The following is a 143657-nucleotide window of genomic DNA, read 5'->3' on the forward strand; positions in this document are numbered from 1 at the left end:
CAGAATTGGCCCTAGTGAGGATCCCTGCAGCCTCATTTTGTACCAGTTGCAATTTCCCAGTCAGGGACAAGGGTAGGTAGGCCTCTGCAGAGCAAGTTACAGAAATCTAATCTGGAAGTGACCGTTGCATGGATCGCTGTGGCCGAGCGTTCCGAGGACAGGTAAGACGGAGAGGAAGGGAAAGATGTTTATAAGCCACCTTGGGACTCCTTCGGGTGGTGAAAAGTGGGGTATAAAAAAAACAGCTGTTCTTTTCTTCTTATCAACAATAGGAGTTTTTCAATGTGCAATTGGAATGATTATTTTCAAGGGTGTATTTATTCGATTGAACAGCAAAGTTTCTGAACATACCTTATACATGTCCTTTTTTGTGTGATGCAGGGCTCAGTCCAGAGTTTGCTTCTGAAATTCTGCTTGTCCTAATTTTTGTCAGGATGCTCGTGTTCCGGATTATTTCATCTGTTTTTTGGAGAGGAAGTATTCCATAGCTGTATTCATTGTTTGAATGTGTTGTGCATCTGGCTTGCAGCTTTCCATTCCTTGGATTTATGTGCCTTTTCCCACTTTGCTGATGGGGGGGGGGGAGTACCAAAGTATACGGGCTTTGAAGCCTAGTCATAACATAACATGTCAACCTGAACAATATTTAAACAGGAACATTGACACAGCTTTGGGTTGGTCAGATTCTTCAGTCATGGGAGGGGTTGTCTGATGGGGCAGTGGTTTTTTTTGGGCTAGTTTGGTGTAGTGGTTAGGAGTGCGGACTTCTAATCTGGCATGCCGGGTTCGATCCTGTGCTCCCCCACAGGCATCCAGCTGGGTGACCTTGGGCTCGCCACAGCACTGATAAAGCTGTTCTGACCGGGCAGTGATATCAGGGCTCTCTCAGCCTCACCCACCCCACAGGGTGTCTGTTGTGGGGAGAGGAAAGGGAAGGCAACTGTAAGCCGCTTTGAGCCTCCTTTGGGTAGGGAAAAGCGGCATACAAGAACCAACTCTTCTTCTTCTTCTTCTAGTCGGCCTCAATCAAATCCCTGGTGGAGGAGCTCCCTTTGCAGGCCCTACAACATTGTGACAGTTCTGGCAGGGCCCCGATCTCTTCGGGAAGCTCGTTCCACCAGGTGGGGGCCAGGGCCAAGAAGGCTGTGTCTCTTGTTGAAGTCTGATGTGCTTCTCTGGGGCCAGGGATCCGCAGCCAGTTGGAGGTGGTGGAGCGTAAGGCCCTTTGAGGGGTATAGGCAGGGAGGCGGTCTCTCAGGTACACTGGGCCCAGACCGCGTATGGCCTTAAAGGTGATTACTAAAACCTTAAGCTTAATCTGGAATTCTGGTACAAAAAAGGGGGAAATCTGTTCATCCCACAAAATAGAACAAAGTAGATGACCTGGGAGAGCTTGCTAGCTGGGGAGATTTTTCAAATCAGCGAATAAAAAGCATGGGAATGCAAAGCTTTGCATGACTCCTAGATGACCTTTGTTGATTCATGCAAGGAATACTCATGTTTGACATAGAAAAAATATTGTTGCTGCCTGGATATTATATGGAACATCTTGTAAGAAGAAAAAACATCATCTTTTAAGTTACGGAACTGTGCAATGATCTCTGAAATAACTATTTGTTCAAAGAGAATGAGGCAGACAATGGGCATTTGTATCCTCACTGAACCAGGGGAAAAGGATTTATTATGAATATATATGAGTAACAACACTGACAATTATTAATGCTCTTGTAGCTTTTGGTTACTCTTGTTTCCTTGCTGCCAGCTTTGGAAGTGCCTCATGATAACTGAGGAGACCTATTGAGGAGGTCGTTTTCTGGTACAGTTTGTTTTCCTAGAAGGGTATCAGTGTCCCAAACGTGTTCCCATTACGGAGGAATATCTTCTGATTGTGCTCATTCAGTTGGTTCAACAATTACTTCATGCACTGCTAGGAAGAGCCCTGCTAGAATGTCATGCCCCCTGTTGTACCTCTGGCCGAGCCACCAGAGGGAGCTCCAGAGGCTGCAGCTGATCCCTTCTTCTAATGAGGACCAGCTGCAGGCCCTCTGGCTGAGGGCTGTCCCACCCGGCTTGGCTTGGAGCAAGAAGGGCCTTGGAGCAAGGGTGCAATGTGTTCATTACCTGCCTGTCTTCTCAGACAGTTCCTTGTCCTGGTTTGCTACGGTGAAGCTCTGCCTGCCTGATTTCAGCCTGATTTCTGACTACGCTCCTGGCTCCTGATGGGCCTGACAACCCTGGCTCCAAACTCCTGGCTCTCAGCTTCTGACTATGCTTACGGCTTTTGACTACAGTTTGGCTTTGACTGTTTCCCTGGCTCTTGGCCCCAGCTCGGCTTGACTCTGCTCTCTATGCAATTTGCTGCATGAACTGTCTCTCTGGCTCTTGACTTCCTGGACTGCACTTTGGTTTCTGCCTGAGTAAGTGTGGCCCAGCTGGGCAGCACTTAGATCAATCCAATGACCCATCTAGTCCAATAACCTGCTGGGTATTTTTTAGAAAGTCCACCAGTAGAGTTGGACTTTTTTGCCCCCCCACCTCCCCGATAATTAGCATTCAGAGGTCACTATCTCAGAAATAGGGTTGCCACCCCCTACTCCTGGACAGTACAGGAAGTGGGGTGATAGGGTTGCCATATTGCTATCAATGTTCCGCAGGGCCTGTAAGATGGGGCTCTTCCACCAGGCATTGGCTTGAGGCTAGGGGAGATACCAGGATTCAATTGATCTGTGGGTCCTGCCCTATGTCAACTGCCGAGCTTAGAATGCATGGTAAGGACATCTGACAGCCTGTACACATCATATGCTACTTTGTTGGCAGGATATGGGCAGCGTGGGGGAGTTATGGGGAGGTATTTTGACTTTTGCCCACCTTCTTGTTGCTGTTGTATTGTTTTATTGTTAAGACTAGAAATTAAGCCCGCTGTCCTGCGAATACAGCAGGCGCTAGCTGTTGTAGGGCGGTGTTCTGTGCGGGTATCTGTGTGGGCCTGGGTGGTGGCGAAGCGGCCGGTGCATGTAGGGAGTGGCGCGCATTTTCCCAGGCCACAGTGAAGGGGCAGCAGGCTGGCTGGCCGTGTTTGGCGGTCTGCGGGCGAGTGGGGCGTCCAGGCCAGGGAGTGTGGGCGCGGGCAGGGCGACGGGGGCTGGAAGGAGGCGAGGCCTCCGAGGGCAGGGCGCGGCGGTTGAGGCGCACGGGTCGGCGCCCTTGGTGGGCGCCACAAGTTCTAGTTTATGCTATATTTGCTATCTCTTTTGATCTTTATTTCTCATTTCATCTGCAGTAACACTCCTATGGGAGTACTTTAATTGTGGGAGGGACTGTGACTCAGTGGTAGAGCACCTGCTTGGAATTCAGAAGGGCCCAGGTTCAATCCCTGGTATTCAATGCCCAAGCCTACTGGTAATGTGAAAGACCTCTGCCTGAGACCCAGGAGAGCCATCACCAGTCTAAGTAAAGGATATTGACCTTGATGGACCAAGCATGTGATACGGTATAGGGCAGCTTTATGTGGGTTTACATATGTAAAGTCTCAAAGTTGCAGCCAACTTATGGCAACCCTATAGGGTAGCGATCCCCAACCTGTGGGCTGTGGACCACATGTCGTCCGTCGACTAATTGGAGGTGGGCCGCGAAGGACGCCTTCCCCCCCCCCCCCGGCCCTTTACTTCATCCCCCCTGGCCCTTTACAACACACACACATTGTCTCCCATCACTCCCAGATGGGACTATCTCGTTGCAGAGAAACAAGCTCGGGGTTCCCATTGATTTGTCATTGTCATGAGTTAAAATTTCCATGAAAATAAAATGTTCCTTATGTTCATTGTTGTGGCGTGTCTGTATCTTATTTTGAAGGGATGTTTAAACATTACCATAGCGATCAGAGAGCGTTAGGGCAGTGGTTGAGAGTAGAGGAGTAAACTACCCCCCCCCCCCACCGGGCCTCAGTAAAATTGTCAAGCGTTGAGTGGTCCCCGGTGATAAAAAGGTTGGGGACCACTGCTATAGGGTATTCAAGACAAGAGACAAACAGGGGTGGTTTGCCTCTGTGTAGCAGCCTAAACTTACTTGGTGGTCCTCCATCTAAACCAGGGTCGAGTCAGCACTTTGCTTCTTATACACTCCCAGGCTAGGGTGATGAGAGTGATTGGCCCAATGGCACCAAGAAGGCTTCCTGGCCAAGTGGGGACTTGAATCCAGGTCTCCTGCTTCTATGTTTTGTACTCCAATCACTTCAAGCACACTTCTGTGGGCTTTTGTTTGCTGCTGACTTCAGAGGAAATTTTTACCCTCATAATATCCTTACCAAAATGTGGGCCAAAGTGCAACATTTTATTTCTTTGGGAGCAATATCCAGCTTGCATATTGGCCTCATAGAAAGCCAAATGAAAATGTGCAGTTGTTGAAAGAGGATTTTTTTAGACCTGTGGATTAAAGATGCCCCATGATTCTGTTCTGCATCCCTCCTTCCACCAGCAGTTTAGAATCATAGAATCATAGAGTTGGAAGGGGCTATACAGGCCATCTATTCCAACCCCCTGCTCAACGCAGGATCAGCCCTAAGCATCCTAAAGCATCCAAGAAAAGTGTGTATCCAACCTTTGCTTGAAGACTGCCAGTGAGGGGGAGCTCACCACCTCCTTAGGCAGCCTATTCCACTGCTGAACTACTCTTGACTGTGAAAATTTTTTTCCTGATACCTAGCCTATATCGTTGTACTTTTTAAGTTTAAACCCATTACAGCATGTCCTCTCCTCTGCAGCCAACAGAAACAGCATCCTGCCCTCCTCCAAGTGACAACCTTTCAAATACTTAAAGAGGGCTATCATGTCCCCTCTCAACTTCCTTTTCTCCAGGCTGAACATTCCCAAGTCCCTCAACCTATCTTCATAGGGCTTGGTCCCTTGGCCCCAGATCATCTTCGTCGCTCTCCTCTGTACCCTTTCAATTTTATCTATGTCCTTCTTGAAGTGAGGCCTCCAGAACTGCACACAGTACTCCAGGTGTGGTCTGACCAGTGCCGTATACAATGGGACTATGACATCTTGTGATTTTGATGTGATGCCCCTGTTGATATAGCCCAAAATGGCATTTGCCTTTTTTACCGCTGCATCACACTGCCTGCTCATGTTTAGTTTACAATCCACAAGTACCCCAAGGTCTCGTTCACACACAGTGTTACCTAGAAGCATATCCCCCATCCAGTTGGCATGCTTTTCATTTTTCTGACCCAGATGCAGAACTTTACACTTATCTTTATTAAATTGCATCTTGTTCTCATTTGCCCATTTTTCCATTGTGTTCAGATCTCGTTGAACTCTGTCTCGATCTTCCGGAGTATTTGCCAGTCCTCCCAATTTGGTGTCATCTGCAAACTTGATGAGTAGTCCCTCCACCCCCTCATCTAGATCATTAATAAATATGTTAAAAAGTACCGGGCCGAGCACCGAGCCCTGAGGTACCCCGCTACTCACCTCTCTCCAGTCTGATGAAACACCATTGACAACAACTCTTTGAGTGCGGTTCTCTAACCAATTCCCTATCCACCTAACTATCTGAAAATCCAGATTGCAGTCCTTCAACTTATCCATCAGAACATCATGGGGAACCTTGTCAAAAGCTTTACTAAAATCCAAGTAAATGACATCAACCGAATTTCCCCGATCCAGCAAACCTGTTACTTGGTCAAAAAAGGAAACTAGGTTGGTCTGGCAGGACCTGTTGGAGACAAATCCATGCTGACTTCCTTGGATCACCAAATTGTCCTTCAGATGTTTACAGATCGCTCCCTTTAATATCTGCTCCATTATCATCCCCACAACAGAGGTCAGACTCACTGGTCTGTAGTTTCCCGGGTCATCCTTCCTCCCTTTTTTGAAGATCGGAATAACGTTTGCTCTCTTCCAGTCCTCCAGGACATCTCCAGTCCTTAAAGAGGTTCCGAAGATGATGGACAAGGGCTGTGCAAGTTCTCTGGAAAGTTCTTTGAGTACTCTCGGGTGCATTTCATCCGGACCAGGGGATTTGAACTCATCCAGTGCAGCTAAATGCCTCTCGACAACCTCTCTATCCATGTTAACCTGCCACCCAGACACTGTCCTTTGGCTATGGCCATCTCTAGATGTGCCTAAACACTTTGACCTGTGGGAAAAAACAGATGTAAAATAGGCACTAAGCCTTTCTGCTTTCTCTGCATCTTCCGTTTGTCCATCCGCACCCAACAGTGGGCCTATTGCCTCCTTTACTTTACGTTTGCTCCTCACATAACTGAAAAATCTTTTCTTGTTACAATGGGCTTCCCTGGCCAATCTTAGCTCACTCTCAGCTTTGGCCTTTACATTGTCTTTATACCTTCAATATGTCAAATCTCATACTTCAAAAGGTGAGGAAAACATAGGTGGTGGGTTCTCCATCTTTGGAAATTCTTACACAGAGGCTGGATAACCATCTGACAGAGAGGCTGATTCTGTGAAGGTTCAAGGGGATGGCAGGTGACAGTGGATGAGCGATAGGGATGTGAGCGTCCTGCATTTTGTGTGGGGTTGGACTAGATGACCCAGGAGATGCCTTCCAACTCTATGATTCTGTGACCTTTTCCACATGGGGAATTTGCTCTAGGCTGGTGCTTGTCTGGTTGTGGGGCTAATTCCTGCTTCCAGTTGACGTTGGTGCCAACCCGGGGCTGGCCCAACTTATGTTACCCCGCAGCAAGGGAATGCGGATTCTTCTACATTCCCTTCCTTGCCACAGGCAACATTGGGGCCTAAGTCTGGCAGGGAAAAGTCAGGCTCTCTAGGCCCAGCTCCTCCTCTGATTACAGTGTCCCAGAAGGGACAAAAAAATGTCCCAGTCAACTCCACAGTGCTGTGCAGTGCCACAGAGTTGCTTGGGGCATTTTTTAAATTTTCAAGAAGGTGGGATTGCATTATAACACAGCACCCCACACCACCGTGAAACATGGCAGAACCTCTCTGCCCCGGCTGCCTCCTCTGGAGGCAGAAATCTGGGGCAGACCATGTCTGGTGGAGAAAATGCTTCCCCATCTGGACCCGGGAAGAGGCAAGGCAAACCGCTCCATTGCAGTCACCTGGCAGCAGGCCAGCATGGGGCCTCAGGTGTGGAAAGGAACACACACGTGAAAATAATCTGCATCTATTCAACATTTATCAGTTATTCCATAATAAACTGAGGAGGAGAAAAGGATTCTTCAGAAGGGATGATGGCCTCTTTACAGAGTCACCAATAAAAATGAAAGACTGAGGGAGTCAGAAAGACATTTGTTTTCCATCCGGCACGTGTCGCTAGCGTAGTATTGTCCAGCCTATGCCGCTGGGTGAAGACACAGTCCTGAAACAGCCAATGGAGAGGTCTGTTAGATGCCAAAGTGAGATTGCTCCCTTCCCCTCCCCTGTTCTTTTTCAAGTCTACTGTTCCAGTCACAAGACCATCCCAGTCCTCAGTCCCCTGCCTTCTCATGAACCATTCAGTACAAGCCATACCACAGTGGGCTGCAAGGCAAGGGTCAGCTTAACTTAAGAAAGTTTCAGCAAAGAAAGGGCAGAAATGGTGTCTTCCCATTCAAATTACCCAGTGCTATTGACAGTGATCTCAAGAAGGGGACAGGCTTTTGCCTTCATTTTCTTCCATCAACTGGAGAGGTTCAGTTTTAATGCCAGGGCTCAGCCACACCAAATGTGTACTCTAACCAAAGAGGAGAGCCCCTCTGTGCACATGCAGAATTCTGTGCCTTCTCTGTTGGGCCAGCACAAATGACTTCAGTGGACCAAATGACTTTCACAAATGTTTGTTTCTTGACCTCTCTCATTTTGCAAATTAAGCACCCTCCAGCAAATGCAGGTTTTGCCAAGAACCCACCTGCATGGTTCAAAAATCAGTTCAGGGAAAATGCCAGGATGTCCTCAGAATGTCTGGATGGCCAAATTATCTTCCACGTCTCTGAGAGAGAGAAATCAAAGACAACTAGTTTTCCTTCAACTTGCGGCATTCACAAATCTGGTGAGGTCCATCAAGGCTCACAAAATAGTCATTGAAAACTTGCAGTGCCAACAAAGGAACTTGCTTCACAATTGCTGAGGTTATATTTGGGGAGGCCAAGTTACACAGGAGAATTTTTGAGATGGCAGGGCAGTCCTTAAAGCACCAGAACAAGCATACTGATCATGCCTGTCCATGGGATAAGAAAAAACAATGTACACATGTGCAGAGACACATTTCCAGTATTAACTTCACATCTTTCAAAAGGCTTGAAATGGAACCTGACTAAGAAGAAGAAGAAGAAGAGTTGGTTCTTATATGCCGCTTTCCCCTACCCGAAGGAGGCTCAAAGCGACTTACAGTCGCCTTCCCATTCCTCTCCCCACAACAGACACCCTGTGGGGTGGGTGAGGCTGAGAGAGCCCTGATATTGTTGCTCGGTCAGAACAGTTTTATCAGTGCCTGGTTGCATGTGGGGGAGTGCAGAATCGAACCTGGCATGCCAGATTAGAAGTCTGCACTCCTAACCACTACACCAAACTGGCTCTCAGTTTGAATACCAGTTTACAAAATGAATTTTTTTTTTTTTACAGAACCAAAGAACTATGTTTTTAAACTACCAACAAGTAATCAGGGCATGCCACCCTGGAGGTATTTTGCACGGAGCCAAATAAAACAGTTTAAAAAACAACCAGTTTAGATTGCTTTATTATACTACAATCATTGTTCTGCATTGAATATACTCTGTTGAAAAACTACGCTGCAATTATTTCTGCACGGAACAATTCATGCAGTTTAGCCCCGCAACCAGACGAGCACCTGGCCCCTGTAGATTTGCCAACTCCACTTTCTAGACCAGGGGTAGTCAAACTGCGGCCCTCCAGATGTCCATGGACTACAATTCCCAGGAGCTCCTGGGAATTGTAGTCCATGGACATCTGGAGGGCCGCAGTTTGACTACCCCTGGTCTAGACTCTATTAGAAACTCAGTGATATGCTTTGTTCTCTGATGCAGTCACTAATCTGCATAACCAAGGAAGCTCTGCATAAATAATAAAGCGCCTGAGGCCAGCAGGAGAGAAATAAATCGGCTTTTAGCCTCTTTCAGAAATATCGATGAAGAGACGCTGTAAGCTAAAAGACACGGTTGACCATGCAGAGCAAAATCAGTTTTGCGGAGTAAATTTACTCTCCTGTGCAGGGATCAGAAAAACCACAATGTTTTTAATGAGTTTTCATCAGCTTTTCCATCGTGCAAAAGAGGCCCAGGTGACCCATCAAGGGCTGGGAAAAGCCAGGGAAGGAGAACCACATCCTCTGGTGCCTTAACAAGGAGCCAGTCACCAGGCAGACCCTGCTGGAACAAATTCTGCATTTGCTGCTCTTACCAAGCCCTGAATGTTTGGTAATGTAATCTGTTCCAGAGAGTAAGTTTTCTTGCATCGAATCCATTTAAACTTATGCTAATAGTTGCTGTTGTCTGGTCAAAGTTCACCAAGTAATCTTTGTGGTATAATGGCTGCTCTCCTTCCTCCAGGGTCGCTGACAGAGGGTAGCAAGAGGAGAGAGACTATCAAGCCACACCTGTGCACAGGGAGTGGTCCTCGCTCCAATCTTAATTAACATCTTCATGCGCCCTCTTGCACAGCTGGTGCAGATGTTTGGGCTGGGTTGTCATCAATATGCAGATGACACCCAGCTCTTCCTCCTGATGGATGGCCACCCCGAATCTCCTCCTGAAGTGTTATATTAGGGTTGCTACATTGCTAGACGTATAACATGGGAGCTTCTCTCTTCTCTCTTTTTCTATACCAGCTTCCTCAAGAGTTACTCATGCAAGAAGCTATATCCTCTTGCTTCCACATACCTGATGCAGGGTCAGGTGGTCATTTGAAAGGGAATTGTATTCTTTATATTGGGATTTTCCCCCTACTTTCAGCTGCTATCTGAATATGAACCAAATCTACCTGATTAAATGTCAGCTTTACCTTTTGCAGTATACGTCTTGGGAATGTATTTAATGCACACAATATTATGCTTCTGTGACTGGGCAAATGCTGCAATATTAATCAATAAATATTCCCCCAAATAATGTCACATGAAGATGGCTTTTTTATCAGTTGTGCCTCGCTTCAGGAACACCTTCTGGCTGATTAGGCAGGTCAAAAAATTCCCTTCCCCCAGACTTTTAATTGAAGGTTTCAATCTTTTAAAGCTTTTTCTAATAGTATGCTTCTCTCCCTAGGGCCATTTTGTGGATCTCATTTTCAGAGGTGGAATATAGCTTATGCTTTGTCTTTTATGCCCCTAGTGTGTTCCACAGCTTGCTTTCTGTCTTGGTTTATGATTTATGAGTGTTATTTTTTTTATGATTTTCTTGTTGTTTCTGCATTGAAATCCACCTCAAGCAGGTCCCAGGAGAGGGAACATATGATTTTTTTAAATGAACAAATAAATACTTAATACAGGCTAATGCCTCTTATCTTTTGCCTTGTTTTTCTTCCAAAATAAAGTCATACATGTTCTTAAGAAACTCTTGTTTTTCCTCTGGGGAAGCATGATCGGCAGGGATTTGGGGCAGTTCATGAGCAGCCCCAAAGTGTCCAAGGAGCAGAGCCACATAGCAGATTAGGGCAAAGAGAAGAGTGCCGGTTTGTTGCAGCCTGGTCATCTTTTTGGGGGAGATGAACGCGGAGAGGGAATTAAGTACAGGTGAATAGGCCCATTTTCCATTTTTGGACCCAAGACTTCAGCCGCTGACACTGGCCCACCTGTACACCATGGAGTTACTTTGAAAGTCCTAGCTATCGCTATAGCACTATAACATTATAGCAATAGAAAGATTACTGATGAATCAGCTGTAGTTATCAAGCCTCAGTGATATAGCAATTATTTAAAAGCCGCCCCCCCAAAAAGAAATGTGGTGGAGGAATGGCTTCTACAGTCAAGGAAAGTGCCGGGAAAACGGCAAATTCCTCTGCATTCAAAGCAGAAACGAGAACCATACAAAGGAACATTGCCATGTGGAGGCAAACTTTCTGGCAAGTATATTACTCAGACAATTCTTTGTGTGATTGAAACTCTGAGAGAGGGTGATGAGGATGGATCATTTTTTGGCTCCAGGGAGCAGAGGAGCCATCTGGTGTCAGGATCATTAGGATCTCTGCCATAAATTAGCCTGGGTGCTTCCATGACAGTTATATTGCCTGGTGCCTGGCAGTTTCAGGCCCTGTATTCATGCTTGTTAGTTAGAGGGAAATATATGTTTTGGGTAACTCCTATCTTGTGTGGAGGCCTCTCGGCTGGGGCCAGTTTTGTTATCACCCGGCCAAGGCCATGTGAATGTTCTGTTGTTTTTAATTGCCTGTGTCTTCTCCCTCCTGCTCCCCTCCCTTGGGAACTTTCAAGTTTTGGGCGGGAGAAAATGTATTGAAAAGAAGCAAATCTGCTTAGCCTCAGATTTGTCTTCGACCGTTTGGATGTTCGTAGTACTTCTCAATAAAGCTTTCTTATGTTTAAGAAGCTAGTTGTGAGTTCTTTCAACGTCTGACATTAAGACAAATCTCACAACGCCTTTCCCCTGCCAACATGCAGGAAGAAGGCAACCTTTACACTGAACAGGAAGAGGGCCTGGACTGGGACTTTTCTCAGGGTGAAGTGACCGGTGCGGGCTCGTTCAGCTCGGGCATGGCCAGAGCCCTGGGAGAGGCAACCCCGGGCCACGCAGATTTCCTGGAAAGACACATCACCGAATGCAGGCGTCTATCGAAATACGACCGCTTGACGGGTGATGAGCAGTGGCCTGAACATCCGCCCGTTGGGGTGCCGAGCCATGGGATGGTGTCTGCCCTCGAGGTGCGGGAGTTGCAGCACAAACTCGACAGGATGACCAACTGGCTGCAGGGTGTAGCGGGACGGTTGGATCCGGAGGAGCAGCGCGAGGCGAGGCGCTTGCTGCGCGAATTACACGTGGACGTCCGTGAGCCTGATGGTCAACGGCTGGGGAACCTTCCTACGCTGCGGGAGCGCGAGGAGGCGGCAATGCAGGCCACGGCAGAGGCCGAAGCCGCAGCTCTGGAGGCGGCAAGAGCGGCAGCGCAGATGCAGGAGGAAGAAGAGGAGGAAGACGATGACCTGGGTGCGGTCGATGTTGGACTAGGAGCGAGACCCCGGGACCTGGGTGTCGAGGTCCGAGGACCGGCTGTGGGTGCCGGTGGATTTCAACTGCTGACTGCTGCTGACGGTGCTGGCGCAGCGGACAGAGCGGCGGCGGATGTAGGAGCGGACGGAGCGGCGGCGGCCGCGGAGGCTGAGGCGGCGGCAAGGGCAGCGGCGGCGGCGAGAGCGGCGGCGGCGGCGAGAGCGGCGGTGGCGGCGAGAGCAGCGGGCGGAATGGGCCGAGGTGTTGGGCGTGGAGCGCGGGCTCCGCTCGATTGGGGTCCAGGACGCTTGCCTCCCCACCTGCGTGGAGTGGAAATGCGGAGCACCTACAAGTTCAAAGCCAAGTTCTCGGGCGACCCGTCAACTTTCCCGTCGTTCCTGGTGCAGCTTCAAGCCTACATGATGGACATGGGATTCACCTTTAATGACGATGCGGAGCGCATTCGTTTTGTGGGGGAGTCTTTGGAAGGGAAGGCGGCGAAGTGGTTCATGGATCTTTACCGCTACAACCCGAGAGCTGTTCGCAACTACAATCACTTCCTGAGAACCATGCGCTTAATGTACGTGGAGCCATTCGAGAAAGAGACCGCGGAAAAGAAGCTCAAAGCCCTGAAGCAAGGCAAATTGACGGTGGCCAAGTACGCCAGGGAATTCAAGGAGCTTTCATCAGCCGTTCCGGATTGGACTGAGCCCCAGAGAGTGCATGCGTTTGTAGGGGGGCTCTCCGGAGAATTGTCCAGCAAGTGCCTTCTCCTAGACGACCCATTGACCGTCCTGGTTTGGGTGCAGCTGGCTGGAGAGATGGAGAGCTGACTGGAGAGGGCAGCTGAATTTAAAGGAATTGCCGACAAATCGGGAGGAAAAACGTCCACCCCCGTTAAGAAGACCAAACCCAAGGCGAAACTGGAACTGAGCGAGCGCTCTTGGCGCATGGAAAAGGGATTGTGTTTGGGTTGTGGCCAGGCTGGCCATTTCCTCGCTCAGTGCCCATCAAAGGGTGCCCAGTACCAAGTCTGCGGGGGAAACTCCAGCCAAAACCTCTACATCCAAGAAAGTGGCCCCGAAGAAAACCGCCAAGTCCCTGCTCGCCTTGGCTGGGGCTGCGACTGTGGTGGAGGAATCGGGAAGCAGCAGCCAGGATGAAGAGGTGCAATCGGCAGAGCAGTCGGGAAACGAAGACGACCTGCTGTAAAGGCGCCCCGCCAGCAGGTCTCCGGCAGGGGCAAACGCGCGGTGAGTGACTCTCCACTGGTCCTGTTGCCCGCAACCCTCACAGAGCCCAACTCTGGGAAGACATTGGGGGTTCGCTGTATAGTGGACTCGGGGTGTACAAAAACCCTAGTTAGCCCAGCGCTAGCCGAGACTTTGGGGGTGGGGAAGGTGCCACTTGGGGAGTCCCTGCCCATTACCCAATTAGATGGGAAGTGCGCCCCAGGAGGGGAGGCCACTGTGAAAACGCTCCCGATGGACTTGGACATAGAAAAACATTGGGAGCAGATTCAACCCCTGGTAGCACCCCACTCTGCATTCCCATGCGTGTTGGGGTTAGACTGGTTGCGAAAGCACGATCCCACGGTGAAGTGGAAAAAAGGGACAGTTAAGTTTTCATCGCCTAGCTGCAAGCAGCATGTGCGGTCCCAATCCACGCAAGGCTGCCAAGCCATGGTTGCGGTGGGTGCGGCACCGGCGCCGGCTCTTCCAGCGGAGTATCGGGAGTTTGAGGATGTGTTTGCTGAGACGGAATGCAACCAACTGCCCCCCCACCGTAAAACAGACTGTGCCATCGAGCTGAAGAAGGGGGAGCCCCTTCCAAAAGCTAAACTGTATTCCATGAGCCCTAGGGAAATGAAGGAGCTCAGAGAGTTTCTGGACAAGAATTTAGCCAGAGGATTTATCCGGCCAGCTACGTCTCCCCTGGCTGCCCCTGTTCTTTTTGTGAAGAAAAAGGACGGGTCCTTGCACCTCTGCACGGACTACAGAGGGCTGAATGCTGTTTCCACCTGCAATGCTTACCCTTTGCCTTTGATTAAAGACTTGTTGGGACATTTGGGGAGGGCCCGGATCTTTACAAAGCTTGACTTGCGGGAAGCCTATTACAGGGTCCGCATAAAGAAGGGACATGAGTACCTGACTGCTTTTAACACCCCCTTGGGTCAATTTGAATACATCGTCATGCCGTTCGGCCTCGCCGGCGCTCCGGGCGTGTTCATGAATATGATAAATGAAATTATGCATGATTTATTGTATCAGGGAGTGTTGGTTTATATTGATGATATTTTGGTGTATTCAGAAGATTTGGGCAAACACGCAAAATTAGTCCGCGAAGTCCTCAGCCGGCTGCGAAAGCACCATCTGTTTGCCAAGCTCTCTAAATGTGAATTCCACCGAGACGCGCTGGAGTTTTTGGGTTTCCGGGTTTCAAAGGAAGGGATTGAAATGGATCCGGGCAAAGTGCGTGACTTGCTGGCTTGGGAGCCACCCAAGACTAGGAGGCAGCTCCAAAGTTTCTTAGGATTTGCAAACTTTTATAGAACCTTCATTCCCAATTTTGCCAAAGTGGCGTTACCACTTACCGACTTGTTGAAAACTAAGGATGGGGGTAAAGTGGCCAGCCGACCGGGCGCCCCGCTCCAGTGGACCCCCTTGTATCAGGAAGCTTTTGAAAGCTTAAAGCTCCGTTTTACATCTGAACCGGTGTTGGCCCATGCTGACCCCAATAAGCAATTTACCGTGCAAGTAGATTCCTCGGATGTAGCAATGGGGGCTGTGATCCTACAAGAAGGGGAGGATGGGAAATTGCACCCCTTAGCCTATTTGTCAAAAAAATTCTCGGGGGCCGAACGGAACTGGGCGATTTGGGAAAAAGAGGCAGCCGCAGTAAAATTAGCTCTGGCAACCTGGCGGCATTGGTTGGAGGGATCGGCCGTTCTGTTTGTGGTTTGGACGGACCATAAAAATCTCCAAGCTCTCAAGCAGCCCCGTTCACTCTCCGCTAAACAAATGCGGTGGGCGGAGTTTTTCTCTCGTTTCAACTTTACTCTTAAGCATCTGCCGGGCAAAATGAACTTTTTGGCGGACGCCCTCTCTCGCTTGCCGCAGTACAACAGCAAACGTGACCCATTGGTGGATACAGTTTTCACCCCCGCCCAATTGGGCATGGCCGCAGTAACACACAGTCAAACAAAAAAAGGAAACCCGATTCCTGGTGGGTGGGTTCAGAAGGAGGTGTTACAGGACACTGAGTTTGTTTCCCTCCGCCCAACCCTGGAGGACAAGGGGGGCCTGTTTTTTAAAGGGGACCATCTTTACGTTCCAGCGGCGGCGCGAGCTGACGTTTTGAAACTTAGCCACAATGCAAAAACTGCGGGACATTTTGGTTTTGTGAAAACTCTGCATTTAATCCGGAGACATTATTGGTGGCCAACTTTAAGGACTGATGTGGAGAAGTATGTACAGGGTTGCCCCACCTGCCTGGTTTCCAAACCTCCGGGAGGAAAGAGAAGGGGGCTGCTGCAGCCTTTACCGACCCCTGACCGCCCCTGGTCTGATGTCACCATGGACTTTATTACCGACCTGCCTCCCAGCCAGGGCAAAACGGTAGTTTGGGTGGTGGTGGATGCTTTTTCAAAGCAAGCCCACTTTATTCCTTGTGCAGGCTTGCCCTCAGCGGCCAAACTGGCCTCTATGTTTGTGGCTCACATAATACGACTACATGGAATTCCTAGACGTTTGCTCACGGATCGGGGCCCCAAGTTCGTTGCCAAGTTCTGGCAGGAGCTTCTGAGGTTGCTAGGGATAGAGCAAGCCCTGACATCAGGCTACCACCCGGAGTCCAATGGACAGACTGAACGGGTGAACCAAATTCTGGAACAGTACCTGCGCTGCTTCATTAATCACCAACAAAATTATTGGGTTTCCCTATTGCCCCTTGCTGAATTTGCTTATAACAACGGGGTGCATGCTTCAACTGGAGTGTCTCCTTTTAAGGTGGTGTACGGGACAGACTTGATTGCTGCACCCACCTGGGATTTGTGTTCGGTCGAAGCCCCGGATGTCACCCAAATGGGCGGCAAATCTTAGTGCTGATTGGCCTGACATTATATCTAGCTTGGAGGAGGCCAAACGGGCTTATAAGTCACAAGCTGACAAAAAACGGGCGCCTGCCCCGGCCTGGAAAGTTGGCGACCTTGCCTATTTGTCTACAAAAAACCTACATTGTCAGCAGCAATCCAAGAAGTTGGGTCCCAAATTCGTGGGCCCTTTTCCCATTGTGAAGTTAATCAATGCAGTGACTGTAGAATTGCGTTTGCCTAAGACTTACAGGAATGTGCATCCGGTTTTTCATTCCAGCCTACTGCGGCGAGCCCCGGACCCGGATGTGTGGCACCCCCCGCTCTCAACGCCTGTGCCTGTTTTCATTGATAAAGACACCCACTACGATAAAGACACCCACTACGAGGTCAACCAAATCTTGGACTCTCGTGTACACAAGGGCCATCTGCAGTATCTAGTGGATTGGAAAGATTTCCCTTCAGGAGAACGGGAGTGGGTGGAGGCGGGTAATGTGAAAGCCCCCCGCCTTCTTCGGGCTTTTCACCGTGCATTTCCTGATTGCCCTCGACCTGTGGATGCCGGCTAATGGGGGAGGGTCCTTTTTAGAGTGGAAGAATGTCAGGATCATTAGGATCTCTGCCATAAATTAGCCTGATTGCTTCCATGACAGTTATATTGCCTGGTGCCTGGCAGTTTCAGGCCCTGTATTCATGCTCGTTAGTTAGAGGGAAATATATGTTTTGGGTAACTCCTATCTTGTGTGGAGGCCTCTCGGCTGGGGCCAGTTTTGTTATCACCCGGCCAAAGCCATGTGAATGTTCTGTTGTTTTTAATTGCCTGTGTCTTCTCCCTCCTGCTCCCCTCCCTTGGGAACTTTCAAGTTTTGGGTGGGAGAAAATGTATTGAAAAGAAGAAGCAAATCTGCTTAGCCTCAGATTTGTCTTCGACCGTTTGGATGTTCGTAGTACTTCTCAATAAAGCTTTCTTATGTTTAAGAAGCTAGTTGTGAGTTCTTTCAACGTCTGACATCTGGGAGAGAGGGGGGGGAGACCTTGGACCCTCTCCCCTTTATAAAGCTTAAACCTTAAAAAGGAGCAGCTACACATCCTGTGGGGAAGGGTGCTGAGTCCTAGGGCTGTGTGCTTGGGAGACCAGGTCTGGCATGTGTCATTTTCTAAAGTGGTTATCAGCAGCAGGGGTGTAGTTTGAGTTAACTCATCACCACCTGACCTGAACATGCCTTATTTGTCAGCTTCAGGATGGTGACTCACCTCCATCAAATGGCTTCTGACTCTCAGCCTCAAAACAAATTAAGCCAAGTCTGACTATTTCTCTGGTAGCATAAAGATGGCTATAGGTGTACTCTTGTGAGTTACCTTCAAGTAAGCCCACCAGTTCCTATATGGCTAGCTCATGGTTCACATTAAATGTCACACAGGCTAGAAGAAGAGCCCTAAAATTAACAAAATTAGAACAAGTGTCTTCATTGATTAATTAAGTAAAATACATTACAAATAACTTGTCCTAAAAAAATTAACTGCTAAAATGCAATAAATATACGTAAATTTTTAAAACATCAGAAATATCAAACACTCAAACAACACTCATGTCTGATTAATGTGTTTGCGCACCACTTGCTATTTCTATTAAAGGATTCTGGCAGAAAGAAGCATATCAGATTTTAAAAAGTCTCACCTGTATGCATACAGATGCTTGTTCTGCAGAGGAGAATTTCAATGAGCTGTAAAATAAGGACAAATTCTACTATGCCTGCACATTGATTGGAAGGATTCTGAAGAAGAAGAATAAGGAGAAGAAGGAGGAGGAGGAGGAGAAGAGTTGGCTCTTATATGCTGCTTTTCTCTACCCGAAGGCATCTCAAAGTGGCTTACAGCCACCTTCCCTTTCCTCTCCCCACAACAGACACACTGTGAGGGAGGGGAGGCTGAGAGAGCCCTGATATTCCTGCTTGGTCAGAACAGCTTTATCAGTGCTGTGACGATCCCAACGTCACCCAGCTGGCTGCACATAGCTCAGCAGGGAATCAAACTTAGCTCCCCAGATTAACCACTACACCAAACTGGCTCTTGTCTTTATCGAAGGTACTTTACAGGAACAGACATCAGTAGGCACTCACAGAATCAGGAATTGAGGAAGACAGAGGGTACGAGAAAGAATGGCACTTATATAGAGTTGGGTTCCCGCCCACCAATAACACGTGGGAAAACCAGTTCCCAGAACAGAACCGTTTGATCAACAAATGTGTGAAATTTGAAGACAAATGGTCTATCCCTTATGGCCAGATTACTCCAGCTGCTTCTAGCAGCTAGCTCCAATGTTTATACCTCAAAGCAAATCTGTGGATAGTGATTTGTATTTCACAGGATGCACCAGAACATTGCCTGGGCTAAAGAAAAAGGGTGGGGTGGGGTGAAGGAACTCATCTCCAGCCAGGGAAAGCACAGGGAAGATTGACATGACACATGACACTCACCCAACTTTAAGGTGGACCTCCCCCCAGGGACCCTCCAATTCATGGTGTTTGGGGAACGAGTATTGTTTTGCCAACTTGTTTTACAAAAGCCTTACAGTAATCAAGTTAAACAATATCCACAGCATTCCCATAATCTAGCAAGGTAGTAACTTTCTCAAAAAAGAGAGTTTAGTTTGACATGACTTGTTCTTGAGAAAGCCATGCTGATTCTAAGTAATTACAGCCATCTGCTCTAGCTGCTCAAGGACTCATTGTTTGGTGATTTGTTCTAAAATGTTGCCAGTTATAGATGTCAATCTAACAGGTAGGTAGTTATCTGGATCCTCTTTTTCCCCTTCATGAAGATGGGGCAACATTTGCCCGCCTCTAGTCTTCTGACACTTTAGCTGTTCTCCAAGAATTGCTAAAAATAATGGACAGAGGTTCCAAAATCACATCTGCAAGTTCTTTTAGTACCCTTGGATGCTATCAGCCAAGATGGCATCTGGGGCAGCAGTGCTTTTACACTGCTCTGTTAAGGCATCCTGTGTTTATGGAATTAGTAGTTAGCTCTCTCCTGCCATTAAGACCACATTTCAGCCGATATGTTACCAACTGGACTAGCAAAAAGGCTTTGGACTGATTTGATGAGTAGAATTGGGAGAAGTGCATAAACTGCAGTGGGTCTGCTGAAGAGGGGCTGGAGAGGCCACCTGGGAGTTGCAGTCTCGCCAGTGAATACATGTCCAACCAGGAGGCAAGAGCAGCAGGGCACCTTTCAACCCAGGCCCCGCTGGACACGGAGGCTGTATTCTGCCAGAGCAGGCTGCGCATCTTGAAACCCCCACAGAACTTTCTTCATCCTTCCCCGCAGACCCCTTGAACTCCCCCCCCCCCAACATCTCCCATGGTTAATAAGGTCCTTGACCGATGAGTGGGGGAAGCGTTTCTCAGTGTCCCCACTCACTGGAACCAAACCAGGGGGGTTGCTTTCCTGCAACAGAGCCCTGTGCTGGATTTCGCAGGATTGGAATTGGTGGGGCAGAGGAAGATCGCTCCAGCAATTTTCTGATTGCCATCAAGTGCCCTGCAGCTGCTTAGGACGCCTCTGAGCACTTGCAGAGTGTTTCCATCCTCTCCCAGGTGGAGAACTGCCTTGGACCTTGGGCATCCAGCATGGGCTCTATAGAGCAGGGTTAGTCAACCTGTGGTCCTCCAGATGTTCATGGACCACAATTCCCAGGGGCTCATGGGAATTGTAGTCCATGAACATCTGGAGGACCACAGGCTGACTAACCCTGCTATAGAGGATCGGAGCGAGTGAGTGGCGAGTGGCACGGAGACAGACTCTCCATCAAGAATGGGCGCCTGCTTTTTGAAGCCAGGAGTGGACCCAGCTCTCTTCCAGATCAGTGAATAGGATCCGTGAGGGGGAGAAATCCAAGGCTGTCCTCTATCACCACCTGGTGGTGGTTGGGGAAACTACATGAGTCTGATCTACCAGTTCTTTTGTGAAACAATTTCTGCCACTGACCTTTGGTGACAGTGGTCTCCAGCTCCCAGCTGATGCTACCTCCCCATTAGTCCCCCCAGGAGCAGCACCCTGTGCCTGGAGATGTGGCCTAGGTTGTAGCTGAGGGAAAACCGCTTGAGACCCTTCCATCTAGGAGGAGATCCAAGTGGGGAATGATCTCAGTGATGAGTTTTTATTGTTATTTTTTAGATTTATTCTGATTAGATTAGGATGTGGGGTGTGTTATGGAATAAATCTTAGGCTAGTTAGGTACTCCAGGCATAGGAGAAGGGGGGCTGAGGTATGGTTGGTGGGTGTGTTGAATGGGCAGCACAATGTGTCAGGAATCCTAGTCTTGTGGGGCCAAGGGAAATATGCTGGTCCGAGAGACCCTGGATTTGTCCACAGCTGGGCCCATATGGACATGCTCACAATCCTTCTATCCTCCGTCCTATCCCAAGGAATGCTGGAGTAGAGGCTGGGGTGATGTAACTCTGATGTTGTGTAACACCTGTCTATTAATAACAAGTCCTCAACACTCTACAGTTATTTTGTGTAGCATGAGGTTGACCTGGCATGCCTGACCGAGACCTAGGTGTGTGATGGTGAGCCTGTCATCTTGAAAGATCTCTCGGCAACTGGGTTCTCAATACTCCATCAGTCCCAGACCATGAGGAGGGGGGAGGGGTGGCTTTTCTGGTTTAGGATTCGTATTCCTTTAGGGCTCTCTCAGCTGCACCCAATCCCGGGGGTGGAATGTGTCAGCCTGGGCTGATTCCGCGCTTACTTTTTTCCCATTGTGGATCCTGCTGACTTCAGATTGATTTGAATTGAAACAGAAAGCGTTCTGCACTTGATTGGGGAAACTCAGAATGGGGATGGGTGACAAGCGCAGCAGGAATCTGTTTCTTTCTTTTCTTGAACGGGGGGGGGGGAGAGGATTGTAGACAGCAGAGGAGGGGGGAATAAATCCAAGAGGCAAATCTCTGCTGAGTGAAGTTAGGGCTTTTGGAGAGCAGTCACTTTAAGACAGGGAAGACTTGCAACCAGGAGCCCGGAAATCTTTGAACTGATGCCCTGGCCAATCAGGGAAGACTGCTTTGCTAGGAGGCATGGAGAAATCTGTACACTTAAAGATGGTGATTTTTCAAATATATCCACTTATATCCACTTCTGGATATCATGGGGGAAAGGTAGAATAATTGCAGATCAATCATGTTCTGAAATATTTTGGACTGTTCTGGTTTTTACCATCTCTCAGTCATTTGGAATCAGCACCAAGGAGAAAAGCTGGGTCGAAATATGCACATAAAAGTTAAAACGAAACAGGTACCCTGATCAATGGGACATCAGATTGCTGAAAAATTGTACTTTTTAAGGAGTAGATCATCTTAGATGAGAAATTGTTCTTCTCAAAAAGCAACAACAACAACAACAACAACAACAAGCCTTTGTTGTTGTTAGGTGCGAAGTCGAGTCTGACCCATTGCGACCCCATGGACAATGATCCTCCAGGCCTTCCTGTCCTCTACCATTCCCCGGAGTCCATTTAAGTTTGCACCTACTGCTTCAGTGACTCCATCCAGCCACCTCATTCTCTGTCGTCCCCTTCTTCTTTTGCCCTCGATTGCTCCCAGCATTAGGCTCTTCTCCAGAGAGTCCCTCCTTCTCATGAGGTGGCCAAAGTATTTGTGTTTCATCTTCAGGATCTGGCCTTCTAAGGAGCAGGCAGGGCTGATCTCCTCTAGGACTGACCGGTTTGTTCGCCTTGCAGTCCAAGGGACTCGCAAGAGTCTTCTCCAGCACCAGAGTTCAAAAGCCTCAATTCTTTGATGCTCGGCCTTCCTTATGGTCCAACTTTCACAGCCATACATTGCAACTGGGAATACCATAGCCTTGACTAGACACACTTTTGCTGGCAGGGTGATGTCTCTGCTTTTTAGGATGCTGTCTAGATTTGCCATAGCTTTCCTCCCCAGGAGCAAGCGTCTTTTAATTTCTTTGCTGCAGTCCCCATCTGCAGTGATCTTGGAGCCCAGGAAAATAAAATCTGTCACTACCTCCATTTCTTCCCCATCTATTTGCCAGGAACTGAGAGGGCCGGATGCCATGATCTTCGTTTTCTTGATTTTGAGTTTCAAGCCAACTTTTGCACTCTCCTCCTTCACCCACATCAACAGGCTCTTTAGTTCCTCTTCACTTTCTGCCATTAGAGTGGTATCATCTGCATATCTGAGGTTGTTGATATTTCTCCCTGCAATCTTGATCCCAATTCGTGACTCCTCTAATCCTGCCTTTCTCCGCATACAAGTTAAATAGGCAAGGCGACAGTATACAGCAGCGGTCGGCAAGCTTCCGCTTGCCGCGGACCGCTGCCGAGTAGTGGGCGGAGAGGGCGGCCCGGGGGCCCGCGCACGCGCGGCAGCCCCAGCGCAAACACGCATGCGTGGACTGCCGCGCACGCGCGTTTGCGCCCAGCAGGGAGATGCTTGAGTTTTGCTGGCAGGGAGATGCTTGAGTGTAAATGAAAACTGAAAGAAAAACTCTGCCCAGTGGACCTACTTGGCTGACAGTTTCGGAGGTTGTTTGAATGCCTGCAAGTTCTTGTGATCTGTCCAGACCTCAAAAGTCATTGAGCACCCCTCCAGCAAGTCCTGTCTGGCCATCAGAGCCATGTTTATGGCGGCCGTCTCCTTTTCCCAAATAGCCCAATTATGTTCTGTGTCACTAAACTTTGACAAGTAGGTGCAAAGGTATAGGTGCCCCTCCTCCCCTGCAGGAGGACCGATCCCATAACATGTCACTTGAATACTTGCACCATGAAGGACTCTGCTGGGTTGGCATGGCAAAATACCAGTTCTGTTGTGAACAAATGTTTAAGGTATCCGAATGCCTATTGGCATTCCAGCATCCACTGCAGCCTTGCCCTGGGACTTTTGGCCCCTCCCCCTTCCCCCTTCATTTTCAGCAGGGGAAGGGCCACCTGGGAAAAGTTGGCAAGGAAGTTATGGTAAAAGTTAGCAAACCCCAAGAAACTTTGGAGCTGACACCTTGTGTGGGGAGGAGCCTATCCCAAGATGTCCCTCACTTTGGTGAAGCCCATTTTCAGCCCTGTCTGGGACACCTGATAACCCAAAAAGTCCAGGCACTCTTTATGAAGAGCTGGAACTTTCTCTACCCAAAGAAGTCACAGCTTACTCCTCATGAAATTCACATTTAGAAATCTTGGCATACAAATGATTCCTGCACAGCTGCTGCAGCACCTCTCAGACCAACTGCACATGCTCCTCCCTTGAATCTGAATAAATTAAAACATCATCAAGGTAAAAGTACCCCTTGTACAATCAGTCATGGAACACCTCATAGATCAAGTTCATAAACACCCTGGTGTGCTGCTGAGCATGAATGACATCACCGAATATTCAAATTGTCTCGGGGGGGGGGTGTTGAATAAGCCACTCCTGCTGCTCCTTCACATGGACCCTGTAGTATGACTACAGGAGGTTTCGCTTCGTGAAAATCCTCCCCACTCCCAGCTGGCCGAGGAGGTCCTTGATGAGGGGTAACAGGCAGGTGTTTGCGTTGGAGATGGTGTTCAGCCCTTGATAGTCATTGCAAAAGTTCAAAGTCCCGTCTTCCTTTTTCATGAAGAGGACTGGGGCAGCCATGTGGGAAGTGGCCAGGCAGATAAATCCCCAGGCCAAGTTTTTATCTAAAAACTTTCTCAACTCCCTCATCTCCCTCAAGCTCATGGACTAGATTGTTGCCTTGGGGAGACGTTCTTCTGGTTTTAGTTCAGTGGCACAGTCTGTCTTACGGTGGGTGGGCAATTTGTCACATTCCTTTTCTTCAAACACCTTGGGCGAGTCCCAGTACTCCCTAGGCAAGATGTGCAGTTTCTCCTTGGTCAAACCCACCCTCTCAAAATTCCCTGGGGCATGGGGAAAACAATTGGACCCTGGGCCATGGTCTCAGAGGAGCTGTCCACCGGTGCCTGCAGCAGTTTTATGGAGACTTCTTCCCACTCGAAGTATCAACATGATGCAGGTGGAGCAGCCACCACTGAACAGCTGGATGAGGGAGTGCTGAGTGCCCTCACATTCCGGCTTCCTGGGTGGACAGTAGGCCAGGAAGCGCTTGGTGCCACTGCAGCCCAGGCAGAGACTGCTAGCCTGGTGGAGGGTGCATTCAGCTACCTCTGGGGGTGGGGTGTGCTTGGGTCTGTGTGACCCCGAGGACTTGCAGCCTTCCCAGTGTGTAAGCATCTCACCATCTTGAGAACTTTGGCCCAGGCTTCTACCTCCCTGACCAGGCACATCCCACAAGGCTGGTTGGGTCATTCTGCCCCATGGCCTTTTCAAGGACATCGAGTTGGAGGCCCTCACACAAAAACTGCACCTTCATAGCCTTGGTCCAGTCTTTGATTTTAGTGACCAGGAGGTGGCACTCTGGCGTGTACTGTGACACGGTCTTGGACCCCTGTCTCAGGGCCAGTAGCTGTTCTCTGGTCACCCCAGGCCTCAGAGGAATTGTAATCCACGCATATCTGGAGAGCCACAGTTTGGCCACCCCTGTGTTAATAATTGTTGTTTTAAAGTCCTTGATGCTCTAATACAGGGGTAGTCAAACTGCGGCCCTCCAGATGTCCATGGACTCCAATTCCCATGAGCCCCTGCCAGCGAATTCTGGCAGGGGCTCATTGGAATTGTAGTCCATGGGCATCTGGAGGGCCGCAGTTTGACTCTGACAAGTCCATTGAATTCCTTTTATAATGTAAGAATAAACTAAATGGCAGCTTGTACTTTAAACTCACTGGGTGGAATGAAGGGGGCTGTAAACAGGAGTTCTTGTCAGTAGGCTTGTGATAAGCACTAACCACTAGTGTTTGCTGGGGAGTCCTGTATCCTTCGCTGTCCAGGCAGAAAAGTGATACTCCAGTTGTGACCGGAGATCTCTTTGGGATCACCACTGATCTCCAGGCGGCAGGGACAGTGGCTTTGGATAAAATGGCTGCTTTGGAAGGGGAACATTGCATTATACTCCACTGAAGTCTCTCCCCTCCCCAAACCCCGCCCTCCTCAGGCTCCGCCCCCAAATCTCCAGGTATTCCCCACCCCAGAGCTGGCAACCTCCTGAACTCGCGCCTCACACCCGCTGAGCCGCGTCCCTTAGTCAGGTGAAAGCCAGCGCCTCACTGTCACGCTGGGGGGCCCGATCCGGGACTAAGCCCGCGTGTCTAGCCTTGCTAGGCCGCCCTGCACCCCAGTCCGTTGTCTTGCGGAGCTGGCTTGAGCGGAGCTGCCCTTGTGGCACAGGTAAGCAAGGGCACCGGTGGGCCCCCCATCCCGGGCAGCGTTGCCCTTTTAAGCCGCCCTCCCCCGAGGCCGAGGCGAGCGAGGAGCAGCAGCAGAGCCCGTTCCCAGCCGAGCCTCGCTCCAGACCCCGCGACTCTCGGCGGCCGGGAAGGCTCTGCGCGCGCTGCCTCCATCGCTCCTGAGCCGCGGCAGGTGAGTGGCTTGTTGCGCTGCTGCCTCCTTCAGGGGGATTCGGGCCGCGGAGGGGAAGGGAGGGGTGGGCCAGGCAGCCCCTTTCGCGCGGCTATTCCCGCCTCCCGCCCTTGCCTTGGGCTGCCGCTTTCCAAGTCTTGGCAGTTTTCACGCGGACAAGGTCTCCATTGCAGCGGCCGCACCGGTCTGACCGGTCTTTGGCCCTCCCCGCCAAAAGGAAAGGCTCCCTGGGCCAGAGACGTCTTCAGGGGAAAGGCGCGGCTGTCCAGCGGCCCTCGCGCGCTGCCCTGGAGGGGGTCATTTGACCCCCCTTTCTTCCCCCCCCCCCGTGCCGGGAGCGGAAAACCTTCGCTGTTGCCCATTTCCTCCTGCGAAAGAGGGCAGCCCCTTGGCCCCCTGCCGTCCTCCGTGCCAGCCATGCCGAGGGCACTTGAGAGGATCTCCTGCCCCCGCCCCCCGCCCAGGGGAAGCAAGAATAAGGAGGCTGAGTCGCCCACAGCATCCAAATGTGTGCCGGTTTTTAAAAACCCCTGCTTATCTGCAAAGCGCTCTTGTGGAGTTTGCTCAGCGGGGGTGGCCCCGCAAGAGCTTCCGAAGTCCCCCTATATTTTAGGTCAGGGGTAGTCGAACTGCGGCTCTCCAGATGTCCATGGACTACAATTCCCATGAGCTCCTGCCAGCGTTCGACTACCCCTGCTTTAGGTGATGCTGCTTCTTGCAAGCCATCCTCATAATCCAGGACCGAAGTCTCCATTTTATTCCACAGCTCCTTAGTAGACAATCTGCCTTCTGCTTTGAATGACGGGATTTCTTCTTTTGGGATCATGGCAGTGGGGAAAGGTGGAGGGAGCATGGCAATTTCCCATGCCTTTGGGGCACTGAAATCCATGCAACTGAAAACTTGAGCGATTTGATGCCATCTGAAAAGGCAGCTTCTCCCTTGGAGAGTGTGTAGGGCTAAGAGGAAAACATTCCTAATGTTTTTTCCAGATGCAGAGTCTGAAATCAGGAGCGTGTGCTGTCGTTGTTTTCTAGAAACTCTAGTGCTTTTAATATAAGCAGCATTCCTCTGTCCCTGCTGAATTGAATCTGAACCAAGGCTTATTTTTCAAAACTGAGCTTTAGAGGCAAGGCCAAGTATCTCTCCCTGGCAACCAAATAGAATTACCCCCCTTGCATTCCTTGCTGTGTTCCACATGATCCTTAGATCTCCCCCTCCCCCCTAAAGGGATAAGGTTTACTTTTAAAGTCCACGATACATGTGCCTTTCCCTAATCTGGGTGACCCAGGCCGGCCTGATCTTGTCCGATCTCAGAAACTAAGCAGGGTCAGCCCTGGTTAATATTTGGATGAGAGACCCCCAAGGGATTCCAGGATGGCCATGCAAAGGCAGGCAGACAAACCATCCTTGAACATCTTTGGCCTTGAAAACTCTATAACAGGGGTGGGCAAACTGCGGCCCTCCGGATGTCCATGGACTACAATCCCCATGAGCCCCTGCCAGCGAATGCTGGCAGGGGCTCATGGGGATTGTAGTCCACGGACATCCGGAGGGCCACAGTTTGCCCACCCCTGCCCTACAAGGTCTCTGGAAATTGGCTGTAACCACCACCACCACCACCATCACCACATGTGCCGTGAACTAATTCTCATTGTGAAGTTTTCTGATATTTGCAAAACTCTCTTCCTGACAAGGCACAGGTGCTTTGGCCGCTCTTGTTCTGCTCAACCTGCTGTGTGTTGAGGAAGAATTGGGGCAACTTCAGGGCTTGCCAGTCCCAAAGCATTTTAATTATTTTTTTTCTGGGTTCCGCTCTGATGATGAGCCAGAGCTGGGGAGAATGCCTGCTTGGCTTACGAAGAAGAAGAGCCCACATTTCAGTCCGCAGCATCTCCAGCTGAAAGGATTTGGCATTACATGGTGTGAAAGATCTCCACCTGGGACCCCGGAGAGGAGCTGACATTCAGACAAGACTGACCTTTATAGATCAAGTGTCTGACTTACCAACAAAGCAGTTCTGTACAAGTACTTAAAATATATATTTTTTGAGTGATTCAAGAATGCCTTTTGCTTGCATCTGAGCAATGCTGGCAAATATCCCAGAGGATACAAATCTTCAAGCCTCTCCTTTTTATTCGTGCTTATTGAGTTGGTATAGCATGTGACGTGTCTGACCAAGTGTTTGCTGCATGGTGCTGTGGAAATACATTTGAAGTAGGAGAGGAATCAGACTGTGCCTGCAAATTCCATTTGTTCCTGAATTATGGGTGTTGGATAAAATGAAGGATTTGGGGTGGGAGGGAGATATATATTTGACAAGATGGTGGTTTGCTATTGCCTTGAACTCCTGAGTGAGATTAACAATTTTTTTTAAAAAAGCACACTCCTTTCAGAATTTCAAAACCAGAATTTTGAAGTGTGGGCAATTTTAATTAAGTTGCATTGGGGATGATCCTCAGAATGGTGTGATTCTTTTTAAAAAGTCATGGGAAATACAGTATTTACTCAAATGCAAGGCTAGATTCTCCTCCCACTGTTACGGCATCAAACAATACAAATCTTGCGAGTGTTCTCACATTCACATACGTTGCAATTATGTCCAATAATAATTTTGTGGGAGTGCGTATAACATTATTTAAGGGGATTGTGTTAGATTCCTTCTTTTGAGTAAATACAGTAAGGAGCCTGGGTGTGTGTCTGTGAGGCAGACAGTCAGAAACATTGAGCTCTGGAATGGCTGACAGTAGCTGAGCATTACATAATGAGCACTGTAGTGCTAGGATCTCAGGCTGGCAGCAGAGAACAGCTTAGCAGCCTTTTCTGCCCATGGTGGGGCCCGTGCTTGTCACAGAAGCTGCAGATGGCTGGATGCAGCTCTCGCAGAGGCTAGGTGGCATGGAAGGGCTGAGCCCCAGGGCTGCTGGTAAAAGGTTGGAGGAGAAGAAGTAGGATTTTGTCTGCCTGCTTGTGCATGGGTCTTGAGAAGCAAGAGAGCTGTTTTGAGATTCAAATGATGCTTTCCTAAAGGTGAACGTACGGGGTTTGCAGTCTGTCCCCTAAAAATAGGTAACAGGCTGATTCAGTTGTTCTGCCCGGATGCATGTAGCACAAACAGCTGACATGAAGCAGGGTGTTGGACTAGATGGCCTAGATGGCCCCTTCCAACTGTAGGAATTTGTGGTTCATCTTTCTTAATAGTTCTTCTGTCCACTGTCAGTCGGAGTGAGGTCCTCTGGCTAACCATGGGGTCAACATATGCTGGTGTTTTGAAGCTTTGTGGCAAAATCCACTGTGTGTTTGTAACTAGTTAAGGAGCATGGGAACTTTCCCAGGAAGATGGGGATGGTGGCAATGGTGTGCCCCATTCTAGGGTTTGTATTGCAATTGGTGCTATTGGACTAGCTCATCAAGTATCTGGAGGCAGGGGAAAGATGGCACTGCTGTATTCGGGGTGGTGAAATGCTAAATGTATTGAGAAGAACTCCTAATAGGATTTACAATGCAATGCACAGCAAGAGGCACAAATATAGAGTGTGGCAAGCAGGGCATGTGGTCCGTGCACCACATTTGGGGGATGCCACTGGGTCCTTTGCAGCCCCCCCCCTGCTATCACCATTCACCTCAGTGAGCAGAAACTGAGGCTGGGAATGCTGCCCTCCTCTTGGGGACTTTCCTCCACCATTGTTCATAGCCCTCCACTCCTGGCACTTCTTCCATCCCAAGCTGTGTACCTGGCAATAGCCTTTATCTGTGGGCTGCCCAAGCCACCCCGGTCATCTGCCTGGCCACCCCGACAACCCCTCCCTCCGGGCTTCACACTACCACCTTCCTGAACCTGGAGGTGTCCCACTGCAGGTGAGGGGAGTGGGCACAGCCTCCTCAAGAGGGCTTCCATTGAGTGTGGGAACCAAGAGACCGGGCAAACAATGGTGCATACCCAGCCAAGTCAGGGCCAGGCATAGAAGGGAGGCAGTGGCAGTGGCAGGTCCCACTACCTGCTGTCCCAAGCTGCCAACCTGCCAACCTGTTATCTCCCACCGGCCAACCTGTTGTCTCAAGCTGGTGACGGTGAAATGACTTCTTGCAATGGAAACCATGTTCAAAATACTGGGTGGTCAAATTATAGAAACTAACTTAGTGCAACTTAAGTACTCTTCAGCATTGTGATATTAATATTAATATCCGTGTAAATTTGGATAGATGACTATTTGGGGATTGAACTAAACAAAGCAAAATATTACCAGAGAACAAGTTATTTTCTATAATTTCATCACCCAAGAGAATACAATTAGATAAGATTGAGTTATTAACAATATTGAGAATATCACTGATGAAGATATCAAAAACGGACTATACCGGACTATGGAATCCGGTTTGAATTTGTTTTGTACATTGTTTTGTTTTGTACATTTGTTTTGCTCAGACCTGGTGTCGGCCATGGCGACACTAGAGCTTTCGCAATTTGCTACTGGACCCACACATCAGGCCAGCCATACTTGATCTTCGGTGTGGGGATAGAGGTGAGTCTGGATGCGGCTTTGGCCGTTCTGTGGTCAGACCACTACGCCCTGCGGGCCCGGATCAAAAACCTCACCCCTCCGCCAGTTGGGTGGCGGATGTATTTTTGTCTGCCCGCAGAGACTAATGGATCCTATTGGATTCCGGAATGCTCTGCGGGACCCGGTGCCTCCTGGCAGTTCGTTGGATGCCTTGGTGGAAAACTGGCAGTCCTGCCTGGCAGATGCCATCAACACGATTGCCCCTAGACGTCCTCTGCCCTCGACTAAAACGGGCGCCGTGGTATATCAGGGCGCTCCGGGAGAAGAAGAGGGAATTGAGACAACTAGAGGGAGTGTGGCTGAAGTCTCGCAATGAGGCTGCAAGAACATATTATCGCACGCTTATGAGGACATATGAGATGGCAGTGAAAGCGGCAAAAAGGGACTTTTTTGCCACGGAAATTGCGTCCGCTAGCTCTCGCCTGGCCCAATTATTTAGGGTAGTTTGATCATTGACCGACCTGGAGGAGATTGGATTGGATCTTGGCTGTGAGGCATTAGTGAGCTATTTTACGGATTTGATACAGTGAACGAACTGGAGGCCTGTTGGCTGTCATTGGATGTGGTGTTTGATGGCTTCAGGTGGTTCTCTTTATCCCATGTGGACAGGTTGCTGGGGAAAGTGTGGCAACCCCTTGTCCTCTAGATCCCTGCCAATCTTGGCTCCTCAAGGATGGGGGGCTGTGGGTGGGAGAGCAACTCCTGGAGATTGTCAACTGCTCCCTCCAGTTGGGGGAGTTTCTGTAACTGCTGAAAGAGGCAGTGGTTTGCCTGCTGCTCAAAAAACCATCGCTGGACCTGCGGGACCCGGCCAGCTACCGACCAGTTGTGCATCTAGAGTTCCTGGGAAAGGTAGTTGACAGGGCCGCGACGGACCAGCTCCTGATGTTCCTGGAGGAAACTTCGGTTCTTGATTCACACCAGTCTGGCTTCGGTCCTGGCCACAGGGTGGAGACGGTGCTGGTCACCTTGACAGATGATCTCCATCACCAGCTGGATCGAGGCAGTTCTGCTGTGTTGGTTCTACTAGATCTATCAGCCGCATTTGATGTGGTCAACCATGAACTACTAGCATGCCACCTCGCTGGGATGGGGATAAGGGGTACAGCATTACGCTGGATACGCTCCTTTCTCCTAAACCGGATCCAGAGGGTGGCATTGGGGGATGAGATGTTGAGCCCATTCAGGCTCCATTGTGGAGTCCTTCAGGGTTCGGTGCTCTCCCCCACTCTTTTCAACATCTTTATGCGCCCTCTGGCCCAGCTGGTGAGGAGCTACGGCTTGGGTTGTCATCAATATGCAGATGACACCCAGCTGTATCTCCTGATGGACAGCCGCTCGGACCCCCCCCCCCGGATCCATTTGCCAGATGTTTGGAAGCCGTGGCTGGGAGGCTCGAGCAGAGCTGCCTGAGACTCAACCCCGACAAGGCAGAGGTCCTGTGGTTTGGGGGAGAGGGGCAGTTCAGGAAACGTGCCTGCCCACCTTGGCCAGGACACAACTGGTCATCGCATCCCAAGCCAGGAATCTGGGAGTGACCTTAGACACCTCATTAACTTTGGAGGCTCAAGTCAAAAAGGTAGCGAGCCAGGTATTTTACTACCTTCGACAGGCTCGGCTACTAGCACCCTATCTGTCTCCTGACCACCTAGCCACAGTGATCCATGCAACAGTCACCTCCAGGCTAGATTTCTGTAACTCGATCTATGCGGGCCTACCCTATGCAGGCCTGATCCAGAAACTACAGCTGGTGCAAAATGCGGCTGCTAGAGTCCTCACAGGGACATCTTGGAGGGCCCATATCCAGCTTATGTACCACAATAAAAATGTAGAGTTTCAGTTGCATTTATAATTGGTTTGAGGGATGCCAACGTCCATGGAGACTGGGGCATCCTCTGGAATTCCAGTTCATCTCCAGACTACAAAGATCAGTTTTCCTGAAGAACACAATATAGCTGAAATTGGATAAGGCAATCAGTAAGATCTGTGAATGGCAGTCAATTGGCATAAATGGCATAAATTGGCAGTCAAATGGCATAAAAATACAGGATAACAAAGTTTGAGTGCAGTGGTACCTCCAAGACCAACAATGTTCAATTCTGGGTATAAGTAAGACTTGAGAGACTTAGCATGTCTTCAGATGCACATTCTTCAGAGGCACTGAAAAAGATTTCCTCAAAGGTTACATATAGCTGCCGGGGTAATTGTCAGGAAGGACTAATTAGAGTCAAGATGCATAAGAAACTGAGAAATAAATTCAGCTAAGATTGAGATACCACATTTGGTGAATTATGTAATGTTTTTAGTTTTTAATATGCTATTATTTAACTTATATTACTGTTTTACTTTGATGCTGTACACTACCCTGAGCTGGCTTGCCAGGAGGGTGGTCTATAAATTGAATGAATGGATGGAGAGATGGAGGGATGCTTTGTGGGGTGGACTTGGTGGTGTACCCCACTGAAATCCCTCTCCTCCCCAAGCTGTCAATCTCTAGGAATTTCTTACCCTGGAGCTGGCAACCCTACTCCCCTGACCCTGCTACTGGTGTGGGGGAATCTGGCAACCCTAGTTGGGTTTGTCCAGCAGTGATATCTTGTTCCAAGTTTTCACTTAATTCACTGTGGCTTGTATTTTGGCTTCAGCATGATACCACTGGGTTTCTGTCAGTATTTGCATTTCCACAGTAGACCTGGGCAGTTTCCCCGAACCTGCTTTGTTCTGGTCTTTTGAGAAAGAGCCAACTACAAGCATGTTTGAGGAAAGAGTGGACTTCAGGCAGATTTCTGCTCCGCCCCTGGTTCCATCCAGTACATTCTCTCTTCCTCCTTGCTATTTGCATGCAGGCACGCCTATCCTTCTTCCAACCAAGTGTGCTCCAGGCAGTTGCCAGGTAACAACTAAGAAACAGTAGGCCCCCTTCTCCTCCAATCAGCTCTTCAGTTGGATCTATGATTCTAAGCTCCTCCTACCTTGGCTCCATTTGGTAGAGGGGCCAGGTGTCCAAATATAGTGGGAGACCTCCCAGTATCCCTGATTTTTTTCTTGCTGGCGCCTGAGGTGCTAGCAGGAGGAAAGGGTTAAAAACCTAAACTGACATAATGGATGCTTTACTGTTTGCTAAAACTCTGTGATAAAGCCATAGTGTTTTTGTAAATGCTAGAGCATCTAAAGATGTTACATCAGCCCCGCCCTGAAATTTCTCTTGGCGGTTGTTGGTTGCAGACTGGCCAGATTGGGGAGGTGAGCCTATGGATCCAGCCAGCTGCACCCTCATTTGGCTTTTTACCTGTGTACCCAGCTTGCTGGGGGGTAAATGGTAATGACTGGGGAAGGCACTGGCAAACCACCCCGTATTGAGTCTGCCATGAAAACGCTAGAGGGCGTCACCCCAAGGGTCAGACATGACTCGGTGCTTGCACAGGGGATACCTTTACCTTTACCTTACCCTTTCAGAGTAGAGCAATACAAGCCCAAATTTCTCACATCTGAGGAACTGAAGCATAGGAGAGGGGGAAAGGGAGCTGTTTTGTAGTTATAGCCAATACCCAAAGGTTTGAAAAGGCTGCAGGCCCCTGATCAAGGCAACCTCCAGGTGCCTGGGGGGTGACCTGTGAAACTGGGGGATCCTGATTTAACATTTGTGTCATCTGATCAGAAAATGCAACCCTTGCCTATATCCAGATGTGTTCTTGAGGCTTTCCCACACCGTCAGCATTGACTTGCAGTCCTCAAGCTAGGAATCCAAATGCCAGTTACCATGTCTTTCCCAAGATCACGATGGAGATGGAAAGGTTTTAGTGAAGATCAGGATAGGTGGGTCCCTCCAATATCGAGAGACTGGCATCCCTACATGGGGAACCCTTCCCTGTGACTCACTACATCCCTTCCAGGTGCATGGGGAGTGACATCAGTATGCTGCTGCTGCTGCTGCTGGTGTTCTCCAGAGAAAATGATCTCTGTCACATGGAGATCAGTTATAATAGTGGGGGATCTCCAGCCACCACCTCGAGATTTAGGACCCCTTTTCAGCAACTTGTCTCTGCTCTTGGCTCCAGGCAACACTTTGCACAATTTTTATCAATGAAGGGGATGAAACAAAAAGAAATACTGTGTGGTAGTAAATGCCAATAACAATAAACATCAATATGCAACTCATTTCTCAAGGCTACCCTTTTTCACTTCTTCAAACAGCTGAAAATCGAACCTTGTCTACTTCTAGCCTATCACTTTTTGTTCAGGAAGAGAGAAAAAACCCTCTCAATACACTGCATTGCTCTTTTGAACACTCTTCCATGGCCTACCCTTGGACAGAATTATTTATAAAATTGGCATTTGGTAGCTGATATTCAAGGACATGAGACAACCATTTTAATTGGCTTTAGGAAAACACCAACTCCTTGATACATTCTGATATTTTTCATAGCCCTTAGTGGCTATGTCACAATTGCTCAGTGTGCCCTTTTGTTGTACAGATACAGAGATTGGAGAAGCTTGATGTGGATTTTAGCAAGGAGTTGCTTTTCTTCTCTAAATTCAATTCTAAAAGTATTTATATTCTCTGGTATCCATGCCCAAAATATTATATTGGTAAGTCCAGTTCGTGTCAGAATCAATGAACACAGAAGCAGAATTAGAATGCTGTTTTACAAATGCCCTTAGTTTCTCATTTTATCCCTGGACACCATCCAGAAGATGAACTGAAATGTTGTGTCCTGTATGTTTTTAAACTTCACAAGTGTAACTCTGTTGATGTCACCAGGGTACTTCTACCCGAGGAAACTAAATTAACTCATAGATTGAATTTCCTTTGCTTTTTAATCTATGAATTAATCTTGTTTCCCTAAATTTCCTTTAGGTCTCAATACATCACAGGATTTGTCTTGTTTTTTGTAATTTGTTCATACAAACTGAGTAAATATCACCCTTGGTACATTTGCTAATTGTCACGTCACCTTTACGTATTTGTGGTTTATGAACTCCTTATAATCACTGCTTTCTGTTAAATATGGGACCTCTGAATCTGAACATATAAATAAAATGGGAAGGGGGTAGTGGGAGGGATTGTGACTCATCACCTAACTGCCATTCATGTAGCCTGTTGTGTCCCTGATCAGCCGTCCATCCAACGTATCAAATAGAATGTCCCACTCCTGGCCTTTCCCTTCTTCCATGTGGAAGAAGTGCCAGCCTGTGGTAAGCTACACAGCCAGCGGGAGCTGGGACGGAGGGGAGAGGGCCTGGGATTGCAGGCCCAGTAGGGGGTGAAGGAGAGGGAGCCCTGGCCAGCCCTTGCCCCCACCCCAAACCTCGGCAGGGCTGCCAGGGGAAGGGGGGAGGGAGCAGGGCTGCCCGAGGTGGGGGGGTTGAGGGAGGGAGTCGCCACCAGCGTTCCCTCCACCCCGAAAAGGCCTGACATGGTCTCTCTAGGCCCCGATGGGCCTGCCTGGAGCAGGCGGGGGCGAAGGGAGTCTCCAGCAGTGTTCCCCCCCTGATAAGGCCCACTGCAGCCTCTCCAGGCCTTGGCGGTCCTGGCCGGAGTGGGGTGGGAAAAGGGAGTCCCTGCCAGGACCCTCTCCCCTGAAAAGGCCTTGGCGGGCCTGCCGGAGATGGGTGGGGGTGGGCGGGCTGGAGGGAAAGCTATCGGGTGGGGTACGGGTGCTGCTTGCTGACTGGCTGGGAAGGGAAAGAAGCCCCAGCAAGCACACCTTATAAAGCGCCATGTTCTCGCTCCTCCCCCATCCCTTCTGATGTGGCACATCTGTGCCATGCATGCCCCAACTCACCCCAGGTGAGCGCATATGTGCCTAGCGCCATCCTCTGTCACCCTGCCCTGCCACTTTGTCAACGGCGGCCACATTCAGTCATGGCCATGCTTAAGCAAAAAAAAAAAATCACTATTCAATTTAGACAATCTATTATGAAAATACAATGATTGAAAACATCTACCGAATTATACAATGGATGAAAGCATCTATTAGATGATTGCTGTTAAATGAAAATAGTTACATGGTAATGAAAATTCATAAAGAAACCTTTAATAGAGCAAAAACTCCCTCAAACCAATATAAGCTCATCAAAAAAGTTGTATGTTAGTCATACACGAAAACGATGGTTGGCAAAGAAGCTACAGTGGGTTTCTAAAGAATAAAGTGAGAAATAGCCATTAAAGTGCCTCAAGGACACATAAGGTATTTACCATCATAAAAGTCAATATAATTTTGGGGCAAAACCCCATATTGCTTACCTCAGTGAATGCCTCTATGGGCTCTCTCTGCTACGTTCAGTGCAGTCAAAAGGATGGAAACAACTACCGGTTGAGAAATGAATAGCTGAATAATTGAGATGAGTTAGGGAACTGCAGCTGTTCCAGTTTACAAGTGTCAATCAGATCTGTCAAATTCGTGATCAAAATGATCTATAAAGCCTATAACTAAATCTACTACTAAATCTACCACTATCAAATACTACTGTCAGATACTCACAAATGTAGTTGTGAGTTCCTGCACTGCGCAGGGGGTTGGACTAGATGAGGCCCCTTCCAACTCTATGATTCTATTATTCTACACACACACACACAAACCGCCATTGTACTTAAAATACAATGGATGCTAGCTTTCCCTCCAGCCCCCCCCCTCCCCATCTCAGGCAGGCCCGCCAAGGCCTTTTCAGGGGAGAGGGTCCTGGCAGGGACTCCCCTCTCCCACCCCACTCCGGCCAGGACCGCCAAGGCCTGGAGAGGCTGCAGTGGGCCTTATCAGGGGGGGAACACTGCTGGAGACTCCCTTCGCCCCCGCCTGCTCCAGGCAGGCCCATCGGGGCCTAGAGAGGCCATGTCAGGCCTTTTCGGGATGGAGGGAACGCTGGTGGCGACTCCCTCCCTCAACCCCCCCCCACCTCGGGCAGCCCACGTTGCAACGAATATGCCTTGATTCCTCCTAACGTAGAGACCCATCTAGCTGGCGTGTGAGCTGGCGAGTCATCGTTGCCACGCTCCCCCGAGTGAAAAGAAAAATCCCCCGCAGCACGGGCATGATTTTCGGCCGAAAATAAAGGGAACTTGCAAATGGGGCTGTGTTGTGCTTGGTGACTTAGGGGAGCTTTAAAGCACTTCTGTGGAGGGACTGTAGCCGGAGAAGCCTCGCTGGGTGAATGAAGGCTCGCCAGTTCGTTGCTCTCTGCTCACTCCGAGGAAAAAAAAATGGCGATCGCTTCGCTGGAAGTTCGGAGGAGAGAGCCAGGGGGAGGGACTTTGCTGGAACCGCAACAATGGGAGCGCACAGGTCTTTTTCGCTAGTGTTGCAGATTGTTTGCAAGAGTGTAGCGCTTTTCGGAGGATGAATCCACTTTTCTGGATTTCCCTTTAAGCGCTACAACGAATCGCTTTTTGCGGGACTGTTTCAGGAGTGTGGCAGATTGTGTGCGACGTCTTGCGGAACTGCAAATTAGTAGCGTTTACAATTTGCAAGCCTTTGGCAACATTGAAGTCGTGCGGATTGGACCTAGGTGATCCACCTTTATTAGGCAATGACTTGACCTTGCAGACAACAACAGGGACTGCAGTTGCTAGCAGTAGGCCTCAGGCTTCAGAAGGGCAAAATCACCAGCCAATCAACCAAGTGGATTCTGGGGCCACGTGCATACCTTGTGAAGGGGTGCATGAGAGGTGGGGGAAAGGTTTCCCTTCAGCCTAACTGCCTAGAGATGAGCTGTACTTCCAGGGGATTCTCAGACCCCACCTGGAGGCTGGCTTCCCTAAACCTCATGGGGATACAATGCTACACAGTCACCCCTCCAAAGTAGCCATTTTTGCCTGCAGAGCTGGTCTGTATAGTCTGGAGATTAGCAGCAATTCCAGGCCCCACCTGGAGGTTGGCTGTCCCTGGTCTGAACATATTCCTTGAGGTCTGAAAGTGGGGCCTCAAAGGGTGTAATGCCCCCTTAGCTACTTAGCACCCCCCTGACATATTTTAGGTCAAGAAAACATTGCAGAGAGGAGGTAAGGTTGCCAGATTGGAGTAGATTCATCTTCTGGAATTTCACACTACCTAGGTGTGCATAAACCTGACTAAGGTCAAGACTGCTGTGCACAGAGAGACCTCCTCTTAGGGTTGCCGTCTTCCAAGTGAGAATAGTACAGACGCACTGGGAAACCCATATGGCAATAAAAATATCCAAATTAGACTTATATACAGTCATCTCTCTTCAGTTTCAGTTATTCTTTAATTCTTATTTCATACAAGTCCCAACGCGTTTCGCCCACTGGCTTTGTCAAGGGACAAATTATTAGTGTTTCAGACAAACGTCATATAAGTAAATACATGTCTCTTGGACAGAGTATAAGGTCGTATTAACCGCAACAACTCCTAGCATTCCAGACTGTACTATTCTATATTTGTCTCTTCACTGGAACCCACCCCTCCCAGTTCATTCATTTTTATCTTCCAAGTGAGGCTCTCTACCCCACCACCCTCACGGAGCGTCTGCTATGGGGAGAGGAAGGGAAGGAAACTGCTTTGAGACACCTGGGGCCTGCTGGGTCACTGCGGCCAATTCCCAGTTCTCTCAGAACTCTCACAGCCCCACATCCCTCACAGGCTGTCTATTGTGGGGGGACGAAGGGAAAAGGTAAAGTAAACCACTTTGAGACTCCTTTGGGTAGTAAACAGCAGGGTACAAAAATCCAGCTCTTCTTCTAAGAAGCAGCCGTGAAAGAATCATTTGGCCACATAACATTTTATCAACAATAAAAAAATGGAGACTGAAGAAGCAGGGTAGACACCTGCGTACTGTGATTACCCCATGTGTATTAGGGCAGGGGGACAAGAAGGGAAATGATGTTGAATGCAGAACTGGAATTGGTTGTCATGTACTTTCCCCCTAAGAAGAGTCTCCAGTCTGATTTCCCCTTTACATATCTGAATACATGGCTCTGGAAAGCTCATCTGTAACCACTATGCCACAATTCCCAAAGATCAATCCTCTTCCATACTCTACGTACATTCCACACCACAGGTTCTTGACACCCATCTCTCCACACCCCCGCCTTCATTTGTCACCATGCCACCACAACCTCCCACTCAACACACATTCAACCCCATGTCCTTACAGACTGGACAACTCCCCCCCCCCTTCCTCTTCCCACTGCCAAACTCTAGCGCCCGTTGTATTCCTGGATACAACGGGCTTTGCCTATAGTATTAAATAATGTTAACATTATCTACTTTGATACTAAACTGAATAAAGTACAGACCCAAACATTTTCCGTTCTTTTCTCCAAGCAAATTCTTCTATCTTTAACCGCTCCTAGTGGAGTGGATTAAATAAAGCAGTAAGGGCCCCGAGGGCGGGCCCTGTCCGCGATGAGGAAGGGTGCCGATAGGCCCCTTCCCCTGGACTGACATTCGGAGGGCCCAATTGGCAGGTGCAAAGCACCTGCCGATTGGGCCCTCTGATCGTCAGTCCGGCGGCAAGGAACTAATTGCAAGCCGGGCACAGCTCGGCTTGCAATTGGTCCCTTGCTGCCGGACAGCTCATCTCTGGAGGAGGTTTGGGGCCGCAGGCCGTGCCACTGCCGCCCGCCTCGATGCTACAGGCCCAGGTAGGCCGCTCCGCTGGGGGGGGTCCAGCATGAGCTGACTCCGGCTCACACACCGCCCCACGCCCGCCCTTGGGTCCGGCCCCTGGCCCACCACAGAGCCGGCCCGCGAGACTCCCAAGCCCCGCTAGCGCCTGCTGTATTTCGAGTACAGTGGGCTTATTTACTAGTCAATTAAATATTTTAATTGAAGGAAGAAACTCCAGGTGGTGGTTGGAGATCTCCTGTGCCCACAACTGATCTCCAGGTGACTGAGATCAGTACACCTGCCAAAAATGGAGGCTTTGGAAGGCGAAGTCTATGACATTATACCCCATTGAAGTCCCTCCCCTCCCCATACCCCGCCCTCAATGGCAGGGGTAGTCCAACTGCAGCCCTCCAGATGTCCATGGACTACAATTCCCAGGAGCCCCTGCCAGCAAATGCTGGCAGGGGCTCTTGGGAATTGTAGTCCATGGACATCTGGAGGGCTGCAGTTTGACCACCCCTACTCTATGGGCTCTACCCCCTAAATCTCCAGGTGTTTCTCAACACAGAGGAAACCTTCCTGTACTGGAGACCAGCCACAGCAAGCAGTGTAACTTTTCATCCCAATCCCTGGGGATGGTTTGCATGTAAACCTTTAGCATATTCGTCAAGACCGCATTACATTTTTCTGACAGCCCATTTGCTTGAACGTGCATTTTAAGTCCTTTATCCCACAGCACTCCCACATCGCATGCATCAATTCAGATAAAAATACTCAGTATTTTGGTGGAGAAACTCAAGCATGGAAATATTTTTAACAGGGCCTCAGCCACTGGTTTCCCATCCACAGACAATGTGGCTTTTATATCTGCAAAATCAGGATGTATCTGAGTTCTTTCCTGGCAGATGAAATTTTTCACCGAATTGATGCAAATATAATGCTATTAAATGGAGAGGACTCCCTCTCCCCCCCCCCCCGGCAGTTGGCAGTCTAGGCACATGATACAAAGCAAACAAGCTGTACTTTATTGTTAATTCCCTGCAAGAGTATGCTCTCTTCCCCAGAACTGTGTGTAGAACACCCACCCACCCATCCACGGTTGCCAAGACTGATCATTTTTAGAAAAGGGAATTTTGACCTGAAGCATTCCAGCAACCTAGCTGGGTAATGGCAAGCGAATGCAGCTGCGTAGCAATTGGGGGGGGGGGGGATCATCCTTCCCTTGCCTTAAGCCATTTTTGTGCTTAAATGTGATTTCTTCAACTTTGGTTTTAGAAAGAAAGAAAAAAGGGGAGAAGAAACTATAATGAAATCCAATCCAGTGTGGAAAGAATGTGCAGAGTAGCGCCAGAGCAAACAAAAAAAGGAGGATGACCTCAGTGATAAGAAAGAGGCCACAGTGGAGGGACAGACTCAGACACTGAGCCCGAGATGTACACCGGGGCTTCTGCCAAATCTGGTTGTGATTACCGGCTGCTTCTAACCTTTGAATATTGTTTGTTTTCCTCTACACTTATTTACTGCGGCAGAAAGAGGAAAGATGCCCCAAGCAAGGAGCATTTTCAGTGTCCTTCCCTTTGCTTGTTCAATTATTGACTTTAAAAAAATGTGTTTGTGATCTGTTTCATGACACTGATACACTATTTGTTAGCTTGATTTACCCCTATCACATAAAATCATAAGTTTGCAAACTAGGATGGGTAACTTTGTATTTCCCGTATTTGTAAGAAAATAGGCTTTTTAAAGAGTTGTTTTTTTGGAACCCTGTTTTTTACTGGTCAAACTAGTCTCAAAGCGGCTTGGTATCTCCTACCCTTCCTCTCCCCACAACAGACACCTTGTGAGGTAGGTAGGACTGAGAGAGCTCTGACAGAACTGCTCTGTGACAACAGAACTTTCAGGACTGTGAGTGACCCAAAGCCAACCAGCTGGCTGCTTGTGGAGGAGTGGGGAATCAAACCCAATTTGGCAGATTAGAAACCACCGCTGTTAGCCACTACACCAAGCTGGCTCACTCCATCAAGCTAGTTAGGGAAGCCTTTCTAAAAATGTTAAGAAGAACTAAAATATACAAACACCACAAAATTGAACTGAGTTTGGTGGACTAATAATGAGTAGCATTCAAGTAAGTAGTAGCCTTGGAATGTTCACCCTAGTCCTTGAGTTTGACTGTTTTGTTTCAGCTGATGAGTGGATGGCTGAGTGGAAACCCTGTGGCAGGCAGCCTTACTAGTGGGGCAAGGCCGAAAGTCCACGGTGCCATTTGAACCATGTATGGATGTGAATAGAGCCAGGTTGGGGAGAAGCATAGCTTAATGTGCAGCAGCAGAAACTGTACCTGATCCTGGAAGGAGATTTGTCTGTTTTACTCTGTGCTCAAGACCTGTTTAGAATGGAGTCAGATGCTAAAATAAGACCGGGTCAGTCATGTTGTGTAGATACTTAAACAAGAACTGATCCAAAGCCTTTATGGAGTGAGTCAAAGGGAGCCTTCAAACACAGTGAACAATTCAGCCTGCTCATTATGAGAGCGAGCTTCTCAAATCCTTGGGGGTATGCTGTCCCTCTTCTACATGGCTGAGATATTGACTCATTCCAGGCTTCCAGCAGCCGCACATCCAAATCTGATGAAACTGCAAATTCTGGTTTGCTGTCTTGCGTACAAATCCGGATTCCAAATCGTGATCAAGAGAACCAACCAGAGTTTTAGTGTGTTGAGATGACAGGAATCACAACCAACTGCAATGGTTTGGGTTTGCAGGGGGGGGGATCAGTATCTGAGGTAAGCATCAACCAGACACCAGTGGCTGGCTCTCATTTCAAGCCACGGTTTGTTCTCTGTATATGACTAAGCAGAGATACTGGGTTCTTCTCTCATCACAAAAGCAAAGGGAAGATACTGGAGTATCACTTTAAGAGTTTCTGCTCTAGGGATGTTAATCTCCAGGAGGGATCGGGGACTCCCCTGAAATTGCAACTCATCTCCTGATTACAATGATCAGTTCCCCTGGACCATTTATGCACTGGGAACTTCACTGCCCCAGCTCCCATGCAGGAGCACAAATTGGGGTCAGATGAGGTGCACCAGGCCAAATGCTCTCCCATGTGAGTGCAGGAAGAGGTGGGGCAACCTGCCACGACTAAAACTCCAGCCTGCAGCCCAGCATGAAACCTCCAGTGCATAAATGGTCCTGGTGAAGATGGATGTTTTGGAGGGTGGACTCTAAGGCATGGTGCCCCACTGAGGTCCTGGCCATCTCCGGGATCGAGCTCCAAATCTCCAGGAGGCTGCCAACCTGGATCTGGCAACACTACCCTCCTGTATTTTCTTTTTAAAATCACACTGTTGTCTTTATGTGCTTGCTGTGGCTCAGTTTGAATCAGTGTGTGCCACAAGAGAGTAGTTTGTGCTGCTAACCTAATCTTAGAGGGTTATGAAGGTGCTACAAATATCCAGGTTTCTGTTTTTACACAATCACAGGCTAATATTGACTCAAAACTGTATGGATAAGCGTCACAAAGGTTTTCTGGTGCAAGGGAAACTTCCTTGGACCATGTTTCTGGAGAGTGGGCTATTCAATTTCTCTTCTCTCCACAGGATCATCAAGAACCAGAAGAATAGAGACAAACAGTCCTCATCTGCTGAGATGCCTGTCGCTTCTACAAACTCTGAGACAGGTAACTGTTTGCTTATATTTCTATTCTTAGCATCCCGCCCCCCCAATAAACTCCCCTCAAAACATGCACTCTTCTACACTACTTACGTGGTGAAGATGGGGTATTCCTGAAATCTCTTTTAAAAATATGTTTGGGGGGAGGGAAGAGAGATGCACAAAGGGAGCTTTTCTCCCACAGGATGGGCAGGAGATTCTAGGTGGACTAAAGTGTTGCCGGGCATAACTAACTGATGGAACTCCCTGCCACAAGGGCCTTGTAACAGTCAGGAACAGAAATTGCTTTAAAAGCAAATGAGACTCTTTCATTGACCATTTCCTGCCTATTAAATCATAGGGCTGAAACGGAGCTTGTTCATCAGAGACATTGTGCCTCTGGATGTATGTTGGTGGGGAAGACATCCAGGGGTGTTGGCTGCTGTGTAAAAAAGACCACCAGGCTAAACTGCTGTATGGAAGGGCGGCATAGAAATCTAATAAATGAATGGGTCTGATCCAGCTGTTTTCACATTCTTAGCTTTTCACTGTTTTGTAATGAGAAACACAACTAAAACTGCCTCAGGAACACATCTGCTTGTACATTTCCAGTGAAGAGGTCCATATTTCCGTCGAACACAAGCATGTACTCTTTGTTGCTATAGGCTGCTAATGTGTTTAAATCATGTTTTCTGAGACTCTAGAACAGGGGTAGTCAAACTGCGGCCCTCCAGATGTCCATGAACTACAATTCCCATGAACCCCTGCCAGTTTGACTACCCCTGCTTTAGAAAATAGTAGTATATCTATAGATTCCAAAGTGCCTTCTGAAAACTATGCAGGGAAACTTTTTTCTTCCTCCTCCCCACCCCCATCCCCAGCAGGTGGAAGTGAATTCATGCTGCCCTGTGAAAAAGTAATATTAAAATAGGAGAGGTAGGATACCAGAATGGCTTAACAATTATAACAATATAACAAGTAGACATCTGCAGAGTCTGCAGACTTCAAAGGTTCTTTAATGTCCGAAAAGTCCCAACACATTTCACTGTAAGGCTTAATCAAGGGACATTCAGTCTTAGAAAATACAAAAGTACAATTAGTGGTTGGACAAAACATAATTAATGAATGCACGACAGAAATACAAATGACTACTGTCATGAATACGTATTCATTATGTCAATAGGAGCTTCAATATCGAGGGCAATTCCGCACATTGCCCAGTGTTGCTAGATGTCCACGGCATGCCAAATCACTACAATTAATAGCGGAAAGTTTCACACACAACTGTTTCTTGTGGAAAATCGATGTCCTACTACCGCTTTTTTAGTTCCCCATGTTTCCGGTCTTGCCGGAATGGCAATAAAGGAGACCTGTATTTGTGACGCTTCTGCCAGCCTCTGGCCGTCAATCAAACAGAAGAGCCAATGAAATGGAGAGATGTCCTCATGCCCCCAAAATGCCCCTTTCCCTTTTAATTTTTTTTTTTAAACCCGAAAACACTGGAGGCAATGAATATGTGTTCAATCATTGCTTCATAGAGAACCGTCTTTCATTGTCTTTTCCGAAAAAAATCTTTTTTTGGACGAAATGTACTCAAGACAGTGATGCCCACAAGACACGCCCACATATTCCCTGCTTATATGCTCCCACACACACATCTGGCCGCCTGCACTCTTTGTTCGCCTTTGCCCGTTGCTTGTCTCCAGCGCAGCGTGGCAATGGGGAACATTATTTTTGGCTTGGTGGCTCATATGCTCATCCTTGCTGGACGTGTTCGTGCCACTGTTTTGAGGATGATGGTTCAGACTTTGGCATACAGAGAAAGGATGATCACCATCAGGAGAAAGGCACACACTGGAAGGGCACTAATGCACAAGAAATCGCACAGGGCTCACTTTGCAGCCAGGATGAGGTGGCAAGCTCTTGTCAAGCTGCGTTTTCCAAGGCAGTTCTGGGTGGAAGACAGAACCACGGACTGGTGGCACAATTTTGTCTTTTCCCACTGGATCGATGACCAATGGATCATGAACTTCAGGAAGTCCAGGGCAACATTCATGGAAATTGTGGATGCCCTCCAGAGTCACATGTAGCAGCAGTGAACTGGCATGAGGAGCCCCATTCCTGTGGAGAATTGTGTCGCGGCTGCACTGTGGTACCTGGCCACCCCTCTCTACTTCACGAATGTTGCCCAGCAGTTTGGCTTGGGAGTTTCCACTGTTGGCAAGATTGTGACAGAGTTCTGATTTGTGATGGAGGCAGAGCTGTACAGCAAAGCGATGTGCCTTGGAGACCGGCTTGAGAGGTAGGTTGCACTGCCACCCCTTCACAGTGGTGTCCCCATTTTTATTAGCACAACAACGAATACTCGTCCCCCCCCTTTTTCTATGTTAACTGTTTCTTCTGTCTTTTCAGCACAGAGCATGGATGGTTTTGGGAGGCTTGGATTCCCACACTGCTTTGCCCCATACCCATTAGAGCACCGGAGGGCAGCATAAAGGAGTATGGCAACAGAAAGACTTTTGCTCATTTCTTCTCCAAGGCACAGTGGACTATTCTGGGAGGTTTATTGATGCTCAGGTGGGCTGGAGTGGAAGGAGGCATGATGCCCATGTCTTCCATGAGTCCAACCTGAGGTCAGCAATGGATCTTTGTTCCAGGAAACCCCACAGTGACCATAGAGGGTGTTCGGGTCCCCGCTCTGGGGATGGAGCATATCTCTTGCGCTTATGACCCCCTTATAAGCGCCCCAGGACCAATGTGCAAAGTTATTACAACTTGAGGCACTCCCATGCACGCAATGTTGTGGAGTGTGCCTTTGGGCATCTTAAGGGCCATTTTCGTTGTCTGATGTCCAGGTTGCATGTGCACATAGATAATGTGATGCCACTCATAATTGCGTGTGTGGTCCTATATAATATCTGTGAAGAGAAGGGTCGCCATATCCCCTTTCCTGTGGAGGAGCCAGAACCAATGGTGTTGCAGGAGGATGCATCTATTTCCAAAAGCAGGAAAAGAAGGATTTATGAAGAGGGCTGCAGAACAAGGGACGCAATCACAACTTTTCTGTAAAAGCACAGGGGACGGTTTTGAGTCCTTTGACTTCCTTTTGTTAGTTACAATTAAATAAAGTTTACTAATTTTTCAAATGACATGTCTCCTCGTTCTTACATGCTGGAATAGCGCTTCCTTTTCTCATACCTTTTTACTGGCCACAAGCCCCCTTTCAACTTGGAGATTCTCTGGCCTGAATGCACATTGGGGATTCCACTCTCAGCCAAAGAGTGTGATTAAAACCAGGGCTCATCTTGCTCCAGCAGCATTTATCAAATAGGCATAAACAGGGGAGGTGTACTCTTGGGAAACTGATGAAATTCCGAAGAGGGGAGATGCTCTTGGCCCGCACTGCATTTTGTCCCTTTAAAATGGAGGGTTGTGGTGGAGGGAAGTCACAAGGGCTCCTGGATTGGCTGCCAGCTCAGCAGGAAAGGATGGCGCCTCCTATATCGCTGGCTGTAAGAAGCCCTCGTTTGTGTACTCTACAAGGCTCATCCCTTTGGAGGGTCAGATTGATACTTTTAAAATTTGGGAGGGGGGACGAAGCAACGTTTTCTCGTTTTGTAGACGTCATTCTGCAAGATGCCTCTGCCAAGGAAGGGTGCCTTCTGGCAGAGAGCAAAAGCAGAGGCACTCTTGGAGCTTGTCTTGGCTTCAAAGAGGATTGAAAAACTGATGGGCAGCACTCATGGCCACCCAAAGGGGGCCGATATAGTCCTGGCCAGGAAGATGCAGGCAAGAGGGTACATGTGCACCTGGGACCAGGTGCGCACTAAGTTCAAAAGAATCAAGCTGGACTTCCTGAATAGTCTGGAACAAGGGGGTGCCCAGAGAGAATGGGAGAACCATTTTCCACTCCCAGATGATGAAGATTTGGGAGAAATCTGGGAAGCCCCCCCCTCGAACAGCACAGGCACATGGGTAAGTGTTTATTTCCTCATATTTTTAAGCTAAATAAATAAAGATCCCTAGGCAAACAACAGAACGTGGATCCTGTTCAAAGATAGGCGGTGGATGGGGAGATCAGTACAGTTGGCCTGGAATTCAACCTTATTCTGTGTTGGGGTGGTTGGATGGTGGTGCTGCATTGGAATTTTACAATTGAGCTTAATAAGCAATGTAATACCCCTATTCTGCTACTAGGCTGGCATGACCCAATTTCAGCCACTTGCAGGTTTCATTTCACATGCTCCTTCTCCAGTTCTGTGTCTCAACATGGATGCAGGTTGCAAATCCATGAGGACACAGCTCCAGGGCCAAAAATACACGCTACTTCATGATTACTGTTTGTAAGGCTTATGCTGCATGAACAGTACCCACAGAATGCCCCCCTTCGTTTCCCCTCTTCAGCAAAGCTGTCTCCAGTTAAGATGGTGGCTGAGCCCACCACCACGGCAGGAGCAGAGGGCGAGATGGAGGAACAGCCATCTACCTCAGCTATGGCAAGAGAACGCCACCTGATTCCTGACTGCAATCCACTGGTCAAAATGAAGTGTGTACTGACTTCTCCTTTCTGTTTTGTAAACCCCTTAACAGCACAAACCATGCAGGCCAGCATAATGGAGCTGAAGGGGGCCATGGAGAGGCACAAGGAGCAGTACAAAGCATCATATAAGCTTGCTGCCACTGTTGCTGAGGCCCACCAGCCTCATATTTACAACCCCATTTAGGTGCCCATGGTCTTCTGGAGGTTTTGATTTAAACTGTATTCCTTTATTTCTTTCAACAGTAAGACAGATGGAAGAGAAGCTGGAGGCGGAGGCTGTTTGGTAGAGGAAGGTCCTAGCAATGATGGGAAGGATGGATAGGCAGCTACAAGAACTCTGGGAGGAGAGGAGAGGGAGGGGGGAGGAGAAGGTAAAGGGACGGGAGTTAAAAGGAAGAGAGGTAAAGGGGAGGGAGGTAAAGGGAAGTGAAGGGAATGGGAATTAAAAGGGTTTTGATTGTTGATTGTTTGTTGTTTGTTTTGGGTGGGAGGGGGGTGTTGATTTTTCCAAAATTTGTTGTTGTTAAAATTGTTTAATAAATTTGAAAAGTTGTGGTTTAAGCTCAGAAGCCTCTTGTATCTATGTTACTCCCGTTTGGTATCCCCCCCACCCCCCATGGTGGAAAACGCTCTCTTCCTCACCAGGGATGATGGCCAGAAGGTTGAGTGTCACCATGTCCATTCACCGTCACTGGGGGAGAAGAGGTGGCTGGATCCTTCCAGGAGACGGCCCCTCCTCCGGATCCTCCGGCTGGAAAGGCTCTGGTCACCAGGGAGCAGCCTGCCTGACCACCTTTAGGCTTCTCCCCACGTGCTTCGGCCTCCCGTCGCCCTCTCCCTCCTCGAAAATCACACGCTGCACATCGTAAAATGGGCAGGTGACTTTCGCAGCCCCAGGTTTTTTGTTTTGAGCGATGCAGCGCATGTACTCTGCTCGCATAGTCTTCGTTTTGGACCGGCACTCAAGGCCAGTCCTCTGGTGGCTAACGGCTCTCATTTTCATGGCCACCTCCTCAAATGCCTCCCTGTTCCTATGGGACGATTTGAAGGCATCCTGGATCCTTTCTTCTGCAAAGATTGCCATGAGGTCACGGATCTCTGCATCTCTCCAAGTGAGTCCTCTGCCAGTGCCCTGGGCAGAAGAGGACTGCGAGGCGGAATCCATCTTCCTCTGGCTGCTGCTGGAGGACAATGGAGGTGCAAAGGAGGGTCCCAGCTTAGATCCATTCTTCTCGCCCAAGGAGAGAAGGCAGGATTGTAGCCTCCTGATTGGATGGCAGCCTATCAGGGAGGCTTAGATTGGACTTCTTTAGTCATGTGTTGTGTTCAAACCTCGTTGCACGGGAGTAGTTGCTTAGCCGTAGGGGTACGCTGCTGCTTCCAAAATAGTTGCGTTCCCGCATGCACATGTGCATCTACACAAGTCACCATGTAATGTGTGCATACACAGGGGAGTCAACAGTTCTGATCGCCAGTCATTAAAGGGGTTTTCCTCCACCTTATACAGAAGCTTGAGGCACAACAAGCATATCCACACTCCCCTGCCCTTGTCAGCAAGTGGTTTTTCCTCCATCCATGCCTACATGTCGCTTGTGGAGGTGTTTGCATATAATCATTGACACGTTTCCATGTAAAAAAATATTTATGTGCAATACCTGTAAGTGCAGGGCAACATTAGGGCTGGTGTTGAGTGATGAACTTTATGGGGCTCGCTTTGGAAGTTTGAATACATTTGAAGAAGGACACTTTGCATTACTGTTAGGCACTTCTGCATTGGTTGAAAAGGAACTTTGGCCAAACAAGCTGCGTGCTTGCTTGTTCATTGCTTTAGGCGGTTTGTAGGGGAAAAAAGACATTCCCGTCTTCCGGAAGCTTGGGGGCGGGAGCGAAGGAGGGACCTTCTTCCTAACACTATATTAAGAACACACATGTCTTATGCGGATGTGTTGCAGGTTGTTCTCAGAAGTCAAGTGGGTAATCCACTTTTCGCGATTACCCGAGAAGCGCTACAAAGAAGCGAGTGTTGCAGGAGTATTGCTGGAGTATTGCGGAAGTATTATATGGATCTGGCCTTTGGTTACCTTGATGACGACTGGTCGGTAGTCTGTGGTGCTAGGAGCATGCAGAGAGTTTGGATTGTCCCTCTTTGGAAATGTTGGGCCTCAACGTGGTTCAGCTGCCCACCATGGACAGTGGGAAGTGATGTGATTTCTGTAGTTCTCTACTTGGGCAGCAGGGCACAGAACCATAGCTGAGGGCCATAGCTGTAGTTGGGCATGAGCATCTCTGGGCACTTTCCAAAGCCTTATGGAGGATGTTCTCAAGTGGTTGCCAGGCGTCATTACTTATTTTGATGACGTCCTGGTTCTGAGAAGCTCAGCGCCTGAACTTGCTGGCTGTGACTTCCCCTCGGGAGGCAGGAATTAGTAGAGTGATTACAGCAGTCCCTCCTCGGAAGGTAAGGAGCCAGTGATCTCCACGACTGCTTGCCAGGGCTGCTCACCAAGCTCAGTATTGAATAGTAAGTTCAATAAAGCACAGAGACACCCAGGTGCCAAACATCAGCTCTTTGATTGATCGCACACAAGCAGAACAACCAAACCGCTCACCTCCCAAACACCCAAATACAGTTGAAGGGTTCCCACCAAAGCCTGTGATTGGCACTAAGCAGAACTCCGTGCCAGGCTGGATCCTGCATGCCAACCAATGGTTGTTACGCATCCCTGAGGTTTGCACTAAGATTCCCGCTCCTAGTCTCTGCTAAGCCGCATCCAAAACTGTGTGTAAGGAGGGTATCCCCCCCCCCAATCCTCTGTTTTTCTGTCTTCATTCCCTCGCCACCTTTCAGCAGCTATTTGCTTTGCAGGCAAAACACACAGGTAACGTATGGGGTGTGTTGGTTTTTATCCATGAGACTGCTAATAGCATCTTGGGTTGGTTGTAATTGAAGGATATTGAAAAGAGCTTGTGTGCATGAAAAACTATGAATATGTGCCTCCTAGACATTCCCCGGAGTTTCATTCTGTTGCTTTGGTTATGGGAGAGGAAGAAACGTTCTGGCATTTTTTAGTTTTCCCCCTCTTCAATATATACTTTGACTGGCTTTATTAATGAGTCTCGCTCAAGTGCTTCTTTCTTCATTAATTTCTGAAATATCACTGGTGGGAGGAGCAGCAGGGCCTCTTTACTACTCCAAGCTGCAGAACATTGATTTTCAAACCCATTATGGGAGACCTGGAGGTTTGCGTGTTAACCTGTTGTGGGCTTTTCACTCAGAAGAACTTGTAAGCGATGACTGATGTCTTGAGGTTTGCCCAACATTTCCCTACTTCCCTTGCGCTTTTGAGCTGCACAGATGTACTGCAGAGCATGGTTTCAATTCATGTTGCTTTGATTCAGGTTGAATTAACCCTGGTTGAATTAAGCCTGCCATAGTTAGTGGTATAGTCAGCCTGGTTAGACTACGATCTGAGAAACCCACGCCGAAATCTCACCCTCCCATGGAAGCTTGCTGGGGGACCTTGACCCAACTGCTGTCTCTCAGCCTAGCCTACCTTACCAGGTTTTCTGCCCTCTGCAGGTTGCACCCCCAAAGTCTCCAGGTTTTCCCCAAATAAAGCTGGCCACTTTATATTATACTCTTTTAAGCAGCTGGTGCCGCACACTCTTGCTTATTGTAACTCTGCCAACACTGACCACGCCAGACTCATCTCCTCTTAGGCACCCTGCGGTGCTTATTTTGACAGCCACAGTGCTCAGTGGGGCTGCAGTTGTGTCCTTTAAAGGGGAAGGGAATAAAATCTCTCTTTGTCACCTCTCTCCACCCCGTGCATCTTTAACCAAGTTAAAAGTCAAAGTGCATGAGACTTATGCCCTATCTGATTGGCCTTCCACGGTGTAGGCCCCCTGTAGAGAGCGTCCACTTGCCCAGGGAGGGCCAAAGGCAGATCTGCCCCACCCCTGGCCACCTCCTCCTCCTTCCAGCTAGAAAAAGAGCTGGCCTGCTCTGCTGGCCCACTTTGGAAAGGGCAGAGAATGGAGTGGCTGGAAGGAAGGCAGAGGTTCACGTTAGCCCACCAGAGATCCTGGGGGTGGGGGCGAGAGGGCCAAGAAAGGCCACCCAAAGGCCCTATGGGATCCAGGGCGGCCTTTGGAAGCCTCCCTGTGGCATGGCTGAGTTCAGGGGGCCTGGAAATGGCAGCCTGCTGATCCTATGGGGCCCGAGGCAGCCTGTAGAAGCCTCTCCGTGGCCTGCCCAGGTTCAAGAGAGAGCCATGGAAGGCCTGGAAACGGCTGCCAGGGGACCTGAGGGCAGCCTTGGAGTGCTCCTCTATAGTCCTCCTGAGCAGGGGGAGGGGCGGGAGAGTCTTTTTATCTCCCTCCCTCTTGTCTGTCTGTCTGCATGCCTTCCTTTCTCTTTCTCCCTCTCTTTTCCTTTCTGTCTTCCTTCCTTTTTTGTCTCCCTTCCCTTCTTCCTTTTTCTCTTTTCTTCTTTCCTTCTTCCTCCTTCCTTCCTTCCTTCCTTCCTTCCTTCCTTCCTTCCTTCCTTCCTTCCTTCCTTCCTTCCTTCCTTCCTTCCTTCCTTCCTTCCTTCCTTCCAGATGTTTCCTCCAGAGGAACTGGTGCCTGGAGTTCAGTTGTTATTCCTGAAGATCTCCAGGCCCTCACCTAGAGGTTGGCAACCCAGCTGCCTGCACATGGAGGAGGCGTGGAGGATCAGACTCAGCCCTTGAGATTAGAGTCTGCTGTTCTTTAACCACGTCACCATGCTGAATTCGAGAAGGGAGCAGGTTCGAGAAGGGAGCAGGGTGGGGAGGGCAGTCCGGAAGGACACCGTGCAGGCATGTATCCTAGCACCCATAGAATTCCTGGCTGCCCTGGGCTTTGCCCTGGTTGTTTTATAAACCTCTATCATGCTTCAGATGCACTCATGTTAGTATCTTGTTCAGTGGCTTAATTCTCCAGGAAACCAGGAGAACTTTGCAATCTGTTTAATTCCTACTGGCCTTAATGTTATCCTTTATGAATTTTTGTTATGTATAGTAATCCGTTGATAAATGTGCAATTGTTACTTTGTCTTTCTTTCTTTCTTTCTTTCTTTCTTTCTTTCTTTCTTTCTTTCTTTCTTTCTTTCTTTCTTTCTTTCTTTCTTTCTTTCTTTCTTTCTTTCTTTCTTTCTTTCTTTCTTTCTTTCTCTCCTTCTCTCCTTCTCCCTCTCCCTCTCCCTCTCCCTCTCCCTCTCCCTCTCCCTCTCTCCCTCCCTTCCTTTATGGCTATTAGCCCTCAAAATTCAGCTCCATTTTCTGAATCTTGCTGAATTCCTGGTCTCAGCTACACCCTGTAGTAATTATTTCTGCTAATGCCTTGCACATAGGCTGTGAGCAGATTTGGCCGTTGAGAACCCGAGCCACAGAACTGCTCATTTGATTTATTACCTTCCCTGCGGATTCATGTCAAACTGCTGTAATTTGTTTATCAAGTGTCTGACCAATAAGCTGGCTTCTTCCCATAGGCCTGTTTTTAGAGCTATACCCAAGTTACATGAGAGGAAGCAACAGGAAAGCAGTTCTGAGACTGATGTTTGGGGGTGCAAATTAGGCACAAGTTGTGCCGGACAGCTTCTAGGGACCTAAAAGCTGCACTGATTCATAGTTATTTTCAAGTTTGGAATATGTCGCCATAAAATCACTGAGAACGCACACTGCCACCACGAGTGCAGGCGCCACCCGGCCCAGGGCTTCGGAACACCCACGTGAAGAGAATGCAGGATCTTCCGGAGCTTCCTGGGTAAGCCAGGGCTGCAGCGGCCCGGCGCTGAGCATAATCGGCAGCGCCGGGCCTGTCAGGCCGCCCAGCCTCGACCTGCGGTGTCCCTTAAGGGACACCGCTCACCCCCACATGCTCCGTGGTAGCATGGAGCTGGCAGGGGTGACCCCCTCCCCACCTCTCCCGCCCGCGCCACTGCACTTACCTCAGCCGGGCCTCCCAGTCCCGGTGTAAAGCACACGCGCACTACACCGGGACAACCCAACATGCCCTGCTTCCGTGCGTTCACGGGAAACGGCGGGGCATTGTGCCCCGCCTCAAGGGCACGGCGCCAGCGCGCGGAATCTGGCGCCGTGCATAAAAGGTCAGGGTGGCTCGACCAATATCCCATGACAGTCAGTTGGATTCACTCCTCCAAGTTCCCTCTCCTGTTTTCTAAAGTTCTCTTCGGCCCTGGGGGGCCATCCAGTTTCTTAACGTGTTTGTATATTATTACTGTTCTTCCTGCCTCTAGATGCTAAGCTGCAAATCACACTTTCACCTTGAAGATAAGGGGGTACATTCTGTAAGATGACTGACTGTGGGCAAGCTGGGCTCTATAATTGTCTCAGACTCTATGCGTGGCCAGTTTTAGCAATGAAACATTTTATGCTACCATTAGTATGTCTCTCCAATAAACTACAGAAGATCTTTTCTAAAGCTCAGAGTTGCCTTCTTTGGGAGAATTGCCACAGGATATGACAACATCGAGTTTAACATTCGGGTGCAGTTCGAGACGCCAGTGGAGAGGGCAGCCCTGGCGCAAGGTGGCCTACGCCTCCAAACACCTGCCACTGCCAAAGAGGGGCCTGCACCAGTGGCAAGGAGCCCATGGCAGCCCGTGATGGAAGACTGTGCCAGGAAGGTGGAGGCGGCCACGGCGAGCCCACAGTGGTGCCAAGGCACCCGTGCCGCTGATTGGTTCCCACGCCAACCCCGACCACCTTAAGTGCGCACACTATGTGCTAAACCTGCCGTCTGGGGAGGGGGCCACGGCTAAGTGGCCATGAGCCCTCTCTGAGCCTCCCCAGCCCTGCCTCCCCCCACCTACCTCCCGCTAGTGCCCGCTGCATTTCTTCATGCTTTCCAACTAGTAATATTCATATTTGAATATGCCAGAACAAGTCAGTGTAGTGATAAGTCCTGTCTTGTTAGGATTTCTAGGTTTTAAGTAGGGCCTGGAGATCTTCTAGCTGATCTGCAGACATCAGATCTGTTCCTCTGGAGCAAACGGCTGCTCTGAAGAGTGGATCCGATGCAATTACATCACATTGAGGTCCCTCCCCTGGCTGAACCTGCCTTCCCCAGATTTCACTGCAAAGCTCTAGTGAAATCCTAAAGTTGGCAACCCTCCACTGTTGACGAAACATTGTATGGTGTAGAAATACCTTAACTAAATGAATAAGTTAGGGGTAAGTGCTTTTGCATGGTTCGGCTGCCTTGGCGATCAACCCTAATAAGGTTCCCCAGAGAGACGCCCTTTCTTTTGGACCATAGAACTTTTCCCATTCCTAGTTTAGATTTTGAGGTCGGACTCAAAAGCTAAACTAGGTCCTCTAGAGCAGGGGTAGTCAACCTGTGGTCAGATGTCCATGGACTACACTTCCCAAGAACCCCTACCAGCGTTTGCCTCTGGCAGGGGCAGAGACAAATGTGTTTGCTGGCAGGGGCAAATGCGAATTGTAGTCCATGGACACCTGAAGGACCACAGGTTGACTACCCCTGCTCTAGAGTTAGCAAAGCCAGACTGAGAAAGTCCTAGGGACGCCAGCCTCCAGGTGGGGAAGCCGAGGAGCTAGAGCAGCTGGCAGAAATGCTATGCATTGGTTCACAAAATGAAATCAGAATTGACTGTAGAAATTGTACATGAATCGTACAAGTAAGCTCAAATGCCAAAACATGAAATTTGTTTTCAATTTTTTTTCTTCCGTAGCATAACAAAATAAAGGGAAAATATTAACAAAGTAAAAATATCCATAAGTATATGTATCTAATATCCTGTATACACAACAAATGTGTGTTAGCAGTTTTTCAAAACTTGTTCCAATAAGAAAATCCTAGTCAATGTATAATAAATAATGTACATTAAGGTAAGTACTTGCATTAAATTCACATACGCAATGTCAAGAACCGTAAAGAAAACTGTAAATCCTTATATACTTTAAGTATAATAAGACAGAATATTATCACAACATTTTATTAGGGGGACAGAGTATTCAGTGAACCATCTTCTCCAGTTCTCTGTTGTCTGCCAACAAGTAACTTGATCTTAAATATCCAGAGAAATTTTTTGTGTCATTCTTAAAGGAATGTGACTATTTTCACAAAAAGTATGATAAATCAAAAGAAGAATTCAGTCCCCGGGATACGATCCTTACATTCTCGGGGACTGAATTCTTCTTTTGATCTTTTTATGAAAGCAAGGATCGCAAACATTTATTTTCAATTGGATTTTTTAAAATTGACGATCATGTCATTTTGCTATTATGGTTGTTGCTGTTCATTGATCTGTGTGCTGTAGAATAGTGACCTAGAGGAAATTGGAAGAAATATGTCCTTCACATTGTTTTGAGGGGACTGTCAAACAGATCTTGAAGAAAACTCGGTTGGTCTTAAAGGTGCCACTGAACTCAAATTAAAATCTCTTTGAGAGAGTTTTCTGGGGAGGGCAGAGGTCTGGAAAGACAATGTTCTCTCACTAGTATATTTCTGCTCATTCTTTTGATTCTGTTCATTGTAAATATGTATTTTGCAGCTCTGTTACCTGCCTTGGAGCCCAGATCGTTTATGTTAGAAAATCAAAACAGCTTGTGGTTTAGATGGTTTCAATGTATTGCTTGATTCCTTGCTGTTTGCCAGGGTGAGTCTTTTGGGTACAAATGCACATCAAATAATACCATGTTAATTTCTCAGTATGGCTGTATATTTGGCTATCTTTAGATCTGAGCATGCCAATAGGCACACATGCCAGCATGTGTGCCCTTACAGCAGGCAAGCAGAGACACAAATTTATTAAGATCAAGAAGCTGAGCCAGCCCCAATGACTTCCCCTTGCCTGTTCCCGTCCAGCTGTGAGTCGCCCCTGAGATATTTCATGCCTTTGCTAGTGAGATGTACCAATTTGCAGTCTTCAACAGCCCTGTCCCACTCTCAGCTCTGCTCTCTAAGCCTCTGGTTGTTTGTTTGAACAATTAAGTCTCCACTCTGGATCTGGTGATTATGGAGGAGACCTGTCTTGTAATCCAAGTGTGGCTGCCTAAGCCAGTTAACTGCATGCAGGGCTGACCAGAGGCCTGAGATGGGAGCTATAATGAGAGAGATTTGTATGCTGAATTATGACATTTCCCTCTTGGAGGAAGTGTAATGATACTGCTGCTTGAGTCTAAAGCATTGCAATTTCCCTGGAAACTCCAGAGGTTTCCTGGCTGGTCCACAATAATTCAGAATCAGAATCACACACAAAGATGGAAGAGATCACTAAGTGTGACCCAGTCCAGCTCTCTACCTTCTTGGGGACTTAAAACACACACACTCCTTTGGGGTGCTCATCCAAACTCCCCCTGGAATCTTCCAAGAGACTCCACCACCTCCCGAGGCAGCATATTCTATCCACGAACAGCCCTCACCCTCAGAAACTGCTGTCTAATGTTTAAGTGGACCCTCCTTCACCATAATTTGAACCCATCGTGGTTGTCTCTAAAACTACAGTGACCAAGTTGGCCCCCTCTTCAACACTCCTCCCTCTTACATTCTTAAACACAGCTATCATATTGCCATCCTCTTCTCCAAGCTTGTTGTTGTTGTTAGGTGCAAAGTCATGTCTGTCCCATCGCGACCCCAAGGACAATGATCCTCCAGGCCTTCCTGTCCTCTACTATTCCTTGAAGTCCATTTAAGTTCGCACCTACTGCTTCAGTGACTCCATCCAGCCACCCCATTCTCTGTCGTCCCCTTCTTCTTTTGCCCTCAATCGCTCCCAGCATTAGGCTCTTCTCCAGGGAGTCCTTCCATCTCATGAGGTGGCCAAAGGATTTGAGTTTCATCTTCAGGATCTGGCCTTCTAAGGAACAGGCAGGGCTGATCTCCTCTAAGACTGACCGGTTTGTTCGCCTTGCAGTCCAAGGGACTCACAAGAGTCTTCTCTAGCACCAGAGTTCAAAAGCCCCAATTCTTTGACGCTCGGCCTTCCTTATGGTCCAACTTTCACAGCCATACATTGCAACTGGGAAGACCATAGCACTTTAGTTGCAGGGTGATGTCTCTGCTTTTTAGGATGCTGTCTAGATTTGCCATAGTTTACCTCCCCAGGAGCAAGCGTCTTTTAATTTCTTTTTAATTCCTTTTAATTTCTCCAAGCTACATATATCCTATGAGCCTCTTGTGGCACAGAGTGGTAAGGCAGTGATATGCTGTCTGAAGCTGTCTGCCCATGAGGCTGGGAGTTCGATTCCAGCAGCCGGCTCAAGGTTGACTCAGCCTTCCATCCTTCCGAGGTCGGTAAAATGAGTACCCAGCTTGCTGCTGGGGGGTAAACGGTAATGAGTGGGGAAGGCACTGGCAAACCACCCCGTATTGAGTCTGCCATGAAAACGCTGGAGGGCGTCACCCCAAGGGTCAGACATGACCCGGTGCTTGCACAGGGGATACCTTTACCTTTACATATATCCAATTCTTTCTACCTCTCCTTGCAAGGAATGGATTCCTCTGCAACAGGAGTCGTTAAGTGGCTCAGCTGGGTTTTCTGAGAGAGGCCTTGATCCCATGTGGGATTCAAATTGATGAGGTTGCCTTAGGCCTCCATTCTTTACAATTATTGGAAGATTATTGATCCATGAAAGCTCAGAAGGCTTGTAAACAGCTCACCAATAGCAATAAAACCACAGGTAGCATGACTCAGGGCTTTGGTTTGTTGAGGACTGAGTTGGCGGTTTCAGACCCCATGTGAAGATTGTACAGAAGCAGTATTTGTCATTAAAACTAATATATCCTGTGTTTCCTCTTGGTTGAAGCACTTCTATCTCTGCTCTGGGGGTTTCTTGTTCCATAATAGGAGACACCTGTGTTAGAAACCATTATATGTGTGATGTGTTGGGCCAGAATGGGGCATATTGCTTCCCTACAGAAGACAGATGAGTCACAGACAGAGCTGTCTTGTACCTGAGTTAGAAAGCAGAGGCCCTGGGGCAGGGGGATGCCATGGAAAGAGATGCACCAGTCCCCCACTTCTGCCCTGTGGCTTGGATTTTTAGTTACTGCCTAAGCAGTTGACTTGTGCTTGAAGATGGCCGAGCTGGGCTCCTTTCCTTTGCCACCTGGCCTGGGCCCAAAGCATGGCAACTGCTGCTTGTTTGCGCATGATGGGCTGTCAGAGGTAGATCTTTGGGGGTGGGGAGGGAGTTCAGTGGTATATAATGCTCAGACATCCACCCTCCTGGGAACTGCAACTGGTTACCAGTTGAAATCTGGATTAAGTTCAAAGTGTTGGTATTGACCTCCAAGGTGATACACGGTCTGGACCTGGTATATCTGAAGGACTACCTGACTGATTAGACCTTCCAAACTGCACTTTGTTCAGCCAGTATGAACCAGCTGTTGATCACTGGCCCTAGGCCAGGCAAATTTCCCAGGGGCCCGGGACAACCAGCAAGTTAATACCTGCAGAGCGAAGAGCCCTGCAGGTGGCATAAGTAGATAAGTGATCCCTCACATAGGTAGGACTCAGGCCACGTATAGCCTTAAAGGTCAAAACCAGAATCTTCAACATTAGAATTTCTATGTTGGATATCTCCTTCCCGTTTGTGGCTTCAGTTTAAAGTCTTCCTGAATCTCCCCAGGTTCCTGTCTTCCCCAACTTGGATAAGAACAACAACAAGAAGAGTTGGTTCTTATATGCTGCTTTTCCCTACCTGAAAGAGGCTCAAAGCAGCTTACAGTCGCCTTCCCATTCCTCTCCCCACAACAGACACCCTGTGGGGTGGGTGAGGCTGAGAGAGCCCTGATATCACTGCTCGGACAGAACAGTTTTATCAGTGCTGTGGCGAGCCCAAGGTCACCCAGCTGGTTGCATATGGGGGAGCGCAGAATCGAACCTGGCATGACAGTTTAGAAGTCCACACTCCTAACCACAACACCAAGCTGCCTCTAAGTGAAGCACATCCTGTTCTAAGAGGCCTTCTTCAAGAAAAACTATCTCCTGTTCCCAGAAACCAGTCCCACCTTCTGGCACCACCAATGCAGCCAGCAGTTTACTTCTATAACCTTCAGTTCCCGGCTCATTCCTCTTCCCCCGACAGGCAGGATCAAAGAGAAAACCACTTGTGCTCCCACCCATTTCAGCTGCTTACCAAGAGCTTCATAGTCAGCCTAAATATACACAATTGTGTTGATGGCCTTTTCGTTCGTTCCCACGTGGACCATCACAAATTGGTAGGGATCCTTAGGTTTTATCAGTTTCAGCATCCTATCCATAATGTAATATCTATAATGTTTGCCCCTGACAAGCAACACACCTCTCAAACTAGGGGGTCAGGCCTAGCCACATTCTGTTCCATGCCTCTCAGTAGAGAGTCACCAATGATCAACCCTTCCCTTTTCCTTCAAATGCCATTTCCTTCTGTCCCCATGCCATCTTTGAATTTGTTAAAGTTCTTCCTCTGCCTTCAATCCTGCTTCCATCTCCTCTGCAAGGGCTTGAAATCTGTTCTTGAATTGCAATGACTCCCAATGCCATCTCGCTCAATGCCTTTGGGCCCATGTTGCAGCAATGAAGGGAGGCTCTATAGGGAAGTTGATACCCCCGTTCTCCTTTGGATTGTTGTCCTCCTTCATATGCAGGTTTGCACTGCTCCTGTCCATGAAATACTCTCCTTGGTTGATTTCATGCAGTGTTTTAATCCTCTCTTCCAAGCTCCTCTTCCAAGCTCCAAGTCCTACCAATTTGCACTTATAACAAGTTTAGTCCATCTTGTCTTTGGGGAGGAAAACAAACATGGCACATTCCTTGCAGGTGACTGGATGTGGGCCTTGAGTATCCATGTCTTCCAAAAATAGATTCCCTGTCTCTAGAATCTTTATCTTCAGGGTAAAGTAGGCAGGGTGATCCCCAGGCCCCAATCACAGGACGAAGAGACTTTAACTCACAGGGTCATAGCCCAGCATAGAGTGGGGTTGTAGTCCCACTTTTGCTTACCACACCCAGCACACACTTCCTTAGTCTTGGAAGAGCTGCAGGCCCTACAGGAAGTTTCCCAGTTCTGAAGGGCCTGCAAAATGGATCTCTTCTGCCGGGCTTTTGGTTAAATGACTAAATGACACCATCTAAATGGCCCCCCCTAAGAACAACCCACCACTCAGTGGGATGGGGGAAATGCAGAAACCAGGTTTTTTGGCTGAGGCGGTTTTAACTTTGTTGGGTTATTTAACGATTATTTTGTTTTTAAATGATGCAAACAACCCCAAGTTGGTAATACCGGGAAAGGCAGGGTAGAAATTTAATTATAAATGAATAAAATATATAAATAACAAAGTAGCCGTTTTCTCCTGGGGAACTGATCTCTGTCACCTGGACCCCATCTGACCCCATACAACTTCCAATGTTTCCTATGGTGAGAACAGATCAGATAATATGCTTTTTTCTCATCATAGGAAATAATGGAGACTGGACAGGGCACCCTTTATGGGTACCCCTAGAATTGGCCCCCCTGATCCAATATTTTTGCAACTTGAGGGTTCTTCTGAAGAGAGGCTCCCACAGCTACGCTGCAAGTTTGGTGCCTCTGCCTTAAACCCACCCTCCCCCAAGTCTGGAAAAGACAGAAAGGGGGAAATACCCATAGACTTGAATGGCTCCATTGGTTTCAATGGCACTGAATTGATTCAGCTATATCCACATTGATTCAGCTGAATCAAAACTACACTACAGGTAATTTGCATGAATCAGTTTAGCTCAAAACGATGCAGACCAAATCAAAAACAGTCCCAATCTTCTTCTCCATGCACATGCCTAGCTATAATTCCAGAGGATCCCCAGAGTGTGGCACCCCTATAGATCTGCCCTGAGCTTATGGGGATCGGGCTAGGGTTGCCAGATCCAGTTTGGGAAACATCTGAAGATTTGGGGATGGAGCCTGGGGAGAACGGAGACTTCAGTGGGGTATGCCATTATACCCCCTCCCGAGTGTCCATGTTCTCCAGGGGAACTGATCTCTGTAACCTGGAGAGGAGCTGTAATTCTGGGGGGTCCTCAGCTTCTCCCATGGAGGCTGGCATCCCTTCTGTGCCTGATATGGGAAGAAAGCTTTAAAACAAATGGCCTTTTGCCTTCTACTGATAACGCTGCTATGGTGCTGCTGTTGTTTTTAATGAGGTCAATGCCAGCGTGCCACAAATGTCCTTGCACCGTACTGCTTTTCCCTGATTAAACTCAGATGAATCCAGCGGGGAGGGGGGGGCCTTTGGGCCGAACTGGATCTATGCAATTGCACTCTAACTGGAGAGCCCTTTGTGTCCCAGACTGTAGAAAATCATATTTAGGGCTTCCTAACAAGCCTCGGTCATTTTTACTGGTCCGTTCACAACTGTTCTATTTGTGCTTGGCTGCGGGCTAAGAAGTCAGATTCTACGGAGCTCTGTCCGCATAATTCCACTGAATACCAATCTGTCCCTCTCCTAGATCTGCCAGGCTTTCTTGCAATCTGCCACTTTCTACACCACCTCTTCCTGCCCTGACTCTGACCCCAACTGGGGAAAACAGCATTTGCTGCTAATCTCTGGGATGCCTTTCTCTCCCTGGGGAAGAGCCACCATCCACTCCTGAATGCATCATATCAAATCTGGTTTCAAAGCTCTTCTCTCGGGAGAGGAGGGTTTTGGGTGGTGTTGCTATCTCTTTAAAACAGCCGTCTCAATCCATCCTGGTTTAGTATAACCTTGGATGCAAATCTCTTCCCCCGTTGCCACAGAAACGGGGATGTAATACAATAAGCACGGCAGAAGGGGAGGAGTGGGGGGGGGGGGGGAACCAGTCAGGCATCTTAAAGAGATTAGAGAACAGCAATGGTTTCCGGGGTAAAAATTCTGCTGCAAACAGAAGGGGGGGGGGGATGACAAGACCCCTCTAAATCTTCCCTGAATGGGTCGCCGAGAGCTAACGGAGTCAAGATCCTATTTCAAAATCCCAGCAGGCACCACCACACAAAGGACTTGCACTCTTATGAATTAGGGTGCTTGGCCTAAAACTGATCATGAAAGTGGCCAGATGCTTGGGTGTAGCCGGTGGGTTGAACAACACTTGGACTGTTTTGGGATCCAGATGCATGCTGGGAGAGCTCCCAGTAATTTCTGATTCTGAGGGTCTTGATTTGGGTAGGGACTGTTGCGCAGGAGGAGGGGATCCTTCAGGGTCCTACCTGAGCACCTTTCTCTGGGGCTGAAGTGTCCACTGTATGCCCCATTGAAGAAATGAACACGGGGCCAAACAGCACATGTACACTTTCTTCATGGGCAAGGAGCAGCATTCTGGAGGCCATTTCAGGTCAAAGAAACAGCCTGGTGGGGGAGTTTTAGGGCTGCCAACCTCCAGGGAGATGTAGCAGCAAAAGCAAAACACACTGCTAGGTGACATACGATTAATGAAAAGGTTATCCATACAACCTCCAAAAATTAATTGCCAATAATCTTACACTCTGCACAAATACTGACATCGAATGACTACCATATATTTTTCTATTCATTTATTTATTTACGGTCATTTAGACCAAAGTTTTAGAAGCACTACTATACAATAGCAGGATTTTTTTCCATTCCAGTTTTGTTTAAGTTCTTCACTCCTAGGTGAAGTCTTTCTGTTGAAGTACCAATGCATGAGCTGTGGAGTATACATTCAAGCAGATGCAGGTGCCACAGAAAGCCAGCCAGGCTCCTGGATTTGTACCCCTATTTCTCCAAGGCTTCCTCATGTGTAGTGCAGCAACCAGAACCTGATATTACATACAATCTGCCAAATTACATCACCAAACAGCACAGCTGGCTACTACAAATTCAGATTTAAGGCACTAAAAATTGTTCCCTTGCCCATTCAACATAATCTACCTACCTGCAGGTGGTAGATGGAGACCTCCTGGAATTACAGAATCACAGAATCATAGAGTTGGAAGGGGCCATACAGGCCATCTAGTCCAACCCCCTGCTCAACGCAAGATCAGCCCAAAGCAGGCTTTCATTACCATTGATTTCTTTCTTTTTTTGGGGGGAGGAGAAGGTAGTTTGAGGAAGGGAGGGAACTACAGAATCAGTTGTAATCCCAGTGGATTACATCAGCTACCACATGGACACTGGCCACCCTAGCTATTATATCTTTGATTTTTCCTTATTGAGAATCCTATTGCCACATCTTTAAACGGCTCCTCCAAGTTTTTATCCCAGACAGAGCCCGCCCTAACTCCTCCCCACCAGCCCTTACTGCTATATTTAGTCCGCGGCGCCCACGGCGCCACAGGCGGTTTAAAGATTCTTTTTTTTAATTTATTTAGAAGTTTTTAAACCATGCCTTTGTTAACCTCAGGGTGGTTCACGACACTCACAAATATACATCCATTTAAAAATCAATAAAAATTAAAAGATTTAAAATATTCCTCTAATTACTGTCTAAAGCCAATAAAGGTATTTTGACTCAGCCACTGGCCCTGTGAGAAACCAAAAAGGCTCAGAACGTATTTTGCCTTCCTGTTTTTCTGGAAGAATTTGTGCATATCTAGGGATGATAGTAGGCAAGGTCTAGATGGCAGGTTGACATGGACAGAGAGGTTGTTGAGAGGCACCTGGCTGTACTGGATGAGTTCAAATCCCCTGGGCCGGATGGTGTACATCCAAGAGTGCTCAAAGAACTTTCTGGAGAGCTTGCAAAACCTTTGTCCATCATCTTTAGGACCACTTGGAGGACTGGAAAGGTGCCAGAAGACTGGAGGAGAGTGAATGTTCTCCCAATCTTCAAAAAAGAGAGGAGAGATGACCTGTGAAACTTCAGGCCAGTGAATATCACCTCCATTGCAGGGAAGATAATGGAGCGATCTGCAGTCATCTGAAGGATGATTTGTTGATCCAGGAAAATCACTACAGATTCATCTCCAACAGGTCCTGCCAGATCAACCTAGTTTCCTTCTTTGACCGAATGATGGGCTTACTAGATCATGAAAACAATGGATGATGTTTACCTGGATTTCCATAAGGCTTTTGACAAGGTTCCCCAGATGTTCTGGATAAACTGGAGGACTGTAGACTGGAATTTGGATGTTTAGGTAGATAGAGAACTGGTTAGAAGACCTTAACCCAAGGAGTTATTGTCAATGGTGCTTCATCAGATTGGAGGGAAGTGAGCAGTGGGATGCCACAGGGTCTGGTACTTTTCAACATTTTTATCAATGATCTGGATGAGGGAGTGGCGGAACTACTAATTAAATTTGCAGATAACACCAAGTTGGGAGGAGTATCAAACATCCCAGAAGATAGAAATAGAGTTCAGCGAGATCTGGACATGCTGGAAAAGTGGGCAAATGGGAACAAGATACAATTCAATAAAGAGTGTAGAGGTCTACATCTGGGTCACAAAAATGAGAAGCCTGCATACTGGATGAAGATAAATTTCTGGGAAGCAGTGTGTGTGAATAGGATCCTGGGGTACTTGTGAACTGTAAGCTAAATATGGATATGCAGCTGCAAATAATACAAGTGGTGGGCTGTCCTTAAACAAGAGCCAATGCTTGCTCAAGCCAAGACTATTCCAGCAAGATGGAAACATGGTAAGAGATCCAAGAAGCCTGTTTGGATGAACAGAGAATTTCAGGAAGAGTTAATGAAGAAAAAGGAAAAGTTCAAGAAATGGAGGGAAGGACAGACCTCTAAAGAAGAGTATCTGCAGGTTATTAGACACTATAGGTCAGCCATCAGACAGGCCAAAGCTGGGAGAGAGCTGAGACTGGCCAGGGAAGCCCACTATAACCAGAATAGCTTCTTCAGATATGTGAGGAGCAAACGTAAGGTACATGAAGCAATAGGCCTACTGCAGGGTGAAGATGGAGAGACTGACAGAGAGAAAGCAGAAATGCTTGGTACCCTTTTTTCACAGTCAGAGTAGTTCAGCAGTGGAATCGACTGCCTAAGGAGGTGATGAGCTCCCCCTCACTGGCTGTCTTCAAGCAGCGGCTGGACAGATACTTATCTGGGATGCTTTAGGCTGATCCTGCGTTGAGCAGGAAGTTGGACTAGATGGCCTGAATGGCCCCTTCCAACTCTATGATTTTATGATTCTGTGATGATGATTCTATGTAATATTGAATCGAACCCTAGAGGGAGAAAAACACAGGGACATCAGAGGATATGTGTATTTAGCATAAATGTGTATTTAGCATGATCAGGAACGTCCTGGCATTTTTCAAGTAATCTCTTCCTGTGTGCTGATTGGATCAATTTTCTGCTCCTTTGAGCACACTTCCCGCCTGCCTGCCTTAGGAACAGACTAAATGGATGAAGAACAACAGGTTTTGTGTGTTTGATTGTAGATTTCTTTTTTTTGGGGGGGGGGGTGAAATGGAGAAGGTAGTTTGAGGAAGGGAGGGTAGTTTGAGGAAGGGGGAATCAGTTGTAATCCCAGTGGATCATCAGCTACAACGTGGACACTGGCCACCCTAGCTATTATGTCTTTGATTTTTCCTTACTGGGAATCCTATTACCACATCTTTAAACCGCTCCTGCGATCGTCGGATTAAATAAAAGGGTAAGGGCTGTTGGGGAGGAGTTAGGGCGGGCCCTGTCTGGGATAAAAACTCGAGTGGCACTCCAGGGAATGGCCAATTGGGAGGCGCGCTTTGCGTGCCTCCCTATTGGCTACTTGGTCCGTCTCCTGAATGCCGTGCCGCAGACTCTCCAGTCCTCCCGAGCCGCCATCCTCGCCAGATGGCCGCCAGGGAGGAAGCTCGCCCCATGCCACTGGACTCGGGGAAAACTGCTTCCCCTGTGCCCAGCGACTGCCCTTCCCAACGAGGGAACGCGCCCCTACCCCCCCTCCGCCTCCCCAGTTTCGATAAGTGCAGTCCATCAGGTGCTAGTAGGCCTTCCTCAAGAAAGCCTATCCCATGGTCCCAGAAACCAAATCTCTCCTGCCGGCACCAACTACGCAGCCAGTGATTCACCTCCATTATCTTCCTCTCCCGACGCATTCCTCTTCCCTTGACAGGCAAGATTGAAGAGAATACCACTTGTGCCCCCATTTGCTTGAGCTTCCTCCCCAGATCATGATAGTCTTTTTTAATAGGAGCGATGGTATTCAGGGACATGTCATAATACGGTATCCCAAAAAGCTTTTGAAGAATTTTTAAAAACTAAAATGACAAAAACAGCAGCATCAAACTGTCATGTATCATGTCAATCTAGGTATTAATACCCTGGGCTGGAGGTGTACGAACATTAAATAAAGCAGTAAACAAATTTAGGAAATAAAATGAATAACAGTATTGGAACAGGTTCCAAATGCAGTTGGCAAAATGCATAGTCTATCCTGTCCTTATCCCCAGGACGTTTACGTGTTTGTGCATGGTCCAATAAGCATGTCGGGGGTGGGATGGGGGAGGCATAAGCCTAATCCCTCCTTTCTCAGACAGTGTAGAAAATACATTTCCCCTTGACCAGGAATGTATAGGCACCAACATCAGCATGCTCCATTAGAGTTGGGCATTTCAGCGCGCCTCGGCTGCTTTGATGATCGTGGAAGCCTGAGGTGGCCCGTGCTGTGGTGCGGAGGCGAGGGGAGGTGCCAGCATGCCATCTGGTGCCCAAACGCACCTGCATGCTGGCGTGCTGGCACCGCCCCTCCCAGCCTCATGGGCAGAGCTTCAGATTGCATGTCTGCTGCCTTGCCACTCTGCGCCACAAGAGGCTCGTGTATTTTGGGTACCCCGGGCTTAAGTTCTAGTATTATATAAAGGTGCAACTTTCTCAGTATAGAGCGAGTTACAGAAATCTAGCCTGGAAGTGACTGTTCCATGGATCACTGTGGCAAGGTGATCTAGGTCCAGGTAGGGCGCTAGTAGCTGTGCTTAGCAGTGATGGGAAAATGCCAGCTTGGCTACCTTCGTGACCTAAGCCTCCATAGAAAGGGAGGCATCAGTAGTCACCTCTAAAATCCTGGCTGATGACAACAGCTCCAGCTGCACCCCCATCCTGGCATGGGAGATGCGCTTCCTGATCCAGGCATTTCCTCCCCAGCCACAGGACCTGCGTCTTGGCAGGAATGAGTGTCAGGCACTGCTTGAGCAAGGCTATCACTGCTTCCAAGCAACTGGCGAATGTATCCAGGGGGAGACAGCTCATCCATCCATAAGCATGCTTTAGGATGCTTAGGGCTGATCCTGCGTTGAACAGGGGGTTGGACTAGATGGCCTGTATGGCCCCTTCCAACTCTATGATTCTATGATTCTATGAGAGCTGGGTGTCATCTGCATATCGATGGCACCCCAAACCTGAAACTCCAGACCAGCTGGACCAGAGGGCGCATGTCTCTTATTGTCTCTTAAGTTCATGCACTTAAGGTGGCTAAAGTCTAGCTGTAATAACTTGTTTTCAAGCTGTAATATTGTGTTTTCATGCCATAATAATTTGTTTTAATCTTTTCATGCTAGCAAATCATGGGTGAATAGAGACTCTAACGAGCTACTGCTCCAAAGCACAGTCCATGACGTTAGTTACACAACATGACATTTGTTACACAACCCAGTTGAGCACCACAGCAACCACCTCACTTAACACGTATCATTCTCCCACTCTCACTTTCTGGGTGCCTGGCACGTACTTTTTCACAGCCCCTGTTTGTGATTGGCTGGACCTGAGTGGAGTCATTTGGTCTCCTTTTGTAGAGAGGCAGAGAGGAAGTAGAAGGGAAAAGAAGGCAGGCAGAAGCCCGGCTTACAAAACTTAGGGGTAGGCAGAGATGTTTGCTGCAGCAGCAGGCGGGGAAGAGGGCTCCTTCGGCATCCCTTTCAGAAGATGGCTCTGAGTGGCAGGCCCGTGGACGACCTGTTCTTGGAAGAGTTGTCCCTAGCATCCTCCCAAGAATTGGAACTTCATGGAGAAGGTAGGAAATATCCACCCCACATCCTGCGTGAAAGGTATCTCCTTCCACAGTTTAGGAATATGCTGAACCTATGAAAAGAATGATGTCTCTTCCTGGGTGGGAAAGAATAACACCCAGCTTGACAAAGGAGAAAGGGAAACAAGGGCAGAGAGGGGTGTCATATCTTCATTCCTGTTACAAGGCCTCTTCCTTCTCTGACTTTCCCAGTCCCTACAAGAGACATTTTTTTTCTATTAGAGCTCAGCTGGTTTTCATTAGTGGTTTGTTGGCAACTTGCCCAGGATTTGGCTTGTAGGCAATCAAGGGTTGCCTCAATGGCTGCTCGTTTTGTTGGCTCTGGTCAGGTATCTCTGGAGTCCAAGATCATGGGACGGTGCTGCTGGGGAGTAGGCTGTGATTAGGTCAGGGCTTGTGACTCATCAGAAGTCAGAAGCTAAGCAGGGTCTGCTCTGGTTGGAACTTGGATGGGAGACCACTGAGGAATCCCAGGGCTGCTACACAGAGGCAGGCAATGGCAAACCACCTCCGAACACCTCTTGCCTTGAAGACCCTACAGCAGAGAAAGCCAGAGTTTGGCCACCCCTGCCCCATAGTCTCTCTGTAAGGCCGCTGTGACCTCTTAGCACTTTCCCACTGTCATCTTCTTCCACACGTGGTCCCTGTGGCTCATAAGTCAGTTCCAAACCGTGGTTATAGATCCTTGTCTGAGAAACTCAAAGAGTCTGAGTTAATGGCATGACCTAAATATAGACAATCACACCGACCATAATTTGTAATATGTCTGAACTGAGCTGGACCTGTGGACTTCTGTGGGGCCAGGGCAATTTGCAAGGTGAAGGCAGCTGCAAGTTAAGCCCTGGCCTGCCCAATGAGGAGTGCATGTGGAGGAAGAGATTCCTTGCAGGACTGACCATTCTGGCAGCAGCTCGGTGGCAAGTCGGTGGTGCAATGCAGACCACTTTCATGTTAATCCTGCGGTGTCACTTGCTACTTTCTCTTGCCTCTGAAATAGGCAAGCTGACAAGTTCCACAGGCCTCTTCATTAGAGATCTTTAACAGTGAAGGGTTCTGTATAACCTATAGGCCTTGTGACGATGTTTCAGCATATTATGAGGCCTCCTCTTGGTGGTTTATATAGGACTGAAATTCTGTCCTTTTGGCCTCCCAAAAGCTATTTTATCTACCTCTTTGGGTTATTAATCTTATTGTTTCAGATGCTTTTGTCAGAATGTGTAATGAGTACCACCTCCTGCTTGGTGGTGGAGGAAGAAAGGGAGAATTAGTTTTTTATACCCCACTTTTCACTCCCTGGAGGAGTCTCAAAGCAACTTACAATTGCCTCCCCTTCCTCTCCTCTTCCCACAACAGACATCCTGGGAGGTAGGTAGGGCTAAGAGAGCTCTAACAGAACTGCTCTGCAAGAACAGCCCTAAGAGAACGGTGACTAGCCAAGGTCACCCAGGCGGTTGCATGTGAAGAAGCGTGGAATCAAACTTGGCTCTCCAGATTAGGGGCTGCTGCTCTTAACCACAACACCATCAAGTCACTGTAGGCTTTTGCCTAATTTATATCTTTATTTCACATTTGCAGCCTGATTGATTTGTCCTCCCTCCCCCTTCCTGAACAGAAACAACCAGCCCAGGCTAATGTATCTGGCACTTGCTTTTTCTTTATGTCTTGCTCACTCACTGACTTTGTGACCCATTGTGCCCTTTTCCAGCCAGCTGTAGCTCCTATTAATTGCATGTTACTGCCTGGCTTGGAAACTAGGTCTAACAGCATGTGTTCCTTTTCAGTTCTTGGGAGGAAGAAGCTGTATGATAACCAAGGTGCAACATTTTGCAGCCCCAGTACAAAAAAGTGCTCTCTAGGTTTGAGGGAGATGATAAATTTCAAGCTGATCTTTCATAAGGAGCCGGTTCCCAGCATTTTGGAAGTGGCTTATTCTGTGCTAAACTTGGAGCCCCTTGTTCGTGTCAAGTGCACCAATTTTCCTCTGTCAGATGTGGATTGTTGTCAGCCATGTGCCTCCCAAGGAATCTCGGAAACTATAATTTTGTGGGAGGGCTAGAACCAGGAGACTGGACTGCCATCCTGCCTTATCCTATCTTTGCAATGTCACAAGAAATGCAAGAAAAGAAAACCTATTTGATTTCAGATTTGAAACAAGAGAACCACCTTGGTGTTGTGGTTAAGAGCAGCAGCTTCTAATCTGGAGAGTCATGTTTGATTTCCCAGTCCTCCACATGCAGCCAGCTAGGTGAGCTTGGGCTAGTCAGTCCTTTTAGAGCTGTTCTCACAGAGCAGTTCTGTCAGAGTTCTCTCAGCCCCTCCAACTTCACAGGGGGTCTGTTGTAGTGAGAGGAAGAGAAGGTGATTGTAAACTGCTTTGAGACGCCTTCAGGTAGTAAAAAATGAGACATAAGACCCAACTCTTGATCTTCATATTTAGGGCTACCAGGAGAAGGGGATTGGTGGGGGCCAAATGCTGGGGGTCTGATTATCCTCAGGACTGTCAGCTCATATTATTTTTATTAATTATTATTGATTTTGGAAACTACCTCTTCCCGCAAGCAGGGTCAGGGCGGTTCTCATCATATACAATACAGTAGACTATTAAAATCACAGTTAAAGCAATAATTAAACCTTGCAGTGCTCCATTTTCTTGCCTTTCATTCTAGCTCAGACACAGTCCCTTCTGCCCACCCACTTACAATCTGACTAAATTCACAGAGTCAGCATTTCTGTGAGGTGATTATCTAGCCTCTGTTTAAAAACCTCCAAGGAAACAGAACCCACCACCTCACAAGGAAGCCTGTTCCACCGAGGAACCGCTCTAACTGCCAGGAACTTCTTCCGGATGTTTAGCTGAAAATTCATTTGAATTAATTTCAATGCATTGGTTCTGGTCTGACTCTAGGGGGCAACAGAAAACAACTCTACTCCATCCTCTATGTTAGCAATCCCCAACCTGTGGGCCCCGGACCACATGTGGTCCGTCGACTAACTGGAGGTGGGCCGCGAAGGACGCCTTCTCCCCCCCCCCCCGGCCCTTTACTTCATCCAGGCGCTCATGGGACTATCTCGTTGCAGAGAAACAAGCTCAGGGTTCCCGTTGATTTGTCATTGTTGTGAGTTAAAATTTCCACGAAAATAAAATGTTCCTTATGTTCATTGTTGTGGCGTGTCTGTATCTTATTTTGAAGGGATGCTTAAACATTACCATAGCGACCAGAGTCAGAGAGCGTTAGGGCAGTGGGCCTCAGTAAAATTGTCAAGCGTTGAGTGGTCCCCGGTGATAAAAAGGTTGGGGACCACTGCTCTATGTGACAGCCCTTCAAGTCCTTGGCTATCATATCGCCTCTTAGTCATCTTCTCTCTAGGCGAAAAAGACCAAGCTCCCTCAATCTTTCCTCATACATCTTGGTCTCTAAACCCCTCAGCATGTCCATTGTTCTCCCCTGGATGCGCTCTAGTTGGTCTACATCAGTGGTTCTCAACCTTCCTAATGCTGCGACCCTTTAATCCAGTTCCTCATGCTGTGGTGACCTCCAACCATAAAATTATGCCAGTGTTCTTGCACAGAAATTAAACCAATGGCGTGAAGATCCACTGTTCATGATTGTATATAAATTGGTTTTTTTCCTGGGGTTTCTCAGTTCAGTTCTGCCTCTTGTCCTGCCAAGCTGTGTCACCACCTGGAGCGCCTGGCAAGAGAGTGTGTTGCCCTGGAGGCACTGCTGGAGCAGCTGGCAGCCGAGCCTGGGTGCCTACAGGAGTGGCAACAGTGGCAGAGTCCCCCCCCCCCGGCCAAGCTGCTTGCCCTGCCACGACTCCTGTGAAAGGTTGTTCGACCCCCCAAGGGGTCCCAATCCCCAGGTTGAGAACTACTTGTCTACATCCTTCTTCAGTTGTGATGCCCCAAACTGTACTCCAAGTGAGGTCTAACCAGAGCAGAATAAAGCGGTACTATCATCTTGTGTGATCTGGACACTACACGTCTCTTGATACAGCCCAAAATCCCATTTGCCTTTTTAGCCACTGAGTCACACTGCTGAATCATGTTCATTATATGGTTTATGATGTCCCCTAGATCCTTTTCACACATACTACTGTCTAGACAGGTCTCCCCTATCCTATAATGATGCTTTTGATTTTTCCTGCCTAAATGCAGAACTTTACATTTGTCACTATTGAAATTCCTTGTGTTCATTTTAGCCCAGTTTTCCAACCTGGCAAGATCACCTTGTATCCTGATTCTTTCTTTAGCTGTGCTTGGTACCCCTCCCAGTTTAGTATCATCTGCACATTTAATAAACAGCTCCTGTATTCCTTCGTCCAAATAGTTTAACATCACAGGGCCCAGGACAGATTCCTGGGCCACTCCATTTGTCACTCCTCTCTAAGAGGATGTAAAGGTATCCCCTGTGCAAGCACCGGGTCATGTCACCTTGGGGTGACGCCCTCCAGCGTTTTCATTGCAGACTCAATACGGGGTGGTTTGCCAGTGCCTTCCCCAGTCATTACCGTTTACCCCCCAGCAATCTGGGCACTCATTTTACGTGAGTGCATTTACATGAGTGCATCACCTGAGTGCATTTAAATATTAGACAACTGAAGACTCCAAGAGGGGTCAAAACGCTTTTGGTTATCTGATCATTTATCCATGTGTCAAAAGGTTTTGGATTTGTGCAATAGTTTTATATGTGCACGTTTTATATGTACACGTGTATTGAAATACAGCATGGATTTGTCTCCAACAGGTCCTGCCAGACCAACCTAGTTTCCTTTTTTGACCAAGTAACAGGTTTGCTGGATCGGGGAAATTTGGTTGATGTCATTTACTTGGATTTTAGTAAAGCTTTTGACAAGGTTCCCCATGATGTTCTCATGGATAAGTTGAAGGACTGCAATCTGGATTTTCAGATCGTTAGGTGGATAGGGAATTGGTTAGAGAACCGCACTCAAAGAGTTGTTGTCAATGGTGTTTCATCAGACTGGAGAGAGGTGAGTAGCGGGGTACCTCAGGGTTCGGTGCTCGGCCCGGTACTTTTTAACATATTTATTAATGATCTAGATGAGGGGGTGGAGGGACTACTCATCAAGTTTGCAGATGACACCAAATTGGGAGGACTGGCAAATACTCCGGAAGATAGAAGATAGAGACAGAGTTCAACGAGATCTGAACACAATGGAAAAATGGGCAAATGAGAACAAGATGCAATTTAATAAAGATAAGTGTAAAGTTCTGCATCTGGGTCAGAAAAATGAAAAGCATGCCTACTGGATGGGGGATACGCTTCTAGGTAGCACTGTGTGTGAACGAGACCTTGGGGTACTTGTGGATTGTAAACTAAACATGAGCAGGCAGTGTGATGCAGCGGTAAAAAAGGCAAATGCCATTTTGGGCTGTATCAACAGAGGCATCACATCAAAATCACAAGATGTCATAGTCCCATTGTATACGGCACTGGTCAGACCACACCTGGAGTACTGTGTGCAGTTCTGGAGGCCTCACTTCAAGAAGGACATCGATAAAATTGAAAGGGTACAGAGGAGAGCGACGAAGATGATCTGGGGCCAAGGGACCAAGCCCTATGAAGATAGGTTGAGGGACTTGGGAATGTTCAGCCTGGAGAAAAGGAGGTTGAGAGGGGACATGATAGCCCTCTTTAAGTATTTGAAAGGTTGTCACTTGGAGGAGGGCAGGATGCTGTTTCTGCTGGCTGCAGAGGAAAGGACACGCAGTAATGGGTTTAAACTTCAAGTACAACGATATAGGCTAGATATCAGGAAAAAGTTTTTCTCAGTCAGAGTCGTTCAGCAGTGGAATAGGCTGCCTAAGGAGGTGGTGAGCGCCCCCTCACTGGAAGTCTTCAAGCAAAGGTTGGATACACACTTTTCTTGGATGCTTTAGGATGCTTAGGGCTAATCCTGCGTTGAGCAGGGGGTTGGACTAGATGGCCTGTATGGCCCCTTCCAACTCTATGATTCTATGATTCTATGATTCTACATATTTGCATTTTAATATTTAACATTTATTTTGCTACTGCTCAACCCTTTAGGTTCCTAACTGGGCGAGATTGTGAGGCAACGCTCCGGCTTTTGGGCAAAACTCTATGGCAGTATTTGTTTCTAACCATAAAGTTTTGTCCACAAACGAGAGCATCAACCCCGCCCCCCCCCCATGAGCCCAATATGCTGATTTCATTCTAGGGTGACATCAGCGTGTCACATTAAATGTGGTGTTCTGCTAGTTTGGGGGAGGAAAGGTGTATCCAGAAAGTGGACCTGAGGACCTGTCAATCCTACTTCTGAGATATTTGGGGGGGGGGGGGGCCTGGGAGAAAAGCAAGATGTAAACAAATCTAGGAGAAGAGTCGATTTCTATGCTCTGTGTTTCACTGCCCAAAGGAGTCTCAAAACATCTGACAATTGCCTTCCTTGTTCTCCCCACAACAGACACCCTGTGAGGGAGGTGGGGCTGCGAGAGCTCTGACAGGAGTGCTTTGTGAGAACAACTCTAACAGGACTGTGATTAGCCCAAGGTCACCCAGCTAGCTGCATGTGGAGGAGTGGGGAATCATGTAGCTCAGGGGTAGTCAACCTGTGGTCCTCCAGATGTTCATGGACTACAATTCCCATGAGGCCCTGCCAGCAAACACTGGGAATTGTAGTCTATGAATTGTAGTCTATGGGAATTGTAGTCTATGAACATCTGGAGGACCACAGGTTGACTACACCTGCTGCTTTGGAGATGATGAATGTCTGGCCAGGTGCATCCTCTGAAGAATCCCACCCTCCTCAACTGTCCCATTGACTGGCTGGAAGTAGGGTTGAGCGCTTCGGATTGGTTTGGCCACCTCGGTGATCCCCGAAGCCTGAGGCACCCAGTGCTGCAGCGCAGAGAGGAAGGGTGGCGGGGCAGTGGCCGGCAGCCACCACCACCCCTTGTCTCTGCACTGCACACTGGCCTCCTCCGTGCCACTTTGGCCTTCAGTGATCACTGAGGTGGCCGAACCGAGCCAAAGCGCACAGCCCTAGCTGGCAGTAAAGCCTCCATTTCATCCTGTAGCAGTCTGCCGCTGCCTGCTAGGGCCAGTCTGGGACTCTGGATGCTGCTTGTTTTATTAGAGTTCTGCATGGTTGCCCAACTGGGCACTGTGCCCGTTCTCTGGGCCTCATTCCTCCTCTCTCGGGGAATGTGGGATTGAAGGGAGGGAAAAGGCAGTTTGAGCCGGTTCCTGCCAAAGAAGTAGGTCTCTAAGCCGCTGTTGACTCTCAGCTGGGAAATGATGATCAGCCAAGGCTTGAGTCACTAATTAAAATTGTCTCCCAATTAGTTGGTAAAATGGAAATGGCCTGAGGTTTCATGCAGTACACAGCACAGGCACAGATGGGCTCATCACTAGGCCAGAGGAAAGGGAACGCTCTTCCCCATTTGCATTCAAAGCACAGGGATAGCTTGTCCTTTCAGGGTGCAATAGAGTTGGGAAATACCTGGGGATTTGGGGTCTGGGGCGGGACAGAGGCCTGAGGTTGCCAGGTCCCTTGGAGCTGCCGGCGGTGGGTAAGGGCACAGTCACCCGGAGTGAGGAGGAACACCAGAAATTAACACACTGTATTTACATGACCTGGAAGTGACATAGGCACATTGGCAGCTTGGGTGGCACAACATGCGTGGGCAAAAAATCATAAGTTGGAAGGGGCCCCCTGCAGAATGCAGGAAATTGACAACTAATTCTATGGTCATTCTACAGTACAATTATAATTCTACTAGTAAAAAAGCCCATTGTATTCCAAATACAATGGGCCCTAGCAGGGGGGTGGAGAGCGAGGGACTGGCGAGGGCAGGGTGAGGAAAGGTAGCTTACCGGTGAGAGGGCTGTAGCGATGTCGGGCAGCTCCTTCGCGTCGGGCAGCTCCTTTGCGGTGGGCAGCTCCTTCGGCGGGCGGCTCCCTGGCGTGGTCTTCTTGCCGGCGGCCATCTTCTTGTGCCGGCGATGCGTTTGTAGAGGCCGGGGGCTCCCTGGGCGGCGGCGGGCGTGGCCCGCGGGTGCGGCCGGCGGGCGCGGCCCGATCCGCGGGCGCGGCCCGATCCGCGGGCGCGGCCGGCGGGCGCGGCCCGATCCGCGGGCGCGGCCGGCGGGCGCGGCCCGATCCGCGGGCGCGGCCGGCGGGCGCGGCCCGATCCGCGGGCGCGGCCGGCGGGCGCGGCCCGATGCGTGGGCGCGGCCCCCGCGGGGGCGGCCCCCACGGGCGCGGCCCGATGCCCTGCCGGTCCCCAGCCTAATAAAGGTTGGGGACCACTGGCTTAGAGGCCGGCTGGCTTGGAGCAACTGCGAGCTGCGCTACGCGCGGCTCGCAGTTGCTCCGGCAAGGAATCGGAGGGACCAATCGGCAGGCGCTTCGCGCCTGCCGATTGGTCCCTCCGATAGTCTGTCATGAGGAAGGGGCCAATCGGCACCCTTCCTCATCCCGGACACAGCCCGCCTTCCAAGGGCTTACTGTTTTATTTAGTCCGTGGCGCCCGCGGCGCCACGGGCGGTGTAAAGATGGTAGAATTAACTTCTAACTATAGAGTTTTGGCCAAAAACCAGCACGACATCCCCCAACGTGCCTACATCACACACACGCACACACACACACGTCTGGATCACATAGGCATTTTGCATTAATTTCCAGCCTTCTTCTCTTGGGGGAGGGTAAATGGGGGGGGAGTAAGGCCTGAAAGTGGGGGATCTGTGGAGTCCACCCTCCAAAACAGCCATTTTCTCTTTGTTCTTCTGGAGATTAGTTGTAATAACAGAAGAGCTTCAGGTATTACCTGGACATCGGCCACCCTCAGGTGCAACTTGTGATCTATCAATCCATCCTGCTTGGGGGATGGGAAGAGATTGGATGAACCCTGGCTGGTTCCAGTGTATGGTTGGGGACTTGCACAGGGTCATGCTGGCCCTGTGTGAGAGATTTCCCTTTTATGGTTTCATCCACTGTTAGAAGACTAATTCTTTTTTTAAATTGCACTATTATTTGATTGGGACTTTTCATCTTCTGTTACAATAACAGATATGTAGAAGAGAGATGTGACCCTATTGTGGAGACTGGTGGTCTTCAAGCAGTGGCTGGGCTGGACAGATATTATGGGTCCTTTAGGTTGATCTCGCATTGAGCAGTGGGTTGGACTAGATGGTCCCATCCAACCCTATGATTCTGAGATATTTGTGCAGTTGGCAGATTTTTGGCACCATAATCTTAAGTGGAAGATGTTTCTTTTTAAAGTATGATAGACAAGGTTTGCTGTGAAGATGGTTGTTTGAGCAAAGAAATCGAGTGAAGCTGAAGTGAAAATTGGATAACTCATGATGGCCCGTTTCAGTGCCCAGGGTTGCCAACTCCAGGCTAGGACACTCCTGGAGTTTGGGGGGCAGGGCCTTTGGAGGGTGGAGTTTGGGGAAGGAATTCAGCAGAAATATGATGCCATTTATCTACCCTCCTGAAGTTCCAGGGGAACTGATCTCTGTAGTCCGGGGAACACATAATTCCAGGCTCCACCCGCAGCTGGCAACCCAGTGGCCCTTTTGTGGACTGGCCTTCTCCTTTCCTTCCTGCTGTTAAAAAGCCACATGGGTAGAAACAGAGATATCAGAACAAAGTTGCAAAAAAACTTGCCACTCAAACAGTAACATCAGAATCAAAATCTGAGAGAAACCAGATAATCTTTGATCCAACAGCCGCACAAGTATGAGAAATAGATCGGAAAGAGGGCGAGAAGAATTTCTTTCCACTACAGTCTCTCTCCTACTTGTAGAACACTGGCTGATTCTTTCTGAATAAGTTGTCCATGAATATCTCCCCTGTAATACCATGGAAGATGAGGAGTCCATTCATGCCGATACAAAGGCTTGCTACAGCTTTGGAGGAGAGTTGAACCGTGTTCTTCCCCCATTCTTTGCCCCCAGGGTATTGTTACTCCCGTTCATAAATAACACTGCCCTTGTTTCTCTACACAGCAATGCAACAAGTCTTGGACAACTTGAGTGACCTCCCCAACTCCATGGGAGCAGGAGACCTGGATCTCATCTTTCTCCGTGGCCTCATGGAGAGTCCAATAGTAAGATCATTGGCTAAGGTACAGTTAAATGGGGTAGCTGGACCAGAGATTCTAGCTGAGCAGCTTCTCTTCTTCTCAGTCTCATCTGATTACCTCTAAGACTTGGGCCACCAACAGGGTTCAGGTCAAGCCCCTATGCTGTTTGCCAGACGGACTGGGCTTGGAACTGACCACCAGTGGCATGGGCCCAGGGGTGATGTCACTGACCTTTGGGAGCAAGGTGTTCACGGCTGCAGTGTATCATCACCATCCTCACTGTACCTCCATAAACAGTTATTTAGATGGTCTAGCCCAGGGGTAGTCAAACTGCGGCCCTCCAGATGTCCATGGACTACAATTCCCAGAAGCCCCTGCCAGCATTTGCTGGCAGGGGCTTCTGGGAATTGTAGTCCATGGACATCTGGAGGGCCGCAGTTTGACTACCCCTGGTCTAGCCCAAGGACTGGCCCTGCTCCCTCCCCACGTCTTTCTTAATCTTGCCATGAATGCATTCCGGGGTCAAATATCATAGACCAGGGGTAGTCAACCTGTGGTCCTCCAGATGTCCATGGACTACAATTCCCATGAGCCCCTGCCAGCAAACGCTGGCAGGGGCTCATGGGAATTGTAGTCCATGGACATCTGGAGGACCACAGGTTGACTACCCCTGCCATAGACGATGTGTTCCCTTTCTATTTTCCCCCTTGAACCCATGAGGAGTTGCTATATCTTTTGCTCCCTTGTAAGCATACCAGCCTTCATAATATTTGAAGGGAACTGTCTTACATAAATAAATTGATTCAGTGGCACACCTTCAAGGTCTCGGTTTGAGCAAGGGTCCACCAGAGCTCAGGTGCAGAATCTCTTCTCGGCTCCAGGTCTCCCCCATCCTGGAGTCATGGGGAATAAAGCGAAGATGGAGGAGCCTCTGGACCTGTGCCCCCAAGTAGCTTTCCTAGCACCAAAGAGCCTGAATAGTTCTAATGGTTCAGCTGATCCAAAGTCCAGCCCAAAGTGATCATGTGGACACATAGGACTCTGCCTTCTACGAATCAGGCCATTGGTCCATTAAGGTCTCCAGGTGGTCCATTGGCTCTCCAGGGTCTCCAGGGTCTTCTTTCACATCACTTACTGCCCGATCCTTTTTACTGGAAATGCCAGGGACTGAACCAGTGATCAGCATGCCATACAGATGCTCTACCACTGATCCAGAACGTCTCCCCCTCCTGTATTCCTGGACAGACCTTAGAAAGTCTCTGGAATGGAGATCCCACAATTTAGAAACTCCTTTGCTAAATGGCTCCATTATCTTTAAGAAGACATTCATATTTCACCTAAGATTTTCCTGTTTGACTGCATGGCCCGTGATGTAATTGTCTCTCCCGCCCACCCCCATTCCGTCCTCTTCCCATAATCTTATTGTCAAAATGTGTTTGTCTCTTCCCAACATCTATTTGTCAAAGTTCCATCCTTCTTTCTCCAAGAACTGTTGCTTCATTTGTGAGGTTAAATTCCTTGGCATATTGTTTCTAACCGGTCCAATGCACCTCTGTACTTTTGGTCAAGAGCGATTTCCTCTGCTTTGTTCTATGCTGCCTTATGTAGGCCAAAGAAGACACGACAGGCCTTTTTGAGGACACTGCCATTTTGGGGTTATTTTCAAAGGCTGTGAGGGCCTACAGCGTGGTGTGCTGAAAGAGTCCCCCCCTCCCTCGGCCTATGCACTCCATACCAAGTGCTTACATGGCCTCACCACCCCTAGTTTGGGTGTTCGGGTATTTTAAAAGATCAGGGGGAGCAACAGTGCCTCCCTGCAGGCCTGGTCTGGATTGGGCCTTCCCAATTTCTCTAAATGACATTAAAATAGTGTTGCCGTGGTCGTAGCTGCCATGAGGATGCCATCACATCTACTCTGGCCCTGTGAAAGGTTTGATTTGGGCTTGGGTTGGTACAGCTCTGGTGCTTTTTAAATGGATGAGCCCAGCACTGAGAAAACGACAAAAGAGGGGGAACAAACTCAACCCAAAAAAGTCTTACAATTGCCTTCCATTCCTCTTCCCACAACACCTCCCTGTGAGATAGGTGGACTGAGAGAGCTCTCACAGAACTGCTCTGTGGGAACAGTTTTAATGAAATGGACTGGCTCGCTGAATGTAGAAGAGTGGGGAATTCAACTCAGCTCTCCAGATTAGAGTCTGCTGCTCTCAACCACTACGCCCTGCAGCCACCAACCATTCCAGTCTGCTATCTTGGTGATTTTCAATTCGGGGGACCCTGGGTTCAGCGGGAGCTTATGAGGGGTGGACAATGGTTTCTTGGAAAACCATTTGTCTTTCTGTTCACCGTGGCCAATGGCATGTCCCCCATTGGGGGCCCTACATGCCGTGATACACCCTAGGGCAGGGATAGTCAACCTGTGGTCCTCCAGATGTCCATGGACTACAATTCCCATGAGCCCCTGCCAGCAAATGCTGGCAGGGGCTCATGGGAACTGTAGTCCATGGACATCTGGAGGACTACAGGTTGACTACCCCTGTCCTAGAACACACTCCAGTATCCTGGATCACCTACAAAGATTCTATAGCGGGTATGCAGAGCTTCTGTGGCAGATTTTGATGCAGAAAAAGCAGAAACTGTTGAACATGCCTGTTTCTTGAGCAAAAAAACACTCTGGGGGAGGGAGTAATTTTGCCAGTTTTTCTGCTCCACAATGTTTCCATGTGGAGCAGAAAAATTTGCAACCTAAGTCCCCCCACAATCTTTTTGCTTGAGAAAACTGCTTGGGGGAGAGGCAGAAGCTCCCTCCTGACTGCCGTTCCAAGCCCATTAAGGTTCTTGTTTTCAGTTTCTCTTTTTAGAAGCAATTCCCTGCAGCTGTTGAGTGGCTGCAGGGAATACTTGAACACACTTGCACACAAGTACAAAAAAATAAAATATTTGGGTCTAAATGAGGCCTTGTCCCACTTCAGAACTTTCCCCTGCTAGCCCTGGCTATGAAAACAGATTCCAGAGTTCTGCCATGGATCCAATTAAGATTCCAGTTGTCTGGGCTGACCCCAGCAGGTCACAAAGTCTTTGTTTTGAGAATCTCTTCCTTTTAGCCCCTTCATTTTTATGTCCTCCCTTTGGACAGTCCAGAGTCCTTCCATCAGAAAAACATAACCAGAAAACATCCAGTTTGATTTCTGGCGATGCTCCTGCAGGGGCCAGCGATGGCCGAATTGCCTGAAAATCCTGCCTCCTGGCTTGAGGAAGAAGTGGGCTCTTGTATGTGTGTGTGTCATATTTCCTGTTATGGTGTCCTCAGTGTACCCTTTCCTACCCTCCATCCCCTTTTTTGGGTTTTTCTGGACTATTCAGGTCCCCGAAGGTGATGCTGTTTTGTTCAGGAAACACATGTAAGCCATACACCCTTGGCCTTTTTGGAGGAGGGGCTCTCACGATCTTAGAGGGAATCCCTGGAAACATACCCCATCTCTTCTTTATCTGTAGGCCTCCCACTATCTCCTGTCGTTCTATTTTGGAAGGCTAGCAGGCTTCAGAGAGGGGCTTTGTTGGTCTCCTTTTCCCTCTCTCTCATTCTCCTTTCTCTACCTTTCCTCTGTCCCCTCTGCAGGCTCATGAGCGTCTGGAGGAAACCAAGCTGGAAGCCGTGAGGGACAATAATGTGGAGCTGGTCCAGGAGATACTCAAAGACATCTCCTGCATTGCTCAGCAAGACAGCACAGCAGCGGAATTGGCTCGCATCCTGCAGGAACCTCACTTCCAGGTGGGGAGCAGCTCCTTCCAAGAGTGGAAGAGGGCAACAAACAGATGGAGTCCCCCCTCCATGGTTGTGTGGAGACTGGACACCAGACTGGCTGAGAAGTCTTTCGCTCATTCCTCTGTGGTTTCCTTGGAGATTTGTGTTTTTCTTCCCGATGGGTCCAAAAGTGGTTTACAACACTTTTCTCCCTTCCTCCGTTTTACGCTCTCAGCAGATCTCATTGAGGGATGCCAGCAAGTGGTCCAAATGAAGAAACACCATTGGTTTCTTGTAGAAATACACCCAAAGCAAACGACATCAATAGGCAAAAGGTTGTGTTTTGCAAAATTATTTAGGATTTAATACATCTCAAGAAGACACAACCTTTTGCCTATTGGTTTCGTTTGCTTTGGGTGTAAACCTCCAAGTGTTCTCCTGGGATTATAACTGATGTCCAGGTAATAAAGATCAGTTCCCTTGGAGAAAATGGGCACTTTGGAAGGCGGATTCTATAGCACTGAAGCTCCTCCCATCTCTAAACCCCACCTTTCTCAGGCCCAGCCCCTAAAATCTCGAGGCATTTCCCAAACCAGAGCTGGCCTCATGGCAGTGGTGGGAGACTCCCAGTGCAGTGAGGCAGAGCTGGTTTAGAGATGCAAATCACACACTGGTGGTCAGATTGTGAGTGGGTGGGCAGAAGGGATTGTATCAGTGCTTGGCTCCTGTGGCCTTTTCTTGCATGCCCAGGGAAATGCCGATCGCCACTTTGGTGTCAGCAGGTGAATTTCCTCCAGGCCAGATTGGCCAGGGATTCTGGTTTGGGAGAAGGGAGGGGATGATTTGGGCATGGAATTGGGGTCACTGCGGTCGGCAGGTAGTTATGAATGTCCTGCATTCTGCAGGGGGTTGGACTAGATAACTGTAGAGGTCCCTTCCAATTTTATGATTCGATGATGATTCTGTGATTAGTTAGTATCTGCAGTCCCTCTCTATGAACAAAGCACTTGGCTATTCAGAAGCCTGGTTCAGCGGGGATTGCTTTGAGAGGGTTTCTTTTGTGAGCTTGCTTGCTTGACGTGTGCCACGGCTCCCTAGGGATGCACGGGCCCTGTGGTGAAGAGGTGTGAATTCATACACATGAATACTATCATTAAAACATTGATGGACATGCATACGGCCATTTTGCGTGCTGCAGCAGGCAGTGTGTATCTGCAATGGCTAATGCAGCCTAGTAACAAGAGTGTCTGAGTGCGTGTTTGGCTTTTGAAATCAATGGAGCAAAAAGCTATTGCAGGACTCAGCAATGTGTAACAAATTGGCAGGGCCAGAGGTGCCAGTTCAAAGCAGCAATTTTTGGTCTGAGCAAAAGAGGATTTTACAAGCATGTGTGCTTCTTTGCTTTGGCGAAGTGCAGGAATCGGCTGCACAGTGCTACACATTTATCAGTCCGTGCTATCAACGAAAAAGGAAAGGGGGAGGAGTAGGGCTGCCAACCTCCTGGTGGTGCCTGGAGATCTCCATCTCTGACCACTGATTGCCAAATGACAAAGATCAGTTTCACTGGAAGAAATGGCTGCTTGGAAAGGTGGATTCTAGGGCAGGGGTAGTCAAACTGCGGCCCTCCAGATGTCCATGGACTACAATTCCCATGAGCCCCTGCCAGCGTTTGCTGACGGGCTCATGGGAATTGTAGTCCATGGACATCTGGAGGGCCGCAGTTTGATTACCCCTGGTCTAGGGTATTCTACCCCCCTGAGGCTCCTCTCCTCCCCAAACCCCACCATCTCCAGGCTCCACCTATCAAATCTCCAGGTATTTCCCAACCCGAAGCTGGCAACCCCAGGGAGAGCTTGGATGCTAGGCCACCTGTCAGAGGCCAGCTGAAAAGAGCAGTGCCTTCCCTGGCCCAGAAAACAATGGGATTTTATGTATCTTTCCACTAGAATAAAGTCTGGTATGTATGCACCCAATGCACTCACTACCTGATTGGTCCTCCTGGACGTCACTCATCCCCTAGAGAACCAATCAGGCTTTTTTGCAAGTTTCACCATATGTTCCTGCTGCTTCTCCAGGGAGCTTGCCTGAAGCAGCTCATAAAATTAAAATATAATTAAAAATGTAAAAATTATTACTAAAACTCGAAATTTTTAAAAAACTTCCTGAGCATAAAAACAGATCGCTGAGCTGCTTTAGATAACAGACTTCAGACTGAAAGCACATTGTTATTAAAAGATCCCTCCCCTTAATTTAAAATCTGGGTGCAAGCTTGGTGTAGTGGTTGGGTGTGTGGACTTCTAATCTGGCGAGCTGGGTTTGATTCTGCACTCCCCCACATGCAGCCAGCTGGGTGACCTTGGGCTCGTCCCGGCACTGAGAAAACTGTTCTGACCAAGCAGGAATATTACGGCCCTCTCATCCTCACCTTCTTCACAGGGTGTCTGTTGTGGGGAGAGGAAAGGGAAGGCGACTGTAAGCAGCTTTGAGACTCCTTTGGGTAGAGAAAAGCGGCATATGAGAACCAACTCTTCTTCTTCTGTAATCTCAGGGCTCTCTCAGCCTGCCCTCCCTCACAGGGTGTCTGTTGTGGGGAAAGGAAAGGGAAGGCGAATGTAAGCTACTTTGAGACTCCTTTCGGTAGAGAAAAGAGGCATATAAGATAAGGTGATCAGATTTTAACATTGGTAAAGCGGGACACAATCACCTTCCCTTCTTCTCCCCATCACAGACACTTTGTGAGGTAAATAAAAATACGACTATACAATCAGCAGCAACGAGTAGTCAAGCCTTGCAGGGAGGGACTATTTCCCATGAGGTTGTGAGAAGGAGATTTCTAACAGGGGTTAAGTCAGGGATTTCCAACCAGAGTTTCAGGAAACCCTAGGGTTATGCATGAGCTCTAGAAGTTACACGTCCTTTCCCAAAAGTTCAGATGGCCACGGACATCACTAGATATCTGCTCTACAAGCCTAGTCTCCACAATGGAAACGGTACATGATTGATGGATTGATTGGTGGGCTCCCGTATCTTACTTCTGCACCCACTTCTCTGAAGACATCACTATGGGGTCCCTCCACCACAGTCAAAAGGTTGAAAAAGGCTGGGTACCCAGTTCTGAAATTCAATGTCCCGTTAAACCGGTCTCTGAATTTATTTAACCTGGCCTCGTATGGTTTTTCTTCTCCCTGGTCCCCTTCTCTCTTTCCATCCCTCTGCTGACCCTCATCTCAGTCCCTCCTGGAGACCCACGATTCTGTTGCCTCCAAGAGCTATGAGACTCCACCCCCCAGTCCTGTGCTGGACCCCCTCTTCAACAACCAGCCAGTCCCACCAGATGCTGTGCGCATGGTGGGGATTCGGAAGACTGCTGGGGAACATCTGGTGAGTAAACCTTCTCTGACAATCGTACAGTTGGACAGGGTTTCATGTTAATGTTCTGAACCAGTTTGAAAGCAGCCTTGTGTATAATTATTAGCCCTAGCCCCAGAGCACAAGCCGGATAATTTCTCCTTTGAAACTACATACCTGCTTCCTTAATCTAGAGTTAGACTACATTAACAGCTTAAACTTGAGGACTGGCATCCGGTAGACCTGGAGAAGCTGGCAAACACTGCATTGGTCAATTGGTTCTTTGAGTTTGAAGCAGGAGTGGACTGCGCACAGCACTGATTGGCCGGTGCCTGTAACACCTAGAACACCTCCCCTTCCCAGAACTTTATAAGTTTAAATAAGGGCAACAAAACAACATTTAAAGAAATAAAGAGACATGTGGAATTTTTTTAAAAAAGGAAACCCAACTTAAATTGTCAAAGAAATTGAAGTCTGTAATAGTATTTATGGCTTCAGGTTAGAACAGCTACTTTGGGTGCACAAGGTCTTAGGCTCAATCCCAACTTAAAGAATCAGGTAGTAAGTGATGTGAAAGGTCTCTACCTCACCCTCTGGAGCAGGGGTGGTCAAACTTTGGCCCTCTGGATGTCAATGCACTACAATTCCCATGAGCCCCTGCCAGCATTCGCTGGCAGGGGCTCATGGGAATTGTAGTCCATGGACATCCAGAGGGCCACAGTTTGACCACCCCGGCTCTGGAGAGCCAGTGCCAGTCCAAACAGAAAATGCTGGCAGTGATAGACTAATGGCCTGATTCAGCGGGTTAGATCCAGTAACCTATGGCAGTAGTCCCTAACCTTTTTATCACCAGGGACCGGTCAACACTTGACAATTTTACTGAGGCCCAGGGCGGGGGGTAGTCTTTTGCCAAGGGATGTCGCCGCCGCACCTAACTTCCCGCCGCCCACTGGGGGGCGCTGCCAGCAGCAGCTGTGCAGTGCCATGCCGAAGGGGAGCCCCAGCCATGGCGGCTGCTCGAGAGCACCAAAGGTGAGCCAGTGGTAGAGTGGCAGGGCAGCCCCCGAGGCAGCAGCTGGGGAGGAGGACAAGGAGGAGCCGCGGCCTGGTACCGACTGATCTACGAACCGGGACCGGTCACAGGACCGGGGATTGGGGACCACTGATCTACGGAACTCCTTCACAGTTAATATGCAAGAGGAACAAACAGAGAGTAGCAACAAAACTATACAATTTATTTCTTTATTCCCTCCTTGTCTTCAAATATGACAATAACTTTCTATGGGCATTACGGACCCACAACATCAGGTTCACTCAAAACTGCTGGAGTCTTCAAGAGAGGTTCATGCATAGCAAGCAGAATATTCTTCAAGAATATCTTCTCAAAATCTGGGATAATTCTGAAGAGGACTTGATCCCCCAGCTGAGCATCTTGGGAGTGGAGGCCAGACTGACAGCTATGTGGAAAGTTGGGGAAGTCTGATGGGATCCCACTTTTTCTCTGATTTACTCTATAATTGGAAATTGGAAACCCACCTTAAAATATAAAAAGTGGAAGTCTGTAATAGTATTCCCCATCAAGGGCCAAAGTCAAAGAATTGGAAATTGTTCCCACCTCATTGATTGAGTTATGCAAGAGGAACGCTCCCAGTAGTTTGGCTGGTTAAAAAGAAGAAGCCTAACTCTGTAGACAAATATGTTATCCACCATGGACCATTTCCCTCCTGCTTAGCCTGTGCTCTTCTTTGTTCTTTTGGCCCCAGGGTGTGACATTCCGAGTGGAACGAGGTGAATTGGTCATTGCCCGTATCCTGCATGGTGGCATGATTGACCAGCAGGGGCTGCTACATGTGGGTGACATCATCAAGGAGGTGAATGGGCAAGAGGTGGGAAGTGACCCTCGGGCACTTCAGGAAGTCCTGAAGAATGCTAGCGGAAGCGTGGTGCTCAAGATCCTGCCAAGTTACCAGGAGCCGCACCCACCCCGCCAGGTAGGACACCCTAATTTCGTAATTGTCCCCACCCCTGACCTGAGGAAATGCTGGTTAGCGTCTCACTTCTTGAGCCTGAAGAGATCAGAGAACACCTCCATTTGTAGTATTCAAGAAGGATTTGATTTTTTTTTAATTCTTAGCATTTCATGCTGGTCATAGACTCATAGTGTTGGAAAGAGCCACACATGCCATCTAGTCCAACCTTCTGCTCAATGCAGGTTCAGCCTAAAGCATCCAGGATAAGTATCTGTCCAGACACTGCTTGAAGATGAGGGAAGTCACCATCTCCTTAGGCAGCTGATTCCACTGCTGAACTACTCTGACTGAAATTCCCCCCCTGATATCTAGCTAATATCGTTCTCCAAATATCATTGTCCCATTACTGCGGGTCCTCTCCTCTGCTGCCAACAGGAACATTTTTCTGCCCTCCTCTAAGTCAGTTGTCCCCAACCTTTGTCTCACTGGGGACCGGTCAACGCTTGACAATTTTACTGAGGCCCAGGGGGGGTTGGCCTTTTGCCGAGGGACGTCACCACCACCACCTGAGCCCCTGATCCACTTGCTTTCCCGCCAGCGCCCCTGACTTCCCGCTGCCCACTGGGGGCGCTGCCAGCAGCTACGCAGTGCCACACTGAGGGGGAGCCCCAGCCATGGCGGCTGCCGGAGAGAACCAAAGGTGAGCCGGTGGCATAGTGGCAGGGCAGCCACTGAGGCAGCTGCCGGGGAGGGGGACAAGGAGCCGCAGCCCGGTACCAACTGATCCACGGACCGGGACTGGTCCCCGGAACAGGGGTTGAGGACCACTGCTCTAAGTGACAACTTTCAGATAGTTAAAGACAGCAACCATATCCCCTCTCAACCTCCTCGTCTCCAGACAAAACAGTCTTCTTCCATTCCTTCTGGATTCCTTTGTTTCTTCACCATTAACTTTTCAGGAAGGCACAATTAGTGCAGTCAACTAGTTTTTTTAAAAAAAAACTCCTAATGCATGTTAATTTGCATTTTAACAAAGTTTCAGTTTTGGAAGCACTTCAAATCAATATAAGTGTTTGTTAATTCATCTGAATTAATTGAATTAATTACTGAATTAATTCAATTAATTTTTAAATTATTTGAGTTTGTCATCCCAAAGAAATGCCACCTACCTCTTACTTAGCTAGAGACATAAAATGTCTGATCAGTTTTGTAAACATATTGAGGTCTCCTTGAACAGGTGCTGCCTCCTGAGAACTCTTTCTGGATGCTGCTGTCATTTGTGTCTAATCTCCAAATAGCTTCCTGATTGCCTTTGATACTCACAGAAGGGTAATTGCCTAAGTGTGGAGGTATCAGCCAGGAAAGGACCTGCAGTCCTTTGAGAACTCAGCAGGCAGGCAGAACAGTAGGGTGACCTCCTCTAGGAAAGCAGTTCAGCTGTAGAGCTAAGAGGAATGATGGGAAAGTGGGAAAGACCTTGGACAGTCTGCTGCTTGAGCTACCCTAGACCAGTGTTTCGTGAAACCCTAGGGTTTCTTGATGGCCCTAGAAAGGTTTCCTGAATGGGTGGGAGTTAATGTTTTATATATATATATATATTTAACATTTGTTAAACATTTATTATGTAATGTGTCCCATATATGGTCATGTTGATCTACCCACCCCTCCCAAAACAGCCAGTGATGGGCCTGGAGCGGGTGGAAGGGAAAGGGTCCCAGGTGGGCATGTACTCAGCTATGCTTCCTACCATATCCTGAATGATCACACCACTTCTGGGGTTTCTCAGAACATGTGCTTCAGGCCCAGGGGGGGTTTCTCAATGGTAAAATGTTGCTTCAGGGGTTTCTCAATGGTAAAATGTTGAGAAAGGCTGTCCTTGATTCTCCAGAAAGAACCTTGGGCGGGGTGCTGCTGGTGCCTCCAGGTGGTAATGTCCATAGTACCTCCCATAGCACAGCAGAGACATAGCCCGAGCCAAGGTGGCAGGGTGTGAAACCAGTGACCGTGACTCCAGTCATCCTTGATGGGCTGTTGTTAAGCTGTTAAACTGCTAAACTGTTAAACTGTGCCTATGTGCTCATTAGTGGCATCAAGTGGTCACTGGTGAGGTTGCAGTGGAAAAACCCCAAGCACATGCTCTGGGGAGTCTGTTGCTTAAGATGGGTTCCTGCCCACTTCCTGTTTCTTCAGGAAGAGAAAGAGAAGCTTAATGTACTTTGCTGAAGCAATGTGCAGCCACCATAAGGCTCAGCTCTCTCCATCTGTTGATGTGTGGGACACAGTCCTGCCTGCAGTTTAGCCATAGAGACTTGCAGTGTGTTGTTTTTGTAACTACTCTTTAAGCTTTTGTACTCTTCTTCCGTAAGGAGACTGAAGCAGATGAATATGATATATATTTATAGATCATCTTTCCAGTAAAGATTACTGTCTTTTAAACCTCAAAGCGCTGTGTGTGCCTCATCCACAAATGTAACTAATAGCTGTATATTTTCAAACACTCTGTTACTCTGCAGCACTATTTGTCTGGAAGGGCTCAGGACCAAACCAAGTCCCAACAATTATGCACTCAGTTAAGCATTATAAAACAAGACTTTTTAGCCTGGCCTTGCTGTGACAAATGACAAGAAGTCACATGAATTAGTTACAGCTGCATTTTTAATTAGTCTGCTCTTTGATTAATGCAATTTCAGTTGATTAACTGTGTATTTGTCAATTCAGTCTGCATATTAATAAAACAAGCTGTGGTGATGGGGTTGCTAACAGACCTGGAGAAAGCTGTCCTATCCCTTTACTTCATCCCCCTGTCGCAAGCCCTGTGAAAGGGTCATTCAACCCCCAAAGGCATCCCAAACCCCAGGATGGGAACCACTGATCTAAATGGCCTTACCCCAGATGTTCCCGTTCCCTAGTTGTGGTCCTGAAGGTTGCCACCTGGCAGTTCTTCCCTGATTAGGGTAGCTCACCGGGCATCGATTACAGCCTGTGCTTTTTCCATTGTAGGTCCCAGAGGAGGTGAGGAGGGCATGTCCTCTGCATCTGTCAAGTTAGGGTTGCCATTCTCTAGGTTTGGCCTGGAGATATGCTATCACAACCGATCTCCAGACATTAGAGATGAGTTCCCTTGGAGAAAATGGTCACTTGGGAAGGTGGACTCTAGGGCATCAAAGCCCGCTGAAGACAGTCCCTTCCCCTTGCCTCCCCAAACCCCACCCTCCTTAGGCTCCACCCATGAAAGCCCCCAACCAAGAGCTGGCTTCCCTAGTCTCTAACTTGCCACCTCAAGGGCTCTATTTCAGGGGTGGGGGAATAATGCTTTAAATAAAATGTTTGCTTTATTGTTTTTTTAAATCAAAGTACATTAAAGTAACCTGCAAGATGTGCGAACTGCCAGGAGAAACAGGATGATTGGGGGGAGGGTTGGATGATTGGGGGGGGGGACTGGATGATGGGGGGGTTGGTGGGCTGAGGTGAGCAAGTGTGGGCTTGCAGGGGTGCGGGTGGGATGCGGGTTCAGTAGAGTGCCTGGCAGAGCTTGGAGCCTGCCAGTCAGGAGACAGAGTCAGCTGGGAAGCCTCCAGGGTTGTGCAGTGAGGCAGTAGCAGCTCCTTCCAGGAGGGGGAAGGGAGGCAGGGATGACATTAGCTGAGAGATGGAATTGATGGCTGCTTGTTTTCATTTGGATATAATCCTGCTCCCTTTGTGCCAGCAAAGAGGATTATTTCACACCAGTAAGCATTAAAAAGGGATGGCTGCTGAAGACAGGCTAGGAAAAGACCCTGGGGTGGGAACATTTGTGTTTGTATTGGTCGCTGCACGGGAGGCCCGGGAAATTCTGGGTCAAACTGGAGAGTCATTTTTGCCTTTTCAGGTCAAGCTTTATGCATAATTCCATATCTCGGAAGCTGTGCAGCTGGTCCTTTTTAAACATGCTGCTTTGGGAGGAAGCAATCCCAAGTCAAAAAGCAGCAGGGTGAATGTGTGCTTAACACTTTCCCTGCCCCCAAACCTCTCCTGCCCCTCTTTCCCTGTAGTCATCAGCATATAAACACATATGAAGCCCCAAGGAAGAGGGTTAGCTACTGGATAGGGAAGGTGGGGAAAATATGGGCTCAGATTAACCTCTGGTGTTCAGTTTTCGGCAGCACAACTGAAGAAAGATGTAGAGAAACTGGAGTGTGACCAGAGGAGGGCTACAAAGATGGTGAGGGGTTTGGAGACCGAGATGTATGAGGAAAGGTTGGGGGAGCTTGTCAGTTTAGCCTGGAGAGAAGGCGACTGAGAGGGGATCTGAGAACCATCTCCAAATACTTGAAGGGTTGTCATAGAGAAGATGGAGCAGATAAATACTTACTTTTCACTTTTAGGATTACATTACAGTAACTGGATTTCTCATGTGTTTCTTCAGAGGATTTAAAAAAAGATTTTGGTGGAAGCTGTCTTCAGAAAGTAGTGCCAGAGGTGGGTCTTGCCTGGACCCTGGGAGCTGAGGGTTGCCCTTGCTTCTTTTTTGCGCAGTCCCTCTTGCCTCTTTAAGTAGCAGTTTGATCTGCTAGTAGAGAAAGCTGATAAGGATGCTATATTTAATGACAGCTGCACATGTCAAAACCATCATTGTTTGTGGCAGGAAAATAGGCATTCTCTGCTGCAGGCTAAGCTGGTATCAAAAACATAGGAGTAGAACAGGTTTGTTGCTAGTTAGTTGGCAACAGCAAGCAAAACTGCCCTCTTTGGACTGCGGTTACTAGTTAATAATAGGGATCGACATAAACCAGTTCACAGCTTTAAAATAGTCATGAATTTGGCTGGTTCATTCCCTTGGAACCTTGGTTTGGAGAAGGCACCTCCCCCCAAACATTTCTCAGACCTTTGGTCCGGTTGGGTTCAGGGTTCGGGCCATTTAAACCTAGCAGCTGACCAGGGTGGTCTGCCTGTCAACGGTTAGATTTAAATGGCTCTGAGCCAGTTGAACCGCTTGATTCATCCCCCCCTTTTTTTTCCAAGGGGGGGGGGAGCAAAACTGGCTGCTAATGTCTACCAGCCATTTTGGCTTCGTAATGGGCCTGAGTGCCTCTTGGCTGTCAGGCCGAAAAGGCTACAGGCAACTTCATGACACTGGATTGCTTCCCTCTCTTTGGAAGGGGGCGGGGAGTGTTCAGCCTGCAGAGAACACTTGCAGCCCTTTTGGCCTGAGAGTGGGGCCTGCAAACCAGCTGCAAATCATTTCAGCCCCCTCCCTGTTTCACTTCCCCCTGCTTCTAAGCAGGCAGAAGTGCAATGGACTATCCTGAATCAGACTGGCTCCTTTTGAGGGGGTTGGGTCATCTGGGTTCAGGTGTTCAGTTCAGGAACACTCCGTGCCTGAATTTTCCGGTTCATGCCCATCCCTAATTAATAAGGCAAAAGCACTCAGCATCCTTTTAATGGTTGTCTCTCATGTCTCCAGGAGTATCAGGGACAGATTCCATAGCTGAGCTTGCGCTCAGAGTGAACCGTGGTCAAATGCAGCGAGCAACGTGGAAACTTCAGCTGGTTCCTGGATCTGCAGGCTAGCGCACAGAATCAGCCAAAGCTTTGACATTTAATAATTTGCATTCTGAATCTGGTGGCAGATGCTGGCTGATTAATTGATTAATTTTGCAGCACAGAAGATTATAGCCCCATGTTTCCTTTTTTTTGAGGCTGTTCTGTTTCTGATCTTTTCCTCTATTTTTTAAAAGAAGATATGCTTTTGTTTTAACAGAGGGAAGATTACTTCTTTAACTTATAGAGGAAATCCCTGTGGGTTGCCCTCCTGTGCCTGGGTTGCCCAGTGCTTGCAGGGCCAGTGCCCTGCCCCTTTAAGGGAGGCTGAGCAGAACTTCTATGCATTAAGCCAGGGGTAGTCAAACTGCGGCCCTCCAGATGTCCATGGACTACAATTCCCAGGAGCCCCCTGCCAGCGAATGCTGGCAGGGGGCTCCTGGGAATTGTAGTCCATGGACATCTGGAGGGCCGCAGTTTGACTACCCCTGCATTAAGCTTTCATTTTGGCATCCCCAGCTTCACAGGGTAACTGGGAAGTGATCTTATTGCCTGAAGATCAGTAATAATAGTGAGAGATCTCTAGGCCCCACCTGGAGACAGACTTGTGACCACTACTTATGACCATATCTCAACTGAGTGGTCCCTTCAAGGCCACCACGGATGAAAGAAAGGCAGTCCGCTTGCTACTGGGGGCTTGTATTTGATTTTTCTTTCATTAGAAAATAGGGAGAAAGGGGGTATTAAATAAGGATAGGCACCAATCCAGTTAATGAGCCCAAATCTGGCACAAACATGAACCGGTAACAAATAATATATAAGGGAAACAAAAACCCAATCTGAAAAAACAGGTTAGGGATAAAACTGTAGGGAACCACAAGGTTGGGGATAAAACTGTATATAGAAAAATATAAAAAAATTATTATTAGAGCTCAAAATGTTTAAAGACTATCAAAGAATATCTTATCTACTGGGCGCACATAAAACATCTCAGTACGTATACCTCTGATGCCAAGAAGTTCAGACCTAACACCTTTCAATCATACTGATCTTCCTCAGAGGTACGGATGCACACACGGGTGTACATAAAACAGTTTTCAACTTTCAACAGAGGGCTAAATACTTTTTAAATCTGTTACGGTTGGTTCTGGTCCTGCAGTATATTTGTATTGGTTGTTATATGCCAGGCAGAATTCTCAGCCAGCAAATATTTCTTATTCCTCCCCTGGGGTGGTTATTTATCCACAGAGTTTTTCATCCAAGTCAGATGACTGATGCTGTTAAATTACCCTTTTTAAAATCACCCCTTTTAAAAACATGTGTAGGGGTTTTCTTTTGCATACCATATTAGATCGAAGCAAACGATTCTGCATTTGAGAGAGCTTTCCTCAAGTGGGAGAGTGCTTCATCCATTGTACTAGGAGCTCATTGGTAGGCTGTGGTCAGCAGCAATGACACCTGACCGACACATGGGAATCGTAGTTCATGGGCTGTCCATTCAGCCATTGGTGTAAGACAGCTCAGGGAAGGAGATTAATTATACTTGTATACTTATATTAATTATACTTGTATGCCACCGCTCCCAAGGACTGGCTAGCGGTGTTTCACATAAAACATCATATATATATATACACTACACTTTTAAAACAATATATAATTTTCCCAAAATAACAATAAAATCCCCTTAAAGTTGTATCCTTACATTAGTACTCCCACAATAACAATAACAGCTAAGCGAGAAACAAAAGATGGCAATGATACCCCCATCGCTCATGACTAGTCAAGCAAAATAACCGATTTCCTTTATATACCCACCCTCCAAGATTCAGGGAGTCCAAAAGAGGAATGTGTTAGCATCTTACTTTCTGTACCATGGCTGTTGCTACTCTGGCAAAGGGGCACATGCTTGTCCCAGCCCAGCAGGATGAAATTAAACACCTTGCCAGTTTCACTGTGCTTCCTGGATGCTGCCCCTGGCATGTGTTTCTCCAAAACATTCATGGTTTCACTGAGGTAGGAAAAACTTCATTCGTTTCACCACTGCTTTGGGGAGGGGAGGAAGGATCATAAGTCAGGCAGGTACCACAGGCAGCCTCCCCCCCCCCTTGCCCAAAGGACCATCTTCCTGTCAGGAATCAGGCAGAAGTCAGCAGGTAGAGTCTGTGATAAAGGAACTTCCAAGATCTCAGGCAGAGCGAAGATCCAAATGAAAGGCTTTATTGAACAGAACAGTACAAAAGCTAACACTCACCGAGACTCGTTGAACAAACATCTTGGCAGTAACAAAGATACAATGGACATTTGGGCATACTTATAGGGGGGGGGCAAGCATGGTAGGGGGTATGAGGGTTCAGGATGGTGTGAAAGGTACATTTGCAAAAATTACAAAATTCCCAGCAGAGCCAGATGGCCCAGCTTTGATCTGAAACAATACATCTGTGGAGTCTCCAGTGAGACTAACAAAGTCATAAGAAAGCGGAAGAGATAAGAGAGCCCCGCTGAGGGCAGCTTTGGTATGCAGAATCTGCCAGGGACCAGCACAGGGATTTATGTCTTTATGACAGTTGGCCTGGAGGAGGCCGGGAGAATGAAGCGGAAATGGGGGCATGAATCGGGACTCGTGACACTTCCCTTGTACAGGGAGTCAAGGGCAGAGTCTGCACTTACTTTGTTTATTCCATTGTCAATCCTGTTGAATTCAGATCGATTTGAACTCGGGTTTTCCTCTTCCCCCCTCCCTCCCCATTGAAACAGAAAAGCACATAGTTAGGGTAGTTCAGAAGGGGGGGGAGCCAAGCCTCTTTCTTTTTTTTCTTGAAGGGGGGGAGCCAAGCAGGGAGCCTCTTTCTTTTATTTAGGGTGGGGGTGGGGGGAGATGATCAAAGAAGGCAGAGAAGGGAGAAAAAATCCAAGACTGACAGAAGTTGAGAGAAATTAGGGGATTCTTCTTTGTCACATGGCCACCTTTGGCCAATCAGGGTGTCTCTACCACGGAGGTTCAAAGCAGCCTGCTTTCTCTAATCCGAATCTTGAAATATTGAGCATTAAAAGCACTCTAAGATATCCCACAATAAAGGTAGGGTCACTCCGGATCAATCCCTCTTGCAGCAGAAGGAAAATTTAAATCGCCCAAAATCAAAATGGAAATCGCATTCTGTGTAGATGGCAGGGACTAAATCGACCTGGGATTGGAATAAAAGCTCTGTGCAGTTTACACCTAGGAAACATGCTGATCCCCACTGAAGAAGGCTTATATTTGTATGTGTTATTCTTTTTTTTTTAATTGTTGCACTGTTGCCTGGATATGTTCCCATTGTGATGCCAGTTTACTTCCCTTTAATTAACTAATTGGTTAAAAGGTAGTTGCTGGATCAACTATAATGTCTTCTTAATTGAATGACAGCCGTGATCCTGAATGCTTAGACAGAAAAGCACTTCCCCAGGTTCGGAGCCAAAAGCAAATCCTGAGGGAAAGCAGAGACACTATAAATAAGCAGAGCCATCTCATTCCTGCCTCCCTATAAACTCCCCCCCCCTCGCTTTCAAGCATCATATTTTCAAGTCCAGGTGGTGTCAGGGAAACAGTATAGAGCAGCGGTTCTCAACCTGGGGGTCGATCAACCCTTTTAGGGGGGTCACTGAGGCCGTGGTGGAGGCCTTGGCAATCCAAAGGGGAAGGTTGAGTTTACCTGCTTCTGCGGAGGCGGCATCCTCAGCAGAGGGAAGGGGTGCTGACGCAGGTGCTGATGCTGCACCTGCATGCGGGTGTTGGCTGGTATGCCACTGGCACCCCTCCGCACCACGGCGCTGGCCACCTTGGCCTTTCATGATCGCCAGCATGCTGGAGCCCACAATCCTATGACAGCTTTTGGGTCACCACCACCACCACCGCGGCAGGGGTCGCGGTGATGGGAAGGTTGAGAACAGCTGGTATAGAGGCAGCCAGTGAGGTGTTGTGATTACGAGTATTGGGTTCATATTGCAGGTTTGGCTCAAGCTATGGAAGCTCACTAGGTGCCCTAAGGCCAATCACACATTCTCAGCCTAACATACTGCCCAGGGTTGTTGTGAGGAAAAAATGGGGAAGGCGAGAATGATGAAAGCCACGTTGAGTCCCCATTGGGAAGAAAGGCAGGGGAGGAATGAATGAATGAATGAATGAATGAATGAATGAATTCTATGAGTGGCCATGCTGGATCAGACTAATGGTCAGGAAGTGAGCCAGAAAATCCCACAAGAGTACCTTCTGGCAAGACCCTTGGATGGCTTGTCAACTTTTGTCAGTCAGAGGTATTTTGCCACATTCAGCTATTATAGATAGTAGCAGGGACAGAGCTGCCTTGCATACCCCCCCCCCCCTTTAAAGCCTGAGCCGGTGGACATCTTCAAATCTCTTAACAGTGAGTCCCACTGGTCAATTATTTGTTATGCAGAAGAAGAGTTGGTTTTTATACCCTGCTTTTTCTCTGTGGTTTACAATTGCCTTCCCTTCCTCTCCTTACAACAGGCACCTTGTGAGGCAGGTGAGGCTGAGAGAGCTCTGAGAGAACTATGACTGGCCCAAGGTCAACCAGTAGGCCTCATGTGTCTCAGAGTGGCTTACAATCACCTTTCCTTCCTTTCCCCACAACAAGCACCTTGTGAGGTAGGTGGGGCTGAGGGAGCTCTGGGACTGTTTCCGCACTTGGGATATTGTTCCACTTTGCATTATTAAAGGGTCAAGTTTTTTGTCAGTTTCCACACTGCAGACCAAAATTGTCCCCTCAGCTGTCCCACATCCTCAGAAATCAGTTTTCATTTTTTAAAGCAGGGTCTAATTCAGGGCTGCCAAATGCAGGAATGCAAGCCACTGGGTTTTTCCCTGCACCCACCATTTTGAGTTGTTTGGGAACCCTCTTTCCTCATCGCTGTCCTCCCTCCCTCCATTGTGATCCCATTACAGCGCTGATTCTAAGTTTTAAAAATCAGACTTACCATCTTGCACAGCAGTGTTGAGATGTTATAACATTATAACAGGTTTTTTGGGGGAAGCGGGGAGGTGATCAACAGAATCGTGGGATTAAGGGACACAATGAAAACAATGGTACAAGCAGGCAGCATTTAGCAAAACACAGATTTTTGGAAAAGGAGAAGGGAGCAGAACATGATGGGACTCAGCGCAGAAGACATGTCACAAATTTCAGCATGGAAAATAAGGAGAGGAAAGCCCAGATGCATGAAGGCTAGAGCATCCAAGGGAAATCCAAAGTGAGGCTAGAACAAGGTATGTCTCCTAATGCGGAAACAGTCCGAGAGAACCATGATAGGCCCCAAGATCACCCAGAAGGCCTCTAATCTCTAAATTAGAGTTTGCTGCTCTTAACCACTACCCCCTGCTGGCTTCACTTCCTGTATCTGTCTTTGCTCACCTGCCAACCAGTTTTTTAGGCTGACTCCTTTTTGTATAATGGGAAGGCAATTGCAAGTTTCAATCTTGGCTGGTTAGCAAACTCTTGCATAGCTCATAAGAATGTAATAAAAGCCCTGCTGGATCAGACCAGTGGTCCCAACATTATGTCTCCTACAGTGGCCAACCAGATCTTTTAATGCTTTTTCTCTTCCCCTACTTCCAAATCTTCCCATGCTGCTTCTCTTCTCCTAGGTCTTTGTGAAAGCCCACTTTGACTATGACCCAGCAACTGACAATCTTATTCCATGCAAAGAGGCTGGACTGAAGTTCATTGCTGGAGACCTTCTTCAGATCGTCAACCAGGATGACCCCAACTGGTGGCAGGTATGACCCTCTGGGAGTCGCTTACTTTTATGAAGCGGGCTAGCATTGCTGGCCAGCTTTTCTTCCGGGAGGAAGGAGGAGGAGGGGGAGGAACCTGGGGGCAGCGCAGACCCACCATTGGCCCTCTGTCAGCCAACGGTCATTCCCTCCTATTGGAGGTCCATGTTATGGAGAACCAATCAGGTAGGGGATGCATTGTCCTTGTGCACCATGTGTTTTATTGTTCAGAGATTTCTTCCCCACAGTATTTTTCTTTGTTTCACTCCTACAATGTCTGTTTCTTCCTTTGTTATATTGACTCAGTTATAGGGAAGCTTCAGGAAGCCCTTTGAGCCTGCCCATTAATATGTCCACATGGTAGGCAACAGTAATCCGGAAGTCATTGCAGAAGACTCTGCTTTGGACTCATCTGGAGAAGTCTGTTGAAGATGGGAGGGCTGAGTCAAAGGCCCTGAGTACAAGGGGAAGGGTCAATGGTAGAGCCTCTCCAGTCAAAAGGGCCATGTGGTCCTCCAGATGTTCACGGACTACAATTCCCATGAGCCCCTGCCAGCAAACGCTGGCAGGGGCTCATGGGAATTGTAGTCCGTGAACATCTGGAGGACCACAGGTTGACTACCCCCGCAGTAGGTGATGCAGAGTACCTCAGCCTGAGACCCTGGAGATCTGCTTCCAGTCTGAGCAGACAATATTGTCCATTATTGACCAACAGTTTGATTCAGTATAAGGCAGTTTCAAGTATCTTCAAGTATAAGGAGGAGCTTGAGGGGAGAGGGGCCCTTGGTGAACAACTGCCCATGCTGTTGATCAGTACCATGATGAAGCCAGCGCAGTTGCCACCAGTCTGTGCCAGATGCATCCTTTGTTTGTCTGAGCCAGAGGCAGAGGAAGTTGTATTGGCGATGACACAGGGCAGCAGCGTGACTCCAGAGGAGAGTTTTTGTTTAGAATCAATAGACATTGCATTGTGCTGCCCCTAGGATGCTGCCCCTTTAAGGATCACACTGCAGAGGACAGAGTGGACGCTGGGGAAAAAGAAGAGAAGAACAGATTCATTTCAAAGAAGTGGCTTGTCAACCATGATTGTAAGCCTGTTCTGGCCTTTCCACAGCTACGTTGTGTGACAAAGACGTGAGGGATTTCCCCCCCTCAATCCCTCTGGGGTCTGTAATGCTCCTGTACTAGAATGCAGCTTTCAGCCATCCAGGGCTCACTGGAAGGAATCTAAAGGATTTACTTGTGTTTCACTGAGGGCATGGCAGGAGTCGCTGATGCAACAGGGAGGGGAGGTTTTAATATTTTGGTCCCTTCTATATTCCTCCCAAACATCCAAAACTGAGATCACTGTATACTCATCTCGTGAGCAAATGGAATCTGTGGACAGGAGAGAAGGGAAAGAAAACCAGATTCCAGTGACACCTGGGAGATCCACAAATTTTCTGGGTGTAAACTGCACAGAGCTTTTATTCCAATCCCAGGTCGATTCAGTCCCTGCTGTCTACACAGATTGCGATTTCCATTTTGATTTTGGCCGATTTAAATTTTCTTTCTGCAGCAAGAAGGATTGATCCAGAGTGACCCTACCTTTATTGTGTGATATTTTAGAGTGCTTTTAATGCTCAATATTTCAAGATTCGGATTGAGAAAGCAGGCTGTTTTGAAGCTGGGCTCTCCTCCGTGGTAGAGAACCTCTGATTGGTCAAAACTGCTCATGTGACAAGCTTGCTTTAAAGGAGAAGCCCCTAATCTCTCAACTTCTGTCGGTCTTGGATTTTTTTCTCCCTTCTCTGCCTTCTTCGATCCTCTCCCCTCACAAGATGTCAGTTGTGCTGACTTGCTGGGCTTCATTTTTGTTAATAATTTGTGGCTGAATATGGTCAAAAGGCAGCTAAGAAGTTTGTAAGAATTTCAGTATTCAAAAAGTTGTGGAGTTGTATGGAGAAAGCCTCTTGTGCCTGGCCCCAGGTCTCTGCCTCCAGATGCTCACAGGACCTCTTATCTCTGCAGGCCTGCCATGTGGAGGGCGGAAGCGCGGGACTCATCCCCAGCCAGCTGCTGGAGGAGAAGCGCAAGGCTTTTGTGAAGCGTGATCTCGAGGTCACGCCATCATCAGGTAACAGGTGCAACCCCCCTCCCCCCAAGCACGGGTCAGTCACAGAATTAATGTGCCATAGAGACTTAAAGCAGTGTGGCAGGCTCTGTGTCACAAGTAGGGTTGGGAAATACCTGCAGATTCATGGGTGAAGCCTAGGAAGGGAGGGGTTTGGGCAGGGTGAGGTTTGGGGAGAGGAAGGTCCTCTGCAAGAGACAATGCCACCCCCCAAGCAGCTATTTTCTCCTGGGGAACCGATCTCTATTGTCCAGAGATCAACTGTTATAGGAGGAAATCTTCAGGCCCCACCTGGATGGTGGCAACCTTAGCTTCATCATGTTTGAGTGTGCAAGATCTATAGTGTGCATGATTCAAGAAAATATGAAAAATATCCTACAGGGGGCATCAGAGTGTATTTAGCATAGAAGAGGCATTTGCTGATATTTCTCAAATAGCCTCCTCCGGCATCTTGATTGGCTTATTGTCCAGAGCATCCATTTTCTCTGCAGGGGCTGATTAGAGAATCAGTCTGGAGATCCATTGTAATATTGGGAGATCTCCAGGGGCTATCTGGAGTTGGCAGCTCTAGTCACAAGCTAGAGTTGCTCAACCTAAGTAGAAGGATTGATAAACTGAAGATCCTTCCATCTTGCCCCACTCAAGGATTCCCCAGGCCTTGATTGGCTCCTTGTTTAGCTTACCAATCTTTAAACCACTCCGGTGGAGCGGATTAAATAAAAGGGTAAGGGCTGTGGGGGAGGAGTTAGGGCAGGCCCTGTCCAGGATAAAAACTCAGAGGGGCCAATCAGGAGCCGCGAAGTGGCTCCTGATTGGCCCCTCCAAGTGTCAATCCAGGACCCAGCAGCCAATGGGGAGCTGCGCAAAGCGAAGGGGAGCCAATGGGGAGACGCCCTGCGAAGCCTTCCCCGGGGACGGGGGCCTAGCGCCCATTTTATTTCGGCATTAAATGGGCTTTATTTCTAGTTCTATAATACTTGAGATATGCAAACCTCAGGCAGGCCGATCTCCGTTCAGCCTCAAGAAGGGAGAAGTCCTTCTGGATCACAGCAAAATCCCTGCCCAGAATTCAGCAACGGCTTGGTGTTTCCCTCCTCCTGCAGCTCACAAACTGCTGTTCCTCCACCTGACTTCTGGCCGCCCAGGTTGGTCGCCATTACAGCTATGGGCAGTGTGGGCACGTCTGCCCAAGCTGCATGCATGCAAAGTGCATGGCACTCCAAAATATATGGAAGTGTGGGTACAAAGGTTTTAATAAGCAAAAAGTTTTCATACTGTAAACACGTTAATTAAAGACCAGTTTTCCTGCCCACTTCTATGGGTGTGGAAAGGGGACTGGGGGATAGTGCTCAGGCTGACTTTTCTCTAGTCAGTGGGCAGCACTCCATGCAGGACTTGAAGGTAACAGCCTTCCCCAGTCTTTGGTGTTCAGCGGCGTGCATGAAACGATGGACAATTCATTTAGCTGTCTTTCTGGTAGCTGTTGTTAGACCTTTTTTATTCCTGAACAAATCTTGCTGGATCCTAGAATGGGGAAGCCGTGAAATGTGAACCCACCACTCCAGAAGGAGATGATTTCTTCGATTTTGCACCTCAGGACCTCTGCTAGAGACTGTAGTTCTGGACAATACTTGTAGCTCCTCCCCCAGAACTCACTGGATTCATACTCAAGAGTGTAGGCAAAGGGGATCTTCCCTTTCTTTCCATCTCACGTTCTCCCAGTGCCTGCCCATGCATAGGAAAGTTTCCCATTATACACAGCTGCCTTAGTCTCTCCTGAGATTTTTTGTGTTTCTTTCTCCTCCTGGCAGGTGCCTTGTGCGGAAGCCTCAGTGGGAAGAAGAAGAAGAGGATGATGTATCTGACCACAAAAAATGCAGGCAAGGGCTCTTGTGCATCATACATTCACCTGATTATTCTGTGGATATGAGCTCAGTCATTCTCATGTTGCATTCAACGCATGTACCAATGAATGTGTGATTTAAACTCTAGATTTATGCAGCTTCTTGTCCCTGGTCTCAAGTCCAAAGTGAAGGTATGCAGGATGTGAATGCATTCACTGTAATGTGTGAACTGATCCAGTCACTGCTATTCCCTGTGGAACCCTGTGGTTGTAGGGGAACTAGAGATTAGAGATCTGTAGAAAGAATTCTTAGCACCTGTGCCAAGCACTTCCTGGAATTCTTTGGAGTGTGGAGTGGAAACCCTTGATCTGGTCAAATCATAGAAGAAAGATGGCTGTCTCCAAACTCCTCACCTTTTTCGTTGCCCTCCTATGGATGCACTCTTTTGTCTACATCCTTTTTCAACTGCGGTTCCCAAAACTGAACACAGTAAGGTCTAACCAGAGCAGAGTAAAGCAGTACCACCCCCTTCTGGACACTATCCTTTTTTTTTGATACAGCCCCAAATCCCACTTCCCTTTTTAGCGACCAAGTCACACCGCTGACTCATGTTTAGAAGGTGATCAACAGTGCACATCTTTTAGTGTGTTGTCAACTGAGAGAAAGGGAACCAGGATCCACCTTTTGGTAAGCAATCAGTACAAACAGGACTGACGGGCAAAAAGCTGTTCTTTATCAGCTCTCTGCCTCAGGAATCTCTCATGCACCCCCATGTGGCCAGATTTATGTTTAGCCCTGCCTGGTTTCTGGATGACTATTTTATTTTTTAATAAAAATCATTCTTTCCGATGACAGACATGGCTCTGTGGAGACTCATTCCAAAGACTAATGCTCCATGATCATAAAGATGAAATTATTCCCATTTCTCCAGATACACTTTTGCTTGCAGAAATTCATATCCTGCTACATTTTTGTCCATAATCCTTGTCATCACTCCTAGATTTAGGAATTGGAGGTAAAGGAAGGAAGAAGATCCTTAGTTTGACAAGATGATACTATGTTTTCTTAAAAATTCATTGGTAGGATTTTTCAAAAACAATTTCTAAAAGCATGTTTTAAAAGTCAGTAAATGAACATTTTTTTTCATATTTTGAAAGTCAATTGCAAATTAAAAATTAGCTTAGGCTTTAATGAAACTTGGAAATTAAGATCCAGCACAAGATCACTGCCGTCATCTCACAGGGCTTTTGTCCGTGCTGGTCCCATGATCTCCATCATAGCCTCTTTGGATCTTTTTTCACCAGAAGAAAAGCTGATTGGATCCAATTGCTGCAAGGAAAGATTTGGGGAAATAGGTGTGTTTAGCCTGGAGAAAACTTAACAGATGATGTGTACTGTAAATTTTTATTTATGTCCCATCCTTCTTCAAGGGCTCAGGGCAGGTAACAACAGAAGTATTACAAGAGAAATAATACAGACAGTAAAATAAACAATAATTAGTATTACAATCCTAAAATTAAGTTTATATCCAGTTTTAAAATTCAATTTATTCTAAAACACTGCCTCCTTCACTTGTGTGAGAGAGGCCTGTGAAACACTGGGGGTGATCAGAGGGGCTCTTTAAAAGCTTTCAAGCAGAATTTGGACAGCCACCAATCAGGAATGTTGCGGCACTGGATTTTTTGCATGGACCAGGGGGCTTACAAGGCATCTTCTAAATCAGGGGTAGTCAACCTGTGGTCCTCTAAATGTCCATGGACTACATGAGCAAATGCTCATGGGAATTGTAGTCCATGGACATCTGGAGGACCACAGGTTGACTACCCCTGTTCTAAAGGACTCAGTGACCATGGCTCTTCTGCCTTACATTGATTTTTGTCTCTTCTCCTCTAGAGTTTGACCGCCATGAACTCTTGATCTATGAGGAGGTGGCCCGCATGCCTCCCTTCCGCAGGAAAACGTTGGTGCTCATTGGTGCCCAGGGGGTTGGCCGTCGCAGTCTTAAGAACAAGCTGATCATGTCTGACCCATCTCAGTATGGAACCACCATCCCGTGTAAGTCTTGACTCCGTTTCAGTGGGGTGAGGAAGTCAATCTTAGCTCTGAAATTCATCACCAACTTAAAGACAGCAGTCATGTCCCCTCTCAGCCTCCTCTTCTCCTCGCTGAACATCCCAAGGCCCTCAGCCTTTCCTCATTGGGCTAATACTCCAATTCTCAAATAAATAGCACAGTGATTAATATTAATGCCATAATGAGATAGACCTTCCTATTAGCCCTCATCAAGCCTAAGGAGCCTTCCTCCAAAACTGGCTATTCCTCCAACGGACAAACTACTTCATCTGAAGGAAGACTCCATAGAACGGAGGAAGGCTTTTCACAAGCCAAAAATAAGGCAAAAGGGTGTGTATGTGTGTGTTTGTGATGCCCAATAGAGCCGTCAGTTCCTTGTATATCACATATGATTCAAAATGGAATTCCATACTCTTGTTTCTCTTCAGATCGCATAAATCTTTTGCTTTTACAAAATGGAATTCCACAGGCATGTAAAGTCAAATCAAATATTAATTTATTCTTCTAGTAGTCAATTCTCATTTGAACACAATCAGAATGGGTTCCCGGGTTACTCGATTCCCCGTTTTCCCTGTCTTCTTCAGTGATTGTGAGACTACAAGATATGTAAAGGTATCCCCTGTGCAAGTACCGAGTCATGTCTGACCCTTGGGATGACGCCCTCCAGCGTTTTCTTGGTAGACTCAATAAGGGGTGGTTTGCCAGTGCCTTTCCCAGTCATTACCGTTTATCCCCCAGCAAGCTGGGTACTCATTTTACCGACCTCGGAAGGATGGAAGGCTGAGTCGACCTTGAGCCAGCTGCTGGGATCGAACTCCCAGCGTCATGGGCAGAGCTTTCAGACTGCATGTCTGCTGCCTTACCACTCTGCGCCACAAGAGGCTCATGAGACTACAAGATACAAGTACATAAATTAAAGTTCATTTCTAAGGTCCTTAACATATATGTAATCCAGTATATAAACCAGCATTTACCATCTCGACGTATCTTCCTACACCTGGTATAATTAAATCTCCTCTAACTTTGGAGATTACCGTATTTGCCGGTGTATAAGACGATGGGCCACTATGGGCAGCTATGTCTATCCCAACTGAAGTGCACCCGGCGTATAAGACGACCCCCCCACTGGGAGGCATGTTTTTCAGGGGGGGGGAAGTAGTCTTATACGCCAGCAAATACTGTACTTTGAGTGGGAGGGTTCGTCTTGGTAAGAACTCCAGAATTTGATGAGCTGAGAGCCAAGGTGATAACTGACACACTGCAACTTGAAAATATTGGAAGGTACGTTGAAATGGTAAATGCTGGTTTATATACTGGGTTACATATCTGTTACATATGTTACATAACCACTACACCACCCTGGCTCTGAGACTCTGAGAAGCATTGACTTCTCCATTCCACTGGGCAGAACTAGCAAACCCACATTCTACATCCTGAAGGGGTGGAGAAACTTTGGTCCAAAGCAGAATCCAAACTCAAAAGCCACATGAACGTATTTTATTGTGACCAACCACAACTAACACAAAACTGCTCTTGTTCTCTTTCTCCCATGGAAGGTTTCAAATCCTCTGTGTGTGGCATTTTAAACACCTGATTGGTTCATCAGTCCTGTGGGTTCATGGGCCTATTGTTGGAAACTTATTTATAGTGTGCTGACCCCTGAGCGACTGGGGCCACAATCTGAGGGCGCCACACCATGGCTGGTAGAACAAGGTGCTGCACAGACTGAGATTTAGCATTGCACCACTAGCCGTTTCCAGCATCATTCTGTGCATTCCGGTCCTGCACAACTGCCCCCGGCCGGTCAGTGCGGTGGAGCAGCTGGTCTGCCTCAGCTGGCTATGAAAACAGCTGGCAGAAATTCTCTTCGATGTTAGAGGAGAGCCACAAATTTATCTGACTGACTATTGCCGCCAGTTGGGGACCGATCCATTTCAGATGGATGCAACTCACATGATTCGCTGGTTTCCTTGCAGACACTTCCCGAAGGCCCAAGGAACACGAGCAGACAGGGCAGGTGTATTGCTTCGTGACTAGGAATGAGATGGAGGTTGACATCAAAGGAGGTCGCTACCTGGAACATGGCGAGTACGAGGGGAACCTCTATGGGACCAAGATTGACTCCATCCATGAAGTCATCGAGTCAGGCAAAATGTGCATTCTGGATGTCAACCCACAAGTAAGTCACCCTTCTTACCCCTTCTGAAAGTTTGGGATGGAGGGGGAAGGTCATGGAGAAGGTTTCTGAGATCTCATGCAGCCGGAGGATGGGTCCCTGCCGGGCAGCTAAGTCTTCTCTCAGTATGATTCAATTGGATTCTGTCATCATTACTACTTCTATGCCTGGAATTATAATTACTATATTTACATGAAAGGAAGAGGTCCCTGAATGTAAGACCACCCCTTACACTTGGATAGGGTATCTCTTGGGGAATCCATGGATGGTGGATGGAATGTAAATTTAACAAATGCACAGAGAGAGACTCTGAAATGAACTATCCTACCATGTAACCTTGACATAATGTTACATGGTACCATGCACGGCCTTAGGACGTGGCAAAAGCCCACTGGCTGAGATGGATTTGAGGGGGGATCCAGACGCAATTATGGCGGATGGGCTGATCTCTGACTGTTAGCCCAGATAACAGAAGAGGTTCCTAAGAACATGAGAAGAGCCCTGCTGGATTGGGCCATTTGCCCATCTAGTCCAGCCACCTTTCTTATACAGCCACCAACAGTTTCCCTGGATGGCCAATGCTAGAACAGAGGCCGAGGCCTTCCTCTGATGTCGTCTCCTGACAGTGGGATTCAGAGGATGACTGCCTCTGAACATGGAGGTTTCCTTTAGTCACCACGGCTAATAGCCACTGATAGACCTCTTCTCCATGTACCGTGTATTTTAAAGCTGTCTATGCCAGTGGCCATCACTACATCCTCCGCTGACAAATTCCACATTTTTATTACTCACTGTGTAAAGAAAGACAGTGCCTCTGAGGGCCGTTGCTAACAAGTAGGGCTGTTCAGGGATACCTGGAGATTGGGGGTGGGGGGTGGGAGTCAGGATGGTGGGGCTTGGAGAAGGGAGGGGCTTCAACAGGGTGAAATGCCAGAGAGACCATCTTCCAAAGCAGCCATTCAATTGAGGAGAATTGATATTTATCACTTGGAGATAAGCTGTAATCTCAGAACTGCAGCCACCCCCTGGAGGTTGGCAACCCTACTAATGGTCCCTCGTCATGGGCTTCCGTGTGACATCTGATCAGCCACTGCTGGGAATGGGATGCTGGCCTGTGTGGACCATGGGTCTGATCCAATGTGGCTACTTAACGTCATTTCACTGAAAGAGAAAAAGTTTTATTACAAGAGTAAAAAAAGAAGGCAAATTTTTCCAAGTTTCCAAACTTGGCCTTAGAAAACAACAGCCAACTCCCCCTTCCATTTCCCTTGCTCCCACTTTTTGATGTGGGAGCATCTCTGGGGGGGGGGCAGGAGAAGTGCAATAGACATTCCATCCCCCCCCCCATCCCTGAGTGGCAGAGTGGGGAGGGGAAGATGAGGGTCTGTTAATGACAGGGGAAAAGAAGATGGGGACGGGGTGCCAGCACCAGACCCAGGGAGGAAAGGCAAGCCACGGCACAGGGCAGGTCAAGGCAGGGTTGGGGGGCCTTCTGGCCTTGGCCTCCTCAGTGAGACAGGGAAGGAGCCAGGCTGCCTCCTCTGTTCTCCTCCCTCCCTGCAATCCCCCCCCCCCAATAACTGAACATCAGAGCCAGGAGGGCAACAAGCCTCCACCCCCCACACCTTACTGAGCTCATTCCTCCCTTCTTCTTTGCTTCCTTCGCCTCCTTTCCAGCCCCATAGCTACCGATGGGTAGAGGGAGGGAAGGAGAGAGAGCACAGGTGTTTAAAGGCTAGCTGGAGGGGGGAGAACCTGCTCTGGGTGGCCGAAGGGGGAGCCTGCTGGCATTTGCCTTCATCTTCCTCCCCCCTTCCCTGCCATCATTAGAAGAAGACTATACCTGAAGTGCACTTTCAGCCCTTTGCCCACCAGGACTCAGACTCCCCCATCCCCAAATCTCCAGGTACTTCCCAACCCTAAAAGGGCAGTGCCAGGTGCAGGCAGCTGAAAGGCTGGTGAAGGTCCTTCCTTCCTTCCTTCCTTCCTTCCTTCCTTCCTTCCTTCCTTCCTTCCTTCCTTCCTTCCTTCCCTCCCTCTCTTTCCCACCTGGATGTTCCTTCCTCCCTCCCTCCCTCCCTCCCTCTCTTTCCCACCTGGAGGTTGGCAACCCCACCTCAGCCATGATGTTCCCACATAGATTTCCTGTGAGAATCAGATCCTCGGATCCATTTTTTTATATTCTTGGGGGAGTAAAGTGATGAACTACCATTCAGTCTTGCACTAATACTTAGTGCCCAGCAAGTGAAAGCATGAGCCGCAAGGGAGTGGCGGGCTATAAATCTAATAATAATAATAATAATAATAATAATAATAATAATAATAATAATAATAATAATAATAATAATAATAATAATAATAATAATAATGAAGCAATGGAAACTCATTCAGGGCTAAGCCAGAGAACTGCCATTTGACTCAAAACCATGCCTGTTTTTGTTATTGGTTTATTTATTTTGCTCTTCTTTTATTGCTTGTTTTATTTTCTGTCTATGTAATTTAAATACCTTAGAGGTCTTAGGTGAGAATTGTCACAGTAGAGGGTTAGGATAAGGAATCTCTGCTCTGCCCAATCGCTATCGCAATGCTTTTTTGATGATGACCTTGAAGGGTGATTGTGTCTCTCTTGCTAACTGAAGGAAGATATCCTGGAATCTTTGCACCTAGATGGTGCAAAGGGGATTGTGGGTTAAAATGGGGCAGTGGTCACCTAATGTTAGTCTTAGCAAGAATCTCAGGAAGTAAGCAACGTTGTATTTTACAATAAATATTTTTTTTGCAAATGGAGTTTTCTTATTGAAAGCAATTGAATGAACCTTCACACACTGCCTACAGTTCCTAGTGCATTCCTGGCACAATGCCATATCACTGATAATTTCGTATTCTTCCCTCTTCTCCTCTGGAATGCTTGACCAGGCTGTGAAGGTTTTGAGGACAGCTGAGTTCGTCCCCTACGTGGTGTTCATCGAAGCACCAGATTTTGATACACTCCGGGCCATGAACAAAGCAGCCCTGGAGAGCGGCGTGGCAACCAAGCAACTGACGGTGAGATTTTTCATCTACCAGCAGACCACTGGGTGGACATGTCCAAAAACCCCTCTCGGCACCATTTTTAACCTTGACTCAATGCAAAATGGCTGCCTGGTTTGAGCTGCCCTGAGGTCTAACATAGATCCATCCCTTTCATGCTAATCTCATATTGTCACTGCTTCATAAATGTCCACCTCAACCATGACCCAGGGAGAGTGAAATAAGAATAAACTGTTTTCTGACCCAGTTGGGAACTTAGGCTTTACGCTTCTCAGAAACTGCAGGATTTCTGAAGGTGTGGGCCATTGCAACTGGCACAGCAGCTGGGGAATGGTTTGGGCAAATTGAGGCAGTCAGGTTGGGATGAATGGAGCTTCTCAACTTCTTCCTGGCCACTCTCATCGGTAACCACATCCTTGGAGTGGACAGGAACTGGTTTCCCATTAGGCACTGTAGCAGCCCTAGCTTGGCAGACTGCTTTAGGATTTTCAGCAGCAGCTTCTGCAGCCAAGGCCCCATCAAGAGCCTCCTTGAATGTCAACTTGCATCTTGCGAAAAGGCGACACTGTGGACACTCGTCTCAGAGTCTGCAGACCAGGCTTCTTCAAGGTTTTTTAACTGGCAGTGCCTGGTGGACAGGTAGAGTGCAGCAAGGAACTGGATGACGGACTCGCCTTCTTGCTGGCTACAGCAACAGAAGGTGTCGTGTCTTGCAATTTTTGAGTGTGTTGACGATAGTGTTGCATTCAGCATCTCGCGGCTTGATGGGAGCCAGCAGGTCCCAGGGGGGCGTGCTGCACTTCTTAGCTGGGTCTGTGATGTTGTTGGTGTTGAAGTGACATTCCAGATGGGCAACACTGGACTCCCAGTCCTCATCAGCCTTTAAAGGCTCGAATTTTGGCGTGGACGCCATCTGTAATTGTGATTAGCGGAGATGGAAGGCGGCAATGCCCCAACCAGTCAGGTGGTCCTTGTGGCTTAAGGCGCTACAACGATTTTGGCTCTGGCTTGGCCAGGTCTCTCTGGGCTGGCACTGCAGCCAATCAGATTCAGTTCTGAGTGTTCCCCACGGATAGCAGAATTGGAACAGTGGCTTGGATTCTGCAGGGCTCTCCTTATCATGAGGCAGAGTGAAGTGGGCATGCTTGTTCAGACAGTCCCTTGTCGGCAGGCAGGGCACAGAGTGCAGTGGAGGTTGGTTCACTGGTGACTTCGGCTGAACCATCGCTTCCCAGGGCAGGCTGCCTAGGACAGTGATCCCCCCTTCGTCACCAATGTTAAGTCTGCAGGTTCAATGGATACAGATGCAGTAGTTCTTTTTATTAGAAGTAATAACCAGCAAGCCCCAACAAACATGGACAAGAAGCTGGGGAAAACCCTGAACTTATATACATATTTGGGTGGCCTACCAAGAGCCCTGATTGGCCCTTAACAAAGCCCTTTGATTGGCCCTTAAGTCTGAGTAATTCAAGTCTCTCAAGCCCTGGTTTGCATAGTGGTTGCATTAGCACTGCCCTGTCCACATACATAACACTGTTGAAGTATCTCCGTTTCCAGGGAGGTGGAGAAAAGTCAGAACTGGCTGCTTCTTTTGGGTAAGCAGAAAATGGTCTCCCTACTGGGGGTCACCTCTGTAGCATCTCAGAGGCAAGGATGCTAGTGAGAAGAGGGTGGAGCTCACTCACGCACTGTCATTCAGAGCCCACCCCTAGGCTCCTGGCCTTATGTGGGGAATCCTGGGTCGAACTGTGCCAGAAACGCACTTACTTGTCCTTTTGGCCGTTCCTCCAGGATGCTGACCTGAAGCGGACAGTGGATGAGAGCTGCCGGATCCAGCGGGGCTATGGGCATTACTTCGACCTCTGCTTAGTCAACGGCAACATGGAACAGACATTCCAGCAGCTGCAGCAGGCTTTGGAGAAGCTGCACAGCGAACCGCAGTGGGTTCCCGTCAGCTGGGTGTACTAGAGGGGAGTTCCTGCTTCCTTCCCTTGGGAGGCCTCGGCTCTCCCTCTCCCCCCACTCGGCCAAGGAACCCGGACTTCTCCCCGGCTCCCCAGCTAGTTCCCTCCCTGGCAACCTGTTCCTTTTTCAACACGGCTCATAGAGGTCCAGCCGATCCCACCGGAGCAGAGTTGGCTTTATTCATTCCTTTTTCTTCTTCAAGGACGGTGCTTCCTCAGTCCATGCTGGAAAACCTCCGGCTCACCAAGGACTGTTTTCTATGACTGCCACAGTTCAGGAGATGGTCTCTGTTTACCCCTGATTACAAACCACTGGAAAGTCCTTTCATGATGGAACGGAGTGAGCAGGGCTACTCCGTGCCCACAATGCCTTGCAACATCTTGCTGAGATTATTTCAGTTTTTGACTGGTCCAAAGTCCGATGGGGTGGGAAAGAGAGCATCTCACTGGCCACAGCTAGCTCACTGCCACGCCACCCCCCTCTGCTTTCGAGATGGATCTGCTCTTGAGACTGCCAAAAGAACTGACCGGGGTGTTTCTTTTTCCACTTAAAAAATGGGAGGAAAAAAAGCCTCACTCTACATAGGTTTGGCCTGTGCAATATCAATGTGAGATCATTTTTTTTGTTCTGTTTTTGGTGGGATATTAAAGGGAAACAGGGCACAAGTGCATGAGCCTCTGAACATGGGACAGGATGACCTCATGGCCTGGACTCTAAAGCCAACGGATCAGTCCCTGGTCACTCATGCACTTTGATAGCAAATAGCTCCCTTAGCCTCAATTTTTCTATCACTAAAATGGGTCTAATTTTTAAATTTATCGACAGAATATTTGCAGAAGTGAATCCTTTGTAACGTAGGAAGATGTTTGTCATTTAAGGTTGGAAGTCACACCTAGACCGATTTGAGGCTTGAGAAAGGTGCTACCCAGTTCCCAGGTGGCAGAGGCCAGCAGGGAACAAAACAGCGATGGTTTTAATTCTCCCATCCAATCCCTGCCAAGTACTGGAAGGTTCTGTGATCTCCGCACTCCACTTTCCCCATGACCGATCTGATATTTTCCTACTGGAGCACACTGCTTCCAAAATAGGGTTGCCAACCCCCAGGAAGGACCTGGAGATCTCCCAGAATTACAACTTATCTCCAGAAAAAATATCAGTTTCCCTGGAGAAAAGGGTTGCTTTAGAGGGTGGAGTCTACAGTGAGGAGTCTACAATGAGGTCTCTTCCCAAACCCATCCCAGATTCGGCTCCCAGATCTCTAGGAATGTCCTAGTCCAGAATTTGCAGCCACACTCCAGATGGATTCCATTGGGTTGATGGGGACATGGCCTTTAGCCTCTTTAAAGGTTAGCTTTCCTTGCAGCGGTTCCAGATTCCAGAGTTCTGCTTTCTCCTCCAGGACCAACAATCACTACCTCATATACTAGGGCAGCTCTCAATGGCGGCAGGAGCCAATGCAGGGAGAGGGCAGGTCCCTGGACTCAGTTTCCACTGCAGGAGAAAGAAAGGAGGGTCCCCTTGGAAGGGTCTCCTACAAATCTATTTCCCATTGGTCTACTTTTTTTAAAAAAAGCCAAATCCTATTGGTATTTTTAGATGCTTATCAGCATAATGGCTTTGAGGAGAATGTTGGATGTTTCTTGTAACCAGAGCATTGGTTGCTGCAGAGGACTGAATAGCAATATTGCCATCTGCTGGTAAGCAAGCACACAAGCATGTGACACCTTTTAGCACTGTCCCAATAACTCTAAAATGCACTTTGTACAAAAAATGGTTCAGTGAGCTATGAGTGATCACTGCTGGGAAAGGTCTCACCCCCTGCAGAAAGCTTTGGTATTTTCCTGGGGGCACTTGAGGCTCCCGCCAACTGGAAGGAGCATTCCACTGGTGTAATTCAGGGAAGTCATTGAATCTAACCCCACTCCACTCTGGAAGTTATTGCTGTCTAGGTCCACCTACTCATGATAATCCATTGCCAGTTTTCAGGTGGGGCCTGGAGATCCTCCAGAACCAAAGCTGGACTCCAGATGACCGCCTTCTGGCAACTACAACATTTCACAGCAGTTCTCAGGTAGCACCATCCAATCGCAAAGTTATAAAGTGGTTCATATTCCAGAGGCAGTGTCTGAAAGCAGTCCCAAATTTCAGGTAACAATCCCAAGGACTATTGCCAAGCATGCCAGCCAACCAGCTGGGTCATCCACAAGACTGCAGACAAGTTGACCCCACTTTGGTTCTCGTCTCATGACAGCCTTCTATGGGGAGTTTCCCTACAGGCAATACTGGCCCCCTGTGAGGTTCTGCTCCACGAGCTGAATCAGCTCAAATATTCATGAGGGAGAGATAAGGCAGTGGTGGTGGTTCAGTGGAAGTGCCTCTGCTTGGCATGCAGAAGGCCCCGGATTCAACCCATGGCTTCTCCAGTTGAAGGACTAGACAGAAGGTGATGTGACCTGTGCCTGAAACCTCTGTTTTCCCAAAAATATGGGCACATTAGGGATGTTAGTAGGCAAGGTATAATGTTTGGGTGACGAGTTGATATGGATAGAGAGGTTGACATGGACAGAGAGGCATCTGGCTGCACTGAATGAGTTCAGATCCCCTGGGCTGGATGGTGTGCACCCAAAAGTGCTCAAAGTTGTCCATCATTTTTAGGACCTCTTGGAGACCTGGAGATGTGCCAGAAGACTGGAGGAGAGCAAATGTTATCCCAGTCTTCCAAAAAGGGAGGAGAGATAACCCAAGAAACTACAGGCCAGTGTGTCTGACCTCAATTGCAGGGAAGAAAATTGAGCAGATTTTAAAGGGGCAATCTACACTCAACTGGAGACCTTTCTATTGGTCCAGGGAAGTCAGCATGTATTTGTCTCCAATAGGTCCTGCCAGACCAACCTGGTTTCCTTCTTTGACCAAGTGACAGGCTTATTAGATCATGGAAACTCAGAGGATGTTGTTTACTTGGATTTCGGTGAGACTTTTGAGAAGGTTCCCCATGATGTTCTGATGGGTAAACTGGAGGACTGTAGACTGGATTTTTGGATGGTTAGGTGGACAGGGAACTGACTGGAGAACCACACCCAATGAGTGGTTGTCAATGGTATTTTATGAGAGTGAAGGGAAGGGAACAGTGGAGTGCCACAGGGTTTCTCATGAAAATTGTGGATGACACCAAATTGGGAGGGGTAGCAAACCCCCCAGAAGATAGAGGTAGAGTTCAATGAGATCTGAACACGCAGGAAAAGTGGGCAAATAAGAAAAAGATGCAATTAAATAAGAAGTGCAGAGTTCTGCATCTGGGTCACAAAAATGAGAAGCCTGCATACTGGATGGGAGATAAACTTCTGGGTAACAGTGTGTGAACATGATCTTGTGGAAGCTAAATATGAGCATACAGGGTGATGCGTGCTAAAGGCTATTATAGTCTTGGGCTGTATCAACAGGCTCACAAGATGTCATAGTTCCACTGTATCCTGCATTGGTCAGACCCTACCTGGAGTCCTGGGTGCAGTTCTGGAGGTCTCATTTTAAAAAGAACGTGGACAAAATTGAGAGGATTCAGAGGAGAGCAATGATCAGGGACCTGGGGACCAAGCTCTGTGAAGAAAGGACTTGGGAATGTTCAGCCTGGAGAAGAGGAGGTTGAGAGGGGACATGATTGCTGTCTTAGTAGGGCAGAGGAGGGCAGAGAAAGGATTCCTGATGGCAGCAAAGGATAGGACCTGCAGTAATGGGGTTTTAAATAGATGGAGAATGATATTGTCTAGATAGCAGTAATAAAATGTCACAGTCAGAGTAGTTCAGCAGTGGGATCAACTGCCTAAGGACGTGATGAGCTCCCCCTTCAAGCAGCAGCTGGACAAATACTTATCCTGGATGCTTTAGGCAGATCCTGCACTGAGCAGGGGGTGGGACTAGATGGCCTGTGTGACCCCTTCCAGCTCTATGGTTCTAACCCTGGAGAAGCCACTGCCAGTTTGAGTAGATAGTACTTTGATGGAACAAGGATCTAGTTCAGCAGACGGCAGCCTCGTGTTCATGTGACTAACTGGTTTCCCCTGGAATTTCCTTGGCTGAAAGGAGCCCTGGGATGCCAAGTGAGCCCTCTGGCACTCTGTTCAAGCCTCAGCCTTTGCCATTCACTTTCTCTGCATGGGTTTTGATTTTGTACAGATAGAATCATAGAATCATAGAGTTGGAAGGGGCCATACAGGCCATCTAGTCCAACCCCCTGCTCAACGTAGGATCAGCCCTAAGCATCCTAAACCATCCAAGAAAAGGGTGTATCCAACCTTTGCTTGAAGACTGCCAGTGAGGGGGAGCTCACCACCTCCTTAGGCAGCCTATTCCACTGCTGAATTACTCTGACTGAATTTTTTTTCCTGATAGCTAACCTAGAGGACAGATTTATGTACCTTCTTTTTTATTAAAAGAAAGAGGAGTATGCTGTATATTTAAATAAGAAACAAAAATTCTGATGGTATTTATTTTAGACATTAAAAATATTATGGAAATATCCAGAAGAAAAGGAGGCAGATATTGTAGCAAATCCAAGATTTAAAGTTGAAACTGGGGGGGTGGGGAAGGAAGGTAGTATCTTCAACAATGTTGTGCAGAGTGGTAAGGCAGTGGACATGCCGTCTGAAGCTGTCTGCCCATGAGGTTGGGAGTTCAATCCCAGCAGCCGGCTCAAGGTTGACTCAGCCTTCCATCCTTCCGAGGTCGGTAAAATGAGTACCCAGCTTGCTGGGGGTAAACGGTAATGACTGGGGAAGGCACTGGCAAACCACCCCGTATTGAGTCTGCCATGAAAACGCTGGAGGGTGTCACCCCAAGGGTCACACATGACCCCAAGGGTCACACATGGCTTGCACAGGGGACACCTTTACCTTTTTATCTTCAAACAATGACTTGGATGCACCAGAACATTCCTGTGTACGGAAGAATTTCTCCTCACACAGAGTGACTCCCTCCTTTCCCTCCTTTCTCTGCAGACCAAAATGTTCAGGTGGGAAGCTAGAAATTGCTCTTCGCAGCCAAGAGTCCTTCAGTCCGTGAAAATACTCTGGTGGATCCAGGCCAGTTATTCCATTGTTTAGGATCCCTTCATAAAAGGAGAAATTAATTTCCTCTATTGTACATTCATGGATACCCCCCCCCCCCCCGCCCTGTATCTCTGTCTGTGGAGCTGAGCACATTTTATACAGAGGTGCAGAACCAAAGCTCTAGGGTGCTTTTTTTTAAGTAGGAGAAAACTGCTGCCAGTTCAGTTCACTTCCATTAATTAGCCCTCCCTCTTTTTCTAGCTTCTCCCATTAGCACATGGCCATTTTGCATTCCTTCCCCCCTCATTCCTCCTCCCCTACTTACCTTTTAAAGCTATCGACTCTTCTGTCTCATTCCTCTGTATGTTCCCGTATTTTCTATTTATTATTCCATTTTTATCCCACTTCTCCTCAGAGCTCGGGGAGGGGTATACAAGGCTTGACCTTCCTGCACGGTGTCCTCACCGCAGCCCTGTAAAGTAAACCAGGCTGAGAGTAGGATGAGTGGCTGGCCACACAGCACCCAAAACTCCATTCAAAGCAGACTCACAGCTAAGCCTTCAGTGGACTTCGAGGTAGCTCTCCTGCATGCTCGAAGGAGAATTTGAACCTGAGTCTTGACTATTCTGATCACGATGGCACATAATTCAATTAATGGTAATATCTCTGTTAATTTCTCTTCCTTTTGACTTTGGTTCATTCTTTATGTATGCAGGCTCCTTTTGTCACCTTTTCATATTCTCCACACTGGGAATTGTTCCTCGGTCCTGCCTTACTGCTCTGAAACACAAACACAGCTGAGGATCCTGTCTTGGATCTTCCTGGGCATTTCCTGCCCCCCCACCCCACCCCATCCATACACGCCAGCAGGCCCTGCAAAATGGGAGCTGGCAGAGATTGCTGGCAAGGTTAGTTAGCAATGAATATTTGGAGTTGCTTGGCCAAAATGCATTCCATACTCCATGATTTAGTTCTTTGGCATCTCCATTGCCAATTTGTATTTAGATACTTATAGTGCACCTTTCTCCCTGGTGGGGATCCAAAGCAGTCTACCATTGTTGTTCTGCACTCCTTGTATTATGTTCATAACAACCCTGAGAGGTAGGTTAGGCTGAGAGAGAGGGACCAGCTCAAGATTACCCAATGAATTTCTATAGCAGATTGGATATCTGAACATGGTTCTCTTGCATCTAATCTGATATTTCAGCCATAGCACTGTGTTGGCACTCAAATCATGTCTTTGTCATCTGCTTTCTCCTTATCTGTTCACCTTGTTTTTTTCTGGCCCTGATGCACACCCATCCCTGCAGGCTCCTGATCAGAAAATCACACTTATATCCCCTTGAGTTCCTCTCAACATACCTACACTCTTAATTTCTCCATCTACCTATTCTGTTTTAAATTATTTTAATTTTTCTAATTTAGCGTTATTTTATGGGGGGAGGGGGATGGATGTATAATTCTTGCTTCCAGTATTGTTTCAATGACAACAAGGGCTATAAATGGATTTTCTCCTTGAACATCTGTTTTAGGAATAAAGAAAAAGGCACACTTGAAACGCAGGATAAAATGGCAAGAACTGTCATTTCTGAAGGTATTCCTACTCGATGGACTCAATAGCATTTTTGTAGCTCGCATATTTCCCTTATTGGCTCCTGTTGAATATCATTAGCATTTTAAAAATTACTCAGATTTTTAAACACTGTGTGCGTTTACCTATATGCATGTATACACAAACCATGCATTGGAATCCCAGACAGAGATTGCTCCTTCTTTTTTTCCCCATTGTCATACTTCTTGAAATCATCTGGACGTTTTGTTTATAAAACAGTGTTTTTGTTTAGTGCTGGAAATTCTCAAGAGCTTTCTAAGTTTCCGTAAGGAGGGCCATTAGTACAGGTATTTCTTAAGAGGCTTGGCATTTTCTCTTCTCCTGTTTTGCTGCGTTCTTTTACCCTGGCTTGCCAAAATGAATGCGATGGGGGCTTGTTGCTCAAGATCTCCTTAGAACAATTGTTGTGGTTGTTATATTTACATGATAAGGATGGCAAATTCCAATCAGGTGTGTTTAAATTTCTCTGTGATGAACTCAAGAGGGCACTATGTCGGTTTAGAATGAGTCTGGTATCTTGGTGGATATTTGCAGGGGGGTTGGGGGCTTTGGCGCCCGAAGCGGTCGTTCTCTCCCGAAACAACCAGCACGCACTGGCCTTGACTTGTGCCACCACCACACCCTGAAACCAGCAAACTACACAATTTCCTCCCACAAATCCTGACAGATTTTGGAAGTACTGTTGAAGTTACCAACCAGTAACGAATAGGTTCAGGTGGGTAGCCATGTTGGTCTGAAGCAGCAGGATAAAGTTCAAATCCAGTGGCACCTTTAAGGCAAAGTTTAATTCAAGGTATACACTTTCATGTGCACACAAACTTTTTCAGCCGTTTCAGTGTATCTGCAGGAGTGTGAGTGCACACAAAAGCCTACAAATTGAATAAAGCTTTGTTTGTCTTAAAGGTGCCACTAGTTTCTAACTTTGTTTCGGTAAACTACCCTTAACTACGTTGCTGAGGATGCTGGACTTCAGTAGTAGCTGTCACAACCAGCTAGAGATCATTTGTGTCCACTGCCAAACTTTTACCACCTTGAAGGACTAAATTCCCAAGAGTACAATGAGAAAGAAAAACAGAAGAGTTTTCCCTTGGTCTCCCTTTGTCTCAGTTGGTTTCTACCTCTCCCAAGTGCTTACCTGGCACAGTGATGACCTGTATTCCACATTTCCTTATGTTTACGGTTATTGGTGTATGCGTGTGTTTTAGCATAAACCATTTTATACTCTTGGTAGCTCTGTACATAGGGAAATAGCTTCTTTGAGAACCGGATATTGTACACTTCTTCAACTCTGTGGTACTTGTTATACCCCTGTTACTACTCCCCAAAACAGTCCCCTTTTGTTATATTTCTGTTAACTTTTATTAAATTAAAAAACTAAAGAACAGTCTTCTCCTGCGTCTTCTCCTTTAGGGTTTTGGAAAGGTTGGAATTCTGAGTTTCCTATGCTTATTGGTCAATCAGAGTCCATGGAGTTCTGTCTCACCTAGATACTCCCACTGCATGACCAGCTAAATGAATTTCCACCCCTGGATTTCTTGTGCTATTTGTCAGAGGCAGAGATGAGTCTATGGAGCTTACCCTGAGCTACTCCCATAGGCTGGTAGGTAGACTCTTCCGTCTATTATGCACGACCGCTGAAACGGCGGCATGGAGAACACGGAGGAGGAAGAAGCGAAGCTTACGCACAGGACAGAACGCAATGGCAGCAAAACCCAGAGTATCAGATTATGCATGCGGCTACTCCAGAGCCGCTTCTGGTTGCGCCCTGGTCCCGGGAAGCTCCACTTTCTTCCGCATCTCGCTAACGCAGCTTTTTCGGCAGCATACGTTGACTCTGCGCCCGGTTTCCGCCTGCAGCGTGCATAATTGGTGATTTTAGTCACGGCCATTCCACCCCGAATGCGGACCTTCCACTCCGTGCATAATGGGCCTTCCTGATCCAAGTTGTATTTAGATGCATAAAATCACAGCATGTCTGATTAATTGAATTGTAAGTATTAATTATGTATGTAGCGCTACTTGATCATCTCCTGCATATGCCTGATGTCCACAGCATACAAGGGTTTTTCTGCCACCCTTCCAGTCTGATTGGGACATTCCTCACTCCCGCTTGCCTACCATAAGCATCAAATGGTCAGTAGCAGACAGGGGCTAGTCCACAGTGCAAAGGCCATTGGGTGCATCAAATGCTCTCAAGAGGCCCTGTCATGCTCCTGATGGCATTGGCTGCATGCACACACCGTTGCATATCTTGCTGTCGTTGGGTGCAAAGTCTTGTCCAGCCCATCGTGACCCCATGGACAATGATCCTTCAGGCCTTCCTGTCCTCTACCATTCCTGTCCTCTACCAGGCAGCAAGGGGCAGGCACTGACTCCATCCAGCCACCTTATTCTCTGTTGTCCCCTTCTTCTTTTGGCCTCAGTCACTCTTGCTGTCATTACACCATAGTAGTAATTTGCCCCTAGGTTTTCTTCTGCAGACAAGACAATCTGTTGTGGACTATTGCTATAGTACAATGATGTCACTATAGCATAACAATAGAGCTATCCAGGAAGAGGACATTTTAAGTGACATGTTTTAACTGACACCATTGAAAACTAAGTAAGGCAGGGCTCCTCTCTATAGGGGTATGTATTCACCCCGATTTGGACCCTCTGTTCTGGGGATATCATCCTCCAGGTGGGACCTGAAGATCTCCCAACTCTAGACAATAATTAGTTCCCCTGGAGAAAATGGTTGCTTTGGAGGGTGGTCTCTACCTTGCTGGGGTCCCTTCCCACTTCAAACCCAGCCATTTGCAGACTCCACCCCTCAAATCTCAAGGTATTCTCCAACCCAGAGCAGGCAATCCTCCTCTGTTCTCTGTCTCCCTCTTCATGAAACATGACTCTTTCTGTCTGCAGATTGCCCACTGGCTCCAAATATTGGGTCAAAGTCCCCAGACTGGGGAAGAAGGAGTTACTCAAGTATTATTCTCACCAGCTGGGACCTGTGGTGGGTTGGGCATCGAACTGTCTCTCCAACATGCCTGCTGGTATTTGGCTTTGCTCACTTCCTTCTTTTCCATGGCACAAGGAACCCTTTTAGCCACTTGTCACAAACCGGGAGACTCGCAAAAGAGTCCTCAAAAAAGGCAAGTGAGCCAGGGCAGATGGGCCACAAACTGGATTGGACTTCCCCTTGATGGGACGCTGCTGGGGGGCGGGGGTCTTCTTCACAGGCTTGTTACATCTTGTTCCTGGAAGAAAGTCTCTTTAGTCTATGACCGATTCAGGGGGCATGCTCAGATGGAGTCTATCACTGGAAATTGCCTGTCACAAATTATGATGAGGAATTAATATTTAAAGTGACAGGAGCAGGAGGCCGATAATGGCAACATTTTATTACCTGTGTATACCAGGGTCCAAATGTGGGAGCTGCGAATAGAATTTTTATTTTAAAAATCCTAAAACATTTAATATATACACACACACTAGCATGTGGGGAGAAATAAAGATTATAGCATCCAAGATAGAGGGATTAATTTGGGGGCAAGAAAAACATACAACCTATGCAGCAGAGAGGGGGTAGCAAGGGGCAGGCACTTAGTCCAGCCTAAGATCTGGGTTGTCAATCAGTCCTAAAGGCAAGAGACAGAGACAGGACAACACAGCTGCCAGAGAGGCAATTTGGTTTGACAAGACAAGGATTCTTATACCCTTTTGGAGGGTGGGGTGTGCTAGAGATTGCATGCACACCAGGTGGATGGTCTTGGGGTTGGCACAATGGGTAATGGCTCAGGAGATGGGTGCAGGTGGGGCTTGATGGCTCTGAAGAAAGGAAACCATCGTAGTCCCACGGGAAGGTTCCAGGGTTCTCAAGAGGCTAGCTCGCTGGGTGGAGAGAAAATTCCCTCCTGGCTTAGGTTGAGTAACAGGTGAGAAGACAAAGAGGTTGGGCACGAGCCCTCAGGTGCCACCGACTCTGCTGGCCACTGGATTAGCAATACAATGGACTGGAGGAGGAATGAACGCAGAACATGAGGCTGTTAAGGGTGGCCTATTCACACTTTGCCCAGCATGCCACATGCGTCAGAGTCCAGTGCCTGTAAATAAATAACGCAAATAGAACTTGAATATCTGAGCCTGCTTCCTTATAGCCATTATTTCTTGGATCCAAAAGGTTTATGCCCCAGAGAATGAATGGTTGTCCTCCAAAGCTCCTTACATTCTTCTACCAACAGAGTGAGAACATTGACCCAGCCAAACACATTGGTGGATGGACTTAAATATATAGTAGGGGGAGAAAGCACATGTATCTAGCCTTGTGTTGGCACGTCCAAAAGTACCTACCACAGCTTCAGTGTGACCCATTATGCACGGGGGGAATAACACACATTCGGGGTGGAATGGCGGCAACTAAAATCACCGATAACGCACGGAGCCGGCTGCAACCGGCCGCAGCTTCGGTGCATGCCGCTGAAAAAGCCGTGTCAGTGAAACGTGGAAGAAAGCGCAGCTTCCGGGTGACCAGGGCGCAACCAGAAGCGGCGCCCGGATCGCCGCGTGCATAATCGGTTACTCTGGGTTTTGCCGCCGTCGCGCCCCGCCCCGTGTATAACCGGTATGCGTCGCGTCTTCCCCCTCCGCGTTTTCCATGTGACCCGAAATTGCCGTTTCGGCGGCCGTGCATAATGGGTCACAGTGCAACAGATAGGCCATCCGTCACACAGCTCCATGCTCTCATGAAGGCGTTCGTATACAATGCGAACCATCAGTGGTCCCCAACCTTTTTATCACTGTCAACCCTTGACAATTTTACTGAGGCCTGGGAGGGGGGGGGTAGTCTACTCCTCTCCTCTCGACCACTGCCCTGTCTGTTGCAAAGAGATCTGTTTCTTGCTCGCTTGTGGGTTCAACGTGCCTCACTATTTCCACAGCTGGGTTGAAGTGCGCTTTTTGCCCTTTGCCGAGGGATGTTGCTGCCGCCGCCTGAGCCCCTGCTCTGCTTGCTTTCCTGCCGCTTGCGTTCGGAGGAAAGCTCAGGCTACAGCTGGCTTTTTCAACCAGGCTTTCTTGACAGCCCTGGAAGGGTTTCCTGAATGGGTTTCCCCTGACTTCCCGCCACCTGCTGGGGGGTGCTGCCAGCAGCAGCTACACAGTGCCATGCCGAGGAGGAGCCCCAGCCATGACGGCCGCCGGAGAGCACCAAAGATGAGCCAGTGACAGAGTGAAAGGGCAGCTCCCGAGGCAGCAGCCGGGGAGGAGGACGAGGAGAAGCCGCGGCCCAGTACCGACTGATCCACGGACCAGGACCGGTCCCTGCCCAGAGGTTGGGGACCACTGCTATACATACCAGCTGCTTTGTCAAGTCCTACCACTGTCAGCCTCCAGGTGGGGCCGGGAGATTTCCCTAGAATTACAACTCATCTCCAGACCACAGAGATCAGTTCTCCTGGAGAAAAGGGCTGCTTTGGGAGGTGGACTGTATGGTGTAGCCCCCTATGAGATCTCTCCCTACCCCTAGTGTCAAGTTCCCAGGATCCACCTCAAATCTTTTGGAATTTCCTAACTCAGAAATGTCAACTATATCCAGGCCATCAGTAATGCTGGCTCAAGCCTAGTTCCTTGTGTCCCTCCCTACAAAACTAAGGTGGTAAACAGAGAAGGGTTTTATGGTGGTGATGCTTCACTGTTGGAATGTCCTTTTCCCTGAAGCACCCCTGACACTTACTTTCCTTTTATCACCTTTTAACCATGGATCTTGGGGTTTGCATGATAACCATTTTAGTTTGGTGTTTGTTTTATGCCCTGTTTTTTTTCCTTTAATGGTTTATTGATTTTGTTTTAGCTGTAAACCACCTCAAAGAGGTCACTGGCAAGTCAACATAAAAGGTAAAGGTAAAGGTAACCCCTGTGCAAGCACCGAGTCATGTCTGACCCTTGGGGTGACGCCCTCTAGTGTTTTCTTGGCAGACTCAATACACGGTGGATTGCCATTCCCTTCTCCAGTCATTACCGTTTACCCCCAAGCAAGCTGGGTACTCATTTTACCGACCTCAGAAGGATGGAAGGCTGAGTCAACCTTGAGCCGGCTACTGGGATCGAACTCCCAGCCTCATGGGCAGAGCTTCAGACTGCATGTCTGCTGCCTTACCACCCTGCGCCACAAGAGGCTCTTAAATCAACATAGAAAAAATATATATTTAAAATACACCATTTCTAAATAAATATACATGTGTGATGGGGAAAAGATGCTTTCTTCTTGTGGTCTGCTTTAATCAAAGCAGTTAATTGTATTGGAATATTTGGTTAATATAGCCCAGTCACAGAAGTGTAAATAAACTCCCTAAGAAGCATGTTCCAAAAAAGGTAAACTTACATTTCCCCCACGCTGTAATGATGCATTTGATTTTTCCCACCTAATGCAGAACTTTATATTTTTCACTATTTAAATTTATTTTAGCCTAGTTTTCTACCCTGTCAAGATCATCCTGTATCCTGATCCTGATGTTTAAGGTGCTTTAGGATGCTTAGGGCTGATCATGCGTTGAGCAGGGGGTTGGACTAGATGGCCTGTGTGGCCCCTTCCAACTCTATGATTCTATGATTCTATGACTACCCCTATAGTGATCCTGGGCTGCAACCCCCATCCCTCATCACCTGATATGATTTAGCCATAATGAGCAAAATTTCCCTTGCAATAGGAGACTGAGAAGTAGGAATTGAGCAGGTCAGCCCTCTCTTTATCACCTGTTGCAATGTCACTTTCTTGTCCCTGCAGTGGTCCTCCCATGTCCTTACTCTTTTTCTAGGAAGCATTGACCCATCTTCATTCAAGACAAAGAGCATCCTCCTTCATTTCATTCCTCCCCATTCCAACCATTGTACTGCTAAAGTGATACCTGGCAGATCCCTTAGAAATGCTTTTTCACCCCAGAAGTCCCCACCATCAGGCCAGCCTGCCAAGAGTTTTATTACATTCATCAGCTAGATATTAGTATTTCAACCCAGGTGCAGAACCTTCTCAAAGCTTTCCATTCTTCCCCAAATCTCCTTCTTAGTTAACTTTGATCTTCACCATCCTAGAAGGGTCAAATCTTTTGTCATATCAATCAGAGGGCAATCACATCTTTTGTCTAAAGTCAACTTCAGCCTACCTAACTTTTCACCACATATCTGGTTAGGGAAAGGATATAAATCCCTAGACCCAGGCATCCCAAATCACCTCTGGTAACCTTGGATCCTGCCAGACATCCAACCCGAATGCTATCTCATTCGCATTGTTCTGCTTCTTCCTTCTGTGCTCCCCACATCCATATACCCTTGCTGCCCCCTTTCCCCGGAAACATAGTCATTTCCTACCTGATTTCTCTGTCTGCACACGTGTATAAGTGTAATTTGGCCTTTCTCAACCTTTTTACTGTTGAGAAATCCCTGAAACAGTCTTCAGGCTTTGAGAAACCCCAGAAGTGACACCATCATACGGAATCTCATTGGGAAGCAGAGCTATGTACATGTCTACCTGGGGCCCCTCCCTCTCCCACTCCCTCCAGTCCCATCACTGGCCATTTTGGGAGAGGAAGGTAGATTGGCAGGACCATATATGGTCATATCACCTGATAAAATGTTTAACAATTTATAGAGATATAGATATAGATATAGATATAGATATAGATATAGATATAGATATAGATATAGATATAGATATAGATATAGATATAGATATAGATATAGATATGGATGGATAGATGGATAGATGGATAGATAGATAGATAGATAGATAGATAGATAGATAGATAGATAGATAGATAGATAGATAGATAGATAGATAGATAGATAGATAGATAGATAGATAGATAGATAGATAGATAGATAGATACACACATGAATTAACTCCCACTCACTTTGGAAGCCCTTCCAAAACCATTGAGAAACCCCAGGGTTTCCTGAAACTTTGGTTGAGAAAGCCTAGCGTAATTGCATACAGTCTGTCATTTGTGTGTGTGCTTTTCTTTAATAAAACTACATATTCTTTATTTTCAATGTTTTGTCATCTGCCTTGGGTTCCTAGAAGGGTGCAATCACCTCATAAACATTCGCAAAAGGTCCTCGCTAGTTTATTCCCCCTCTCTTTCTGCTAATTCCCCCACAGTTACAGCATCTGGGGTAACAGCCTTTCCTCCCCCCCCCTTACATTGAAAAAGAGAGGTTTTTTAATACTCTACTTTTCTCTACCTAAGAGTCGTCCAATTGCCTTCCCTTCCTCTTCCCACAACAAGCACCTTGTGAGGGAGGTGGGTCTGAGAGAGCTCTGAGCGAACTGTGACTGACCTAAGGTTCCCCAGCAAGCTCCATGTGGAGCTGCGCCGGGAAAGACCGGCTGCTTCAGGCGCCAAAGCGCCCAACCCTAGAGTCCACCCCCCTTCACAACTACACCATGTTGCCAAACCGTTCAACAGTTGATTCTAAGTAACTTGTTTTGATCAAGGATTAATCCGGGAGAGTTGGGGGCAGTGAAACACTTTTCTTCCACTGATGATAACTCCAGAAGTTGCTCATGTTCAGACCTCATGGCCGGTGGCTTTAGGACAGATCCTCCTTAATACAATGTAAAACTGTATAGAAATTACGACTTGAACAGTTAACGATTGTCACCATTTCAGATGGCTTTATAAGGAGTTCGACAATTTGTGTTACATTGGTCTGGAACCTTCAGGAGTAGAATCAGGAAACCACATCTTCGGAATAAACCACGGAGAAAGGCCATGACTGGCAGGTGAACTTCCTAGAGGACAGTCTGAGGAAAGGCAATGCTGACTGAGATCTGTCTTGGGCTGATCCATCATGGCTCTTGTGTTTTCAAAAATGTTTCAGGGTAATGCAGCAGACGTTGAAGGTCTTTCAGAAATTAACTTCCTTGAGTGCTGATAATGGAGGCTCAGGCCTCTCCAGAGAGGAAAGATCTTCCATGGCAATGTTGTCATAACAGGGCGGCTGCCCCATGGGAACTGGGCAAAAGTATGGCTTGCTGATGACCTAAAGAAAACATTACCAAACGGTTCAATGCTACCCTTTCCTCTGTAAGGTTCCTCAGCACACCTCCCCCCTCCCCCCGCAGCCATTAGGAGATTGAAGTGGAGATTTTTGAAATCAGTGACCACCGTGCATGTCGAGCTCTTCACAATTCTTTCCTCTCCTGCAAGCAAGCTATACAGGAGACATGCAGTGTTGTGGAGGGGCAAGAAGGAGCAGGGAGATCTCGGTTCAAATCCCTACCCACACGCAAAACTTACAGGATGAATTAGGGCCAAAGACTCTCTCTGCTAAATTATCTCATGCGACGGTTGCAATGATCAAATCTTGTGCTGTGTCTGTGTGTAATGTCCCAACAAGTCAAAGCCAACTTATGGCAACATCATAAGGTTTTTAAGGCAGGAGGCAAACAGAGGTGGTTTGTTTATTTATTTATATTTATGTATGATGTTTATAGACCGCCCTCCCCTTGTGGCTCATTGCCCGCCTCCACACAGTGGCCGTGGCAGGGATAGAGAATCTGCTTGGCATTCAGAAGGTCCCAGGTTCAATCCCTGACATCTCTAGTTAAAAGGGTCAGGCAGTGTGAACGACCTCTGCCAGGACCCTGGAGAGCCTCTGTCAGTCCAAGTAAACAGTTCTGAGTTTGATGCACCCACGGTCTGACTCAGTAGAAGGCCGGTGTCTGTGTTTGTTCTTGGTACTCTCCCATGCAAAAACTAACCAAGGCCAACTGTGCTTGACTTTTGGGATATGCTTGGTGGAAAAGGAATTATTTTTAAAAAATATTCACATAACGTATCGGGTTGGCTTTTCTCCTAATACTACATTTTGAAAGAATTAACTCAGATGTTAATGGTTTTCCTATCAATGCCTTCCATTTTGTCATCAGCCATTTTTGTTGGCTCAGACTTGCTGAGAAATGACCACATTTTCTTCCTTGTCAAAACTCATCATCCAGTGGGTGGCATACAGCCAGCTTTTTCAACCAACCACACCCATTTCCTTTCTTCCCTGCAATCCCCTGTCTCACAAGGCATTTGTCCATGCAGCTCCAAGGGTTTGCACAAAGCAATTCTTGTGTAGAATGCTCCTCCCCCACACAAACACACACATGCAACATACACTTACCTCACTATAGGGTGGAGGGTCGCAGGCCTGGAGCTGTGGTGGAGCTATGTTTACAGGTGGGACAGAAGGTATAGATGGAATGGGTCGGTTCCTTGCTGGTCCTTGTGGTTGGGATGGTTCAGATTCCATGCACATTTTGTAACATTTCATACAAATCACCAAAAATATGGTAAAGCTCATGATTCCAAAGACGACTATAAAGAGACTGGGCAGAGAGAAAGAAAGGAGATTTTCACAACAGGCTTTCTCCTAGACCTATGAAGCTCCAACAAGAACATCCTCACCTGCTCTGTTCTTTCTACCTTGCCAGTAAGATATAATGATCAATATTCTCCATCACAAAGAGATCATTCATTTCCCTACCCTGTATTATACAAATGACCTATGGATCTAAGTGCCATCAAGTCACAGCGAACTTATGGCAGCCCCATAGGGCAGACTGTCCCAACCAAGGTTTCGTAAACCCTGTGGCTTCTTGATGGCCTTGGAAGGGTTTTCTGAATGGGTAGGAGCGAATTTTTAAAATTTATTCATGTAATGTGTTAATCTTTTATTTTGGTGATGACGTGATGCTTTTGTTGTTAGTGTTGAGAAAAAAAATGCATGTCTATACCTACACAGAGGAAATATCTCTATGCCAGATGTGCTCAAGCTGTTTGGATGCAGATCAACAAAGCCTCGGAATGTTCAGCTCCAGTGACTGCAGCAAGGCCTCATCCGATTAATCAAATTTAGCAGTCTTTGAGCATGTTATGAAAATGGCTCATGTTTTTTAAGTGAAAGCTGACATTTCCCAGGCATTTCGTTCTGCATCCAAGGCTAGCTCCTTTGGAGCACAGCTTTGGAAATAATGTGGAAATGTTAAGAATACAGACTACTTATTATGATAATGATGATGCAATAATATAGGAGTATAAAATATACAACAGTAGGATAATGATTATTATTAATAATGTCATGTTTTCTTTCTTTCTTTCTTTCTTTCTTTCTTTCTTTCTTTCTTTCTTTCTTTCTTTCAAAGTAATTAAATATAATACAATTTAAAATCTAAAATTTAGTTTTGAAATTCAACTAGTCTTCTTATAAAATATTAAGATGGAATTCTGGGGGGGGATATGGAGTATTTAAGGCAGGGTAGTCAAACTGCGGCCCTCCAGATGTCCATGGACTACAATTCCCATGAGCCCCTGCCAGCATTCTCCAGCATTCGCTGGCAGAGGCTCATGGGAATTGTAGTCCATGGACATCTGGAGGGCCACAGTTTGACTACCCCTGGTTAAGATGTTGCCTTCGGGTGGAATTTTGAGCAGGGAGGCCAGCATCTTCTCAGTGTTAACTGTGACCTCAACTGCATGCCTGAGGGAACTACTCTCTTGCAGGCCCTGTGGAGCTGATTAAGGTTCTACAGGACCCTGGTGTCATCTGGCAGAGCATTCGACCAAGCCAGGGCCAGGGATGAATTTTACCTCTTTGGGGATCTTGGTCACAAGATCTTAGTGCTCTTTGGGGAGCATACATTTTTGGGGAAGATGCTTGAAAGGGCTGTCGTGGACCAACTGCCAGCATTCTTGGAAGAAGCTGCAGTCTTAGACCCATCCCAGTCCGGTAGAAAGAGTGTTAGTAACCCTGATGGATGACCTCTGTTGCCAATTGGACCAGGGTCGGTCGGTGCTGCTCGTGTTATTAGACCTCCCAGCAGCGTTCGACACAGTCGACCATGAGCTTCTAGCTTGCTGATGCTGGGATTAGAGGGACAGCCCTTCAGTGGCTGATCTCGTTTCTTTGGGATCGCGGACAGAGGGTAACAATAGGTGAGAATGCATCAAACCGCCACCAGCTTGCGTGTAGAATCCCTCATGGAGCAGTTCTCTCTCCAATCCTATTCAACATCTTTATGCGTCCTCTTGCTCAACGGGTGCGGAAGTTTGGCCTGGGTTGTCGCCAGTATGCTGATGACACCCAGCTCTTCCTCCTAATGGATTCTCCCCCGGAAACATTAGCCAGCTGCCTGGAAGCTGTGATGAGGTGGCTCAAACAGAGTTGTCTGAAGCTCAACCAAAGACAGAGGTAGTGTGGCTGGGCAGAGAGGGTCCAAGCAAGGAAGCGCGCCTACCCAACCTGAATGGAGTGTAGCTATCAGTGGCTCACTCTGCCAGGATCCTGGGTGTGATTCTCGATACCTCCCCTCAATGGAGGCTCAGGTCATGAAAGTAACATGGCTGGCATTCTATCACTAGCTCCCTACTTAGCCCCGGAACACCTAGTCACCGTGATCCATGCGACAGTCACCTCTAGACTGGACTTCTGCAACTTGCTCTATGCAGGCCTGCCCTTAACCTTGACCTGGAAACTACACATTTGGCCCATCCTCCAACAGCCACACTGGTTTCCAGTCAAATTCCGGATTAGGCTTAATGTTCTGGTAATCACCTTTAAGGCCATACATGGTACCAGTGTACCTGAAAGACCGCCTTTCTGCCTACACCCTTCAAAGAGCTTTATGCTCCACTATCTCCAACCCCAAGGAAGCTCACTTGATCTCAACCAGGGCCTGAGCATTCTCCATCCTGGCCCCCACCTGGTGGAATGGGCTCCCAGAGGAGATCAGGGCCCAAATGGAAAGAGAACAATTCTGCAGGGCCTGCAAAAGAGAGCTCCTCCACCTGGCATTTGGTTGAGGTCAACCTGAAACAATCACCTTCCATTGGACCCCGAGCCTCCCTCCCATGAAATCCACCACCGATTCATCCAACCCACGGGGCTGTCAGCATGCTGTAGTTGAAGTTATGTTCTCACCATTGTTCTACTATTCTATTATATTGTTCTATTGTTATCATTGTATTGTTATAGTTTATAACTACTGAGTTATCTGCATTGTTTTCCCTGTTTTATGTAAACCATCCTAAGCCCCAGGGGAGGGCAGTTTATAAATATAATCTGTAACCGCTCTGGGAGCGGTATAAATAAAACACTAAGGGGGGTAGGGGGGGGCTGTGTCTGGGATGTGAAGGGGGACCATTGGTCCTTGCCCCCGTACTCATGCCTGCCAATTCGGCCCTCTGCTTGCCAATCCGGGGCCAAGGGGCCAATCAGCAGCCATACACAACGCAGCTGCTGATTGGCCCCTTGGCCCCAGACTGACGAATAGGGAGGCACGAAACACCTCCTGACCTCCCGACCCCCCGACCCCCCCCCTCACCTTTGCTGACTTCAGCCCACTACTGCCATTAGTGGCTGCCCGCTGACATGCCAGGTAGGTGGCCGGGCTGGGGCTGGGGCTGGGGCTGGGGCTGGGGCTGGGGCTGGGGCTGGGGCTGGGGCTGGGGCTGGGGCTGGGGCTGGGGCTGGGGCTGGGGCTGGGGCTGGGTCCGGGTGGGGGTGGGAGGGGGAGGAGGTGGGGGAGGGAAAGGGGGAGAGTGGGACAAGGGCTTCGGGGAGGGCAATGAAGACCGGCCGCCATGTCAGAGATGCATTGCCCGGGCTCCTTTGCCTTCCCTGAAGACTCCGAGCCAGCTGTGAAGGGGGCGGGGGGCGCAAAAGTTTTGGGGAGGGCGAAGGAGCCTGGCCGACATGTTGGAGACACGGCGCCCGGGCTCCTTTGTCTCCCCCGAAGCCTCCGAGCTGGCTGGGAAGGGGGGGCAAGGCTTTGGGGAGGGCGAAGGAGCCCAGCTGACGCGTCGGAGATGGGCTGGCCGGCCTCCTTTCCCTTCCCCGAAGCCTCGGAGGATGGGGGCGGGGGGAAAGGCAAAGAACAGACCAAGATCTCCTCCTTCTTCCGAAACTCCAGCCGCTCCTAGCACCCATTGCATTTCAGAGTGCAATGGGCTATATTTCTAGTAAATAAATAAATAATGTCTGTTGGAGGTTCAGCAGTTGAGTGAATCCTGCCCTTGTCATTCTCCCGCCACTGGCATGTCCAGACTTGATGACTAGTCCAGGCATGTCCAGACTAGTGATCTGACTCAGTCAAATGCCATCTCATGTGTTCATGTATCACAGCTAGAATTTCCACAGGTGAAACTTCCCTCATCACTGAAGTTCCATATTAGAGACATGTTAAGTCTTTGAAATTCTGAGCAATGTACAATATTTATCAGCCACAACAACCTGTTGGTGGGGGAAAAAACAACAACTTTGTCGCAGCTTGATTTCCATTAACTCTGTGCCCTGAGCTGGTATGTTCTGATTCAGCATTGACTTGGCCGATCCAATCCCTTGTTTGGTATGATCGATGCCACCATCCTCTGTTGAGACCACTGCTAGTAGAAATGCCCAGTATTTACTTACATTAAGAATGGTGAGTCTGAAATCTCAAGCATTTCCGTTTTTTTAAAACAGCAACTATCCAAAAAGCGGAAACCATAGATACACCTTGGAAAAGGAGAGAGACGAATGTGTGAGATAGAATATGAGACATCACAGGAACTCTTCAATGGGTGTGTAGACAGAGCTATGGAGAAACTGTTTGGGGGGGGGGTCTGTTGTTTGCTCCTTTCTCTTCCTTTATCCCGTCCATCCCGTGCCCTGCTAAGGCTTGGTGGACCCACTAGCATCACTGATGCATTTCTACATCTATCCATTGAGATTCATTCAACCTCAGGAACTTCAGGGTACTAACTCAGTCAATCCACTCTATTAAAGAAGGCTATATCTCCCAGCTGAAGTTGGTGTGGAACACCATGCAGATCCAAAGCAGCCAGGTTCTTCTATCCCAAATTGACCTTGTTGTTGCTGGTTGCCAAAAGTCAGCCTTGAACAGAAAAGACCTTAGAATCATAGTGCTGGAAAAGGACAAAAAGGCCACCCAGTTCAAATCTCTGCTCAATGCTGGATCATCCTAAAGTATCCCTGGCAAGTGTTTGTCCAGTCGCTGCTTGAAGACTGCCAATGAGGGGGAGCTCACCACCTTTCTAATCAACCGATTCCACTACTGAACTACTCGGACTGCAAAAAAAATTTTTTTTTTTAATCCCCTAATATCCAGCTGGCTCCTTTCTGCCCATAATTTAACCCTTATGAAAGCTGAAATGGCAGGCAGTGCCGGCTCATAGGGTAGCTCTATGCACAGGCGGCGGCAGCAGCAGTAGTGGTGGCAAAGACAGTGACAGACCCCGGGGGAGGAGGGCGACCAGAACAGCCTGGAACTCGTCTGGGACATCCTGAGGCCGTACGTTGCAGGACAATGAACTACAAAAGGGAAACGGACAATGACGTATTATGGGCAGCGGGTGGGATGGGCGGGGGGGCATGGGCCCATGGGGCACAGGGAAGGGCATGGGTACCCACGGGAAATCACGTGGGGGACCCCAGAGGGATACAGACAGTGCCCTCACAAGGGGCAGCCAGGGGCAGGCAGCAGACGATGCACCGGACGGACAACAGCAGCGGACTTGCACAGGCACGGGGGTGGGAAGGGAGTCAGGATGGGGGGGGGGGACAGAGAACCCACCACTGAGGGGGGACATGCAAAGGGGGGAGCATGGCACACCACACGCCCATTGCCATGGCTGCCACCATCACCACCAATCAGGAATGGGGGGAAGGCAGGGGAGGGGAGGGCAGCTGCACAGCACCGCAACCAAAGTGGGCCGGCACCTGAAATGAAGGCAATGGGTCAGAATACGGACAGGACCACGGAAAACAGATGATGGACACTGAGACGGACATGGGGAGGGGGGAGGAAAGGGAAACACACTGTGTAATGCAATGAGGCGGAATGTTGACACCAACTATGTAAAATCATAGAAAGGCTCCCAATAAACACTTGGGGGAAGGAGGACAGGAGACACGGGACAGGGGCGGCGAGGCAGAGGGGCTAGCCCCACCCAAAGTCCCCTTAACCCTAACCCTAGCCCTAAAAAAAAAATTCCTGTGGCATATCCTCGAACCGCTGCTGAGCCTTCAGCTTGGCCTTGTGGCTGCCAGGTACCGATTCTGGCTGCCAGGTACCTCCAGAAGGCTCGGTGTGCCCCCATAGTGGCCAGCACGGTGACTGCCGTGCGCTGCCACTGCTGTTAGGACTTCTCTGGCTGCTGGGGCCCTTCTGGTGCTGTCCGGGTCACCATAGCAGTGCTGTGGGAGTGGCCCTGCACTGTCCTTGGTCCCCTGTCACCTGGCCACTGCCATCCAGAAGGGTGGAGGGGTGGGGGGGCTCCATTGGCAGGGGCTGTCACACCCTGGGGCCCGTGGCACCCTTACCATGGCTGCTCGAGGGTCCCTGGCACATGCTTGCCTGTCAGAAGTTCCCGTGGTGTCCTGATGGTGCGGGGGTCCACCTGCTTCCCCGGGAGCTGTTTGACTTTCTCCCCTGGGGCCCAACTCAGTGCTTGGAGAGCCTGGGCCCCCATCTGGGTGTCATGGTGCTGTGGTGCAGTCGCTGGGGCTCCCTCCTTGAGACAGTGGGGGGAAGTCCGTGGCATCAAAGTGTTAGCTGTCTGCTGCCCCCGTGCTTTCCGCGTTGCCAGGAGGGCAAGGGGCTGTGGGGCTTGGCCTCTGCCTGCCCGCCTCCATCATGTTTTGCGCCGACTTTGGCTGCCTGCCTGGTCTTCCGGGTGTCCTGCCTGCGTCTTCTGTGCTAGCACCGTTTTATGGAGCTTTACTGTGATTTTCCCACTCTCTGTTACAGTTTCCCCCTCTGTAGGGTGCCCTCCCCCAGTACTGGGGGTCCCCTTCTGATTCATGGACCAGTGCCAGCTTCTTGCAGCGCCTATAGCCCACTGCCACTACATTTTCTTGCCTCTCCCACCAGGTAACACTGTCTACTGTCCGCTGCAGCCGGTGTTGTCGGGCTGGACAGTTATTTGCTGTGTCCCTGTTTACGAATTCCAAAGTTTGCCACAACTCCTCTCCTCCTGGGCTATTCTCCTCCATTGTTATAGTCCCTTGATGTTGTGGCACCCCCTCCTCCACTCTGGTCCCCCTTTTTCGGGCTGTTTGTTTGGTTTTTTCCCCCAAACTCACGGACGCTGGCAGAGCTCCCTCACCACACATCTGCTCTCCTCCATGATGAGGGTTAGGGCTAGAGTTAGGGCTAGGGGTAGGGCACAGACAAATAATCAGATACTGTGCTGCCCTAGCCGGGCACACCCAATGACAGTCCAAATAGCTACACCCTCAGCCAGTAAGCCATGCCCAATTCACAAACCAAGCACAGAGTCCAAGTTCAGGTCTTAACACCAGTTGGTCAGTCAGTCAGATCAAAGTCCAGGGGAGAGCCGGGGGAGTAGTCCACTAGCTATCCGAAGTCGGGAACTGGGGAGTCAGGGTCACAGCCAGAACGAAGTCCAATTACCATAAATATAATAATAAATAAATAGTCGTTATCCAAGAAGCCATGGCAGAAGTCAGGAGACCAGAGATCAGTCGGGCAGAGCTTTGCTGAAGCAAGGGCAGGTCAGGAACCAGAGTCAAGTTGGCAGGTGGGCTTGTGCAGAGGTTGCACCCACGCTGAGAGCCCTTTCTGCCTTGCTTAACTGCAGCCTGTCTACGGAGTTAATTGGCTACACCTGGGGACTCCATCTTCCTGCATCACAGCAGCCTCAGCTGGGCCCCATCTAGTTTGACAGCTCTGTCAAATCATCCTGCCACATCCCATCATGAACAGCCTCGCAAACTGAAAGTCATGGTTTCTTTAACTGAGTCCCTGCATCTCTTGTTGGGTCTTCCTTTTTTTCCAGCTTCCCTCAACGTTTTCCTAGTATTTTTGTCCTCTGCAGTGACTCTCATCTTCTCATAATGTGACCGGAGTATTTGGTTTAGTCACTTTAGCTTCTAGGGAAGAGTTCAGCCTTTATTTAGGACATGGACAAAATGGAGAGGGGTCAGAGGAGAACACCGAGGATGATCTGGGGCCTGGGGGCCAAGCCCTAGGAGGACAGGCTGGGGGGCTTGGGAATGTTCAGCTTGGGGAGGAGGAGCTTGAGAGGGGACCTGATTGCTCTCTTGAAGTATTTGAAAGGCTGTCTCTTGGAGGGTAGGGAAAGGTTCCTGTTGGCAGTAGAGGATTATCTGATGTAATGGGTTTAAACTACATGGAGAATGATATTGGCTTAGATATCAGGAGAAAATGTTTCACAGTCAGAGTAGTTCAGCAGTAGAATTGACTGCCAAAGGAGGAGGTGAGCTCCCGCTCATTGGCGGTCTTCAAGCAGCGGCTGGACAGATCCTTATCCTGGATGCTTGAGGCTGATCCTACATTAAGCAGGGGGTTGGGCTAGATGGCTTGTATAGACCCAATGCTATTATTCTATTATCTAGAACTATTTTACTTTTATTCTTGGTGATCCACGGTATCGGTAAAATGCTCCTTTGACACATATTTTAAAGGAATCTACTTAGAATCACAGAATCGTAGAATCATAGAGTTAGAAGGGACCTCAAGGGTCATCTAGCCCAATTCCCTGCCCAATGCAGGAAGTCACAACTATCTGCCCACCTACAGTGACCCCAATACTTACTTCCCATCAGGTTTCTTAATTCATGGGGGGACGAGGAGGGCACCAATAATGCACGTGGTCCTTCTTTTGAGGAGGACTAAGCAAGTAGAAATCATTATACCCTCCGTCTCCAGCCAGATCATGGCAAGGGATGGAATGGAGTCAATTTGGAAGGGAAGGAGAAGTCTATTGGTTGCCAATAGGAGTCATGTGGGCCAGTGTCTCGAAGGAACATTAGGCAAGGGGATCTTGATCCATTTTAAATAAAAATGGACTGTGCAGTTGAGGAAAACTAAATTCTGCTTCCCCCACCACCACCACTTACTGTGCTACACTTCAGGGCTTTAAGCATTTTTCTCTGAGCCTGGTTCTGGTACAGCAGGTAATCCAGGTTAGATGTATAAATATGAGGCTGTCAGCCTTCAAGGGGTATATGGTTCAAAAGTAAACAGAATAATGTAAAAAGTTAACGATACGTGGAGGCTTGCATGTACAGCGTATTTAATATATATCAGTAGAACACAATGAGTCACAAAGATATATAATAATAAATCACAATAACAGCTGTCAAAATAACCCAAAGTCCACTGACTCTCAAATAAGTTCACTCACTCACTGCAGGAAAAACCTTCACCAGATTCACCCAGTGTAGGCTGTCTTTTCCCTGCCTTGTGGAAAATTTCCATTGGGTTACAATGCCAATTTGGGCTGGAGCAAACATGCCCCTAAAATAAGAATCCTAATATAGACTAAACAAGGACCTACAGAAGTCCTGGGTATATTTTTCTGTTCCATGTATTGTCATCCAGTGTGCATTAGAATAACATCTTCTTATCTTCAGATTAGTCTGGAAGAGCACAGCTTTGCACAGGATATTTTAACACATGCTGTAGTCACGAGATCTGGAACTGGCAACCCTAAGTATAAATGTTTAAAGCCACAGCATGCAGTAAGGTAAGAGGGGAGTGGCAGGTTTAGGTCTTAGGGGCATACGAAGAGCCCTGCTGGAGCCATCTAAGTCCAGCATTCTGTTTCTCACCGTGGCCAGCTGGTTACTCTGGAGGGCCAAGAAATAGAGCATAGAGGTCAAGGCCTTCCCCTTGTATTCAGAGAGTAAGGTTTTCCTTACTCACCATGGATAGCAGCCCACTGGTGGCCCTTTCCTCCATGACTTTGTCCATCCTATGGCCATCATTTCATCCACTGGCAGTAAATTCCACTAATTAACCACTAATTGAGTAAAGAAGTATTTCCTTTGCTCACCCCCCCTTCCCCCAATCTATTGCTCATTCAGTTTATTGGGTGCTCTTTGAGTTGCAGTAATTTGGGAGGGAGAAAAAAGTTCCTTTATTCACATGCACACTCCTGTACAAAATGAGGTGTCTTTCGATCCATTTTCACAAAACTAGGAGTATCCCTAATCAAACGTGCATCCCTAATCACATCTGGCTTCATTAACATAAAGCATCAGCAGAGATTAAGCTGCAGGAAAGATCCCCCCCCCACACACACACACTCTGTTTGTAAGTTCTGACACTGTTGTTACATACTCTCACTTCAATAACCTTTTCATAAGACTTCCTGACCCTGTTCTCAACTGGGACCTGAATCTTTCCTCTTGGAGCCTTTACTCATGATGCAACATCATGGACCTCAGGGAATCCTTCTAGTATTACTGAACACCAGTCAAAAAAGAACTTACAAGTGGTTTCCTCAATAATCGATGAACAGTGAAACCTAGAGAGAGACAGAGACAGAGACAGAGAGATTCAGTGTGAATGACTGGAAAAGAGGAGCAGACTGATTATGCATGGGGGGAAAAGGCCAGGCCTGCGCCTGCATGACATTAGGGCACATCCCCACTTATGCATGATGTTACCACTGGCCTGGCCCCCTCCTGGCCCTGGTCCACTTTAGGGCTTCTGATGCCCTGTGTGGGTGCTATTGGCAGCTATGCTGGGCCACGCCCATGCACACATAGCGGGAACACAAAATGCCCCGTTCGGCTCCATGCACTTCATAGCGCAGCAGAGTCAAACGGGGTGTTTTTACACCCCCATGATGGTGGGATAGCATTGTGCCGCATCCCATCTTCATGCTGTGAACCCCCCCCCCCCCAGCCACAGTAAGGCATGACAGACCCTTTCTGCCCCAGAGTTGTGCATGCGAACGCACAACTCTGGGGCTGACCATGTGTTGGGGGATTTCTTCCCCCGTTAGTACACAGGAAGCAGAGGGGTATGCTACCCCACTGCACAATCAGTCTCAGAAAGGTTATTGGAAGGGCATTTCTAAACTTAACATCTTGCCCCTCAACCACTCCAATTTAATTTACCTCCCAGAGGAGCAGGACTGTAAACAACAAAATTCTGAAAGAGCTGGATTTAAGGAAGGGATGTTCACCTGTGACTTACACAGAATGCGGAAAGTTGCTAGGCCAGACCTAAGCTAGAATGAGGGGGCAGAAGCCTGTCATGCTGGAAAGAATTGTGGTAGGTTACATTTTTGAATGCTGCCTCCACTGGAAAAGTCTCCACATGGGGCAGGGATGCTCCGTATTTTTGTGCTTGGGAGGCAACAGTGGGAAGGCTTCTGGAGTTCTGGCCCCACTAGTAGACCTCTTGATGGCTCCTGCGTTTTGGCCACTGTGGGACAAGGAGTGTTGGACTGGATGGTCCATTGCAGGGGTAGTCAACCTATGGTCCTCCAGATGTCCATGTCCAAATGCTGGTAGGGGCTCATGGGAATTGTAGTCCACGGACATCTGGAGGACCACAGGTTGACTATCACTGGTCCATTGGACTGATCCAACATGGCTTCTCTTATATTCTTATGTTTTCCCTGGAAATAAAGAGCCATAATATATCTAGAATAAATGTTCTATCCTTCCTCATAACTTCAGTAAATGTTTCATATTTGAAACTCCCCAAAATCAAAACTGGCCCATTAGAAGTTAATTGGCCTCCAGAATTTAATTAGCATAAGGCCATCAGAAGTTAATTAGTCTTAGAGTTCAAATACTAAAGTATGAGCACCCCATCCAAAATTCAGATTCTCTAGTCACATCATGAATCTGAGATTCTTCAGCCCCAGATTGACCTGGCATAATTTGAATATATGTAAATGTTTATTTCCGCTTTAATTGCAATTACCCCAGGCTCTTTTGAACTAGTCATAATGAGAGGAGGTGCCTCATCCTCTCCCTTTGGGCTGTTGCTGATCTCCCACTGTAAAAATATCTCACAATGATTTTGGAAGAAAATATCCTAACTGTAGCTTAAGCTCATAGCTCCCCCACCGTTCCTCACCCTGTATCTGCAGGAGATGGGGAAAAGAAACCATACGTCCATCTTAGAATCTTCCCAGCTTCATCTTGCCCAGGCCAACCCCCCACCATTTATTTCAGACTCTTACCTCCTGGAGCAAAATGACGATGTAAATCAAAGGATTTCTGTATGGATTAACCATGATGTTGCCATTCTTCTCTAGTTGCTCAGGAGCCTCTGCTGTCTTCGACTTAGATATTGGAGAAAGGCTTTATCTCACTCATTGGCCTCTGGACTTTGCCCAGCAAGAGATTAGGGCTGGGAAATGTGCACAGTTCTGCTGTTCTTATAGAGACGTCACCACCAGGAAGCTATCTGACATAGCAGGTATAGCAAGGTGCTGATACAGACAGCATGCAATTTATAGAAACTCCATGGACAGGGGTTTCAAACCTGCTGGGCATCTGGCTTTGGGGAGGGGAGGGGAAGAATTCCACATATTTTCTCGTGTGAGACAAAAATTACGTCATTTACGACCAAAAATCTTTTAATATGGAAAAAGTAAAAGAAAAAAAAAACATTAATGCAGGGTCAATAGCTGACAGGCAGAGAAACAGGCAATGCGGTGGACCTGACACAAAAAACTTTTCTGGAGGAAGCAAGGAGAGGGTGCGAAGGGGAAATGATGACCCCGGCTGGACTGCACAAGAATGCTCTACTGGGATGCCTCGAGGACACACTTGTGGCCACTTTCACACATGCGGAAGTATTCCATTTCAATCACAGAATCATAGAATCACAGAATCATAGAGTTGGAAGGGCCATACAGGCCATCTAGTCCAACGCCCTGCTCAACGCAGGATCAGCCCTAAGCATCCTAAAGCATCCAAGAAAAGTGTGTATCCAGCCTTTGCTTGAAGAATCCACTTCATCAGTCCTTTGCAAGTGGAATTTGGCAATTGACAAAGGAAAATCCAGGTGCAAAGTACATAGGACAGGCTTTCTCAGCTACCACGAGTCTATGGAAAGTGGTGGGATAGAAATCGAATCAATCAATCAATCAATCAATCAATCAATCAATCAATCAATCAATCTATCTATCTATCTATCTATCTATCTATCTATCTATCTATCTATCTATCTATCTATCTATCTATCTATCTATCTATCTATCTATCTATCTATCTATCTATCTATCTATCTATCTATCTTGACAGTCCTGGAAGGGTTTGCCAAATGGGTAGGAGTTAATTTTTAATATATTTTAAAGCGTGTTAAACATTTATCAGGAATGATGAATTTAGACAACGATGGGCTGGAAGGCGGGAGGGGGAGGGGCCCTGGGTGGGCGTGTCCACAGCTCTGCTTCCCAACCACACCCTGCTCAATCATACCTCTCCTGGGGTTTCTCAAATCCTGAAGAATGTATTCAGCAATAGTGCAGCACAATATATCAGTAACAATTACCACACAACATGAATAACAATGGTGGGGAGAACAAATTTTCAGTCATGAAAGGGTGTCTGGGGGGGGGCAGCAGATGTTCTGATTCGGTTGGCCTCAAGCGAATGCCTGGTGGAAGAGCTCCCTCTTGCAGGCCCTGCGGAATTGTGGAAGTTTGGGCAGGGCTCTGATCTCCTCAGGGAGCTCGTTCCACCAGGTGGGGGCCAGGACCGAGAAGGCTCTGGCCCTTGTTGAGGAGTGACATGCTTCTCTGGGGCCAGGGATCCGCAGCCAGTTGGAGGTGGCATAGCGTAGGACTCCTTTGGGTTATAGGAAGGGAGTCAGTCTCAAATACTGGGCCCACTATTTAATAAATAAAAGAATTTGGCAGCAATGGCTCAGTGCCAAAGCCTGTTTTCCAGGAGTGCTTCTGAGCATGTGCAGAGGGCCTTTCCTCGGCCACAGCCTTGACCCAAAGCAGATTCACCGAAGGGTCTTCAGGTCCTATGCAATCTATGCAAGCCTTGAATCCCAACACTTCGGTTTCCTCCAGTGAATCCCTGCTGCAGTTGGCCCCTCTCGAGCCTTAATGATGGGATAAAACTCCACGGTAAATGCAGTGAGCCAAGACTAATAAAGGAACCTCAACATTTGACGAGTACACAAGATCAGCCACAAGATGTCAGCGTAAGCTTTGCCACAGATAGCTGTATGGCCTTTTAAAGGCCCCTTCCAGACGATGAAGGAGATTTTGACACACCTGCATTTTAACCTGTGCATAGGACTCCTTCCAACTCCTTTTCAGTAGCTGGTGCAGAATACCCTCTAGCTGTGCAACATTCATTCATGTATTCATGGATCCTGGTCAGGCCGTGGCTTGGTGGTGCAGGGATTCCTGCAGAAGGCCTGGTCTCCACTGAACGTGATCAGATAAACAGGCAATGTGGAAGATCTCTGAAATCCTGGAAAGACACACCACGAGTGAGTGTACACCGGCCTTTCCCAACTTTTTTACCATTGAGAAACCCCTAAAACAGGGGTAGTCAAACTGCGGCCTTCCAGATGTCCATGGACTACAACTCCCATGAGCCCCTGCCAGCGAATGCTGGCAGGGGCTCATGGGAATTG

General features: G+C 48.1%; 1 protein-coding gene and 1 long non-coding RNA gene across 7 annotated transcripts; one reads left to right on the forward strand and one right to left on the reverse strand.

Annotated features, from left to right (window-relative positions):
* Nucleotides 1-25324: 25324 nt before the first annotated feature.
* Nucleotides 25325-120623, forward strand: MPP2 (MAGUK p55 scaffold protein 2). Of its 6 annotated transcripts, none has more exons than XM_077313051.1 (13): nt 25325-25507; nt 43424-43503; nt 78955-79073; nt 82651-82803; nt 86008-86157; nt 87888-88115; nt 99256-99387; nt 101395-101500; nt 103309-103377; nt 105235-105396; nt 107391-107593; nt 110507-110635; nt 112412-120623. In XM_077313051.1, the coding sequence occupies exons 2-13, from the start codon at nt 43473-43475 to the stop codon at nt 112586-112588; spliced, it is 1659 nt and encodes a 552-aa protein (XP_077169166.1). In that variant the 5' UTR covers nt 25325-25507; nt 43424-43472; the 3' UTR covers nt 112589-120623. The 6 variants fall into 6 exon arrangements, with proteins under 6 accessions (XP_077169166.1, XP_077169168.1, XP_077169165.1 ...); XM_077313053.1 differs by having other exon boundaries at nt 25326-25507; nt 78955-79055; XM_077313050.1 differs by lacking the exon at nt 25325-25507 and adding an exon at nt 25582-25699.
* Nucleotides 120624-127862: 7239 nt separating this feature from the next.
* Nucleotides 127863-141381, reverse strand: LOC143826203 (uncharacterized). The gene is made up of 5 exons (XR_013227030.1): nt 141235-141381; nt 139523-139557; nt 133673-133756; nt 129386-129590; nt 127863-128257 (listed from the first exon to the last, which is right to left on the reverse strand). It is a non-coding gene; the product is annotated as an uncharacterized LOC143826203 (long non-coding RNA).
* Between the last annotated feature and the right edge of the window lie 2276 nt (nt 141382-143657).

Source organism: Paroedura picta, chromosome 16 (genome assembly GCF_049243985.1).
Source record: "Paroedura picta isolate Pp20150507F chromosome 16, Ppicta_v3.0, whole genome shotgun sequence".
Classification (NCBI taxonomy): Eukaryota; Metazoa; Chordata; class Lepidosauria; order Squamata; family Gekkonidae; genus Paroedura; species Paroedura picta.

What these genes read in the sequence shown, in the direction of transcription:
- MPP2 (XM_077313048.1), top strand. Translation starts at nt 68,854, where the DNA reads ATGGCTCTGAGTGGCAGGCCCGTGGACGACCTGTTCTTGGAAGAGTTG. An exon ending in CGAGGTCACGCCATCATCAG is followed by an intron (nt 101,501 to 103,308) that starts GTAACAGGTGCA and finishes TCCTCCTGGCAG; the next exon opens with GTGCCTTGTGCGGAAGCCTC. An exon ending in TGGCAACCAAGCAACTGACG is followed by an intron (nt 110,636 to 112,411) that starts GTGAGATTTTTC and finishes CCGTTCCTCCAG; the next exon opens with GATGCTGACCTGAAGCGGAC.